This window comes from Castor canadensis, chromosome 1 (assembly GCF_047511655.1).
Source record: "Castor canadensis chromosome 1, mCasCan1.hap1v2, whole genome shotgun sequence".
Classification (NCBI taxonomy): domain Eukaryota; kingdom Metazoa; phylum Chordata; class Mammalia; order Rodentia; family Castoridae; genus Castor; species Castor canadensis.
This window is the reverse complement of record NC_133386.1, coordinates 124,854,220-124,998,398: the sequence shown is the minus strand read 5'-3', so window position 1 is coordinate 124,998,398 and position 144,179 is coordinate 124,854,220. Positions and strand designations below refer to the sequence as shown.

Here is a 144,179-nt window from a genome sequence, read left to right as displayed (position 1 = left end):
CTAATTCATTGAGCTATGTAAGGAGTCTGTGCTTTTCAACAAAACTAGTTTAAGTACCTCCTACAGAATATGTACACTCTTATAAGTCAGAGCTATTCTCCATTATAAATCAACTTAATGGATAAGAATCAGCATTGTTTTGTTTTGTTTTTTTAAGAAAAAGGAATAGAATCAAACAAAATAGAAAGCATCAGGGGACATCCCCCAAAATGAGGGCAATACTATTTCCTAAAACTGTATTTTTCACATTTACAGAAGTATATGTATGTATGTACATGAGTTGAGTTATAATAAAAAAGTATTCATTACCATGGATTGAGGTCAAAAGTCTGAAAACACAGTCTAAAGTTAAATGTTTATTTGAGCTGGGCTTTTGATTTCTAAAGGTAGTTTAAGACTTTTAGAAATCAATTCTTTTCTTTTAAAAATGCCTAACTCACATACAGACGCAGACTGCATGAGCTCCGTGAATCAGGGACCTTGCTGAGATTCTGGAGACACACTTGGCTGAGGTAAAGCACAAGGGAAAGCTGAAACTTCAGCACCTTGAATCCCTAGCCCGTGGAAGGCTTCTCCACACCACGATACACTGAAAGAACAGGCGGGCCACCACCCCCACACCACCGCCACCCGTCCACCAGGCCACCACCCACCCACTGGGCCACCAGCCCACCAGACCTCTGCCCAGCAGACCCACTGAGCCACCACCCATCGGCCAGCCCACCAGCCCACCAGCCGCCAGCTCCAAGCATGCTTGGGAGACCTTCAGCAGACCAAACAGAAAACTTTTCTGCTGGAACCATACTTGGCAAAAAAAAAGAAGAAGAAGAAATAAAACTCCAAAACCCTGAACCTCCAGCCCAGAAAAAGCTTCTCCATACCACATTACACTAAGAAAACATGAGGCTTCTAGCACTGCCAGATGCTGGCTCCAACCTGCCTAGGAGACTCAGACAAACAGGACTGGATACTAAAGGAGTAACACCAGAACTACTAAGACTGAAATTCAACTGTTACTGAACCGGGAATTTTTTTTTCTTTTTATTTTTCTTTAAGTGTTTGTTTATCTTCTTCACTGTCTGATTGTTCACCATCTCTCCCTGTTGATTTCTTTTGTTCTTTTTTCTTTCTTTTTGTTCTTTTTTTTCTTTTTCTTTTTTCTCTTTCTTTCTTGGTTTTGTTAGATTTACTGTTGTAAGTTAGCTAATACTAAACTACACATAGACCAAGGACAGAAACAGTACCAAGAGGAATTATGGGAAGATGAAAAAGGATGGAAACCATTCTCCCCCCCAAAATAAATTAGTACAGGATTCAGCAGGAAATGAAGAAAATGGATACCCAGATCCAGACTCCAAAAAAAAAAAAAAGACAAACTATACCCAGCAAAGTTCACAAGAACACTCTGAAAGAAGAAAACCTGCAAGTAATCAATGAGAACTTAATAGAAATGTTACTAGACATGGTCAACCAAAACATACAGGAGGCACTCAAGAAATTCCAAGGCAACAAAAATAAAGAATATGAGAAAACACAAAAACAAATAAATGAACTCATTGGAGCCCTAAATAAACACCAGTGAAACAGAGAACAACATAAATAGAGAGATAAATGAATTAAGGGCAAAAATTAACAATATTAAAGAGGAAGTGACCCATGATATGGAAAACCTCAGAAAAAAGAATGAAACAGAAATACAAAACAAAAGGGAAGGCCACTCCAGCAGGCTAGACCAAGCAGAAGACAGAATCTCAGAACGTAAAGATGAAATGGAAATTAAAGGAAAAACTGAAGAGAAAGTACTCAAACAACTCAAAACCTATGAAAGGAATATGCAAGAACTCACTGACTCTATCAAAAAGAACAAACCTGAGAATCATGGGCATTGAAGAAAGAGAAGAGGTGCAAGCAAAAGGAATTCTAAATATATTCAACAATATAATAACAGAAAAATTCTCAAATCTAGAGAAAACTATGCCTATTCAGGTACAGGAAGCCTCCAGGACACCAAACAGACTTGACCAAAATAGAACTACCCCATGACATATTATCATTAAACAACAAGCAAGAGTCTAGAGAGAGAATATTGAAGGCTGTAAGAGAGAAAAAACAAATAACAGACAAAGGTAAACCCATCAAAATCACAGCAGATTTCTCAATGGAAACCTTAAAAGCAAGAAGAGTGTGGAGTGAGGCACTGGATGAAAATAACTTCAACCCTAAGATACTCTACACAGCAAAACTATCATTCAAAATAGATAGAACAATAAAAGTCTTCCATGATAAGCAAAAACTAAAGCAATATATGACCACCAAGCTGCCACTACAATAGACTCTCCAAGGAATTCTGCACACAGAAAACCATGAAAGGGTAGGCAATACCAAACCATAGGAGAAGAAAAGGCAAGAAAGTAGAGAGTAACATTGATTCAGCTGCAAACAATCAAACCCTTAAACAACAAACACAACTAAATGACAGGAATCACCACACACCTATCAGTACTAACACTGAATATTAATGGACTTAATTCCCCCATCAAAAGACACCATTTTGCAAACTGAATTAAAAAAGAAGATCCAACAATCTTCTGCCTACAGGAGACCCACCTCATCGACAGAAATAAGCACTGGCTGAGGGTGAAAGGCTGGAAGAAGATTTACCAAGACAATGGTCACCGAGAACAGGCAGGGGTAGCAATACTTATCTTGGACAAAGTAGACTTCAAACTTACATTGATCAAATGAGATAAAGAAGGACACTCCATACAAATAAAAGGGGAAATACAACACAAGGAAAAAACAATTATCAACCTATATGCACACATCAATGCACATAACTTCATCAAACATACTCTGAAGGACCTAAAAACATATACAGACTCCAATACAGGGGAAATGGGAGACTTTAATACCCCCCATCACCAATAGATAGGTCATCCAAACAAAAAAAATCAGTAAAGAAATTCTAGAACTAAATCACATCATAGATCAAATGGACCTAGCTGATGTCTACAGAATATTTCATCCAACTTCTGCACAATGTACATTCTTCTCAGCAGCTCACAGAACCTTCTCCAAAACTGATCATATCTTAGGACACAAAGCAAGCCTCACCAAATATAAGAAAATAGAAATAATCCCATGCATTCTTTCTGATCACAATGCATTAAAACTAGAAATCAACAAAAAAAAAAACAGTAACAAATATGCAAACAATTGGAAGCTGAACAACACATTGCTTAATGATCAATGGGTCATTGATAAAATGAAAGAGGAAATTAAAAGTTTCCTGGAAGTTAATGAAAATGAAAACATGACCTACTGGAACCTATGGGACACAGCAAAGGCAGTCATAAGAGGAAAGTTTATAGCCGTGAGTGCATATAGTAAAAAGTCAGAAAGACCTCACATCAATGACCTAATGCTGCATCTCAAACTACTAGAAAAACAAGAACAAGCAAACCCCAAAACAAGGAGAGAAATAATAAAAATAAGGGCTGAAATCAATGAAATAGAAACAACAACAACAAAACCATACAAAGAATCAATGAAACAAAAAGCTGTTTCTTTGAAAAAATAAATAAGGTTGACAGACCCCTGGCAAACCTGACTAAAATGAGGAGAGAAAAAACCCAAATCAGTAAAATCAGAAATACAAAAGGAGAGATATCAACAAACACCACAGAAATCCAGGAAATCATCAGAGACTACTTTGAGAACCTATATTCTAATATATTTGAAAATCTTGAAGAAATGGACAGATTCCTAGATACTATGACCATCCAAAACTGAACCAAGAGGATATTAATCACCTGAATAGATCTATACAGCAAAATGAAATTGAAGCAGCAATAAAGAGAAGAAAAGTCCAGGACCTGATAGATTCTGTGCTGAATTCTATCAGACGTTTAAAGAAGAACTAATACCAACCCTCCTTAAACTGTTCCATGAAATAGAAAGGGAAGGAACACTACCTAACTCATTTTATGAAGTCAATATTACTCTTATCCCCAAACCAGACAAAGACACCTCCAAAAAGGAGAACTATAGGCCAATGTCCTTAATGAACATCAAAGAAAAATCCTCAATAAAATAATGGCAAACTGAATCCAACAACACATCAGAAAGATCATCCACCATGACTAAGTCGGCTTCATTCCAGGGATGCAGGGGTGGTTCAACATACACAAATCTATAAATGTAATACAGCACATTCATAGAAGCAAAGACAAAAACCACTTGATCATCTCAATAGATGCAGAAAAAGCCTTCAACAAAATCCAACACCACTTCATGATAAAAGTTCTAAGAAAACTAGGAAAAAAGGAATGTACCTCAACATTGTAAAAGCTAGATATGACAAACCTAGAGCCAACATCCTACTTAACAGTGAAAAACTGAAAGCATTTCCCCTAAAATCAGGAACGAGACAAGGGTGCCCACTATCCCCCCTCTTATTCAACATAGTACTGGAATTCCTAGCCAGAGCAATTAGGCAAGAAAAAGGAATAAAAGGAATACAAATAGGTAAAGAAACTGTCAAAATATCCCTATTTGCAGACGATATAATCCTATATCTTAAAGACTCAAAAAAATTCTACCCAAAAACTCCTACACACCATAAACAGCTACAGCAAGGTTGCAAGATACAAAATCAACTTACACAAATCATTAGCTTTTCTATACACCAACAATGAACAAACTAAAAAGGAATATACGGGAACATTTCCATTTACAATAGCCTCAAAAAAAAACAAATACTTAGGAGTAAACTTAACAAAGGATGTGAATGACCTCTACAAGGAGAACTACAAACCCCTGAAGAAAGAGATTGAGGAAGACTACAGAAGATGGAAAGATCTCCCGTGCTCATGGATTGGTAGAATCAGCATAGTAAAAATGGCTATACTACCAAAAGCAATCTACATGTTTAAGGCAATTCCCATCAAAATCCAAATGATTTTCATCACAGAGATTGAAAAAAATCCACCATGAAGTTCATTTGGAAACACAAGAGACTTCAAATAGCCAAAGCAACACTCAGCAAAAAGATCAATGCTGGAGGTATCACAATACCCCACTTCAAACTATATTACAAAGCAATAGCAATAAAAAACAGCATGGCACTGGCACAAAATCAGACATGAAGACCAGTGGAACAGAATAGAGGACCTGGATATGAATCCACACAACTATACTCACCTTATTTTTGACAAAGTTGCCAAAAATATACAATGGAGAAAGACAGTCTCTTCAACAAATGTTGCTGGGAAAAGTGGTTATCCATCTGCAAGAAACTGAAACTAGATCCATGTTTATCACCCTATACTAGGATCAACTCAAAATGGATCAAGGACCTTAATATCAGACCAAAAACTCTGAAGTTAGTACAGGAAGGAGCAGGAAACACTCTGGAAGTAATTGGTATAGGCAAGGATTTCCTCAATAGAACCCCAGAAGCTCAGCAACTAAGTGAAAGAATAGACAAATGGGATTTCATAAAATTAAAAGGCTTCTGCACAACAAAAGAAATGGTCTCTAAACTGAAGAGCCCACCCACAGAGTAGGAGAAAATATTTGCCAGCTATACATCAGACAAAGGACTGATAACCAGAATATACAGAGAACTTAAAAAACTAAACTCTCCCAAAATCAATGAACCAATAAAGAAATAGGCAACTGAACTAAACAGAACTTTTTCAAAGGAAGAAATTCAAATGGCCAAAAAACACTTGAAAAAATGTTCACCATCTCTAGCCATAAAGGAAATGCAAATTAAAACCACACTAAGATTCCACCTCACTCCTGTTAGAATAGCCATCATCAAAAACACCACCAACAACAGGTGTTGGTGAGGATGTGGGGAAAAAAGAACCCTCATATACTGCTTGTGGAAATGCAAGCTAGTGCAACACTGTGGAAAAAATATTGGAGGCTTCTTAAAAATCTAAACATAGTTCTGCCATATGGTCCAGAAATCCCACTCCTGAGGATATACCAAAAGGAATGTGACTCAGGTTACTCCAAAGGCACCTGCACACCCCTGTTTATTGCAGCACTATTCACAATAGCCAAGTTATGGAAACAGCCAAGATGCCCCACTACTGACAAATGGATCAAGAAAATGTGGTATTTATACACAATGGAATTTTACTCAGCCATGAAGAAGAATGAAATTTTATCATTCACAAGTAAATGGATGGAACTGGAGAACATCATTCTGAGCGAGGTTAGCCAGGCTCAGAGACCAAAAATCATATATTCTCCCTCATATGTGGGCTTTAGATCTAGGGCAAATGCAGCAGTGTGGTTGGACTTGGGTCACATGATAAGGGGAGAGCATATACGGGAGGTAGCGGGATAGGTACAAAACCCAAAACATGAAAGTGTTTGATGTTCCCACTTCAGAGGAACTAATACAGAAACCTTAAAATGACAGAGGTCAACACTAGAAGGGGATCAGGAATCAGTGTAAAGATCAGTTAGAGATGAATCAACTTGGGTTGTAACATACTTGTGCATGGAAACAATGCTAGGAATGTCTCTGTATAGCTATCCTTAACTAGCAAAAACACTTTGTCTTCCTTTTTATGCTTATGTCTTCTTTTCAACAAAATTAGAGATAAGGGTAGAACAGTTTCTGCCTGGAAGCAAGGAGGGGTGGTGGGGAGAGGATGGTATGGGGAGCAGCGGGGAGAAATGACACAAACAATGTATTCACATGTCAGTAAATGAATCATTTAAAAAATGTAAATGAGGAGGGAGACTGTGGCCTTGCTCTCATCTGTATAGTAAGGGCAGTAATATGTGTTCTTTCCTACATGAAGAATGCAGTTTATAATTGTAAAAAAAAAAAAAAAGCCTAACACTCAGCAGGGCACCAGTGGCTCACTCCTGTTATCCTAGCTACTTCAGAGGCTGAGATGAGGAGGATCATGGTTCAAGACCAGCCCTGAGCAAATAGTTCTTGAGACTCCATCTCCAAATAACCTGAATAAAATGGACTAGAAGTGTGACTCATGCAGTAGAGTGCCTGATTTGCAAGCACAAAGCCCTGAGTTCAAACCCCATTACCCGCCCCCACAAGAAAAAGAGAGAGAATAAAGTGCTAATGAGGATGAGACGAAAAGATAATTCTTCCACACTGTTGGTGGGAATGTAAATATGTAAATATGTTTTCAATTATGGAAAACAGTAAAGAAGTTTCTTTAAAAAAAAATAGAACTTCTGGTCTAGGGGTACAACTCAGTAGCAGAGCACTGTCTTAACAGTGCCTGGGCTTCCATCTCTGGCACCTCAAAATACATAAATAAACCAAAATAACAAAATAAAAACAGAGCTACCATACAACCCAGCAATCCTTCCACTTGGGTATATAGGCAACAGAAATTAAGTCAGTGTGTTGAAGAACCATTTTCCCTTCCATGTTTATTACAGCACTTTTCATAATATCCAAGACATGGAAATAACCTAAGTGACTATTGACTGATAAATAGATAAAGAAATTGTGGTGTATGCATGCAATACTTTCCAGTCATAAAAACAATGATATTCTGTCATTTGCAGCAACATGAAAGGAACTGGATGTTGCAATGTTAAGTGACATTAGCTAGGCCAAAAAGATAAGTACCACATGATCTCACTCACATGTAGAATAAAGAAAAGTTAGTATCTAGCCAGGCATCAGTGGTTCATGCCTATAATCCTAACTACTTGAGAGACTGAGATTGGGAGGGTCTTGGTTTGAGAACAGTCAGGACAAGTAGCTTGCAAGACCCCATCTCTAAAATAATCAGAGTAAAATTGACTGGCGGTGTGGTTCAAGCAGTAGAGCACCAGCTTTGCAAGCATAAGTTCAAATCTCAGTCCCACAAAAGAAAGAGAAAGAGAGAGACAGAGAAAGAGAGAGAAAAAGAGACATAGAAAGAAAAAGAGAGGGAAAAGTTGATACCATAGAAGAGCAGAATGATGGTTACTGAAGCTAGGGAGAGCAGAGGGGTGGGAGAGATGAGAAAAGGTTGATTGATGGGATATAAATTATAATCGGATCAGCGCAAGAAGTTCGGGTATGTGACAGCACAATTGGGTACTGTAGATAACAACAATATAGATATACTGTTTATTCTGTATCTTTCCAAAGAACAAGAAGGATTTTGAAAGTTTTCATATGAGAAATGATAAATATTTGAGAAGATAGATCTTTTAGCCTGATTTAAATATTACACAATGTATACATAGATTGAAACACTATTAAACACCATTAATGTGTACAATTTTTATGTTTTTATGAATTTCTCAATAAAATAATTTTTTTGAAAGGATCCTATGGCTGTAGACAAAATAAAGAAGGACCTGGACCAGTGCCAAGATAACAGAGCGAGTACTAATTAGCAGGCCTCATCATTGTATGCAATGACAATTTGTAGTACATATGAAGTCAGAGGGAAAGACGTAGCCAGAATTAAGGAACTACTCCTGTCCTGATGAGAGTTCACCTATAGGATCACTTAAAAAAAATCTATGCTATGACTTTTCTTTGTCCTGTAGATAAGGATCCTTAAAAAATGTACAGATAAAATACAACTTCTATTTGACAACAGAGAAAGAAAAATTAATTACATGCCAGGTAAAGCTTTGGGGGAGGTTGTTGTTTGTTTGTTTGGGTTTTTTTTTTTTTTTTGGTTTTGGGTTTTTTTGGTGGTAACTTGGATTTGAACTCAGGGCTGCATGCTTGCCAGGAGGGCACTCTACCACTTGAGCCACTCTGCCAGCCTATAATGTCAGATAAAGTTTTGATAACTATATTCTTTACATCCTCTTGCTCTAAATAAATAAAGTCCTTCTGTAGTGTGGGGGATGGGGGAGGCAGAGGATGTCCTGACATATAACAAATGGTCTGTTAGTAATGCAATAATTATCTCCAGCCAAATTAAGTTATTCAGTATTCTTAGAACCCAATTTAGGTGTGGGTCAACCAGATCACTACTGAAGGCCCCAGTTTTTAAGAGGAGGTAACGCAGGCCTGGACCATATATGTCATCACAAATAGCTTCAAACAAGTGACAGCAATCAAGTTTTACCAGAAAGGTCCATCAGTGGGTTAGAAAAAAGCCTCAAAGCACCATGTACTACCTGAGTGATAAGTGCCCCTGAGGTCAGTTCATCCTGAGGAAACCCCTCTAGAGTTCTTGTGCTCCTGTCAGGACTTTTGCCTCTCCCCACTCCTCCCAGCATCCACAGCCTGGCTGCCTTCGAACCATCAAGTTTTCTTTCATGTGCCCTTTATTAGTGCTTAAGACACTGACAGGCATTTGGACCCTCATCCTCACTGTCTCTCGATATTCATGTTCCGATGCCATCTACCTCAGGAGGTGTGTGAAGAACTGTCTTTCCCTGGGTCCCCGGCATAGCAAAGCCAGGCTTCACATACCCTCAATCTTCTACTTTCCCTGGGCCTCCGAGTTCTCTCAGAAACCTGACTCTCTCAGGAGGATGCACACCCCCAACAGCCCTCTCAAGTGCAAACTCCTTGTACCTTGGAGCCCAGCCGGGGAAATCGTCTTCTTTACCTATTGTGGTGCCTCTCCACCATCTTCACCCTTTCCTCCCTAGAATTCTCAGCTTTTAACCATGTCACAATCAACAACCCTCTCTTGGTTGTTGTCATCTACTGGTAACTACCTCAGGCTCCTTCATTTCTTGAAGATTGTTTCTCACTTTTATTCTCATTTATTTATAATTCAATAACTTAACTGAATAAAATTTCAATGATCATATTAATGTTTCCCCTATATCCTTGCTTCTATGTTCCTTGACTTCCTCTCTTTCAATGATTTTGCCCCATACCCCATCTTAGCCACTCATTCCCAAGTTCATATGCTACAACTTATTTTTGCCAATAAATGAAACTTTCACCTGATCTCAGCTTCAAGTATCCCTCTTTCTAGACAACCCACAGAATGGGAGAAAATCTTTGCCAGCTACATATCAGACAAGGAACTGATAACCAGAATAAACATCCAAAAAAATCAATACACAACAATGAAGAAATGGGCAAATGAACTGAACAGAGCCTTTTCAAAGGAAGAACTTTGAATGGCTAAAAAAAATATGGAAAAAAAACACTCACCATCCCTGTCCATAAAGGGAATGCAAATCAAAACCACATTTAGATTCCACCTCACTCCTGTTAGAATAGCTACCATTAAGAACACCACCAACAACAAATGTTGGTGAGGATGTGAGAAAAAAGGAGCCCTCATACTCTGCTGGTAGGAATGCAAACTAGTACAATCACTATGGAAAACAGTATGGAGGCTTCTCAAAAACTAGAAATAGATCTGCCATACAATCCAGCAATACCACTCTTAGGGATATACCCAAAGGAATGTGAGTCAGGTTGCACACCCATGTTTATTGCTGCACTATTCACAATAGCCAAGCTATGGAAACAGCCAAGATGCCCCACTACTGACAATGGATTAAGAAAATGTGGAATTTATACACAATGGATTTTTACTTGGCCACAAAGAAGAATGAAATTTTGTCATTCTCAGGTAAATGGATGGAACTGTAGAACATCATCTTAAGTGAAGTTAGCCAGGATCAGAAGGCCAAAAATCACATGTTTCCCCTCTTATGTGGACTACAGCCCTCCCTAATACAAATGCAGCAGTGTTATGAAACACTGGTCACACTACAGGGCAGTCACACACGGAAGGGGCTGGGTAAAAGAAGGAAACTAAGAACTTGAATATGGGTGATATACTCTCTATACAAGAATGAATATAAATCTTAAACCAGCTGAAACCACCATAAGAAAGGGACTAAGGCAGAATGTAGTTTATTAGAGGAGATAAACCACTGGGGTGTATAACACATATATGCATGGAAATATCACAAGGAAACTCCCTGTGTAGCTATCTTTATCTCAAACTAGCAAAAGTGTCATATTTTCTTTTTATGTTTTCTCTTTTTCTTCAGCAAAATCAGAGAACAGGAGGACGGAACAGGTCCTGCCCCTGGGGGAAGGTTGGCGCTGTGGGAGGGGGAGGTGGTAGGGAAAGGGGGTAGGAGAGTGAATACAGTGCAAAAAAATGTGTACAAATGCATGTAAATGCAAAAATGATACCTGTTGAAACTGTTCCATGAATGGGAGAAAGGGGGGATAAAGGGGAGCCATGGAAGGGGTGAATTCAAGTATGAAGTACTTGATACATTGTAAGAACCTTTGTAGTTGCCACAATGTACCCCCACCCCGCACAACAGTAAAGGGAAAACAAACAAACAAAAAGCACAATTTTAGCATCCAGATTCTAATAAGTCTTTGACCCCACAAAGAGCTCCACTCCTTTTCACCATCTCCCACTGTCAGTGCCTGCTGTGGCCTCCTTCCCCTCCTTTTTCAGCTTGTTGACTTGTCCACTGGATTCCTTCCTCTCTCCCTTAGTCAAGGCATGACTCCAGAAACTCTCTTCTCCCTCTTTTATAGTTCCAAAGCAGTTACAGCATTTTATAATCCCACCAGAAGTTCATGAAAGTTTCATTTTCCCCACCTTTGATAGCTCCATTATTCTCTTTTTGTCACCATTTTATTTTTGAGACAGTGTCTCACAATCTCGCCCAGGCTGGCCTTGAACTCATGTGATCCTCCTCCTTTAGGCTCCAAAGTGCAGGGATTGCAGGCATCAACTACCATACCCAGCTTGATGTTTTGTTATTGTGGCCATCCTATTGTTTGTGATGGGGTAGCTCCTTGTGATTTTCATTAGCATTTCCCTAATGACTAAAGATGTTGAACAACTTGCATGTGCTCTTGTCCATTTGTATATCTTCTTTTGGAGAAAAAAAAAATCTATTCAAGTCTTTCCCCTATTTTTTCTTTTTAGCTTTTATTCATTTCAAACACTTTGTAGCAACAAACATATAGAAGAAAGTCACCCCATGACTCTATAACCCCAATAGTGCAGTACATGGATTTTTTTGTTTCCAAGTTTCTTATCTACACTTATACTTTTTCAAAGTCCTATTTTTAAAATTGTGATAAACTATGTAAAACTTGCCTAGTTCATAGTGGCTGCAAGGTATAAATGTCTGTTGTATGAATGAGTGAATGAAGGAATAAAAATGAACTAAAAGCCACACACCTCAGGCTGACTACCCCCAGATGCACACCAGCTTCCTGTACTTTTCTAAGCAAAGCAGGGAGCTAACTTCTTTCAGTGGTGCTGAGCTGGCAGAGAGGAATTGCTTGCCAGTTTCCTGGCCTCAGTTGGCTGGGCTCCAAGCCCCATGGCTGGGCTGGCCTGGGTTGGAGGGGAAAGAGAAGAGCAGCTATAGATCACTGCTGTGTGAAGTGAGCAACACTTGCTTCTGCAAAGAAATGACTTCTTTTTCACCTTCACCTCAACCCAGATCTCCGGAGCAGCCAGCTTTGTGTCCAGACCATTTCCCCTTAGTCTTAGGCAGTCGGGAGCCAGAGCCTACTCCCTCTCTTCTGGTGTGTGGTCTGAGTCTCATTTCTGCCTGGCAGACAGTATGGAGGACCTGGGTCAGGGGGGTCATCAGAATGCTAAGAGGAAATCTGATTGATGAGCAAGTGTCAGCGGGAATGAAAGGAAACCTTAATTAATGACTTCTGCCCTGTTTCAAAGAAAAGTTCTCTTATACCCAGTTCTCTTTTTTTCTCTTAAAAAAAAAAAAAGAAGAAGAAGGAAAAAGAAAAAATTGGGGTGGGGTGAGGAACTGAGGAAGAAAAGGAGGAAAAAAAAACACCCCTATAATCCAAAGTTTTCTAAACAACATAAAGGAGACTTCAAAGACAGACATTCTGGTCAGTTTTTATGTACGGGACTGGTCCAGTGATTCTCTCCTCTCTTTGTTTCCATGGACAGCTAGGCTCCATTCCAAAGCTAAAAAATAAAAGGCCACATTGTCCTGAAGGGAGCTAGCTTTTACAAGAAATTTCCTCCTCACCACTGGGGCAAATTAACTGCCTCGGCCCTGGGTACTATGGAAGCATTGCTTCCAGAGCTGTGCTGCCTCCCACTCCCTGCTCTCTCCTGCCAGAAGAACCTATACAAGGAATCCACAGTCTGCTCAGGAGACTTGGGCACACTGGCCTGATAAAAGTCACTGTGAAGGGTGTGGCAACACAGGTTTGTATAGCACAGTAAAGTGGTACTGGCAAGAATACATAGCTTAGTCCTAGAACAAGTAATGTCTACACTGAGGTTCACGTTCAGCAATTTTAGCAGGTAGCTCAGCACTGAATGTCTACCATGTGTCTGGTACTGAACAGGGAGATACTGCAGAAGAACTGTAAAGAGGAAAGCTTCAGATCATAGCTTAGCCAGCCATTTAAACTCTGCTTTTTGAATCTTCACTGTGAATTGGTGATCATAACCCCCATTTCCAGGGCTTGTTGAGGAAATGAGCTAACATAGGTAAAATTCTTTGTGCGTCTTTATTTTTGGGGAGGAGATGGAAGGTACTGGGGTTTGTACTGAGGACTTCACACTTGCTAGACATATGCTTTACCACTTGAATCATGCTTCCAGCTCTTTTTGCCCTTTTTTTTTTTTTTGATAAGCATTTTTTTCAATTTTATCATTTTTACATTTACTGTAAGTGCATACATTGTTTGTGTCACCTCCCCCACCACCACCACCACCACTTCTGGGCAGAATGTACTGGTTATTTTTGAAATAAAGTCTCACTTTTTGCCCAGGCCAGCCTGGATCATGATCCTCCTATTTATGCTTCCCACCAGAGCTGGCATGCACCACTGTGCCCAGTTTCTTCTGCTCAGATGGAGTCTCATACACTTTTTTGCCTGGTCTGGCCTAAAACCATGATCTTCCTGGTCTCAGTCTCCCACATAGCTAGGATGGCACATAGCTAGGATGACAAGCATGCCACCATACCCAACTATTGTTTGAGATACAATATTTTATATTTTATCTGCACATAGAAGGCAGTTAATTGCTAATGAAAGTTTAGAAAGGAAGTAAGAGGTCAGTCCCTACCCTGAAGGCCCTTCCTGCCTAGTGAGAATCACTAACTTGAAAACACATGATTACATTGTAATGTTACAAAGGTTACAAGTGTGCACAAAGTATAGAAAAGTACAAAATGTAAGCTTAAGGTATAGAATACAAAGTATAATGAGTTGATCATCTCCAATCCACAAATCCAAAATGCTCCAAATCCAAAACTTTTCAAGCACCAACATAAAGTGGAAAGTTTCACAGGAAACTTTGCTTCAAGGCCAAAATTATCTACCATATTATATGATGTTACCTTCCAGCTATGTGTATAAATCATATATGAAACATAAATGCACTTCATGCTCAGATATGTTTCATTCCCAAGATGTCTCATGTACATGCCGATTCTCCAAAATCCAAAAATAAAATCTGAAATACAAACCACCCTAGTCCTAAGCATTTTGGATAAGAAATAATCGACCTATAACCTTCAAAGGGAAATTTCAATGAGGTTCTCATAGACAGGGAAAATTTCAGGATTGAGGAGCCAGGTGAAGTAAGATGCAAGGACGATATCAGAGAGGACCCAGTGAAGGCACATCAAGCTGCTGGTGTGTGAGCATAGAACTGATGGAGATTCAGTGGCAGATGAGAGATCTTGGGACAACAGAAGCAAATGAACTTGGCAATGGATTGGATGTGGGCTGAGATGAGAGGAAGAAGTCAAAAATGGCTCATGGTGGGTTTGGTTGTTGGAAGATTGTGATGCTCCAAATCAGTCTGACAGGCGACAAGACTGAGTTGTCCATTCAGAGCAAAGATGAAAGCACAGGTTGATTGAATCCAAAAGCCCAAACCAATGGTGTAGTTGAGACGTGCTTATCCTAGTAAGCACAAGCGTCTGAGTTCAAACACAAGCATCACAAAAAAAAAAAAAAAAAGTGCTTAGATGCACTTATACTTCCAGAAGTGATGAGCTGGAAGGAAACGTTTAGCTAACTTTGGCCTAGTGGCCTCAAATTATAACAGGCCCCATTTCTCCAATTCTATCAACATTATGCATTGCTATTGATGCCCCCTTCAGACATTCCTCTGACAATCCTGCAAAGCAGGTGAGCACACTTGCCATCAGTTTAAAGATGACAGGCTAGACGGCCTTTAACTCAAACAAAACAGATCTGTTCACTAACTTCATTGACTTAACTAATTGTGTTTGAGTTAGAATCTGGGGATTCTGTTTGCTGAATACTGCAAACAGAAATAGTAACCAGAAACCAGGAAACCAAGTCAAATTGTTTTCCAATGACAAATTAAGTCTATATATTAAATTGCATTTTACAAGTAGTTTTTCTTTTACAGTTGTATGTATTGTTTCACTAGAAAATACATATGTATGGTAAAACATTTTAAAGGTATAAAACATTACAATGGAAAATAAAAAATTACAATGGAAAGGAACTCTAACTGTCCCTTCATTCTCTCATTTATCCTCTCTAAAGGTAACTGCCAGTTTCTTGAGTATCTTTACACAAGAATGCATTTACTTATAAAATATACCTACATCAGTATACATAGAACTATATGGTTTTTTATCACTTTCTTTTTTTTTACTATTACAAAAAAATGTCTTATTAGCTATTATGGTAATACTTTACAGTTTGTTGAATAAAGCTCAAGAAGTAGAATTGCAGAGATAAAGGATATGAGCATTTTAATGTGGTTTTTATCAAAATATCAGCCAGTTATTTAAGTGTCCAATTTTCCTCACTCTCGCCAATGCAATGGGTTATTAAACATTTACATATTTTTCAACCTGATAGGTAAAAATACTATCTTATGAGTAAAGTTCATCATTTTTTTCATACACTTAATAGCAGCAGCTATTAAAATCTCTATAAATTGCACATACTGATTGTTGACATTTTTCTAGTAAATTGTAGATTTTTAAAATATACTTATACCCTAGCATTATTCTAGGTATGTAACATAAATTTATTATTTTATCCCCATAATAACATTATAGAACTTGTATTTGAACAAGACAGTGTGCTCCTAAACTCAAGAGTTTGCTAACCATTATGCAGTACAACTTCTTAGCATTGTACATCCTCTTCCTTATCTCATATTCTCCATATACTTTGAAGCCTTGGATAAAAGAAGGCACAATCAATATTTGCTACTGAGAACATGCTCTGTCAAACAGAAAAAACACAAATTGGTGATATTGGGGAGAACCAAGAGGGTAGATTGATGACAGGCACCACTTTCCCAAGTCTTCATGAATCTGAAACAAAACCTCAGATTCATGGCTGCAAGGGTAGGTAGGTGAGTTAATACACTAAAAAAAGAGGGTTCCAGTATAAGAACAGACTGTAGGTACAGCTACCAACTTCTAACTAACCCTGTAAATGCACAACTCCACCACAGGCATGTGGGTGAGAACATGGGCCTGTTGGGTTTGGGGTTTTTTCTTTTTTTTTTTTTTTTTTTTTTGTTTTATTTTGTTTTAATGTCCAGAACTGAGTTGCTTCCTGTTCACAAGGACCACCTTATATGCAGTTGGGCTAAGAGGTTTGCCTGAGTCATGGGACAGTAGCTAACCTGTGTTCCCTTAGATACCAGATAGATGAGCCTGGAAACCAATTAGGTGAATTAGCTGTGTTCAGTCCTGAAGTCTCACACTCAGGCCAGCCCAGCAGTCAGGAGCAAATCAAGCAGGCCTCCCTGAGAATTCTTGTGGCTAAGTGAGCTCAATGTGACAATCAAAGAAAACCTTTGACTAAGTGGACTGATTAAAACCTCCCAAACCATCCCAGCAGCAGCAGGTGGAAGCAACTCAGTCCAGTATCTCTGTCCAAAGGAGGGGTGGGAAGCCAGCAGGCTACCACACAGGCCAGCTCAGCTCAAGAAAGCTAATCCACCCATCCCCTGAGACATCTGGTGGCTAAGTGGGAAGAAAACCTTTGGGTAAGCAGACTAATTGAAGGCTCCCATACTAGCCCACCAGAGAAGGATGAAACCACTCAGCCAGCATCTCATCCAAAGCAGAGGTGAGGAACCAGCAGGCTAGCCCATTGCAACTCAGTATCCAAGTCTCTATCCCAAAACAAAGATGGCACCAAGTTGAGCTGACCAGCTGCTAGAGCCCTTGACCTATTGTCCAACCCAGCAACATAGGCATATATACAAGTAACAGTAGTTTTTTGCTCTTCATTCCCAAATGAAAAATTAAACTGGAGGCCTAGTTGGAAAGGGGGAAAAATAAAAACAAGCTCATCATGGACAAGCCTGAGCAGCAATTGAATACACTAAATGTGTAAAAGCACAGGCTCTCAAAGCATGCTTTGTAACCCACTACCTATGATCAGAGTACCCACAAGAGCTAATTTATATACCTGAAACTGCCCCACCTCACTCTAGCAGCTGCCCAAATCCAGAGATACCACTCCCTCAGGTTACACCTGGCTAATCCAGGGCCTGAGTAAACATGTGAGTAAATACAAAAGGAGAACTGCAGATAAAATCCTGAGAACCAGAAATTTGAGGGGAGCATCCAGTATACTGACAGACCACAGAAGACATCCATTCTTCTCCTTAACAAGGAAGAAATATGACTTCAAAAAAATGTTCTAAGTTTTAATTTGTCTATTTCTCTTATATTGCCATTTTTCTCATTAATTTCATTTATCCTCCTTTTTTTCTCTTTTTTTTCCTTGCTTTTCCTATCTCTTGTCTATAAACCATTCAATTAGTGATTTATTCCACCTCCTTCTTATATCACTCTCCATCTTTCTGTCCTTGTGCAACCCCTGACAATAGCATCCTTCTCAAGCAATTGAATTATACCTCTACACACTAGAGTCTTTGGAGCCCTCATACTTCACAACCCTTCTCCCCATCTTCTTTCTTACTTATCTCCTTCACCACATCCCTTATTTTTATTGCCTAAGTTTTAACTCTATGCAAATGAGATTCATTTTTCTAACCCCTTACCATACCATACATCAGTCCCCTTCATATATAAAGTGATTGGTTATATAGCTAATACTGCCAAATGTTTTCTACTTCATTTAAATACCTGGTTTGGCAAATGTTTTCTTCTGAATAATAAAGATATATCTATATCTGTATTTTGTGTGTGTATGGAAAGCATTATCTTTCATTCAAAATTCATAATTGTGATTCACACCCTTATAAATAGATTCATTGAATCTGATATCTTAAAACTTTGATATTTTATTTGTACCTAAATAAATAAATAAATATCTGCTTTAGTATTGAATTGATGAATTTGTTTTTGCTAAATTATACCCCAGGCCCAGGGTCATAAGTGATACAATCACCTAGACAATAACCAGTCCTACCAGAACATAGAAATTAATTCAAGGGAAAGACTTCAGATGACTAAAACTGCCGAACAGCTAATCGACTACAAATGAGCAAATCTCAAAATAAAGGTATAAAAATATGAAAAGGCAAGGGAATCTGGCTCCTCAATCGGTCAACAATCATACAATGAAAGATCCGATGGATAGTGAAGGGGATGAAATCTCAATTTCAGAGCTCAGAAGAAATGATAATGATTAATGAGATAAAAGAAGATGTGTAAACAGCTCAATGAAATGAAAGAGAATATGAATAAACAACTAAATGGATTAATGAGAATGAAAATAAACAACTAATTGAACTCAAAGAGCACACAAACAGCTAAATGAATTCAAGGAGTATACAAATAAACAGTTAAATGAAATAAGAAAGACAATACAAGACATGAAATGGAAATTTGATAAAGATATACAAAGCACCAAAAAAAAAAAAAACCCTGAAGATCTGGGAATAAAACGCTCCTGAACTCAAGTTAAAAATTCAATTAAAAACTTCTCCAGAAAGGAAAAAAAAAAAAAAAAACCAAACCTAAATTACATTCAATACAGTAGGCCTGTAAAGAACAAGACCACTACAATCTAGTATTAAAGTAAAGGGAAAAGTGGCTGTACTAAGACAGCACATAATTATCAATAATAATATTGCTCTTGTGCAGTTTTTAAAGAGTTATTGCAGATAACAAACTTACTCTGGTAAATTCTAAAGGCAAATGGGCCAAAGATGAAATAGTAGTACTTTACATTTAAACTACTGGTACATTTTATTCTAAAAAAGAAAAAGAAGGGCTGGAGTTGTGCCTCAAGCAGTAGAGCACCTGTTTTGCAACTGGGAAGCTCTTGAATTCAAACCCCAGTCCCCAAGGGGGGGACAAAAAACAAAAAGAAAGGTAAATTGTACTTTCCAAATAAAGAATACCAAGTACCTTTTAGTCCTAAAGAAATGCTGACAAATAGTCCAAATCCCAGTACCACTAGAACAATTAATTAATTAATTAATTAAAGAATTGCAGAAATACTGAGAAACATAATCAATCATTAAGCAACAGCAAATTGAATTATTCTCATACTTTCAAACAGACTCTTGTTGCAATTAGATGTTTTGTAAGAGGAAAACAAAGAGTAGGGGTTGTTTCCCTGTTTCAAAGATTAGAAAAATTAGGTTTCAATAAGTTAAGTACTATAGTCTTTAACTGAGGATAGAAACTTCATAGAAACTACTCGTTCTCAAACTTGGGTGTACATTAGCCCTTTCCTGGAAGGATAGTTTAAAAAAAAAAAAAGAGTGATTCTGGGCTGGAGACATGGCTCAAGTGGCAGAGCATCTGCTTAGGGAGAAGGAGGCCCTGAGATCAATCCCCAGTATTGCAAAAATAAATAAATAAATAAATAAAATTAAAATACAGATAATCAGGACATTATTATATGTGATTCTTTTACAGGGTTTCTGGCTTTGCAGTTAATAAAGAAAGTCAGTTTTCTTTAGGCTGAAGATAGGGCTCAAATGGTAGAGTGCCTGTCTAGCAAATCTAAGAGCCCTGAGTTCAAAACCCAGTATGAGAGAAGGAAGGAAGGAAGGAGAGAGGGAGAGAGATAGAAATAAAGGAATTTTTTTCTGATAGCCCAGAAATCTTGGGATATTTTGGATTCCTTGGGAAGGGGGAAAACTCACCAGGGCATTCCTGATGAAATCAGATCTTGGGTTGGCTTCTTCACTTTGACTTCAAGAGGCATTTAAAGATACAATCTCAGAGGAAGAGAGAGAGAAGGCCTATGGGCTGGGGTTGTGGCTAAGAGGGAGCTGCTTCCTGCCTGGCATGAAGAAGGGGCCCATATGATCTATTATTAGTATTATTATTATTATTATTATTCTCTTTCCATCATTTTTCCTGCTGGACTTAGGTAAATAAACGAACAGGCCAAGACTAACCTTTTAGTGTTCCAGTAACTCTGTGTAAATATAACTGTCTTGATCCTTCCTCCTGAGAGCTCAGGATTGCAGACATGCCTGTTCATTACTTCACAGATTTTATAATTTTTCTACAATTTGTTCTTTTCCCCCAATATCTATCTTGTTTCAACTCCCCAAATTTAGTAGTGCTTTTGATCATCTCCCACTTTTTGGAGGACTGCCTGGGCTACATAGCCAGATACTTCCTGTGTCAAAAAAATTGTAAAAACAGGCTAGAGGTATGGCCAAGTGGTCAAGTGCCTGCTTTGGAAGGACAAGGCCCTCAGCTCAAATTCCAACCCTTGAAAAATATATATATAAATTAATTAAATTTTAAAAGAAAATCTCTCCAGCAGATGGAATAAGAGGAAGACAGAATTTCAAGATTTGAAGACAAAGTAGGTATAATTTTTAGATGAATACATAGAAAAAAATGAAGAATTATGAATGGAATATGCAAGAGCTCAGCAACTTCACTAAAAGACCAAATTTATAAATGATGAGCATTAAAGAAGGAGAAGAGTTACAAGATAAAGGTATCAGAAGCACATCCAGCAAAAGCAGAAAACTTTCCAAATCTTGAGATACAGATGCCCATCCAAGTACAGGAGACTTCTAGGACTCCAAGCAAACATGACCAAAATAGAATCTCTGCATGGCATATTATAGTTAAAACATTAAGTACAGAGAAGAAGGAAAGAATTTAAAAGACGCAAGGGAGAAATGTCAAGTTACCTTTAAAAGTAAACCCATCAGAATAACAGCAGATTTCTCAATACAAACCTTAAAAGCAAGGAAAGCATAGAATGTGATATTTTAAGCACTGAAAGAAAATAATTGCAAGCCTAGATTACCCAGCAAATTTATCATTCATAATTGAAGGAAAAATATAAACCTTCTATGATAAACACAAGCTAATGCAATTTATGACCACTAAACCAGCACCTCAGAAGATACTCAAAGGAATCCTATACACAGAAGATGAAGACATAGTCATGCAAGTATGGGAATAAATAAATTTCACCAGATGAGTAGACAAGCAAATCAAGAGTATGAAAGAATCAAACACGAAAAGAAGCAACAAAATGGCAGAAATTATCATATATTTTTCATACTAACACTAAATGTTAATTGTTTCAATTCTCCAATCAAAACACATAGAATAGTGAGTTGAATCAAAAAGCAAAACTTAAACCTAGAAGAAATGCATCTCATTGACAAAATCAAACATTAAGTTAGGGTGAAAGGGTGGAAAAAGTCTTCCAACCAGCAAAAAGACCCTGAAAGCAGGCAGAAGTAGTTATATTCATACCTGATAAAGTTGTCTTCAAACCAAAATTAAGTGCCCAACTATCTATCCATATATAGATATATAGATATATAGATATATAGATATATATGGATATATATATATCATGGGATATTAATCAGCCATAAAGAAAAATGAAATGTCATTTGCAGGAAATGGATAGAAGTGGAGAGCTGAGCAAGAAAACCAAGCTCAAAGGGCCAAATATCACATGTTCTTGCTCATTTGTGGAACTCAGACCTAAAGTGATGATGATCATACTACTATTAATAATGTGACATGAATGTCTGAGGGGAATCAATGGGAAGAGGGTAAGAAAAAGGAAAGGATACCAAGGGATGAAGAAGATAGAACTTTGCTATGTATATGCATATGAAGACAGCATAATGAAACCCACCAAACACTATTTGCAAAAGCAGGGAGGGGGCAGAGGAGAAATGGGAATATAATGGAGATGGTGAATTTTTTCAAGGTATACTGTATGCATGTATTGAGGTATCACAATGAATGAAATCCCCCAATTTTATTAATCTATGATATTTCAAAAATAAAATTTTAAATTTAAATATATATGTATATATTTAAATTTGTGTGTATGTATATACATACACATACACACATGCACACATATATACATATAATATATATATTTAAATTTATATATACACACACATACACACATACATCTTGGGAGATGTAGCAATCAAATCAGTGTAAAGCTGTTGGTGGGAATGTAAACTAGTACAACCATTCTGGAAAAAAATTTGGAGGCTACTTAAAAAGCTAGACATTAATCTACCATTTGATCCAGCAATACCACTCTTGGGTGACACAGGTTACTCCAGAGGCACCTGCACACCCATGTTTATTGCAGCACTATTCACAATAGCCAAGTTATGGAAACAGCCAAGATGCCCCACCACTGACAAATGGATTAAGAAAATGTGGTATCTATACACAATGGAATTTTATGCAGCCATGAAGAAGAAGAACGAAATGTTATCATTTGCTGGTAAATGGATGGAATTGGAGAACATCATTCTGAGTGAGGTTAGCCTGTCCCAAAGACCAAAAATCGTATGTTCTCCCTCATATGTGGACATTAGATCAAGGGCAAACACACAATGGGATTGGACTTTGAGCACATAATAAAAGCGAGAGCACACAAGGGAGGGGTGAGGATAGGTAAGACACCTAAAAAACTAGCTAGCATTTGTTGCCCTTAACGCAGAGAAACTAAAGCAGATACCTTAAAAGCAACTGAGGGCAATAGGAAAAGGGGACCAGGTACTAGAGAAAAGGTTAGATCAAAAAGAATTAACCTAGAAGGTAACACCCACGCACAGGAAATCAATGTGAGTCAACTCCCTGTATAGCTATCCTTATCTCAACCAGCAAAAACCCTTGTTCCTTCCTATTATTGCTTCTACTCTCTCTACAACAAAATTAGAAATAAGGGCAAAATAGTTTCTGCTGGGTATTGAGGGGGTTGGGGGGAGAGGGAGGAGGCAGAGTGGGTGGTAAGGGAGGGGGTGGGGGCAGGGGGGAGAAATGACCCAAGCCTTGTATGCACATATGAATAATAAAATTAAAAAAAAAATCAGTGTAAAGACCTTGCTTGGATCCTGAATGAATTAATAATAAACTAATTTTAAAAAGTTATAAGACAATCAGGGAAATGTGAATAACATTTGCATATTTGATTATATTGGGGGATTATGGTTAATTGCTCAAGTATAATAATGCTATTCTGTTTGCATTTTTTAGAATGATCAAGGATGTATAAAGATTTTTTTAATGACTTCATTGTAAATATATACAATAAAAAAACAATGGTGTACTCATTCTTGAGACACCAAAAAGATTTTCTTTACACTGTCTCAAAATTTAAAGATCGGTTTCCCCAGAGGGTGTGCAATGCGTCATATAATGGCCTTTCTTTGAGGGTGGGAGAGGAAGGTTTGGGCAAAATGGCATATTAAATTGTTCCATGATAGACATGGTACTTATAGAATGCCTTCCCAGTCTATATAACTTCCATATATTTTGATATCTTAGAAAAATGAAGCAATCATTTGTGACAAGCCTCAAAAGCTTGACATATGTGATGGTGTGTTACTTTATTCTGTTTGCATTTTTTAAAACAATCCTTATCTCTTGGAAATATATTCTAAATAATCATAGATTAAAAAAATAATGATACCTAAAATTTTCTTACAAATAACCAGCGACATAGGTGAGGGCACACCTACATCCAGCAAACGACATCAAACACGATGCTTATTAGAGCAAGGTAGTGGGTCCTTGGGGCTCACCATACTCTTGACTTTTGCATGTGTTTGAAATTGTTTACAGTCAATTCTTTAATGTGAATTAACCCTGAGCCTCACCTCATACCATAGAAAATGGTAATTTAGTCTATATTGCAGAACTGTGAAAACTAAAACTATAAAGATCCTGAAGGAAAACATAAAAAAGTATCTTCATGACCTTGAAGTAGGCAAAAGATTTTTAGTTAGGATGCAAAACATTCTACCAATAAAGAAATTGATAAATAAGACTTCATTAAAATTAAAAACATCTGCTTTTCAATAAAAATGCCACTAAGAAAGTAAAAAGAGAAAGCACAGGCTCAGTGAAAAATATTTAGAATATTTACATCTGACAATGAACTCATATCCGGAATAAACAACTTCTATAAATCAATGACATAAAGACAAAAATACTAAAAGAAAAAAAAAAAGGCAAAAACTTCAATAGGCATTTGACAAAATATCTAATTTTCCAAAGTATATGAAAAATTACTAAATATCATTAGTCATCAGAAAAATGCTAGATAAAAACAAAGCCATTATATTCTCACCAGAATGGCCAAAGTTAAAAAGACTGACCATATAAAGTAAGCAAGGAGATGGAGCAATTCAAATTTTATACATTGCTAGTGAAACTCGGTAATGTTAAAACCATTTTGGAAATTGGTCTAGCAATTTACTACAAACATACCTACTAAGCAATTATGTTCCTCGCATTGCTTAAAAATACAAATAACCACGAAATGTTTTGTGTAATGATTTCACAGGGGTTTTATTCATAAGAGTCAAAACTTGAAATAGACCAAATGTCTATGTGATGTGACGTCTTGATTGTCAACTTGGTTAGATTGAGAAGCACCTACGAGATTAGTGATGCACATCTTTCTGGGACAGGGGTGAGGGCATTTCCAGAGAGGATTAACTGAGGGGAAAGATCCACCTTGAATACAGCCTGCACCATCCCTCAGACTGGGCCTGGATGGAATGAAAGGAAATCCACTACTGCAGTTGTTCTCTCTCTGTGCCTCCCGTCTGTCATGATGGGAGCTGCTCTATTCTGCTCTGTCACGCCCTCCCTGCCATGGACTTGAGCCAAATAAATCTTTTATTTACATCAAGTATTTTGTCACAGAAATGAAAAATGTAACACACACAGAAAATAATAACAGAGAAGTAGTACTGTGTCTGTGACTACCTGACTATGTGGTTCAGAAGCCTTTGGAACTAGTTTGTGAGAAACATCCGAGGAAATTTGAAGATGTAAGCTAGAGAAAACTTAGACAGTGATAAACAGGAGTTAATGGATGATTGCAATGGGAGCTCAGAAGACCAGAATGCTGACTACAATGTGAGCAGTAAAGACTCTGCTTATGAGGCTTCAGATGGAAAAGAGGTCACTATTAGAAATCAGACCAGAGGCCATTCATGTTGCATTCTGGCAAAGAACTTGTCTACATTTGTCTGTGTCTTAAGACTTTTTGTGAGAATGAGTTTAAAGGTGACAGACTAATTAATCTGGCAAAAGAAATTTCAAGGCAACCCAGCACTGAGGCTGTGTCATGGTTATTACTCTCTTTTAAGCAAGTTTATATGGAGAATTGGGAGCAAAAAACAGGGCAGAAAGATTTGAAAAGCTTGTGATTTGGCCAGAAAAGAAATACATGTAAAATTGGAGAAAAGGAAAGAATGACTTCTGGAAAAAAATTAGGGGTACTAAAAAAGAACCAAGTACTTTGCGCTAGGACAATAGGAAAGATGTCTTGAGGCCATTCAGGAATCAGCAAGACATCCTTTGCAAGCTGAAGGGGATGAAAGAGTAAACTCATTTGAAAGATTTTCCCTTCAGAAGGGAACATTGCTGGGGCACCCTTCTCTGAGGGCTGCTTAGGAAGTTGTTTCCCCATGATTCTTTTTTCGCAGTCAGCCTCTCAGGCACAAAGATGCTGCTGCAACTGTGGTCCTCGGGGGCCCAGCTACTACTTGAGCTGGTGGCAAATGATGTCACCCACATTATGCTTATTTTTCAGGCATGCAGAATGCAAAATTTGTGGGTTCCTGGAAGGTTCCACTCAGATTTCAAAGGAAAGCCTGAGAAGCCACGTAACGTGTAGCAAACAGTCAGAGTCCCTGTAGGAAGCCCATGAGGGGGTGGTATGTGAAGCTGTTAGAGCAAAGCCAAAGATGCAGTGGAGACTCCAGGAAGTTAGAGAACCCAGGAACATGGAATATCTGCCAAGTTTAGCCACAAGCAATGAATGGAGCCAGCCCAAGGGAGAAGTCATATGGGTGGCAAATACCAAGGCCATAGGGACAAGGCTGCCCAAGCCCAAATGCCAGACATGGAGCTACAGGACTTAAATGTTTCCCTTGCTTGGTTTTGGTCTTTCTTTGATCCCATTCCTCCTTTCTTTGCCCCCATTCCTCAATTGTGAAATGGGAATGTTTACTCTGGGCCATTGTGTCTTGGGAATATATTACTTTCTTGAGAGTATGTAACTTCCTTTTTGATTTTACAGAGGCTCACAGCCAAGAGTTTGCCTTGATTGTCAGAGGGGACTTTGAATGTGGACTTTTGAACAATATTGGAACTCTTAAGACTATGGGGACTAAATATATTTCACTTTGTGAGATGGACATGAGCCTTTGGGGGCTAAGAATAGAATATTGTGGTTTAAGGAGATGTATTTAGGTATCACATTGACAAGGGGTGGCCTTGTGATGGTTAATTTTGATTGTCAACTTGATTGGGCTGAAAAGTACCTAAGGGATTAGGAAAGCACATCTATGTATATATTTGTGAGGGCATTTCAGAGAATATTGATTAAGGGAAAAACACTTGACCTGAATGTGGGCAGCACCATTCCATAGGCGTGGGCCTAGATGGAATAAAGGGGGACAAGAAGGAGAACATCAGCTGCACAGACATTCTCTCTCTCTCTCTCTCTCTCTCTCTCTCCCTCCCTCTCTCTTTCTCTCTCCCTCCCTCCTGGTTGCCATTATGTGAAATTCCTGAAATTGAGAGTAAAAATAAGTCTTTTCTCACTTAAGTTGTTATGTCAGGTATTTCATCACAACAATGAGAAAATTACTAACATAGTCTATACAAGAATAGACAAAGAATAAATTGGTCTGTGTTTATACAGGAAAATAAATTTGTTCAATAATATAAAGATATTAACTACTAACATGCAACAACAAGGATGGATGTCAAAACTGTTCTATTGAGCAAAATAAACAAGAAACAAAGTGCATTCTGTATAATTCCACTTATGTAAAGATCAATAATCGGTAAAACAAATCTATGTTAATAGAAGTCAATATAGTGATTATCTTATGAAAGGGGGTTAGTCTCAACCAGAAAGAGACATGAGAAAACCTTCTGGGACCATGAAATAGTTTAATCTTTTTCCGGATGGTAGTCACATAGTTTTATACCTATATTTAAAATGTACTAATCTATTCAAGATTTATTCATTTTCCTGAATTTGATTTATACCTTATAAAGCAATATTTAAAAAAAAATAAAGGAGCTAAAATGAGACATCAATTACTGATAGCATGATAGAGTAGGTACTAAAAAGCATGTAGCTCTGGGTCAACTCTAGTAATTACACATTTAAATGCAGTCATGTCAGAAAGAATAGGATAAAAATGCAGAGAGAATGAATTACTGTGTGTAAGTGGAAGAAATATGGAGGCTGGAAGGTGAAAGCTGGGAGTTTAGATGAGTTTGAGGAGAAATTCAAAGGAAATATGGGAATAAGCTGAAAAAATATCTAGCAAGAAATTCGTGAAGCAAGGAATAAAAAAGTAGTGAGAAGGTAGAGCTGCTAGGATCCTGTTACACTGGATGATGAATGAAAATGAAAGAATTCAAGGATGATTCCAAACTTTGGCTTGACCAACTGAAAGGACATAATTGTTATTTGTTGATATGGGGAACAAGTGGAACAGGTTTGGAGAATATACCCAGGAGTCTAGTTTGGAGACCCTGCGGAGATGTCTACTAGATATCCTCATGGGAAGATCATGTAGATGATTTGATTGATATGTGTGTCTGTAATTTAGGGAAGAGGTTGAGAGACATAAATTAAGAATTCATCAATACATATATGATTTTAAAACCAGGAGAATGATGGAAAATATAGGGAGTGAGGACAGATGGAAAAGGATAAGGACTGAGTCCTGGCGCACACAGAATTAAGAGGCCAAGATTATCAGAAGATTCTTAGTGAAGAAGAGAGAGGCATTTACACACAAATCATTAGTCTCTCTCCTTATGACAATAATCCATTAGAAATAAAAATAGTGAAAGAGCTCCATTTACATCCATTAAATACTTATGAATAAATTTAAAAAGATATATATAAAAAAGACTATAAAATCTCATAGAAAAAATATAAAACAAAGCTAAATAAGTGAAGAAACTTACAACATTCCTACATAAAAAATTTTCATTCATAATGTAACAATTTTAGTCTTTCCCAATGAAATTTCCACTACAATACCAATAGGTTTTTGTCTACGGAAATAATTTTAAAGGGTATGTAAAAAAAGTTAAACTGCTCCCAAAATTTTTATAAAAATAGTAAAAAGATGTTACATATTAAAATGTACTATAGCCCTCTTCCTTTTCTCCTTTCCTTCCTATCCCTTCCCTAACAATTTAATAGAACTAAAGCAAAACCTGTAATGGAAGAAAAGAGCCATGGAGATACAAAGCAGATATTGGAGCCCAAACAAGGTGAGGGGGGTGTCTGCAATAGCAGGAGGGCCAGCATGGGCAATCCAAGACTATGGAGGAAAAGCATGCCAACCATGTGTGAGAGCAGCCTGGAATGAGGCATGGGAGTCAGAACAGAGTAAGGAAGACATCCCTACCAAGGAAAGGCCTCGCTGGGAGTGTCAGATGCATGGGAGAGCCCAGACAGAATAAGGAGACCTTCCATCAGAGGGATGAGCCCAGCACTGAGTGTCACAGCTCAGACAGGGTGAGAAGGGGTCTAGCTGCATAGGATGGCTGCTTGATACTAAGAAAAGTGGGGAAGGCACCCAGCAAGTTGTCATAGGTTGTTGGAGCCTTATCAGAGTGAGAAGGGTGACCTTGTGGGATGGGGTGGAGGTCTGTCCTGCATGAGGTGTCAGAGTTCCGGCATGGTGCAAAAGGGTCTCCTGGAAAGAGGATGCTATGGTCTGAATGTTTGTGCCATATGTTTCATATGTTGAAATCTTAATTCCCAATGTGATCACATTTAAGATGTAGAGTCACTGGGGGGTTATTAGGTCATAAGGGCAGAGCTCTCATGCCTGGGATTGGTGCCATAGCACATAAAACAAAGTGTCATTAAGTGTTTCTATATATTGGCAAGAAAAAAACAAGCAATCAAAAAAATGGGGAAGGATTAACAGAAAAGGAATACAAGTGGACAGTATAAATGAATATCTTTCTCAACTTCACTGGTGGTCAACAAAATATGAATTGACCAAAAAATATAAAGTGCAATACAATTCTGGGCATATGAGGAAGGAAGTGTAAACATGGGCCTCCTTTTGGATGTCATTTGGGGGTTAATTGCTACAGCCTTTTGAAAATAATCTTCTGATATCTAAAAAGTGCCAAGGTAGTATCTTCAGGAGACGCTTATGGTAAGGACCTTTTATTTTTAAAAAATAAAAAGAATTTGAAGAGCACGATGTTAAGAGTTCAGTTAAAACATGAGCCAAAGCAGCATGATATTTGGTGGCCTTTTTTCAAGTGTCCAGTGAGAAAAATTAAATCCTGCAGAAAATATTTTGAATAATTTTTTTAATTTTCCCAACAATGGTAAATAATTAACACCATTTCTAGATGTGATGTAAAGTTATTTGTTTTTGCAGTACTGAGGATGGAACCCAGGGCCTTACACATGTGAGCAAGTGCTCTACCACTGAGCTGCGTCCCCAGCCCAGTAGAAAGCCTGAGGAAGAAGAAAGCATGGGTTCCTGACTTGGGACCTAAGAAATACACATATATACCCCACAACTTCTTAGTGTAGAAAATTCTATCACATTTAGAGTACATTTTCTTGTCTTGCCCAATCTACTTGGATGTCTCACTAGCAAATTCATTCCTCTTGTCATAAAACCAAGTTCTAATTTGTCATTCCCTTACACTCTCTTCTCTATAACCAGTTGATTTGACTTGACCCTGGAGGTGACAGGAAGCCAGTGTTTTGCAATACCCTCTGCATTACTAGGATCTATATATATCTACAATTTCACACCCTCACACAGCACCTACCACAGGGCAGGTCCTTTGTACGTATCGAGCGCATAATTAGAAATACATTTATGAAGACTAAACCATTTGGGGTTCTTTTAAAGCAAGTGGCTTATGACTTGGATTTAAAAGGATTACTTTTACTCACAGCAGGAATATATTGAGAAACTCCTTTGAACATCAACTTAGATATTAATAACAAAAGATAGGACTGCAAAATAGGTACATTGTGGGGGGTGATCGTGGGAGGGGGAAGGGTGAACGAAGGAGATTAAGGTGAGAGAATATGGTTGATGGATTTCATATACAAAATAGAACAAAGAAACCTCTTGCAATAGTTTTAGGTGGGGCGGGAAGGGGGCCAAGGGGGAGAGATGGTGTGGGCAATCCAACCAATGTACAATAAAGCCTATTTGGAATTGTCACAATGAATTCCCCCTGTACAATGAATATATCCTTATAAAAAATTAATAGAAAAAAATAAAAGGATTACTTTGGCTACAGTGTGCAGAATCTACCAGAGCGGGATTTCTCTTTTAAATATAATTCTTTGGTGTGGGCATCGTGGGATGTTTAACAGTATCCCTGGCCTCTACCCCCTAAATTCAAGAAGCACCTCCCACCTCCCTTATTACAAGTGGAAATGTCTCCAAGCAGTGCCAAGTTCCCCCCAGGAAGCAAAATTGCACCTGATTGAAAACCACAATCCTAGAAAGAAGAGGAAAGATCTATCAGAGGAGGGCATTCACCAGAAACTGATATAGGAGGAGAGAGAATAACATGCACTCAAATTGATTGAACGTGTCTACTATGTGCTGGGCACTTTGTATATGTTATACCATTTTAAGGGGGGTATGAAATAAGAAAGCCCCACCTGCATCCTAATTGCCTGCTGACATCCCCTCAAGGTTACCCAAGGTCAAGCTCCCAAATAATTAAACCCTAGAACAGGATGCCATCACTTTTCCTGGCCCCATTTGTGGGCCGTGAAGTTCAATTCCCACTCCATGTCAAAAACAAGTGTTTGACATTGTTCCAAGGATATTCATTTAAGTTATTCTGGAGAAGCCTCAAAATCACTTTTCAGAGGAGAACACAGCAGAGGCTCTTTGACGCAAGCTGATAAAACTCTAGGACTTGGATGTCTGCTCCCTTTGCCCAAGCCATTGACCAGCCATCCTCAGGGACACTCTTCTGGGGGACCAGGCAAGAAGGAGGCTATGAGCCGAAAACTGGAGTTGGTCAGTTTTCCTGAGGTCCATCTCAGAGGACCCTGGCAGGTGATTTCACATTCACTCAATAGCCTAAGGACTTGGTTTATTCCACTCTGCTCCCACCAACACCTGCTGGTTGCTGCCAGTATTAATAACATGAGCAGCAGGAGGCATCACATAAGAATGGGGGCTGTCTGGATAATTATCCACTGGTCTAGGACCAGTCAGTAAATTACTCTGTGACCTGGGAATTCAGCAGGTTACCACCATCACTCAGGCCTGCTCACTTTATTGCTCTCCCCTCCTGCTGCACTGATATTTATTTTTCTAGTTTACATTCAGAGCACTGATTTCATGCCTTTTTGTTTTCCATCTAAGAGGTGAGAAGTAGCCCCTATGGGGAAGACTGATTCTCAGGTCAGTGGGATAGCTGAGGTGACATGGGGAGGGGAAATATTGAAGTTTCTTTTTGTTTCATGCCATCATTTAGTGTGCCTGGGCATGTCAGCACCTGCTCTCTGTGGTGCTCCCAAACTTATTTCAATCTTTTTGTTAGAGTTGTGACACTCTCTCCTAAACTTCCTACACATGTAACATTGCATAGCAGGGAAGGAAATGGCAGAGAAAAAACTCTCATGTCACTCCCAACTCTCCCATTACACTCCAGCTATTCCAAATGAAAGAAGAACATTCAAGTTAATTTACTCAATTGCAGAGGCCTCTTCTTTGGGGCATTTGTTCCCTTTACCTAGTGCACTCTTTGCCCTCCATTTTCCTATACTCGTTCTCATTTTCCAGATCTCCCCTTGGATGTCACAGTTCTCAGGAATCTTCTCCTAACCCATTCAGAACATTGCAAGGTTCTCACCCCTTCCAGGCTGTGATAGAAACCAGTCCATATTACATGATTAATCCCAGTTTGTTGTGATCACCTGTTTTCTTGCCTGTCCCATCTTTCAGACTGTGAACTTGGTAAAAACAAGAAGCAGCACACATCCTTACCAGGTCTCCATTTAAAGTAGCAATGAAAATTAGTACATAGATGTAGAATGATATCTCTGAAATCTGCCTTCTGGGCAACCCTGATTCCCAGCTTTAGCTTAGTCAAGGTCCCCCACTTACACATCAAGGATCCTTAACCAAAGAAAGCTGCCATGAGTGTTCCTGATGGGGGAAGCTATAACAAAAGACTTTGTTTGTATTCTTTGAAATTACCAACTGCATCTCTACCCCCTTTCAACTCATCAGTTTCTATAAATGCATCTGAAGATGATCCTAAAATTCTCATTTAATGTTCACCTCAACTCTATAATTCACCTAAAAAGCACAAATATTCCTGGTTTGGTAGGTTAAACTGCTTTATAATCTTGATTAAGACATTTGCATGCATTCAGCCTGATTTTTTCTTGCATAGAATTAGTTCATGATCTCTTAAAGGCTGTCCATCCTCGAAGGTTTCTGATTCTAAAATTTGGAGCATATTTTGTGATTCTGCACCATAAAGGTAGCAACAATTCCCAATTTGCTGCAAACCTCTTTTTTGACAACAGGATATGAACAAAGCAATTAGTTAGAATAAATAATTTACCTACTTTCCCCCACAGCTTTGCAATGGTGGAGGATCATAATCTGGATCCTGTTTACTCTCCACCCACCACGCTCCACTATGAACAACGAACTGCTTGTAGATCCTCCCCACACAAACACTTTCTTAGTCAATGTGCTTTCATCTATGCTATTACCTCTGCTAGCAATGCCCTTCGCCCTCCCCCTCTCCCAATCAGGCATAACTAGCACCCTTCCAAGTCTTTGTTGGAACCCACCTATTGTCCCCTCTCCTAAGAAGTCTTTCTTAACTTGGGATGCAGCACAGCACACTGGGTAAGAGCACAATGGGTAAGAACACACTGTGATACCAAACAGAACCAGGGCTCTTTCGGCCCACAACTTACTAGCTGTGACACTATGGGAGAGTGACTTACTTGATCTGACTGAGCCTCAGATTCCTTATCTGTGAAATGGGATGACAATAATTCCCACCTGCTGAGGCCAGAGACATGGCTCAGGTGGTAGAGCGCCTGCCTCGCAAGCACAAGGCCCTGAGTTCAAACCCCAATACCAAAAACAAAAATTTTCTACTGCCTGTCTGCCATGGTTTGGAGATTGAATAAAGGAACTCAAGTAAAGCATTTGGCTCAGCTCCTGGCAAATCATAAGCACTATTATAAGGTTTTGTTTTTATTAATAATGATCCCGACTCAAAAGTAATCAGCTATGATTATTATATATTGTTGCAATTGTTTATTATTAATTGTCATATACATTTTTCAAGATGCTTTTTACATTTCCCTACAGTAAGATGTGACCTCCTTAAAGTTCAGAAATTTAGTCATATCTGTATCACCAGAACTGTGCATAACGCTCAGCACACAAGTAGTCAATAGATGCTTTAATTATACATCTAGAAAAGTGTTTTTTAAAAAACAAGAATTTGAAATTTTGAGTAAAATAAAAATAAAAGAGAACAACACGTTACATGGTAATGTTGCAGATTAGCTCTCTTTCACGTTCATGTTCCCAGTTTGCTTTTTTCCTCACAATGAATTTATATAGCAGGTATTATTTCTAGTTCACAAATCAGAGAACAGATATTCAGAGAGTTTCATTCTGGCCCAAAATCACAGAGCAAGTTGCCAAACTCAAACTGTATCATGCTTATCCCCTCTTATGCTTCCCCTACCCTTTTACACCCCCCCAAAAAAAAACGAATAGCTAAGCCACTCTTCCAGCTCAGGTGTAAACATTCACAAATGCTCGGTCGCCCTGCACCAGGGACAGGGCTCTTCTCCAAGATGCAATTCCTGATGGTGGCCGCAGTCCTCACTCTCAGGAAGTCCTAGGGAAAGCATCGCCATGTGCTATATGCCTTGCTCTCAGCATTCAGAGAGAGACTGCTTTCTGTAAGTGCTTTGGACACCTCCAGGCTTTTCCTGTGCTTTTGACACCTCCAGGCTTTTCCTGTGCTTTTGTGCAGCTGAAAGGTGAAGCGTAAGGATATCAAAAGCTGCAAGCAGTCTCTACCTCTGGAGACAGGCATTTACTAGAAGAAAGAACGGACCAATGGCTTCCCAGAGCACTGTTCGGCCACATTAGAGAAAGGATTAAGCAGATACATTCAGCTATTCTAACAGATTTTCTTTAAGCCTTGAATACGCCTCTCACACTCACTCAGATAATCACATTAGTTTTGTCATTAAAAGATCCCTTTTATAGAAAGTACCTAAACCGCTTAAACCACCCAGAGAGGTTGCATACATTATCAAACATCAAGACAAACAAAAGGGATTTTCCGTCCCACATCTCAGTTTTCCTTTCTCCTCAAAAAAATTGGGAAATCAAGGTAGAAATGATTTTGTAAATGCCCAGGGTCTGGATACAATTCTCACTTCCTTCCCTCTGCAAACAGAACTGGGAAGACAGAAAACACCTTCAGCATTGAAGCCAGTGAAAAACGAATTAGGAGAGATGAAGACAGCAGGGCAAGGAGCCCACAGAAATAAGTGGGCTTGCCTCTAACCACAGGAAATTGCATTTGGAGCTAAGGAAGAATAGAAAAGCACAGGATGTGAAATCAAGCAACTGCTGCTTTCTAGATCTTGGGCCATGGCCGGGGCTAGAAGGGAGCCAGTTCATTTCTCTTTGCCTCAGGTCCTTCTTTGTAAAATGAAGATAATATCTCTCTTTCCTCCTGCAGGATGGTAGAGGGGTTCCAATGACAAAAGGCAGGCAGGAGAGTTCTGAGGTCTATAAAGTATAATCCAAGCATTAAATGAGAGAATTTTCTTTGGTTCTCTTTTAATAGCCCCATGAAGGTCAGGAGCTATGTCTGGTTTTGTTTTTCACAGTAATGTGATTGGTGCCTACCTACTTGCACATAATGGGTATTTAATCATTTTTCTGAATGGTGCTTTTACTGTCTTTCACCCCAGTTCCGAACCCACACCATACAAACTCCCATCACTCAAGTTCAAATTTGAATGCTACTTCTCTCTTAATTTTGTGTTCCACAGCTTCCTGAATATAATACCAACCCTGAGCCCAATGCTTTTAATTATCTGATATTTGTGACCATCTCTTTCCATTACCCTTGCACCCCTCAAGAACAATGGGATTTGGGCTTGCAATATGATACAAGTGATGGACAGCCTGCCTAGCAAACACAAAACCATGAGTTCAAATCCCAGTCCATCAAAAAAAAAAAAGAACACTGGGCTTTATAATTGATCTCTTACTTCTTATCACTCCACAGCAGTGATGTTTGAATTAATATTTTTATTAAATAAATGTTGGAATTAAGGAATCATAAATGAATAGACAATCCAAACTCTTGGGGTTACTTGGTCCAGGGAAGAGGAAGTAACTTAAGAATCAGTCTTTAATAGAAAGACTTTTGAATAGTAAAGCAAGTATCTGCATTAAACATTCATTGTGCTACTGTGCTGTTTAGAGGGTACAGCGTGAGGCTACTGAATGAATTAAATTAACTATTACTTTTTCATCTCTTCTGCAGGGTAAAACTTGAGGAAAGCTTCTTCAGTTATGATGGGGAAGATTTAGGTTAGACTGCATTAACATCAACCCTGTTGCCACCTGGGCTCAGATAATTCTTTTTTATGGGGCCGTCATATATATTATAGGAGGTTTAGCAGCATCTCCGGCTCATATCAGGGATGCCGATGGCACTCCCAAACCAGTTGTGACAACTAAAAACAATTTCAGCATTGCCAAATGCCCCCGGGGGCAAAACTACCACTAGCTGAGAACCACTGCAAGTAAGAGTTTTGTGCATCAACAAAGGACACCAAAAAAACAAAATAAAAACAACACAAAAAGGTAGAAATCTGACCATAAGTTCCTTAAGGACAAAGCAGATGGGTATTTTAGTGATTTATATAGTACTTTCCATTCTGAAGGCGGGTAGATTAACCAAATGAACCGACATCATGGTACTATATGACATGTCTTCTGGAAACTGTAAGGGAGATTTCTGAATTATCTGATAGCCTTTGATGATGAAAGAAGGAAGTCATCTGTCAAACCATCCGGCTTCTTCTACTTTAAGGATGCTTATTGTACATCCTCAGTGTCATCACATTTTATATATCACCATAGCACAGTTTCATTTAAAGTTTAGTAACACGGAGTTATTGATTGGTGGTTTTCTGTAAACTTTTCTTTGGTTATGTGTTTCTACATATCAAGAACCACAGAACAAAGAAAAACTGTTAATCTACTCCTCCAAAGCTACAGAGGAAATTTGGTAAGTGGTGTTGATATCTCTGTGGTTGAAGCACCAGGTTCCTTGACTCAGCTCTTCCTCCACATGGCTGGTGAGTTCCCATCAGCCCCCTAATTCACCCATGTGTCAAGTAGAGTGATGGTGTGTTCAGGTGTCTGACCTCATTTTACTAAAAACACTTCATTTGTGTTATTAAACATTAATCCTAACCTCTGTTCAACAATGTACTAAAGTATTTAAACTATCCAAGAAACATGTATCTAGTACAGACACTTATCCTTCAGAAACTGTAAAATCTATTTCTAGATTAAGAATGATCAGCAAAATCAGTGCATATCTATAGAATATTTCATTAGTTCATTATAGAGTAACTGTTGCACATTAGTGTTACAACTTCCATCTATACTGAGGGATTGTAGAAGAATGAATACAATGAAACTCAGTGATGTATATAAGGAAGTTTAACATCTCATTCATTACATCACACTTTCTTCCTTTCTGAGACTCTTCCATGGAGTTCTTGCCTGGGCTTCTCCATATTGATTAGTCTGCTTTTATCTTGTATACCGTGTGAGTGATTTCATTGACTGTTTCTCCTTTGTTTCCTACTAGAAAGCTTAAATTTTCTTGGCTCTCAACTTCAGAAAATACATACAATTTCCTGGCAGCATTTCTTAGTAAGTGTTTGGTAGAACACCAGTTCCTCCAATGTGGCATGAAAACAGAAATCCAGGTGAACTAACTTTGGGAAATGTTGCCTTCTTATTGACTTGCAATGCACATATTAAAATTTTTAGTTTCTATGGTAATAATGACCCATTTAAATTTATTTCAATCATTTCTCATCAAGGTTCCCCTTTATACAAGATTGCTACTAACACCTGGCCTTACTAGCATTCCATTGAACCCATTTGATAAATCTGCTTATGGTTTAGATTTCTAGAGCCATTTTATATACCTATCCCTTTGGAATCTCTTCTGTCCCACTCATGCAATGTTTAATGTATATCTTTTAGATCACTTAAAATCCTTTCAGAATCAGGTGTGACAAAAATAAATAATAAATATATTGAGCTATGTGATTTAACCAAGTAACATTCACACTTGAGGCCTAAATTTCCTGTTAAAGATATTAGTCATGTGAAACACATACATATCCCAAGCTTGCTTTCCAACTGATATTATAAGTTTCTATCTTCCCATCCCTAATATTAAAGTTGGCAAAATTTATTGGTACTGGTTCCCCTGGGCCACTGGAATGGCTCTATTTCTCATCAATATTCTTCTGTACCCACATAACATCAGACATGGTGGTACCTGCCTTTAATCTCAGCACTTGGAAGGCTAAGCCAGGAGGATAGCAAGACTGATGTCACCATGAGTTACACAGCAAAACCCTGTCTCAAAAAAAAAGTTTCCTTGATGAATACTACCAAGCTGACAGAGAAATCCAAATTTCAGAGGTCCTGAGAATGAGATTACCTTTCCAATACCCAGGGAAGCCTGAGGCTGGAGATAATCAGAGCTGTAAAAGTTGCTTGGCTTTAAGAAGCTGAAATGTATTCATTAAAAGTAAATTTTCAGATGGCCTACTGAGACCTGGCTGCCAGGCCCCAAGTTAGACTAGAAGGAGTAAGATATGGTCCCTACCTCTGAGAGTGTGGTTTTCTTAAAAAGAGGATAAGAAGACTGAGAAAACTATTATGATTTAGGTTGTGTATTCTAAATTAGAAGTGGTCAGGTACTGCTGAAGATTCTGGAGATAAAACAGACAATCCTCACATTACTAGTTTGCTTTCCAGCTGACCCACTAGGTATGAACGTGGCTCTTTCAGAGCACAGATAAGGTTGGCTTCCTAAAGGAAAGCTGGGAGAGACTTCACAGTCAGATGGATATGAGTTTTTGAAAGGTGCACAGAAGTTTGTCTATGAGAAAAAGTGGAAGATAGTGCTGAAAAAGGACTTTTGGGCAAAAGAGCAGTGTTTTAGAATGATGATAAATTTGGCTTAAGTATAGGGTGCCAGGAAAATGAAGAGGGGCAGTAAGAATGGAAAAGTAATTCAGAGAGGTAGACCTCAACTTAAGCAAAAGCTGTATCTGATCTCAGTGGTGGGCTGGATCAGTGGGGTCATAGGGGACTTAGGTGCTTAACATGGTACAGACAGTAGTGTCAGCAACTGAAGTATGTTTCTCAGACTCTAGTTCTTTGAGCCCATGCTTTAATTACTATCTACTCACCATGACTCTCCAGCCTAGGTTGAGTTGCAGACCTTTGTATCCCAGAGCACTACTTGATAGCTAGCTCCACCTGGTTATTTCAAAAGTGCGTAAAACTTAGCGTGACAAAACCAAACTGGACTCATAATCTTCCTGCCAAGCTGGTCACCTTCTGATGCTTCCCCTCCATTGTATGGCATACCATCTATCCACTTGTACAACCAGAGGTCATAATCCTGACACCTACCCAACTCATCCCTCACAAAGAATCTATCACCAAATCCCACTGACTTTCCTTATGAAGTCTCTCAAATTCATCACTTCTCACCCGTATCTCCACTACTCTAGTCAAAGCTACCTGGACAAATGTAACAGTAGTCTTCTAGATTACTTGCTTTCCCCCTACAATTCATATTCCACTCTACAGCTAGCATGATGCTTTTTAATGAAAAATCTGTGTGTCACTTGCCTATTAAAGCCCATCAGTGGGTTCCCACTCCTTATGATTCTTTTTCATGATCTAATTGAATAAGCATTCCCTCTGCTCACATCTCCAGATTCTTAGGTAACTTTCTCTGTGGTTGTCTGCCATCCCATTGCAGTGGCCTTCTTTCAGTTCCCTTAATATGCTACACTCAGAACATATTCCATTTTTCCCATACCTCTCCTGCCATGGCTCCCATTCATCATTTAGATCATAGCTAAAATGCCACATCTCAAAAAGCATTCTGCTATTCCTTCACTCTAGCTCAGTTCCTCGTTAAATGTCCTAACCTAACAGCCCCTACTCTTCATAGCACTTTTAACTGTACTAATACATTGTATTGATATAATTGTAATGAAATGTAAAATTTGAAAAGGCACAGTGCTTGCTTTATCACCTTTGTATTTTCCAGCTTAAGACAAATGTCTTATGCTTAGTAGATGCTCTGGTAGGTACAAATAGGAAATGTTAGAGACAGGGGTATACTTTTGTGGCAGAGTACTTTCATAGCATATGTGAAACCCTAGGTTTAATCCCAGCACCAAGAGAGAGAAAGAAAGAGAGAGAGAAAGAAGGAAGAGGAGGAAGAGAGGAGGAGAGAGAAAACAAAAACAAAAAACAAGACCAGTAACAGAGAGAATAGGAAAGATTGCATTTTTGATTACCATCTTGGACAGTCGCAACACATATTTTCAGATAACAAAAATAACTATTTAACTGTGTTTATTCCAACATTTTCCAAACATGCTCAACTATGGATCTTTCTACTCCATAAGTTGCTGGCACTTTTGGGGGCACCTGTGTTCCAAGAAATGCTGTGTAATTGACCACCCTGTGATTGGGTTGTCTGAATCATTCCTCCTCCATCCTTAGAGTGTGCTCCCCAAGATCCACCCCAAGACATATGAGAAACTCTGGGATGGGGCTCAGTAATCAGTGTTTTTACAAGTCCCTTGGGTAATTCTGACACATATTTTGGATCACTGGAAAAACTATAAACATCTTAGGAACAAACCTGATCCACAGCCTGATATGTGGTGGCTTCTGCTAAGAGCCAGAGACAAAACATAGCAGTTCCCTCATGATTCCTACTAACCCAAGTCCGGAGTAGATCTTGCCAGATTTCAATAATTGCCTTTTGCTGAAGGTGGTTTGGTGAGATTTTGTTGCCTGAATTCAAAGATTAAGCTACACCAGAAAAATGAAACAAACAAAATCAGGAGCCAAGCCCCAGTTCTACCAAAAATGAGCTACAAGGCTATGGATGAGCCCCTTCTTTTGGGACCACAATCCCATGACCTACTAAATGATGGGGTTGGACTGGATATCTGAGGTGCCTTTACCCTCTAATGTGCTGATCTGGACATGGGTTCCTTTGGATTACTTCTTGGCTCTACAGATCCCCTAAGGAAGTTCCCTAAATTCCTTTAGTTCTATATATTGTCTCCAGGAAGTTAAAGTAACAAAAATAGAAAACAGACAACACTCCAATTATATATGTTCTCTTTTCCTGTCTATTAAGGACTATTAATTATAAATATGCTTTAAATAAACTTTTTTCCCCCCGAGACAGTTTCACTAGGTTGCCCAACCTGGCCCTGGACTCCTGGGCTCAAGCGATACTCCTGCCTCAGCCTCCTGAGTACCTAGGACTACAGGTGCATACTTCTGTGCCCAGTAATCAGCTTTTAATAAGGCTTATTTAGTTCTCCAGTTCTTTCTTATTTAAAATTAAATTTTAGCCCATTATAATTAGCCTAATGTCAGTTAAGGCAATTGTCTAAAAAATGTATTCAGTAATAGGACAAAATTATGCTAACAAAAGTCTTTTTTTGTGCAATTTGTTTCATCAGAAAAAAATGTAACTTGTCTGAACAATCAATATTAAGTGAAATGGCAATATCAAAGTGTTTTAAAGATTATAAACAAGAGGCTTCAAAGGAAAACAGCCTAAAATCCTAAAATAAATAGTAAGAATATCTTCTATTAAACCCCAACATCCTACATTATATAATTTCTTAGTTGACAGAGAATAAAAATGAGTATTGTTTTGGCTTTTAAATTCCTATCCCAATACTGTTCTCTGATGCTGAAACGGAAATAGTGACCAAATTCTTTGATGGACAACATTACAGTGAGAAATGAAGGCTTCCCAATAATACAAAGATTTTCCTGTATCTCCCAGATGCCAGGGAAGTAAGAGAAATAACTCAGTCTCCCACTGAAAAGAAACTCTTTATCTACACTTAAAAAAAACTGCTTTTAGAAAGATTGAGCTCAAGGTATAATTTTTAAAATGCAGGAAAAGCTCCCAAGGCAGGGTAAAGAAAAAAAAATTACTGAGAGAGAATAAAAAGAAACTAGGCGAAATCTTTCAACAGAGTAGAAACTGTGTCTCTGAAAGGTTTTGATCCAACCCTATTTGTTATCCTAGAAAAGCCCTTCTGAAGAAAGGTCTCAGTGTAGAGCTGTCTGAAAGAAGCCAACCCCTTGGAAATAGGGACGCCTCAGCCATTTATTAATGTCAAATATACCGCCTGCATGAATTAGTCAGCTTGTCCTTTGGAAGCCACACAGAAAAGTCCTCGTGCACCTGCCTCTCAGTGTCCTGACACTTTTGGCTTTATTGATCGCAGTAGCAACGAGCAGGAAATAAAAGATTTTTTTAAAAAGACAAACATAACTATATCTACCTTCTCAATAGAGGATTAATCCATTTTAAAGGCTTTTTGTTGGCATATCATCAGTGACCACAGCATAGAGTTTGTTGAGATTTAAAGTGAAAGGCAAAACAGTCATTTTCTTAACCTGGCAGAATTTAACCAAATTACCACAAAAACTGACCTTAGAAACAAAGAGAAATGGAGCAGGAAAAGGCCAGATTTCTTACTGGCATTACCACAGTGGCAAATATCCCAGAACTAACAAAAGCTGTCAAGTGGCAAGAAAAACTAAAGAACTTTCTCAAAACAGCCAAGCCTGGGGCACACTGCATCCCCAACAGCTAGAGTGAACTTCAGAAGCAACACACAGGTAGAAGGTCCAGCCTCATTCTTTATTTACAGCATAGTTCAAAGTCATTAAATCAAGTACAAAAGAAATGGCCTCCATTTCCTGGATTGGCATCCAACATCCTTCCTACCAGCTGCACTTACGTCATTTATATCCACCTTCTGCTTTCCTTTTTGGAGGGTTGGAATGAGGACATACAAATGGGCTGGAGAGACTTTGACCTCAAAATTAAGGAGAAAGTAAATCCCTGCCTGCAGAGAGACAAAGGAAGTGATCCTCCCTCTTATGAAAGACATTCGGGAACTCTGCTCCAGTTCTGAGGCCGCTGATGGTGTGGGAGTTGCCATGATGACATTCTTCCCGGAGGTGGCACAAAGACAGTGAGGGTGGAGGCAATCACACTGGTGGGATGGTTGCTCTCATCTCTAGTACTCTCTTCTATCTCAACCTCAGCCCCACCAGATCTATTAACACAGGAGAGAAAGAAATTTCAAGTAATGAATGGGAATGTGAGTGGAGGAGTGAACATAAAAGAAGAAAGGAAAAACTATCAAGAGTTGCTCAGTGCCGCCTTCTGGAAGGTTTATAGAAATCTCTGATCCACTGCTTCATGTATTTAACTTCCAATGAGCGGGCTAATAGCAAGGCCTTTGGATCATAGGCATTGTTGGCTCGGAGATCTAAATGATGAGCCCCCTGGGGGATGATGACTGCAACCAGGGTATCTGAGATGTCTTTGGTTACTCCACCTCCTGACCAGGGGTCCAGGTCACCATTGCTGCAAGTGAGGAAAAGATGAAAAAAAAAAATAATAATAAGGTTATTAGTTTCTCATAACCACACTCAGATCAAACAGAAGAAACCTGTATGTATAACACCTAAAATCATAAGCTTATAATCTAGGAGATGTGATGTCAAGATCTAACTTGTAAAAAAAGGTGCTGGAGATTTATGATATTTCTGCAAAAAATAGAATCAAAGAAGACTTAAATTGTTGCCCCCATGGATCAAACTACACTAACTGAGACTTGGAAATTAGAAGCCCAAATTCCAATCCCCGCTTCATCATTCAAAAGCTATGTGATGCAAGTTATCTGACTCAAGTTTCCTCATCTGTAATAGAGATAGCAAGGCCTACTTCATAAGGTTATAAGGATTAAACTGAGACTACATAGGAGTCCTTCAACTACTAAAGTGATAAAGAAAAAAATTTCCACATTTAAAAATGCAAATTATCCCTTAGCTCAAAGAAAGAAAGGGAAAGAAAAAGAAGGGAAGGAAGGGAGGGAGGGAGGGAGGAAGGGAGGAAGGAAGAAATCAAGCTGTGTTTTTTTTTTTGTTCAATACAGTATAGTACTTTGGGAAACAGGGTGGCAGTACTGAAAAGTCCCCAGGAACTGATCAGAAACTTTAGGTATTACTCAAAGGTCTTCCCTTTACATTAAAGTTTTTAAAAAGATGATTATCTTTGTGGGTTCATACAATACATGTCTGACTGATATAAACAGGGTCAATCATTGAAACAGGTTGCTTAGCTGAATAGAAAAAAAAAGTACAGCCAGCATCCCTAATATTTTTTAAAAGCTTTGTTGAGATATAATTCATCGACCACAAAATTCACCCATATGCAATTCAATGGCTCTTAGTATATTCAGGGTAGTACAATCATCATAATTAATTTTAGAACATTTTCAGCACCCCAAAAAGAAATTCATATTCATTGGCAGTCAGTCACTTCCCATTCTTCCCACACTTTCTCACTCTCAACCCTAAGCAAGCAATAATCCACTTCCCATCTCTATAGATTTTCCTGCTGGATATTTCATATAAAAGGAGCAGAACAGCAGGTAGCAAGTAGTCTCTTGTGACTAACTTCTTTCACTTGGTGTAACATTTTCAAGTTCCATCACATTATAGCATAAGTCAGTATACCATTCCTTTTTACTGCTAAATAATATTACATGGTGCAAATAAAAACCTCATTAAGATTCCACCTCACTCCTGTTAGAACAGCTATCATCAAGAACACCAACAACAAATGTTGGCAAGGATTCGAGGAAAAAGGAACCCTCATACACTGTTGGTGGGAATGCAAATTAGTACAATCACTGTAGAAAACAGTATGGAGGCTCCTCAAAAACTAAAAATAGAATGACCGTATGATCTGTCAATTCCATACCTAGGGATATGCCCAAAGGAATGTGAGTCAGGTTGCAATAAAGACATCTGCACACCCATGTTTACTGCAGCATTATATTCACAATAATTAAGCTATGGAAACATCCCAGATGTTAAGAAAATGTGATATCACACACACACACACACACACACACACACATATACACAATGGAATTTTTTTTTCTCTTAGGTGGTTGTGGGCCTCAAACTCTGGACCTCCAGACCTCTAGGCCAGCACTCTAGGCCTTGAATCACCCCACCAGCCTATAATGGAACATTATTCAGCCATAAAGAAGAGTGAAATATTGTAATTTACAGGTAAATGGATGGAACTGCAGAACATCATATTAAGTAAGCCAGGTTCAAAAAGACAAAGGCTGCATATTTTCTCTCATATGTGGAAGATAGATCTAAATACAAATACAAGCATTATCACATATACATACATATATACACATATATATAAATATGTGTGTATATATATAACATGTTTCCAAAAGTGGGTCAATTAGCAGAGACTAAAGGGAGGAAGAAAACAAGAATGATAGAGAGTGAATAATATTGAAATATATCACATCTGTGTAGGAACAAGACACAACAAAACACACTGAAAACTGTAAACAATACAGGATAGGGGAAAAGGGTAAGGAAGAATAATAGAAGGGGTTAGACTTATTAGTGTACAATATATTCATAGGTAAAATACCAAGGCAAAACCCCACTGAACAATGAACAGACAGGGACACAATGAAGGACAGAAATGTAAAACAGGTCATGTTAAGAGGAGGGTCATGGAGGCAGGAGGAATGGGGAAAGTAAAGAACTTAAGATCAGCTTGTTAATTTCTATAATAAAGATAGCTGGGATTCTGATAAGGATTACATTGAGTGTGTAGGTTGGTCAATTTGAGGAATACTGCTATCAGTAGTGAATTATGACATGTAATTATGATTTTGTGCTGCCACAGGGCCCATTTTAAACGTAAGCTGGACTTTTTCATACCAGAAGCAGGGCTCTGGTACGACACAACTTCCATTTCTATTTCCTACTAATCCCTAGTTCCTCAGTGGGGTTAATCCACATACCTATCTAATACAACTGCTCCCTGGTGATCATTTCCTTATGGGACAGCTAGGTGCAGCCTGTTTAGCCCTCACACCCTGCACGGACTGTGACTAGCTCCCAATCTCTGTGTGACCTCCTGGAGCAAAAGCCTGCGTGCTTTAAACCCACCAATCAAAACTCCCCACAGGAACACCTATTTGGATAATGCTCTGGACCCAATAAATGCATTAGCCTACAAGTCCCTTTCTCTCTCTCCCTGACCTCTATGTGTGGCCTACAGATGAGCCATGTATCCCCAGGTTCTGTGAGAACTAAAAAAATGCTTAAACTTTCACATTGTGGTTCTGTTACTGAAACTGGGCCCATAATCCACCCTGATGAAGAGACCACTGCATCCCCAGTGGATGCTCTTCTGTCTGGTCTTTGGTGGCTGCTAGTGACAGTAGCTGCCAGTTCAGTTGGTGGAGAAACTCAAAGAGCTTCATTCAAAACACCATCTTAAGAGTACCACTTCTTCCAGTACAATAAACATGAGATGCCCCTCCATTTAAAGGAAGATATTTTTAATTTCTTCTGACAAAACCTTGTAGTTTTCAACATCCACATCTTGCATTTCTTTTTGTTCCTACTGCTATTGTAAACCAAATTGCTCTCTAGTATTACTAAAAGACATACCTATCACTTCACACATACACAGAATGGTTTAAAGTTTACTAAACCTTTCACAGTTTGATCACTCTAACAACCTTATGAGATAGGTTTGGTTACAACCCTCTTATAGATGAGAAAAGTAATGCCTACCAGGCCAGGCATGGTGATGCATGCCTGTGATTCCCGCTACTCAGGAGGCAGAGGTAGGAAGATCATGGTCTGGGGCCAGCCTGGGCTAAATTAAGGAACCCTATATGAGGAACAAATTAAAAGTAAAAGACTGGGGGTGGGGGGGGTGGCTCACATTGTAGAGCATGAGAGGCCCTGAGTTTGATCACCATTACTGCAAAAAAAAAAAAAAAAAAAAAGGCTTGCCCAAATCATTGAACTTGGCAAATCTGAGAGTCAAGCTCAGATCTTATAACCCTAGTTCAATGTTCAATTTTATACATGACATTTCACAGATGGACACATGAAAGTATACACCTACTTGACTTGTGGGGTCAGACACAGCTGGGTTCCAGTCTCTGTCTGCCTCTCATCTACCTAATTCCTAAAGATAATATTAGCATTAAAAATATCTGGCTCTAAGTACACAGCTAGTGACAAGTTTAGGTCACTTTCACCTCTGTGGCACCCCTTCACATATCTTTACACACCATTTAAAATCACCTAATGATCATTTTTATGTGTACTCTGGCATTTGTTTAATGCATACTCTACTTTTCTGGTATTATTTATAAAGCCTAAAATAAAAAAACCCTTTAAGGTAACATTATCAAATATATAAAATTATTCCCATATTGTATATCACCATAAAAAAAAAAAAACCCTCTCAGCTATAAGTATGATCTATACATAGATGACTACTGCTATTCTTTAGATCACAAATGTCCCCCTAAAGCCCACATATTAAGTGTTTAGTGCCTGGCTTGTTACTATTGGGAAGTAGAAGAAACTTTTAATAGGTAGGGCTTATTGGAAGATTTGAGGTCACTGTGAGCACGCCCTTGAAGGGGATTGTAGGACCGGGTGTTTTCCTCCTTCTCTCTTTTTCACTTCCTGGCCATCAGATAAAAGGCTTTGCTCCACTACACAGTTCTGCCATGATGGGCTGCTGCCTTGCTACAGGCCCCAAAACAAGGGGGTCAACAGACTATAGACTGACATCTCCAAAACTGTGAGCCGAAATAAATTTTTCTTCTTTTTTTTAAAGTTGATTATTTCAATATTTTGTTACAGTAACAGTAGCTGAGTAACACAACTAGCAAATACTATTGCCATCTCCCATACTTCCCCTAACACTTTAGAACTGAAATTCAACTGCCTACTTGACATTTTCACATGAAAGTCTAATTAGATATCTCAAAAACACCAGGACCAAAACTGAGCTCCTGATATTCCCAAAGTCCCAACCAGCCCCTCCTGCCATCTTCCTAATCTCTGTTAATGGAACCTTTTAGTTGCTGAGTCAAAAAGTTTGGTGTCACCCTTTAATCTAATCTTTAACACCAAATCCATCAATAAATCCTGTCAGTTGTACCTTCCAATATATCCACCATCTGACCACATCTCAAACATCTCTGCTACCAACATTATCTATAGCCTGAATTATAACAATAAACTTTTAACTATTCCTCCTGCTTCTACTCATGTCCCTCCACTATCTGATATTCATAAAGCAGTCAAGTTGATCCTGTAAATTTGAATCAGATTATGCCACGCCTCTGCTTAAAGCACTCCAAACTTTCCCATCATTCTAGTCATTACTAGAACCTACAAGTGTCTCAGTGATCCCAGCCTCTGAGCCTCTCAGATTTCATCTTCTAATTCCCCCTTCCCTCATTAACCTCACTCCAGCCACACTGCCTTCCTTGCTTGCCTGAAGGAGCGCATGCTGAGGACACATACGCTCAAGACCTGTGCTCTTGCTTAATCCTGTTTGTTGTTTTCTTACCCCTCGACCTCATGGCCAGACTTTACTCCCTCCACACCATGTTGTAAAAACCACCACTTGGTGAGGTCTTCCTGGTCACTCTTAAATAAAATTTCAACACTTCTCCCTCCTCCTGACGTTTTATCAACCCCTTCCCTGGCTTATTTTTTTTCTCCATAGTACTTCTAGAATGTTTAAAGATGCCATCTTGTTTACCTATCTGTCAAACCAGAACTCCACAAGGGCAGGGGCTGTTTTGCTTATTACTCCAGGCCTGGCTCACAGTAAATATTTGTTCAATAAACAAATATTTATTGAACAAATGGAAAACAATGCAAAGGTCTAACTGTCTATGGCCTTGCACTAGAGGTCCCAACACAGAAACCTATATACGTGTGTATAGTCATGAACATTGAAATCTCTTTCATACTTTTTAACATGGAAAAGCAGAATTGATAGCAAATGATTAATACAAATATATACATTGACCTTCACTTGTGCATAACAGTGCAAACAGCAATGACTTAAGTCAGGAGATCTTTCTACTTCCTTACTAAGTAACTGCATGATTTTGGTTAAGTGACATAACCTCTGTGAACCTCAGTTTCTATGTGTACTATAGAAAAGAAAAAATTCAAAAAGAAGACTAATGCCCCTCTCTCACAGAGACATTGTGAGGTGTAAGTTAAATAATATATGTGTAAATAAGGTACAAACTATGAAATATGCAATGTACTCTTAATTATTATCACATTCTATAAGCAAGCACGAGAAATGTTCATACCTTCAAGAAGTAAAGGAATCATGAAAATGGATGTGAAAGTGTTTCTCATAAAAATTTAGTAGAATAATTTCATCAGCTTTCTCTAGGCAAATGTGTGAATTAAATGAGAAAGTAAATTTTAGTTATACTTAGTATGTGTGTTTGAAATACAAATTTAAATTCCCTGTTCTATTATAACATGTTTTTCTTTTCAAAATATAATAATTGTACCTTAGTAAAATCATTCTTTAAAAAAATTTATTCCAAAAATGTACTTTATTGGTTTCATTAAAAACAAAAGAGAAAACTCCCATGCAAAACAGGAGTCATAGTTTTCAACCACCAGATAAATGATTCAAGTAAACTACACAGACACTGAGTTATCTTAATGAACAAATAGCCTTAATCATTATTCCAATTTGACAGGCCCAACTCAGATAGGAAACTCTCCATTATTTGCAAAACAAAAACGCTATCCCAACAGGCACATAACAAGCAAACTGCATTTGATTTAAAGGTCATCTGAAACAGCCCAGGGGCTTAGCAACAGTGTTTGGAGTTGCCCAGAGACCCAAGATGCACATGGACTTGAATTCCTGGTTCTTAGACATATGAAAGATAAACCAATCATTGAGAAATCCACAGGACAAAAATAAAATACTGGCTTTCAAGAGAGATGCCAGGGTAAAATTCCCAATGGCCAACCTCACTTAATCTCTGACAATGACTAATTTGCCTAAGAAATAATGTTAAAGTAAGCAGCAGGGGCTCCCTTCTGAGTTTATATTTAACTCAGAATTAACTGAGAATGATCATTGGGAAATCATCTGTGGGCTGCGGGAAAACAAACCCACTGAGCAATTTTTTTAAATTGCTGAAATGGGACTACTAACAGCTACTAACTATTAAGGCCTCACGAATCCAGTAAATGTTTGCTGAGTGCCTACTGTATGTCAGGCACTCACTGGAAAGGGAGACTCAGCAAAGAACAAAACCAGAAAAATCTCTGTCCTCATGGTGTTTACCGCAATGGCAATCTATTTATTCCTTAAACAGGTCTACTAGCTAGTCATTATTACTTCTAAATTATATAAATTGGCAATTTGCCCAGGACCACATAGCTAATTTGGGGAAGAAACAGAGCGACATCAAGGTCTACCTTCTTCCTTCAATCTTTAACTGGCAAATCTTTTTTTTATTTTTTGGAGACAGGGCCCTTGCTATGTAGCCCAGGCTGGCCCTGAATCCAGAGTCCTGCCTCCACCTCCAGAATGCTGGGATTACAGGTGTGTGCCCTCACACCCAGATTTAACTGGCACACCTCCAACCAAAGCAGCAGAACTTGAACACAAAGTATTTCCCCATGGTTCCCCAGACATTTCTCACTCACAACACCCACAACAGAAAAGTGGAATTGGGAAACTGTTAATAACTTTCTACACTGAATTTTTCATCAGTATTAGCCTGCAGTAAAAGATTTCTTTGTACAAGTGGACTTGCCAGTACAAAAAGGTAAACTCCACACAGGATCTCCACAGTCCAGACTTTAAACTTCCTTCCTTGTCCTAGACACACTTTTACTGGGCATCCATTTATGTGTTAATTGGGTGGCAGATGCTAAAGCCACAGAGATGATTAAGATCATCTGCCACTGAGAAGTTCGCAATCTCTTGGGGCAGACGGGAACACAAACACATCCTTTCCACACACAGTGCTAAGAGGTAGTCCCTGCCCTACAGGAACAGTGGGGGTGGTAAGACCCTATCCTTCCTTGAGCAGTCAGGGAAGATTTCTTGAAGGAGTCCCACGTCTTAAGAAAAAATGAAAATGAAGAAGAAAAAGAACAGTCAGGAACAAACCTCCAGTTCCCTGTGGCTAACACGTAAAGTGCAAAATGGTAAGTATCCACCCATTTATTTATCCAACAAGTATATTTGCCAAGTCTGAGACAAATACTTTGTTGGGTTAACTCTTAAACATCCCAATAACTGCTAACTGCAAGGTGAGTGGTATTATTAGTCTCATTTCAAGGATGATAAAACTGAGGACCAAAGAGCTTAAGTAATTAATAAAATTAATTTATTAATAATTACTATTAAATAATAAGACAGCTCATTCTAATTTCATGCAGCTCTTTTCAAAAGTTGTTTCTTATACTGAGCTATAATTTCTATATACTGATTTCTGTTCTGTTCCTGAAACTTTCTCACAAAATCTGCCCCTTCCTCCAGTGAAGATGATGATGATGGTGATGACAATTTTGATAGTCTGAAAAAATACTATCACAGTGAAAGCAGATAACTATAATACTTATCTGTAATGATTTAATCCAGTAGGAAAGGAGAATGTATTTGACCAAAACTGAGATATTGACCAAAACCTCATACAAAGATTAAAGACACCACTTCATGAACTTTGAACTTCAGCTACACTGTAGGGTCAAAGCAAGGAAGTATGAAGTTAAAAGTTCAAAATGTTAGAAAAAAATCCATATAAATACTCTATGGAGATAAGCTCCTGAAGAAAAACAACAAATTGGCAAAGTCCCCCTCCTCTGATGGACAAAGATAAACACATGACTACTATGGTCTGAATGTCCCCCAAAATTCACATGATGCTACTTAATCCCCACTGTGGTAGTAATAAGAGGGGAAGCTTCTGGGAAGTGATTAATTTATGAGGGCTTTCTCCTTATGAATAGATGAGTGCCTTATAAAAGGCCTGGAAGAATCTAACTTAGGCTCCATTTTGCCCTTCTGCCTTCCACCACAGGAGGGTACATTCTTCAAGGCGCCATCTTGAAAGCAAAGACTAAGTCCTCACTAGGCAGCAAACCTGCAGGCACCTCCATCCCTGGCATGTTTGAAGTCATCACCCCTGTGAGAAATAATTTATCCTGTTTATAAATTACTCAGGGTCAGGTATCTTGTGACAGCAGCGTTAAGTCAAACCCAAAAGGCTTATACAGAAGCTTTTTACAGTCTTCTTAGTCCTTTAAGGTTTTCCTGATTTCAAACACCCTAACTTTGGCACAGTATGCTTAAGCATCCTGAATAATTTATTTGCTCAACTGTCATTTTATAAGACTGAACCCAAGAGTATACTTTGAAGAATTCTATTGAGGACAAGGAGCACAATTTAAAGAAACTGAACAAAAAGAAGCTTTTGGTTTTCCATTTAAGTGTCTCACCTTTTATTTGGAAATAGATATCTGCTGGGTTAGAAAATAGCATGAGTACAATAAATCAAAGGGTTTTTTTGAAAAGTAAGCAATGACTCCTGCCTCAACTCAGCCAACTCCAGGAAAAACCGCACTCCTCATTCCTACAAGCTATTGGCTACATACAGAAGGCCAATTTTGTCCTTCTTCCCAGAAGGACAAATTTGACTTGTTTAAACATGACATGTAAAAGAATAAAATTTACAATCTAAACAATAGCTTTGGTTAAAAGGTATGTATTGGTATATCTCTACTATTTATGCATAGATTTGGGGAAATTTTTGATGAACTGGTTGCTGTCCTCATAGCTAACAATGTTCAAGCCAAACATGAAAATTTGAAGATACACAGAGTCAACTCAATTAACTCCAACAGGATCCAATAGCAAATATGTCACTTCTTAAGGAATAGTGTAAGGCAGAAGAATAAATAGGTGTCAACAGTCAGCCAAGGTGTCTATCAGGCCAAGGTAGAAAGAAATATGGGTTCACCGCCTGCCTGTTGGACTTTGTCAAGTGACTGAACAGAAAAACCTGTTTCCTCCTCAGTAAAAAGGAGACTGTAACAACTACATCCCAGCATGCTAGTCAGGACTCAACTAGGCAATTTATTTAAAGTGCTTCATATAATACTCAGAAGAGTGGGCACTTCAAAGTATCTGTTGAACAAAAACTGAAAATATTATCATTAGTGTAACAATAATAACACAAACTGAGAAAAACAGATGATGCTTCATTATGTGAAGAGGATTTTAAAAATATTTTAATCTTGTTGCTTTTGTTTTTTAAGCATGCTGATAATATAGCCTAAAACACTATCTCTTCATAGCATCCTCTGTCTTTGAAGGAGTAGAAAAATCTGATGAGTGCCCCTTATTGTATTCTATGTGGTTTTATTATCCGGCACTTTCCTAGTTCTATTTGTGCAGCTATTCTACAAGTGCCTCTATCAATCAAACTTCGTCTTTGGACCAGCAAAGCTCACCTGAAAACAATGTTTGTGTGTGAACTGATGTTTTTGCCTCCATACATGGTAGTGATCCAGGAGGGCCTTGGTCTCACATGCCACTGGCTGAAACAGTCATCAGAAAATTTCTTCAAGTTCCACTGCTGAGGTTCAAACATGTCATCAACACCATTACTACAAAAGGGCATGACCATTTCTGTGCAGGCCTATAAGGAAAACCAAGAAAGGATCCAAAAAGAAAATCAGGCATAAAGAAAATGTGAATTCCTGAGTTCAAACCCCGATCCAACCCCCCAAAAAAAATCCATTTGATGTATATTAACACATTTTATATATCACATTCATATATTACAAATAAATATAGATAATGAAAAAAAAGAAAATTAGGCATAAAGAGATAAATTTTCCAGGTCATTCAGTTGGTAAGTAGCAAAGCTAGAGCTTGGACTCAGGCAATGGAGTTTCAGAGTCCATGCTCTTTACTTCTATGCCATATAACCCCTTAATACTGACAGAAAGGTTTGTCTGAGAAGGCACAGAAGTAAAGACCATATATCCCTTTTGTGCAAATGGCCTTCTTTCACATTCAGTACAGTATTTAGCCCTCAAGACAACTCTGGAAGGAAAGCATTATTATTACTGTTAGTCTTATTGTGCAGATAAAGGATTAGAGACTCAGAGACAGTCAAGTTAGACTCCCCTTCCTTTATGTATCCATAAAATGCTTCCTGTATAGGATTTACCAAGATCTATTACAGTGCTATATTAGTTTATTATCTTTCTCACCAGGCTATATTATTTGATGGTGAGATCATACATGATTTATATTTGCATTTTTGAAGCACAGAAGAGAGCCTGACATGTGATAAACATTCATTATTTATTTGGTGATGATTATATACAAGAGTGAATGAATGAATGCATGAATAAAGAAACTTGTCCCTGGTCTCACAGCACAATGCAACAGAAGCCAGAGGATCCAGGTTAGGTGACAAAAATCTGGTCTGGTGTCTGTTACAGCACAACTATGTCAGTAAAAGCAAATTCTGCTTAGGGAAACCATACATGCTTACCTGATAACTCCAACCCTGTGATCCCAGACTGCTAGTTGCTATTTCAGACATATTCAGGCATTTTACCTGGCCTGAATAATTATAATACACATTCAGAGCTTGGAAAATATTCTCCAGCATCAGAGAATCAGATACATCAGGATTATTCAAAAACTGGCACACTACCTGTCATTTTGAGAGATAAACAAGGGAAAAGTCAGAATATGAATATAAAAGCACAATTTAATAGCATAACGAAGAAATATGATTTTTGATTTCATCATAAAATGGTCTCCTTTTTTTTTGTGGTATTAGAGTTTGAACTCAGGGCCTCATGCTTGCTAGGCAGCTGGTCTACCATTTGAGCCACAACACCAGCCCTGATTTCATCATAAAACATCCTTAAGTTATTCGCAAAGTATGCAAAGTGCTCTCCACCTGCCACTCTAGCTTCATCTTTGTAGCTTTTGCTCCAGCTTAGTAAAACCCTTCCCCACCACACCAAGCCCCTTCCTCTTTGCCCCTGTTCACCCTGAAACCCCTTTTCCCACTCTCCCATTCCACTAATGCCTGGCCAACTCATCTTTTATGATACTCAGCTCAAATATCCTCTCCACTCTAAGGTCATTCTGCCTGTTTCCCACTCTAGAAGAACTAAACCACTCCCTTCTTGATGCTTCCACTATACCCTGCACCTACTTCTATCAAAGCCTCTGTAATGCTTTCCTCTACTTATTTCATTCTAGAATATCTCCCCCACCACACAGCAAAGTCTCTGAGAACTAAATGTTTGCTGAATGAAAGACTAAATTTTTATAAAATGCAAAATTTATAAAATTTTATACCAAGTCCCAAAATCTGTGGTGCCATCAGAAGTATATCCTGCAACTCCCCAGACCCCAAATGTTCAGTAGTCAATGACAAGTGCCTGAAATTCTAGCTCTTAAAATCACAGGCAATACTCAGGGTTAGGAGGCAAGGTAGAGACTGCTATAAAAGCCCTGGGTACTTTCTGGGGTACAGAAATATTCTATATCTTCATAGGGGCCTAGGTTACACTACAAATGATACACTTAAGTTTGTGCATTTCACTGTATATAGATTTTAAACCCCCCTAAATAAGAATCATAAACAAATCTCGAACTGAAGTTAATGATATTAGAGTTTAATTATTTAGGAAGATGTCTACAACTTACTTTGAAATACAATAAAAAATAAGATGTTTAAATTGATGGATAGGTAAATATATATGTGATAAATCAAAGACAGCAAAATATTATTTACAAAATTTAGGTGGCAAGGGCTAAGGTTGTAACTCAGTAGTACAGCACTTGCTTTGCATGTACAAGGTTCTGGGTTTGATTCCGAACATCAAAAAAAAAAAAATTTAGGTAGTAAGTTTATGGTGTATTTAATTATTTTAACTTCTCTGAATATTTGAAATATTTTGCAATAAAGTGTTAGAGAAAATTCACAAGCAATGGAATTATGACTAAATCATGACAATAATAAGGACTGATTAAGCCCCAAGTTCACAAAAATTACATCATTTGATCGTCCAAAAATCCTATCAGATTATTGGCCACTAATTTACATGAAAGAAATTGATTCTTAGGCAAAATAAGATAAAGTAAAATAAAATAAAATAAAATACCCTTTATTCAAGGCTAGTAAATGGAGGGCCTACATTTGTCCCCAGGTATCTCGGTTATGAAATATACACTTTATTCATTATGTTACACCACCTAGAAAATGTCCCCTTATTTGATAAAATTTCAAACAGCATCAATGGTAAGGAAGACACTAAGCTCACATCCTCAACCAACACTTTGACACAAATTCAGTGAATTGCTCCTTTCCCATTTCAGACAGAAAAAAAAATATATATATATATATACAATAGGCAAGTTCTGACAAAAAAGAAATAAGTCCAGAGGAGCCAGGAAGGAAGAAGCCCAGTTATCCCATCTCAGAGGGAGATTCTGGGCAGCAGGAGTGATAAGACTTGGGCTAGCGATATGCTCCCAGTCAGAAACAGAAGGTAATGAGAAGGAGATAAGAAGCCACAGGTAAACCTGGCCCCTTATCACAGTTCTGCCTAAGACCAGCTTCCAGCAGTGATACTATCCTGGAAAAAAGGGAAATTTGGAGCCAGATGTGGTGGTGCATGCCTGTAATTCTAGCATTTGAGAGGTGGAGGCAGGAAGATCATGAGTTGGAAGCCATCCAGGGCTACATAGTGAGACTTGTTTCAAATGTATGAGGGAGGGAATCAGTGCTCAAAGTACATTATGTGCACAAAAGAAGTAGCATAATGAAACCCATTAAAACTATAGGGGAAAATAAGGGAAACTTTAAAAGACAAAGGAAATGAATCAGAGAGAAAATTTGATGCTTCTTCTCAAATATATTCTGTAAGACAATATTTCTATGGAATATTAATTGGTAGTTCGTGAAAAATGATGTCTTAGTCAGATAATTTAAAGAAATGTTGTAATGTTATATTAGCAAATGTGAACAGCTTTCTTGACTGCAGGATTTCTCAGGGCCTTTTTAACATGCTCAACTGCAAAACAACTTTCCATAATGTCACAATGACACTCCCTATATAACCATCATAAACAAAATGTCTTTTAAAAAAATGAAGGTCAGAAAGGTAAAATGAGCCCTGTCCAGGAAGGGTGGAGGGTATAAGGAAAGAGTCAACGAGGGTGAGTATGGTGGAAGTACTATGTATTCATGTATGAAAATGGAACAGTGGGAACTGTTGAAACTGTTCTAAGAAAGGGGAGAGGGGGATGAAGGAGAAAGATGGAGGGGGTGAATCTAAGATATACTGTAAATGTCATAATGTACCCCCAGTACAACTATAATATGCTAACAAACAAAAAAAATTAAAAGTGACTTCCCAGGATTAGAGATGTGGCTTAAGTAGTAGAGTGCCTGCTTTGCAAGCACAAAGTCCTGAGTTCAAACCCCAGTCCCACCAAAAAAAAAAAAAAATTACTCTCCAAAAGGAAGATGGCATATGGATTGATAGCAGTAAGTTTTTAGAAATGTAAAGTGTGAGAAAGAAATGCTAAGTGAGGTCAGAAGTATATGACACACCCACGTTTAGGAAGTCCATGAAGAAACAGAATTGAACTAAACTGAGATTTTAACAAACCTATTGTGCCTAAAGCAATAAATGCCAGTTGAAAAAAACATTAAAGGTCAAAACAGTGTTTTACTACTTTGAAAACTCTTGATTATTCATGGCAAGTCAAAAACTACCTAACATCTGCCCAGCACGCTCAGAAAATGTTCCTAAGAAACATGTCAATCAGAAATACTCAAAGTCAGTATGGTAGCTGAGAACCAATCACAGGATGTATCACACTATTGCCAACAGTCAATCAGTATTCTTTCCTGAAACTGGACACCAGCAGCAGTCTCAGCTCTTTCCAAATGCAGCACAGAAGTACAGGGCAGACACAAGGAATACAGAGAAGAGTATTACATTCAAGCGCAGCGTGGTGACAATGTTAGCTGGGAAGGGAGGAAAGAGGTACAATGTACAACAATAAGTGCCTAAAACTCTGGAAAAGAACAGAAGCAAGTGAGTGTGACTCACATGCTGGCATTAGATCCCCTCTTCAAGCTGGAACACTGGGCCTCTGTCAGGCAAAGAAAGGGAGTCCCCATGAATAGCCATCGCTGCAAAGAGCAGTTACTGTCACTCCTTAGAAGACACAAGCATGGCTGGAGACCAGCACCAGCTGACAACACTTAGGTTTCAGCAGCCCCAGAACATCATGGTCAGAAACTTGGACTCTGCTGATAGCAACTCCATGCCCTGATAAAGGGCAATCCTGGCTCCACTGTCCTTGGGAGGTCAGTTCCTCTTGGAGGACTGGGTTTAGTTCTGAGAAGGACACTGGTCAACATGAGAAATTCAGAGGAGAGCAGCCAAAAATGGGGAGCTGAGGAACAGGTGAAACAACCCTAAAACTTGTCAACTGGATCACTCCCAACCTTTCATTATTACAAATAAAGCTACAAAAAAAAAAATTCATAGGGCTAAATCTTTACATACATCCTTAATAGTTTTCTTGAGATAAATTCTAAGAGGAATAACTGGCTCAAAGGAAATAAACATTATGGCCTTTGTAGTTCCTGTCAAACTGCCCTTATAAAAAGGAAGTGCATGGTACTATTTAGAAGGCCTGAAAATATCACTTTTTTCTGTAAACTATTTGCAAATTTATCAGAGGAAATTTATTTTAGGTGGTTCTACAGTTCCTTTCTATCTATCTCAAAGGGTCTGTGAATCCAAGCATCATCCTCTACCATAAACAACACAATCTCTATGTAGCTCTATGCACTTCCTTAACAATTAATAAACGAAGTTTCAAAAAAATCCAAAGCCATATTGGCAAGGCCTCAGCACCATTCCCATGTTTATTCAAAGACTATAGTAATTCAGGACTGGTGGAATGGCTCAAGCAGCAAGAGTGCCTACCTAGCAAGTATTGAAGCCCTGAGTTCAAACCCCAGTGCCACCAAAGAACACAAAAAAGAAGAAGAAAAAGAAACAAAGATTATAGTAATTCAAAAGGAGATAGCTGAGCTGGGCACCAGTGGCTCACGCCTGTAATCCTAGCTATTCAGGAGGCAGAGATCAGGAGAATCACAGTTCGAAGCCAGCCTAGACAAATAGTTCATAAGACCCTATATCGAAAAACCCTTCACAAAAATAGGGCTGGTGGAGTGGCTCAAGGTGAAGGCCCTGAGATTAAGCTCCAGTACAGGGAAAAAAAAGGAGATAGTTGCATACTTTTTCAAAGCTCTGTAGTAAGCATAGCACACATAAACATTCAGTTGACCCATATGAAATTGCCACATTTGTAGGTCACACACAGTCAAATATTGGCAATTTTGGTAAAACATCATAATATTTCAGCTTCACCCTAATAATTTGCAAATATTACCCACTTGATGAGGGTAATATCAACTTGGCCTATCGATTGTTTTACTCAGGAACTGTGATCTAAGAAGATAACAAGGAAGGAATCATGACAACCACTTCTGCCCAAAATACTCAATACCCAGGTAGCACCTGCATTATGCCAATTATATTTGTTGTTAGTTTTTTTCTTTTTGAAATAGGGTCTTGCTATGTAGCCCAGGATGGCCTTGAACTCAAGATTCTCCTGCATCAGCCTCATGAATCCTGGGATTACAGGCATGCACTATCATGCCCAGCTATTTCATAGCTTCTTCTAAACAATGTCAACCTAAGGCCATAAATGCACTGAAATAGGAACAGCTGGGGCTGAGGTTGCTAGAACAACTCAGAAGAAATTCCCTGAGGCGAGTACTTTCCTACTCTGACTTCTGACTTCTGGAGCAACATATAATGACCATCCCCATTTCACAGAGAAAAACAAGCGCTGAAAGATCTGGCTACAGACACACAATTTAGAAACTGTGAAAATAGGTTTGGAACCCAGAGTATTATACCAAAGTACTGGTATAATAATCTTCCTTCCTGATATTATATAGTCACAAGCCATTGTTCTTACACTATAACTAGCATCAATTTACTGTATACCAGAGAGGTTAAGAAAATTGTCCAACACTACACAGAGAGGTTAAGCACAGAGAGGTTAAGAAAATTGTCCAACACTACACAGCAATGAAGTGGGAAAGCTGGGATTCAAATGCAAACTCACCCTGGAGCCTCCACTTGCAAACACTATACTACATGTACTCAGCTTGGAAGGTTACAGTATAAGAGAAAAAAAACACACCTAAGTACACCCACAGTCTGTCTCACGCTTGCCTTTTTAAATACTGTCTTACTCTTAGATGGTCTTTAAATTTTTCTAAATGTATTTGTTTGGGGTAAAAACTTAGAAGGGATTCTGTGGCATATGAAATTTAAAAAAAAATGAATATGTAGTAGTAAAAAGGAAAGTGTAAGTAAAAGAATAATGTGAGGCTCAAGACTCAACACTTGAAATGGACAGAACTAATTCACTTCCTGTGGCTTTGTATGAAACACTAAGAGCGTTAGAAGCCTGTTTTAATAATCCCAGTTTTGAAGAGTACAGAAATAGTGTAGAGAGTAGAACATTCCTACAGCCTTACAGCCAAACTGATCAGATCTGCACCCATATATTTAGGTTCTGCCCTTTGGCCCCACATATACCAGAGAAAGTAAAGATAATGGTTCGTTTAAAAGCTTTGAGTGTCCCTACCTAGGCAATAAACATTTGAATAAAAGGAAGGGGGCGGGGGGGGGGGCACTGGCAAAGAGAATTTTTTAAAAGAGGAAGGAAGGAAGATAGGTTTAAAAAAAAAAAAAAAAAGACCAATCTCCTCTCAGAGAGTATGGTCCATGGTCCATCCACATTAGAAAAAGGATTAAGCAGATACATTCAGCTTCTCTAACAGATTTTCCTTCTCTGAAGTTTCAATACCCCTCTCACTCACTCAGATAATCACATTAGTTTTGTCATTAAAAGCTCCCTTTTCACAGAATGCACTTAAACCGCTTAAACCACCCAGAGAGGTCGCATACATTACCAGACACGAAGACAAACGGAAGAGATTTTCCCTCTTATGTCTTACTATTTCACTATACCTATTTGCATGTTCAGAAGACAGCCAAAATATTTGATTGGTTATCAGCTAAAAAAGTGATTCTAAAATTAACCAACTACAGCTCTCTCAACTGAGAAGAGATCTGTAGTTCTTATGTGGGCTGAACAGTCAAATGACGGAGAGGTTTTCTATTTCCCTTTTCTCTTCTTTCTTGTGTTCTACTGGCCAAGTCCATCATTACTTCTGCATGAATGTTGCAGCTTCTGTTAACAGTAAACAAAAGCAAATGGAGTCTGAGTGTGCAAAGCCCAAAAACAAATTAAAAGGAATGATCTTGAATTGACACGGAAAATGGCATTTACCTACTGCCCACGGATCCTTCAGAACTGTGCAGGGTCCAGACAGAATTGGAAATCACCTGCTTTTTTTCATAACCGAACTGTTACATATTATCTCGCCAGCCTAAGCCTGAGTTACAGACTTAGAAAAGGACGGCTGTTTGTCAGCCCTTTAAAAAGGAGGAAGTGTATCAGAGGGAGGAGGAGTCCTGGCTAAATGGAACTATCCAAGTGAAAGAGTGGTCCCCAACTGGGTAGTGTTTCGGGGATTAGTGGGTTGGGAGAACAGAGAGGAGGTCAAGAAAGGAGAAATAGAATGGGCAGTGAAAGAAAGTGATCTGAAGCTAACAGTTTAGGAGGGAGACACAGCAGAAAAATTCTGAAAAATCAGATGGGGAGCTAAGTACAGGAGGAAACTGCAAACCAAGGCAATGTAGGGTTCTCAAACAAGAGGCCAGAGAAATTGCTTTTGGAGGGAAGCAGATCATAAACATTTTAGAAGCAATCACACATTCCCTATTATCAGGTTGGAGGTGTAGCTCAGTGGTAAAGTGCTTGCCTAGCATACAAGAGGTCCTGGGTTCTATCCTCACCCCACTGCCACCCAAAAGAATTCCTTAATATGTCAGGAAAAAGGATAACTTTGATAAGAAATAACTGAAGAAAATGACAAAAAGTAATCCTGGATAAAAGAATTGACTGTGTGTGACCTACAAACGTGGCAACATCATATGGGTCAACTGGATTCAAACTTCTATAGTGTGTGTGTGTGTGTGTGTGTGTGTGTGTGTGTGTGTGTGCGCGCGCATGTGTGTGCATACACACAAAAGATAAAAAGGATTATGTTACATCAAACATAGACAACAAAATATTCAAAGGGTACTCCATTGGTTTCAAGTGAGTATTTAGGAGAGTGCAAGAAAAGTATTTTTCTATATTTAAGACTCAACAGCCAAACACCTCAGAAGGAACATTAAAGAAGTAGAGAGGAAATCAAAATTAGACTGCTTACAGTTCTGAATCATGATAACCTAGCTAACACTGAAAAGCTATATTCCTCTACTCTATTTCTAGATCAGATGTCAGAAAACCACAGCTTCTAAGCCAAATGCAGCCCACTGCCTGTTTTTATAAATAAACTATAATTAGTCATCCTTCTTTGTTTATTGATTATCTGTGGCTGCTTTGGCTGAAAAGCAGACTCCTTATTTGGGCACACGATTAACTAAAATTGAGAAGCTTGGGGGTCACCTCTGCCTCCATTTTGTATCTGTCTTTGCTCTAAGCCATTCTCTTTGCAGTCACTTTGTAATCACCTTGGATTCCAGAAAGGACAGAACTGATAACATCATTATAACAAGGAACTTCCCCTGAGGAACAATGGAGCCTACAGGACAGACCATTCCTCCAAGTGAGGACAATTACCTATAATGATGAGGCTGTTCCCTGGAACAGGAGTAATCACCTCATGGGAACCAGATTGCTCCCCTCAAGTGATGACAGTAATGACATCTTCTCCAGAACCCCTCTCAGAACCCTTGGACTGAGATAATGGTGAACCATACCACACCTGTGACTGGGACTGTTTAACTATGCATACCTTTGTTCCCTACCTCCAGTTCCTTGTCTATTTAAACCTATAACTCATGTCTGTACCCCAAAGATGGTAGAAGATGGGCTAAGAGCTTACTCTGTCTCTTCCCACAGCATGTCCCAAGCCATGTAATAAATCTTCTTTCTCTGCTGTCACCATGCCTCTTTATTTGGTGTTTAGGGGCAGGCGGCCAGACCTGGCATATGGAATCTCAGGAGTTTGAGACTTGAGTCCCAAACTCTGGTTTCAGCTCTGCAGAATTGAGTAATTGTGGCCCACAAGGCCTAAAATCTAGCCCTTTATGAATAAAGTTTGCCAATTCCTATTTGGCAATTCCCACTGTTTTTGTCATCTGATAATTCATTTGTTCTTCAAGTGGGAATAAAGATGTACATGGAATTCTCACTTTGTGCACCAACAGAATACAGAGTTGAACATGATATTTGGATCCAGGTTCTCTTACAAAAGAGAGATCTGCTCTTTTTAATAGCTTTGTCTTATCAATATCCAATTAAATTCAATACAGATATACCTCCACCCTACTATGTGCAAGACACTTTGACATAAAGAAAAATAACTCTAATAGCAAATGTTTTTGTTTCATTATAATTATAAAGTTTTAAGCAAGGTGTTTAATAGATCAAAGGGACAGTTAAATTAAAAGTGCTTTTGAAACCTGGCTCTCCTATAACCAATTTTATATTCATTTCCTGTTTCCATTTTAGCTGTAGAGTCTATTATATCCTCAAAACATAACCATCAAGTTGGCCAGCTTTTGTTTTTAAAACTAAAAAGAAAGCTCTTAACAAAAGACTGATTAAAGAAGAACATACACAATCAATAATTGTGGCATGAAAAGAACCTTAAAAATTATAAAAGTACTTGAAATGGTGAATTGTATTTTTACATTTGCAAAAGAACCTAAAATTGATGTAATGTGTCTTTGCACTTCTCAGAATGTCTTCACATCCAATATTTTATTTGGCCCTTTATATAACTATTACTATCCTATTCTGCAGAGAAAGACATGGTGCTCAAGGCAGAGAGCCCCTCGTCCAAGATCACACAGCTAGTAAGCAGCAGTTCTGGGCCAAAACCTCACCTTCCGGATATAAGAGAGCACTCCTTCCACTCTGCCATACAGCATGGGGAGTATGCTTCATGACGTGTGTCACATTTATGAAGTATTAACCATGTATTACATGGATTTAGGAATTCTATCCCAAAGACCAAATATGTTACTTATACAAAATGCACAGCCTAGGATTTGGCACATAGAAATTATTCCATTAACAGCAACTCTCAGTCTTATTTCTTATTCATGTGATTCTATAACTGATGCAATTTATCTCCAGTTTTTAAAAGAGGAAATGAAGGTTCAGAAACATAGTTAAAAAGTCCAAGGTTGACTAAACAGAAAGTGGCTGAACCCAGGACTCCAGTCCAGCCTGACTAGCAGAGAAACCTGATATCATGGGGATTTCCTCTGATGCTGAAAGTCAGAGAATACACATGAAAGAGAAATGAGATACATACATTATTAAACATGAAGAGAGGGCATTTTTCTATTACCTTGATAGGCCAAGCAGGCAAAGGCTGTAAAAAGTTAGACTCATAAGGGTAGTCCACCATGGCCAGATTCACCCAGGTTTCAGTAATCCAGTCTTTCAAACGTTCGATGTCCTCAGAAGTTAAGGGGCTACATAGGCGAAGCATTTGAGAAAGCCCCCGCAGACCACTGCCTAGGGACAGAAACACATTGCTGGAATCTAAAAATGTGCTAGTCAGCAAAAGTCCTTGCAGATCATTTACTGTTCACTTAGCATCACAGAAAACACAACTTCCTATACCACTTCTCCAAGTTTTCAACATTCAATAACGTTTTTTTTAGAGCAGCTGGGTAATCCCATGATAGCCATCTATGATGTCTACCCTCATGGTATTTATCAAAATTAATATCCTTAAGATTCTATCGAAATAAATAAAATACATAGGAACACTGTAGAACAATGTGAATGCATAAAATACAACTAAATAAAACAAATGAATGCAACTAACAAATAGTGCATTGAGCAAAAACAGCAGTCAAAATAAATGTATACTGTTATTCTGATTACTAAAAACTTCAAAAACAAATAAAATTAACCTATAGTTCAAGGAGCAAAGACAGTGATTAACTGGGTAGGTGTGCAGGAAATGAGAACAGCATCAGAGATTTTAAGATGTTGATTGTGTTCTTTCTTGATCTGTACACTAATTATACAAGATACTAACTTTGTGAAAATCATCAAGCTATACATTTTGATTTGTGTAGTTAGTATATGCATACTATGCTTTAATAAAATGTGTTTTTAAAAAATGGCAGTATTGGCTGGGTGCAGTGGCTCTTGTCTATAATCCCAGTAAACAATAATCCCAGCTACTTTGAGGTAGAGATAGAAGGATCACAATTTGAGGCCAGTCCAGGCAAAAAAATTAATAAGATTCCCTTCTCAAAGAATAAACCATGTGTTACAGTTCACGCCTATAATTCCAGCCACACAGAAGGTGTAGGTAGAAGGATCACAGTCTAAGACTGACTCTGGAAAAAAGCTCAAGATGCTATCTGAAAAATAACTCTTGTAAAAGGCTGGGGGGTGTGGTTCAAGCAGTAGAGTGCCTGCCTAGCAAGCTTCAGGCCCTGACTTCAAACCCCAATTTCACACACACACAAAAAAAGTGGAAATATCAAATTTAACAAATAAAAGGTTTTTAAAAAAAGAAAAACTCAGAAAAGTAATTGAACTTACTTGTACTTGCAAGTCGGTCAATGGCAGCCCAGGACCTGCGGATGCTCTCTGAACAATTTGAGTTACTTTTCCTAAAGTCTTCAGTTACTATCTTCATAAACAAACCACAAGGAACCAAATCCTCAAACTGCCAGATAGGGGCAGAAGCTGCAAGAGCTCTAAATGGTAAGGGAAACAGGAGAAAAGAGAGAAGTATATAACTTACCTAGCTCAAGTTTTAAAATGGAAATTGAGGGCTCGGGGCACGGCTCAAGCAGCAGAGCACCTGCTTAGCAAACAAACTTGAGTTCAAATCCCAGTAACGCCAAAGAAAAAAGTTTTTAAAAAAAGAAGTGCTCATGTCCAGATACATAAACTTACCCAACTACCAAGTGAGGGTATTTCATCCTGAACCAGGCTGCAAGCATGCCACCATAAGAGCCACCTATCGCAATGACAGGCTGATTTTCAGCTCCTGGGATTGTTTTTTTCAAGTGTTTGATTAACTCTGCAAAATCAGCCAGAGCTTGTTCTGATGTCAGGAAATTCAAGTTTTGGGAATCCTAAGGAAAGAAAATAAAGAACAAGAGTGTAAATTCACACAGAAGAGCAGCGTAGGCATAGCATATATCCAGGAAAGAGCCTGAGTCATGTAAGCTGTTCTCCAAGTAGAATTCCTTTGTGCCCTGAGTATAATAACTAGGACACAATTGCCTTGCTTACAATAATGCTTAGTTTAAAAGGTAAGTTACTTAAAGAAAAATATTAAGTAAATAATAGTATAGGTGGAAAATTACTACATCCAGAATCACAAGAATAGAATATAAGTGACTCAGTTGAGGAAACGTGTCCTGGTTTGTACATATATAGAGTCTGAGGCTAGAGCCAGAATTCTTGTAAGAAAAGGGAAAGCTAACGGGAATCGCAGGGGTCAGAAGCTAATAGAGCTAATATGGTCTTATTTTATTGAAAAACACATTAGACAAATATTTACATAATCATATTTTTCCAGAGGCAGGTCCAATAACTTAAGTGTATAATTTATAAGCAAAATTACTTACTGACACTTGAAATTAATGAAAATTCCCCTACACTGTCTCTGCAGCCATAAAGCAATGCTGGCACACTGAGCTAAAAAGTGACTCACAAGCTTGATGGTGGAGCTCTTGCCTAGCATGTGTGAGACCCTGGGTTTGATATCTAGCACAAGAAGGGGGGTAGGTGAAGGGGAGGGACTAGGGCTGGCTAAGATTCAAAAGGTAATTTGGCTTTAAAAGCTTCATTGTTGAGCTGGTGGTATAGATTAACAGTAAAGAGTTTGCTTAGCATGGGCAAGGCCCAAGGTTTGATCCCCAGCACCAAAAACAAACAAACAAACAAACAAAAAAAAACACCTCAATCTGCCCAAATTATATATATAAAGGAAAGAGTAATGCTGGGAACCCAAAGCAACAGTCTAACAAGGTCACTGTGGCTTAGCAGCATTCCTGGCAAGGTCGGAATCTGCAGGTGCACCATGCCTCTGTCACAGTGGGAAGGAATTAAATGGTTTCCCTTGACTAAAAAGAAGTTTATACTTAGTCAAGAACACTGGCGTAAGAATGCAGGGTAGCCAAAAGACTAAAAATCGTATGTTCTCCCTCATATGCGGACATTAGATCAAGGGCAAACACAACAAGGGGATTGGACTTTGAGCACATGATAAAAACGAGAGCACACAAGGGAGATATGAGGATAGGTAAGACACCTAAAAAACTAGATAGCATTTGTTGCCCTCAACACAGAGAAACTAAAGCAGATACTTTAAAGCAACTGAGGCCAATAGGAGAAGGGGACCAGGAATAGAGAAAAGGTTAGTTCGAGAAGAATTAACTTAGAAGGTAACACCCATGCACAGGAAATCAATGCGAGTCAACTCCCTGTATAGCTATCCTTATCTCAACTAGCAAAAACCCTTGTTCCTTCCTATTATTGCTTATACTCTCTCTTCAACAAAATTAGAGGTAAGGGCAAAATAGTTTCTGCAGGGTATCGAGGGGGTGGGTGGTAAGGGAGAGGGTGGAGGGAGAGGGGAGAAATGACCCAAACATGTATGCACATATGAAAAAAAAAATTAAAAAAAAGAATGCAGGGTGGCAAAAACAGAAAGGTTGTAACTAGATAAGAGTATTTTTGATGTTTAAGTCTCTTCCTCTTTCATATAAAGCTGGCTGAGAAAAATAAAATTTTGCCAGTTGGTTACAGCCCTCATCTTTTTGGACAGGCCCTAACCAGAGGCTTATTAGATTGGCACTACCCAGTGGCCACCTTTTTTCAATGTGTTGATGACTTACTTCTGTGCAGAGCCACAGAGCCCCTCATCTGCTGGGCAACTGAGTACCTTTTAAACTTTCTGGCCTCCTGGGGATACAGAGTCTCTAAAAAAAGAAAAAAAAGCTCAACTATGCCTCCCGCAGGTCACCTACCTAGGTGTGGTCTTAAAGGGACAGGCTTACTCTCTGAGTCATGAGCAAATCCACCAATCCTCCATTTCCCACTCCCGCATACCATAAAGCAGCTTAAGAGCTTTCTTGAGAGTTACAGGATTTTACAAAATCTGGATCCCTTGCCAGACTGCTTTTCATGCTCCTGCTAATATTCCTATTTGGGCCTTGTATAATAAATGCTCTCCCCAGATTCATATCTCAACAGGTCCAATGGATCAAACTCCAGCTCTTGGTCAAGAAATACTCACCTCTGCCTACACATGAGCCCTCCAGACCATTGTGTCAGGGGTCCCTGGAGACTACACAGGTCAACCCCTGAGACAAGTACCCCCTCCCCTATCTTCCCATCACCCCATTGTCAGCACAAAGCAGCTAGATGAGTCATCACCCCTCTCCCCAGCAACAGTTGGGTGCTTATCTCAGAGGGGGGATTTGTTGGGTCTGATAACCTAAGGCAGATAAATTGGTATCCCATCCCCCTAGAGAGTCATATCATTCCTGCATCCTGAGGAGTTAGAGGCCTGCATTCCTGCACCCTGAGAGGGAGTTATAAATTGCATTTCCACATCCTAAAAATGCATTCTGAATTTGCTCTCTAGATTGTTTCCCCTCTCCCAATAAAGGTACAAACCACACCAGTTCACCTAAAAAAAGCCCAGACATCCACGGCCAATAAAAAAAAAACCCACCTAACTCAGAGCTTGGACATCCATAAAAACCCCGGCCTTCACCTGAGCAGGGAGCTACCGATTTCCGGGCACCCTTACTCTTTTCTAGCTGTAGCCTTTCCTTTCTCTCTTATAAATCCTACTTATATTAAAAAAAAAAAAAAAACGGGCATCAGTAAGGTGTCATGCATCCTTCCAATGGATATGCATTACTTCCAAACCTTACAATGATTCTCATTGGGATTAAAAACACATCAAGCATCATCTACAAGGAGTTTGGTCCCATACAGATTTAAGCATAGATTTGATGGCTTTGCATAAGAAAACTTGGATATCCAAAATAGCAAAGTGCCTATTATCCATCCAGAGAAAGTAGCAAATAAAATGCTGTATGCATTACAAGGATTTAACTCCTTTAACATATTAAGACACTCATTTTGGATTATGCTTAAATGGCTTTTCTAATTTTACTTATTCTGTGTTTATTTCCAGTCATCTGTCGAATTGGCATGTACCAGCTCTTCAAATTAAAAGTGGACCTTCACCACATTCAATTAAAAAATATAAAAGAGAGGAGAAGTTGGGAACCAAAAGCCACAGTCTGGCAAGGTTTCCCTTGACTGAAAAGAAGTTTATACTTAGTCAAGGACACTGGCAGTAAGAATGCAGGGTGGAAAACACAGAAAGGTTGTAACTAGGTCAGAGTATTTTTGATGTTTAAGTCTCTTCCTCTTTTGTATAAAGCTGGCTTAGAAAAATAAAATTTTGCCAGTTGATCATCAGCCTTGTATGTGTCTTGTCTTGTCTTGTTCACTCCTGCCCTGAGCACTTACTTTTGGGTTAAGGACCTCTGCAATTCCAGCAGACAAAGTGCAAATTATTGAAATTTCACACAGTTCAAATTAAAGCTATTTCACAATGGTGCATATAAGAAGAAAATGTTCTAAATTTAAAAAATTAAAAAGGAAGGAGGGAGGAAGGGAAGGAAAAGAAAAAAGCAAAGCAAAGCCAGGCATGATGGTGCATACCTATAATTCTACCACTGGGGAAGCAGAGGCAGGAGGACCATGAGTTCAAGGCCAGCCTGACTGACACAGCAAGACCCTATCTCACTAACCAAAACAACAGCAACAACAACAAAAGGACCTTTACCCTTAAAAGACAATATATCCTTACCTTGAATGAGTCCTCACCAAAGGGAAGAGATTCTCCATAGTATCGATGTTCAGCAAACACTAACATAGCTTTCAGCTCCTCAGCCACATCCCACATGAACCCCTAGAAGAGTTTACAAATTCACAAGTGAAATCAGGATGTGAAAAACACCACTAAACCTTATTTCAAACTCTGTGAAATAGATATTAAACCAGACCAGAAAGAGCTCTCTGAAAAGTGGTGCAATTTCTGTTTTTTTCTACATTTGTATGGCATAATTGCTGTCTCAGTGCTGAACATCAGTCTCACACTGTATTAGAGTGAAACAATTAAAAATAAGCCCAGATTGTTCATCCCCTAGTCATTCCAACTCTTCTTTTCCTGACCCTCTAGCCCTGCAATCAGCCTTATGTCTCAGTCTTCACTGTGTCAAATGTTCTAGAGAGAGCTGAAGATTACTAAATGAGCCACCTACACATGGGCATTTACAACATAAAAGAGAAACCACCACAAATAAACATACTGCATCCCTTGGGATTTTAGCTTAATCTTATTTACTAGAAAATAAGTTGTAATACCAGCAGCTGATATTAACTGAGTGCTGCTTACAATGTGTTAAGACACTGTTCTAACACTTCATATGTATTAATTCTCCTCATTATCAGAACAAACAAGAAACAGGCACTTTGATTTTACAGACAAGACTGCTGGGAAACAAGACTTGAAACAACCTCGACATTCATAGAGCTAGTAAGCGGCAGAGCCAAGATTCAAACACTAGCTGTCTGGCTCCAGAGCACAGTCATGAAGGGCTATTAGATTTCTTGCCCCAACACCTATGGCTGGCCAGTATTCACTTGCTGAGTTTTTTTACTTACCTCCATTTTGGCTTCAGAATCCTCAACAACACATTCCAGGCAGCCAACATCAATTGATTGGGTGATTTAGCAAAGATTACAACTAATTTTCATTCCTGATGCAAGTTGTTGCTTTCTAATGAGTTACTATTCCCAAGGTCTAAGAACCCCAAACTGTTTTTGTTTGTTCTGATAAATAAGTGAGCAATTAAGAGAGTTATATAAATGTAAGGATGGAGAATCTAATCTGATACCTGTAATCGTTTCAATAACCCCACCTTCTCTTTGAAGGACCTACTCATTGGCTGCCACATATCCACAGGTCCTTCCCCATGCCCTACTCTGCCTGTCCTACCCTGGCAGTACTGATCATCCCTCCCTCAACACCACTGTTCTAGGAAGAGATCTATGTTACCATGCTGCAATATTTGCTTTCCTGTAGTCTTACCTATGAGACTGTGTCTTAAGAATTAAGAATTAGCCATCAAAATACCCAGGCCTCTGTGGAATTGACTGTAGACTTTTTGAGAGGAAGCAATTTAATGGAAATGTTGCAGAATGTAATAAGCAATTATTTGTCTGTACCTATTTCAGGGGTATTTCTACTTTTCAAAAGAAGCCAATGTAATCTATTAACAAGTATTGACGTTCTGAGCCTGAAAGATCTTTAATCTTATTTAGTCTTTACAGCACTAGGAGCTAGATATTTTCACTGTACCCATTGAACAGATGAGAAAACTGGTGCATAGAATACAAATCTTGCCCAAAGTCAAAAGGCAAAGTAGCAAAATCAGAACTTAAATGTTGTCAGACTAGTTGAATTCTTTACTCTTGATCTGTACTATACTGCCTCTCAACAAAGGAATGTTCAGAAGTGGATGTGCAAGTAGAATATTTTACCATGCAAAGGACAATGTCTAGGACTAGGGAGAGCCAGGATCGGCCGCTAGTTAGTTCTCTGGAACTAGGCTAAGTGTCTCTTCCTTCCACCTCTTTTGAGGACAGGCATTCCCCACCACACCTTAAGATCTGTCACAGAGCCTTCAGAGCAGTGGGGTCTGGTGAAGGCCGGCACAGTTCCCTGCCTATAATAAAAGAGAACAAGAGCTGAGAAACTCAATAGACAGAAGTGGCCCTGTGGCCTTGGCATAAAAGGGAAGTCACAAACAAGGAGCAGAAAAGAGACAAGGCAGTGCTGTTGTCACACAGAATAACTGAGCAGGAATCTGATGCTCAGGAAGTCCTGTTTTCATCCGTCACTGACCAAAAAGAAACAGATAGCCTAGGATCTCATTTGGCGGAGATTGATTTTATTTTCCCTATGTTTAGATTCTAAACATTGCGAAGGGAATAATCATAAATGAGGACTGCAGTAACAGTGTAATTGGATTCATGTCCTCACTTTCAGTTCAATTCAGTTCAGCAAAACATTTACTGAGCCCTCCTGACTAACCACAGACCTCGAGGCGCTGCCCGTTGGAGACAATATGTTTATCATCCACTTTACAATAATTTACAGACTAGCTTTCTGGTAAAAAGTGACATCTTCTAGTCACAGCACTGTCATGTTGAAAGGGGACTTTCTTCTTGGCATGAGTCCTATATTAAATTTTACTAATGGATTTAAGTATTGTAAAAGTTGACAGAAAATACAGTCAAGGAAGCAAACTAATAGGTTATATTATTTTAACCCTCACAAATGTAAGAAAAATGGTAGAACAGGAAATCTAAATTAAAATGTACCTACAACTTTATCTCTGCCCACTCCTATTTGACAAACCTGTGATTTTTTTTTTATATGCATTAGCTTTGTTTCGATTTTATTCACTTAACAAGTAGCAAACACTTGTTAAATGAGCACCTGCTACATAGTCCCGGACTCTGAAAATAAAATAGTGATCAAACATACAAAATTTCCTACCCTGGTGTTTACCTTCTAGAAGCAGTAATCAACAAATTACCCTGGGCTGGCAGAGTGGTTCAAAAGATAGAGTGACTGCCTAGCAAACCCAGAGTTTGCATTATCCCTAGTATGCCAAAAAAGACAAAAAAAGCCCTACATGACAGTAACATTCCTATGCCTATTTCCCTCATGTCCTTGTTCACTCTAGAAGTAAACTGAGGGCTGGAGGCAGAGCTCAAGTAATAGAGAACTACCTAGCAAGTATAAAACCCTGAGTCCAAACCCCAGTGCTACCAAAAAAGAAAAAAAGAAGGAAATTGAGATTTAAAAGAAAAAAAATTTTTTAATTTAATTCTCTAAAACAGTATTCCTTTTTTTCATTTACAATCCTATAAAGTGAAATACACAGGCCTCTTGGACATCTGTACTCATTCTGCTGGGGACTGCCTGTTCAGGTACTTACACTATCTTTCTATAAGTGAGTTTACTTTCTATTATTGTTTTAAGGTTTGGTCATCTATACTGCAAACTGTATTTCCACTTTATCATAACAAAAGGCAAATTGATTAGAGGCATTTCACAAATCTGCACATACCGTATTATTGCAGAACCAAATAATGTCCCCTTCATTACCAGTGTAGAAAAGTATTGATCCACCATGTTCCTTCCAGTATTTATCAGATATTAGGTATCGTTGTTTAAAAGTTTTGACAGTATTAAATCCAAAATGATCAACCTATGATTAAAACAAAGCAAATAAGATGTGTTTTAAAGGAAAGAAATTAAATGAGATAAATATAAGAGTAATTCTTCCATTAAAATTAACCCATAGTATAAAAATAGTCAAAAGAAAATTTAAAAATTCATTTGGTTTTATTATTAATATGAATATTGTTATTTTGAGACTACTCTCTTTATATGGTAAGATAAAGCAATGTTTGGTACTGGTAGTCAAGATTGTCTATATAAAAGGATACAATTATAAAATCAAGGGCTCGCAGAGTGGCTCAAGTGGTAGAGCATCTGCCTAGCAAGCAAGAAGCCCCAAGTTCAAACCCCAGTACCGCAAATAAATAAATTTTAAAAATCATGTAGCTACTTAAAAACATAATGTTAAATTGAATTGAAAATAGAACTACGAACATTATTTACTCTCATTTGTTTTTACTTAATTTTTAATTGACAAAAAAACTGTATATACTATTTTAGTATACTATTATACTATTAATAGTGTGCACGATGCTTTGAAATATGTACACATTATGGAATGGCTAAATTGAGCTAACTAACACAAGTATTATCTCACATACTTACCATTTGAGGGGTAAAAACACTTAAAGCCTACTCTCTTAGCAATTTTCAAGTATACAATGCATCCCATTATTTTTTAAATGCATATATCACTGTCTGAATTTTCATTATCTAGATTTCCAATGTCAAAATGTAAGAACTAAATAGATCACTAAAAAGCCCTATAAACACTGTTACTCTAGTACCAATAGACAGAACTTTGCTGCCTAATATCATTCCCAGTGAGAGGAACCAATACAAAAAAAAAAAAAGGAACTAGAGCTTGTTAGTGAAGTGGTTGATTGGTATTTGGGACAAGGAAGTTAAAAGATAAGTTTACACATTATGCCATACAAACAAGAAAAAAAGTGCTCAAAAATTAGAACAGTTACTTTAATGGATATACGAGTCAGTTGGAAGGGACTACCATTGGCTAACATTTTAATAAACTAAAGAGAAGACAAGTTGAACATAAAAAGAAGAAAGATTGTAGTTGATTGAGACATTCAACTCATGAAAATTCATTAGTGCATAAGGATATTTTAAAAAGGAAAAAATTCATTTGCCACCATATAGGTGTCCATTAACTCAATTCTTTACCTTGAAATTGGCAATCAAAAACAAAGAACTCAACATTTAACCCACCTTTCCAACAGAATTCTATTTTCAGGTGCCAAGTAGTTCCAGTTAATGAAAAAAGAAGTGTTTACTCAAATGTCAGCTTATGAAGAATTGTAAAATTAGAAAAATGACAGTTCTGCAAAACTACTAACTCAGACAAGAATTGTCGATTGGAGGTAAAAGCATTAGAAGAATGGATGAGAGGAAAATGAACATTCAGACAGTGTCAAAGCGATACCATAACGAATACTCCTTTGTCACAAGGAGACAATGTAACTCCACAAGGCAGGATTGAACTATCATCATGGTGATCGACATTAGCATCACTATTGCAGGCAGGGGTTATGTATTTCCTTGTGTGCAGGATATGAAGCACACATTACCTACGACACATTCTTGCTAAAAATATTCATTTTGTTATATTATCCCAGACTTTAGATCTAATAACCAGACTCTAAAAAACACAGAGGGTAAAAGAGTAAGTTCAGACACTCAGGTGAGGCAATCAGACAAATCTGAAGGCATTTTACAAAGCAATGGCTAAACAATGTCATGGGAAAAAAGACAGTTATAGACTAAGTGAATTTTAAGCACCATAATAGCCAGGTGCAATGCATGATCCTAGACTGGATCCTAATTTGAAAAAACAAAATATAAATGATAATCTGGTTGTTAGAAAATACTAAAGACTTGCTATGAGTGATCATATTATTTTAGCTGCATAAGAAAATATTTTCATTTTTTACTTAGAGATAGAATGTAACACTGGTCTGTAATTTACTTGAAAATACTTTAGCATAAAAAAGGAAAGTGAATTTAAATGAATTAAAGTTTAATCTATACTGAAAGAAACACACACAATAATATTTTGCAAAATCTCATTGATAAAACATGTCAAAAACAAAAATGACAAAATTATTTTAAACTTAGGTTTAACACCACATATATTTTTTGAGCCTTACCCTTTGAGATTTTTAACTCAACATTTAAAATATAGTAATAAAATCCTGTATCATGGCAAGATTCAGGTGTGACGACTATCTGGAGTTATCCCCACTGAGCCTCTAGGATGATGGAGGTTGAATTCCTCAAGACTTGGAAGATCAGGAGTGAGAAGGCAGTGCCTCATCTGGAGCAGACACAGATTGTGTCTATTCTAGCACTGCTCCAGCCTTCAAGGAACCAGGTTGGTTCTGACCGGAACTAGACATGGCAAGATGTCCCTAGTCATTCTAACACAGATGGGACCCTCCTACACCCAGTTCCATCTACACACATCCACAAACACATTTCATGTACCACAGGTCCCAGAATGCAAGTCTCAAGTTTGCACCTAACTGTGTACTTTCTGATATCTATGATCATCACTATATGTAGTCCTAAAATAGAAGCTATTCTAGTCTAATGACTGCCTACTTCTCAGGAAAATAAGCAGTTTACATGGACTAGGTGTATAATAATGATGTCCATGTATGATATCCTCTTCCCATTACATATGTTAATTTACTCAACCTCTCACAGAACAAGCATGCACTGAACTCCTGTTCTGAGCCAAGTGCTGAGGCAAGCAATGAGATGAAGAACAGGTTGAGACAAAACCTCTGCATTTTACTTCAGGTAATTCAAGTGCATCCACTCAGCTTAAAAATAAAAGAGAACAAGAGAAGCAATGAAGATAGACAGACTAGGGATGCCACCCGATTGAATTCAGTTAGTGCCAGTGGTTCTGTGAGGTCCCCAGACCATCGGCATCACCTAGGAACTGGTTGGAAATGCACTCCCTACTGAATCAAAACTATGGGAGTGGATCCCAGTAATTGTGCTTTAGAAAGTTCTTCAGGTGACTCAGATATACAACTGACATTTTGAAAATGACTGAATAAAGTGCTGGAGACGTGGCTCAAGTTTGAGCCTAGCAAGTATGAGGCCCTAAATTCAAACTGAATTAGAATAAGCACCAAAATAAGGCGTGATTTTGCTATTTCTTCTCAACCTAGGTTTCAGAATACCTCTAATACTATAAACATCTTACTGTGCTGAATGGGCCCTAGTGTTTAAAGCTTTGAATTACCAAACTGGGTATAGTACTTCACACCTAAAATTCCAGTTACTTGGGAGGCAGAGGCAGGAGGATCCTTGGCTCAAAGTCAGCCAAGACAAAGTTAGAGAGACCCTCATCTCAAAGACAAAATACAAAAACAAAAGGGCGAGCGACATGGTAAGAATGCTCACATAGCATGCTCAAAGTTATGGGTTCAATGCCCAGGACAGGTGGGGGATGTTTTGAATTACCTTTCAACACAGTTCCCAAATACAACCAATTGCATCCTATGAAACTCAGCAATAACCATGATCTACTCCAGGCACGGAGGAAGACCAACTGTGTTAGACGTAAAGAAAGGAGGCACCTGCCTCTCTAACAAGATGCCTTCCCATGGGAGTCTCAAAGATAACTTTGCCATATTGACTTTCACCTTACCCACTGACTTTCAAACCTAGCTTTCTTGTAAAATGAGATATTACTGTAAACACCCCACAAAGAATCACATTTCAATAATCCAGTCTAAAGGTTTCAAGTTTGAAAACATGGGTATGTGTTTGTATATGTCATGTTAAATATAAGTGGTTTTAAAAAAAAGTTCTTGCCAGAAGAAAACCTCCATCTAGAATTGCAAAGGTCCCAGGAACTCCAGAACCAGAGAAATCCAAATTCCTTTCTGTGGCCACACCCAAGCACTCCTGCTGCTCACAATCAGCCTTCATTGTTAAGACTGGGGAAAAGAGGGAGAAATCCTCTTGTAGTGGAAAGAAAACACATGTTGGGGTTAACAGAACTGTGAGGACAGAAAAATCACTCAATTCCTCAGAGCCTTGTCATCTTCCTCTGTAAAATAAAGATAACAACATATCAAAGACTTGCTGTGAGGATAGAGAAAATGTACTTCAAGAACCAGGCATAGTTTCTGATATATAATAAATGCTCAGTAAATGTTAGTTCTTCTCTCCATACTATTTGCACATCAATCCTACACAAAGCACATAGATGGGCAAGAGATGAGAATTGCAGAAAATATTCTTAGAATGTCAAAATCTCCTGTTTTCTAAGTGCTTCATCTAAATATTGAAGAACTGGAAATATGCAGGAAAATGCCCTTTGCCACAACATGAATTTACAGAATTTTCTTGGCTTCTTCCCATCATCAGGGATATCATTTTCCAGCTACATAACTAGACTTTCAATACCTAACAGTCATACACACGAGGGACAGTGTGCCCTCTGCTGTCCAGAACTGAGACGGACCTGAAACTTTTCATTCTGGGATCCTGAGGAGAGATTATAAATCCCAGCATGAAAGAACCTTAGAAACCATTTCCATTTCTGAGGAAACTGGACTAAGGTGTTAAATGACTTGAACAAAGAAAGAGCAGGAAACTTATTTTTGTAATTTTGTTTATTGGAATAAATAAAATAAGTAATAGTGCTATAAAAGCAACACAAGCATGACCTCAAAAAGGAGACACACCTATAGCCATGTACGCAGTTCTAAAACATGGTCCATCCCTGTATAGCTATCTTAAAACAACAAAAATGTGTTTTTTCCAAAACGAAGGACAGGAAGGTAAAACAAGTCCTGTCTGGGGGTTGGTTCCAGAGTGTGGGGTGGAATAAGGAAAGGGTGAAGGAAAGTGAAAATGTGGAAATATTATGTACTTGTCTATAAAAATGGAAAAGTGAGATTTGTTGAAACTACTCTAAGAAGAGGGGCAGGGGGAATAAAGGAGAATGATGGAGGAGGTGAATTTAACGAAAATATATTGTAAGCACCATTGTAAATGCCACTATGTGCCCCAGTACAACAATAATATGATAACAAAAATATTTTTAAAAAATAAAATAAAATATGGTACATATTAGTTTCAAATTTCAAAAACTGCTTCCACCCTTTGCCATGTGGAGGAGAAATGGATCTGTGAGAATGCATAGGCAGGAAGAAACAAAGAGAACATCCTTTAAATAAAATCTATTGTAGCAAAAATAATTATTTGGATTTTTTTAACGGTGCAAGAATAACGTTCAGGGCTGGGGGAGGAGCTCAAGTAGCAGAGCACCTGCCTCACGAGTTCAAGGCCCTCAGTTCAAACCACAGTACTGCCAAAAAAAATAAAACTTATAAAGTTCACATCCAGAAAAACTGGTAGCAATATTACATCTATTAGACAAGATTGGGTGACAATTTGGGAGCAGTGAAGGTGGGAGAGAAAGCAGAGCATCTACTATGTGCTGGCATTGTGTGCTGCTGTATGCCAATCCCCAGTCACCAGAGGCATTTTCATAGCACCAGTCTTACAAAAGGATGCTGGCCCTCGGGGAGCTCAGATAATTTCCCCAAAGTAACATCAGTAATAAAGAAAGCGAATATAATCTTTTCACATGCTTTTAACACCTACCCAATTCTGCTTCTACCAAAACCCAGATCTGTTGTAGATAGGGCTGACAATGAACTTCAGCCTTTGGCAGACAACACCAAAGACCCTTTCTCCAAAATTTGCAATATGATGGACACAACCCAGTTATACTGACCTGACCTGATTGTTACTATACTACTATTTTTAACTCATTTAACCAGGTTGCTAATAAAAACAAAATCACATTGATTCTCAGTAGCCTATTACATTAGAAAACTCACTACGCAGTTTTATTTAGGCACCAAGGTATGTAATAATAACCAACTGAAATTTTACAAAAGATTCAAAAAGTATACTTAGAGACAGACAGGACAAAAAATGGACTCACACTCCAATGAATCAAAGCACCTTATCCAACTGTAATTCAGACATGATGAAAGGCAGTAAGACTCTCTTTCCCCCATTTGATGTGTGTGTGTGTCCTGACTAGTCTCCAGATTATGACACTATATCCTGTAAGAATTCTTAAATGGAAACTGACATTTCTGGGCAAGTTTGATCCAGAAGGGTGGGCACTTTCATGTAGAAGTTCTAAAAGAAGGAAGGAGGAGTTTCCACAGGCCCTAGGTCTATAGCCGGAGAAGGGTAGATGACTAATAATGGGGTCCTACTAAAACATTCATCACACAAGAGTAGCCCCAGAGCTAGATCAAAAGAGCAATGCCATATACTATAAGTCAAATCATCAGCTGTTTGGTGACTCCCTATTTATTTCCACTTTATTATATCAAAGCCTTAAATACATGCTTGGATGCTTGAATGTCTTCCCTTTAACGAGGATACAGGAAGGATTTAGATACTAAATTTAACTTAAATAATTACAGGGGAAACAGTGGCAGTGGCAAGGAAAATGGTAAGTCCCTCCAAGAGAAAGATGAGTCTAAGAAACAGGAATTGTCATTCCCTTCTCTTTATTGCCAACCCCAGAAGTCCAGTTACACTTTGTTTTGGTGTTTGGGATTGAACCCGGAGCCTCCTGTGTGCTAAGCACATGCTCTGCCACCGAGCTATACCCCCAGCCCTGGTTTCCACTTTAACAAGGAAGGTGGAAGCTTCCTCAGGGGCACCCTTCCAACAAAACCATCTAAGTAATATGACCCTATTCTAAATTTACATGCACTTTTGCCATTATTAACCAGGAGAGGGAATTGCATTTCCTTACTTTTATACTATTTCTTGTAACATGCTCAAATCTTTAAATGGAGACTCATAGAAATAAAGTATGTATTGAAAGAGGAATAAAGGGAGAATGGAAGAAAAGAAGTGATACGAAGGAGACCCTCGTGGAAAAAAAGATGGCAATACAGCCTCCTGTACTGTAAATGGGTAGTATGAAAGGCAAGATGACAACAGGCATCACAATGCCCTTGAACAAGACAGATATTTTATAAACTATTATTAAATGAATGTGGCTCTAAAAAAGTGTCTCCCCATGAGGTGCCTTTGCTAATGTAAAAACTCCATTCATAGGTGTGAGATGCTTTAGTAACATTCACAGATGTGATACACTTTAGTAACTGGTGCTTGAGAAAATATGAGAAGCTACTGTAACTTCAATAGTGGCATAAATAGCATGTAATTACATTTGGAGAAAAGAAAAAAGCAGTATCTGCATGGTAGCAGAATGGGTTCAAATACCCTCTCCAACAACTCTGCAGTGCTCAGGAGCCTCCTTTTTAACCACAGACCGTGGGCCTCAGAGGGACTCATATTCTAATTGCCAAAATGTTATGAAACCAAAATAGTCTCAGCTCTATGGCTAAATCAGAAATGGGGGCATCCTGCTCTTGAGACACCTAAAGCATTCTAGTAAAGAAGTAACATATTTTGTCACACAGTTAATAGTCTTGTCAGAAAAAGACTGCATCACCTATTGGTGAAACACCACACCACATGATCAATACCTCCCAGGCTTTGGGAACCTTTGTACAACTGCAATTACCGGGCCACAGCTTCAGCTGTGAAACTGAAGTGTCACTGGGATGATTAAATCCAACAATTTTAGAAACTGTTACACCATCGGAGGGCGCTGTTGTATAAGTAGTAAAGTGGGAAAGCCCATTAAGGACAGTATAGAAATTGGATCTCAAGGCCAAATTCTTGGGTAAGAATCCAGACAGATGCCAATTATCTTAAGCTTTTTTTCCCCCCTAAATAATGATGTACTCACATCACTGAAATATAGCAACCATTTTCCTCCCCTGCCCCACGGAGCTGGGGATGGAACCCTGAGCCTCATGCATGCTAGGCAAGGGCTCTACCACACTGTTCTACCCAGTTCTTGAGATTTTGTTGAGACATGGTTCTGTTTTGCAGCCCAGCTGACCTCCAACTGAAGAGCCTTCTGCCTCAGCCTTCTAAATACTGGGATTATAAGAGTGTACCATCACACCTAGCATTCCCCTTCTTTTTAAAGTCTAGGTTCAAAACATATGATTTAAAAGTCAGGATAGTGGTTATCACTGCAAGAAGGAAGTAGCTAAGAGAATGAGGAGATTTCAGAGATAGGATGATACATGTTTCTATAGTATAATAAAATAATTTACAAAGAGATTGATGAACATTCAAAATTTCATTTAAGATAAAATGTTATAATGTACATACATTTACATTTCTATTTTACTATACAATTTTATGTAAATTATATTGCAATAAACCACAATATTAAATTTTTCTTTTATTTAAAATATTTAGTACTAAGTAGCAGACATTAAGGAAAGAACCGAATAAGATACAATTCCATCTCTCAAGTTATGAACCTAACAAAAGTGATGAAGGTACCACAAACTACTGCGCAATGGTGTGGTTTAGCTCTATGTACAAAGTGCTGGGGGAGCTCAGAGGCACAGGTATCCTGGAAGGCTTTACCAGGAGGCAACAGGCAAGCTGACCTTGAAGTGTAACAAGAACCTTCTCAGGTATGGAAGAGAAACAAAGAGCATTTCAAACAAAGGGAACAAATACATGTGCAAAGCTATGGTGAACGGTGCAAACAAGCTTAACCTCAAAAACTGTTATTGCTTTGTGGTAGGAGGTATATGAGGGGAAGAAAAGGGAGATGATATTAAATTTAGATGAAAATCTTACTATAAAAAGAAAGAACTGAAGTCTGAGGTTGTTTCTGTAAACCAACAGTGAATGAAACAGAAACACTAGAAACAGACTTTTGTGTGTTGGTCCACTGCTAAGTCACCATGATTAGAGCGATGCTAGACATAGCAGACAATCGATGACCACACAGAGAATGAATGCATACATGCATTCTGTTTCTACAATTGATATGAAAACAGACGCAATACAACTTCAGAAACCAGCATGACATGAAATAATGAGAATGGAGTGCAAATTCCCCAAGAAGATCAAGTTTATACAGGCAGGTTTATTGTGTGGGTCTGTTACTGGCTTTGAAAGGGTTGTAGAACACTGGATATGCCTTTAGCCAGTGACAGATCATGTGCCTTAGGGAGAACCCAAGCCACCTCATAAAGTTCATCTTCCTAGGCAGCTGAGGAAACAGGAACTGCATGTCCTCTACTGCAGGGGGAAGAGAGAGATGAATAACTACAAATACTTGAGCCAGCACAGGGTTGAGGAGAGGACTAACCGGCACTATCAAAGTATATTTTCTAATATACCTGACCTTGTGACAAGGTTACAGTCAAAGCTTACAAGGCTGGAAAGACTTTAAAGGTGTGGCTTCTCAGTCAGGGCACAATAATTTTACCTGAAAAAAAGCATTACATCCTATAAAATATGTAATCATAAAGGTTCATCCAGTAGCATACTAGTATTTGATGAGCCCAAATGCACTACAAAGAGTTAATTTGATTGACAGAGAAAATACACTTTCCAATAACACAGTTTAATGAAGAAATGTGGGAGGAGTATACATGGGAGAGGTACAATGCCCAAGAATGAAAGGTAACTGGAGGGACCAAATGAGACTATAGGGGAGAGGAAGATACCCAAGGCAGGGACATGCTGAGGTGGCAGGAGGGAGGTGTCCACGCATAGATCGTGGGATTTGACTTGGGTAGGATGAGGAACCCCTTCTCCACTGGGAACCAGATGGGTTCAAAAGGAATTACCTTTCTAAGTAGAGTGAGAAGGAACTGAATAGGCACTACCTAAAATGGCCCTCATATAACATATCATTTTCTTTCTTAATCAGCGCAGTGAGGACAAGGTTGTGTATTAGAAAGAAGAGTAAAGGGAGCTAGTGAGGCAATAATTTGAAAACAAAAGGGCAGCATGGAAAGAGGAGCTGACATCTGGATCTCTAAAGTCCCTGAGGCTGCAAACTGAGTCTGCCGTCATATCTACCTGCCTACTTGTAAGCTTCCTTCAGGACACAGTGTCACCCCAGGGCAGAAGCAGAGAAGTTTAAGGGCTGGATAAAACTACATTGGGATCTTCATAAAGAGGCTGTGACAGAAGGAAGGACAAGAAATTTGAGGTCATTCTTGATCTCCATGCAGCCAGGAATACCCAGAGCTACAAAGTCTTCTCCACCACAACAAATGGTGCCATGATCTGCTTGCTAGAAACAGAAAGTTGAGGCAGGGACTTTGTCCTTGCCAATTCACTAGTGACTAGAACAACGGCTGGTATACAGTAGAAGAGAATGAAAGAATTCATGCATTCATTGCAAAGCACTCTGAACTATGTTAGACTATTCTGTGGAAGATGACCTTGAGGAGAATTTTTAAAAATGAAAAGAAGAAGAGTAAACAGAAGGCTAATGAAAGGTCCAGCTGGGAGATTATTATAAAAATAATAAGCCAGGTTTCAAGTTAAGGTCTCTCTTTAATTGCTACATATATAAAAATGTTTATTGTCCAAAAATCATAAAATACCTAAGAATGAGCCCAATGACAAAGGAGCCAGTATATGACATCAGCAGTATTCATTTAACAGCAATCAACAAAAGGACTTTTTTTTCTTTTTCTTTTATTAATCATATGTGCATACAAGGCTTGGTTCATTTCTCCCCCCTGCACCCACCCTCTCCCTTACCACCCACTCCGTCCCCTCCCTCTCCCTCCCACCCCCTCAATACCCAGCAGAAACTATTTTGCCCTTATTTCTAATTTTGTTGTAGAGAGAGTATAAGCAATAACAGGAAGGAACAAGGGTTTTTGCTGGTTGAGATAAGGATAGCTATACAGGGCATTGACTCACATTGATTTCCTGTGCGTGGGTGTTACCTTCTAGGTTAATTCTTTTTGATCTAACCTTTTCTCTAGTACCTGGTCCCCTTCTCCTATTGGCCTCAGTTGCTTTAAGGTATCTGCTTTAGTTTCTCTGCGTTAAGGGCAACAAATGCTAGCTAATTTTTTAGGTGTCTTACCTATCCTCACCCCTCCCTTGTGTGCTCTCGCTTTTATCATGTGCTCATAGTCTAATCCCATTGTTGTGTTTGCCCTTGATCTAATGTCCACATATGAGGGAGAACATACGATTTTTGGTCTTTGGGACAGGCTAACCTCACTCAGAATGATGTTCTCCAATTCCATCCATTTACCAGCGAATGATAACATTTCGTTCTTCTTCATGGCTGCATAAAATTCCATTGTGTATAGATACCACATTTTCTTAATCCATTCGTCAGTGGTGGGTCATCTTGGCTGTTTCTATAACTTGGCTATTGTGAATAGTGCTGCAATAAATATGGGTGTGCAGGTGCCTCTGGAGTAACCTGTGTCACAGCCTTTTGGGTATATCCCCAAGAGTGGTATTGCTGGATCAAATGGTAGATCGATGTCTAGCTTTTTAAGTAGCCTCCAAATTTTTTTCCAGAGTGGTTGTACTAGTCTACATTCCCACCAACAGTGTAAGAGGGTTCCCAAAAGGACTTCTTTTGAACAAAGGCAGCCACTACCATCACCCATTCATAAGTGATTCAGCAAGACTCTGACTGTGGACATCTAAACAGTATGGGTCCCATTAAATTGGTGAGCATTCCAAGGCTCCTCTTAGTATTTGACAGCCATTAACAAAGCATATTCTATTCCCATTCTTTTTCTCCAAAACTGTTTAAAGAAATTGAGAGAACATAATAACCTAATTGTTTACAAACTTTCAGGTCCCTGTTCTACGGTAGTTGGCCAAAGGACAAAGGACACCAGGGTTCACAATCTTCACATGGTTATTTCTGAATTAAGAAACAACATTTTTTTGTTTGTTTTATTTTTTATTTATTTTTGAGACATGTCCATGCTATGCAGCCCAACTGGCCTAGAACTTGTGGTCCTCCTGCCTCAGCCTCCTGAGTGCCCATGTGTGTGTGTCACCATGCCTGGCAAGAAACTACTTTAGTTAAAAAAAAAAAAAAAGGAGTACATGCTAGCATAATACTATGTCAAAATGCTAAAATACTCAGCTTCTCCAGGCAGGATCTTCTGCAAATCGCACTGAGAAACCTGTGAAATAATGTTCTCTTTTTAGAGACAGCTTTAAAATGAATTGTTTTTGTTACATTGAAAAGTACATGATTTTAAAGCACTCTAGAAAAAGTAAACTTTACAAAGTCACCACATGAATAGTATCCACAAAAGGAAGAAACTGATGAAAGTAATGTCTAAGTTTTTTCCTCCCGGGAAACTCCAACATCGAATTTTCAATTGATTTCACTATAAAATGGTCTCCAGGGATTTCTTATCAACATCTTAAAAATACACTCTACAAACCACTCATTGTTTTCAGCACCATAAAAAAGATGAAGGAAGGGAAAAGGATATCCTTAGCTTAAACCAAAAAGCTCAGAACAATACCAGCAAGTTCAAATGCAATCAAGTGACTTCCTTTGATGACTTTCAGGTGCTTTCGCCACCACATCAGCATCTTGGATGGCAACTGCCCAGAGCTAATAAGTGAACAAAGAAATGACAGTCGGTGGTTGCATTAATTCATTTGACAAGTATTTCTTAAGTGCCCACCATGGGACAATGAACAAGCTACCTATGTCCACTGTCCTCACAGTGCTTTCCTTCTAGTGACAGAACACAAGAAACAGATAACAAAAAAGCAAATACACAATAAATACTTAACATCTGTAATTGTACAGGTTTCAGTCAGATAGAATGGCAGAGGAGGCCTGATTTTTAACAGGGTGGTTAGAGAAGAGATCTTACATTAGGCAATAGTTACTTTTAATACCCACAGCCACCTCAAACGGTATGAAAAAATCCTTGGAGTTCTCTTCAATGTCACCCTCTACGTGAAGCATTCCTGCTTTATTTGTGCTCCCACAATAAGTTTAGCTCTATTGGAAAGCTTTTCAAATGTAGCCTTGCACTGTAGTTACTTATATGTACATGTTTTATACCCACAATACTATTATAAACACCAAGACAGCAAGAAGCCTATATTCCAAATTAAAATGTATGGATCACAGCATGTGTGTTACTCCCCCTGCCTCTATGAATAACGTTAGAGGAGGCCATGTGCACGTTATCTCCTTCATACTCCACAGGAGCCCTACGAAGTGAAGAGGCTATGCTTTTTCCCAGCATGCCATACTGCCTCCCTCTTTCTTATTCATCTCTGCATCCCCCACGACACAAAACACCATGCGCACAGGTCTTGCTCCATCAATGTTGGTTGAGATGAATAAGAAAGAAATGATAACCAAAGACCAAGTGACCCAGACTACACTTGGGCTACCCAAAGTAACTCTGCCCTGGGTCCTGGGCGAGACTCTATTATCTTTCCCTCATAGGTATGTCAGCCTGGGGATATACGAATTGAACCTGAAATTATCAAGCTAAAACCCAACTCAACCTTGACCCAACTCAACCTTTAAAGCATTGAAGAGCAGCAAATAGAGATGACTTGGATGAGAACTGTTCCTCCTTAGCAAGAACAAGGCCTTTCATTCTCTCACTACTTCCTGAGTGCCTACTTTGTGTGCCTGGCTACACTGGAAACAAGGATAAAAGACACACTCTGTTCTCAGGGAAGCTATGGTCTTGGGGAGGAGACAAGCAAGCAAAGAAAATATTTCTGTACAAAGAATGTTCATTATGAATGTGGATGTTTGTTATGACAGCAAAGAGGAGACATAACCCAACCAACTGGTGGCTTGGAAGACTACAATGAAGGCAAACTCCAAGGAACTACTAATACCTGTCCAGGTATACCACCCACCCTTCCCAATCTCATCTTTGCCAACTTTCCCCTCCCCTACTTCACATTTCAGAAATCCTCTGAAATAATGTTTTCTCAAGTCTCCGAGCTTCTGCATATGAATTTCCTCCAGCTTGGAATGCCTTTACTCATCAATCATAGCAAAACAAACCACTAGCTACCATGCTGGGTTGTCAGTGTTTTAAAGGTTGGCTCAATACAGTGGAAAAGCCAAACTTTTTAGCCTGAAGGTCCTGGGTTGACATGCTAATTGTGCCACTTTCCTGCTAGATGATGTCCAGCAAGTTTTTCTCCACATGAGAAAACTTACTTGCCTCATGGATAAAAGGAATTACTAAAACATTCCTTACAGAGTTGCAAAGACTCAAGGTAGCATATATACAAATCCTTGATGACAGCAAAAACTCAAGATTTGTCAAATTATAGCAAATAATCCCAAGGGTTGATAGCATCAATAATATTTTTTACTAATACACAGAAGAAACTAAGTCACCACATATGTATATTTTCACATTTGGCATGTGACCCTGGAGAACCTATAAAGCAGTTTGATAATATATTTTCCCAGGTACCATTCTGTCCTTATAAAGGCAATAAAGATGGTTAGGAAAACGCTGCATACCACACACAAAGGAGGCTCACGAGAGGTATCTCATGTCCAAAGTTTAATAAGCAGGCTGGCTGGCCGAGAGAAAATGGCACAGCAGCTTCTCTCGGCGGGTCTGGCCTTAAGTAGCATTAGGGAGAAAGCAAGGGCTAGGAGTGGACAAAGAGAGGTGGCAGGAGATAGGGACAGTGTGGCTTTGTTCTGCAAGGGATGAGACCAGCTGCGGCTCAGTCTGCAGAATGGTGGCATGGGGCAGTTCTTATCAAAGATAATATAAGGTAACCATTAAATAAAAGATCTCCTATAAGAGAAAAGCATTGTCACAAAGAATACAACCATGAAAAGTTTAACCACACAGGCTTGCATCCTTTAAAAAAATAAACCAATGGAAAACAAAAGCAGCACATTCTGAGGCGAACTGATTCAGGAACAATAATTATAGTCTGCTACCACTACAGGACATCCCCTCCATTTAAAGCTACAATTCTAGCAGCCCATAATGAGAAGATAATTACGACTACTTGCAAGTGGTGGCACTTTCATCTCGTTGCCTCGGACTCATAGAGGTCTCCATTTTTGAAATGGTCTTTTTTAATCATCTACAAAATGGATGAGGATTAAACAAGAGATAAGTCGCCCTTATCTCTTGTTAGTGTTTAGACACACAGTGTAAGTCAGAAAACCTCAACCAGCCCTGTAATTATGCAAGCATGAAAACACTGAGAGGAAAAACAAGATGGCAAAAGAAACAAACAGGTACTATGTCCACCTGCTGTTGTGAAAAACACCTCTCTACAAGGAGTGATTTAATTATCAAGGGAAATTCTGTAAACTGCTGAGATACCCAAGTCCCTTCTCTCCATACAAAATCATCTTCCTACAACAGGAAGTCATTTTCACCCTTAACTTTCCTTTCTTTAAACTGTCATGTTATGTACCTCCTTTGCGTTACTTTGTGCTTCCCAAGGGTCCTGCCTTGTATTTTGTAATTCCAGGCTAAATTTTTACAATAGCCTCTCAGTCTCTCTTTTCTTTGAGCCTCAATCCAGGTCAGCTGGTACCATGGATTTTTTTTCTCTCTTGTCTTCCAGTCCAGCCTTTTTGGGCCCTATGTACACCCACCTTCTTCAGGGAAAACGCCAGCTGACCCAGCCTGGTACAAGCTATCCTTTGCCCAGCATCTCTAGGTCTATCAGCTGTAATTTGACTCTTAATGATGCTGTTAATGGTGAGATTGCCTGAAGTGAAATTATATCTTGGAATTGATTTAACAGGAGTTGTTCTTCAAGTAGAATTCTTACACATAATATTATAATATTATTACACATAATGGTTCAGGCCACTTAAATTTTTTTATAGAAATAATTTCAAATTCTGTAACTTGGCTGCTCAATAGCATACAATTTTGTTTAAAAAATGCTGTTGATCCACTAAATCGAGTTTATAACTCACTAATGGGCCACAACCCCCTGTTTTATAAACACTGATCTAAATCACACTGGTCCAATGAAGATGACTGTTTCTCTCATGACAGAAAAAAAAAAAAAAAAAGGTTAGGCCTGGAAGCTGGGGGAAGAATGGCTTGTACCAAGTGGGGCAGCTGGAGTCTTCTCTAAGAAGTGGGGTTTATGTAGGGCCTGATAAGACTGAACTGGAAGAGAGGAGAGGGAAAAAAATCCATGTTATCAACTGGCCTGGAGTGAGGTTGATAGAATTGAGAGACTGAGAAGCTAAGTAAAAATTGAGACTACAATTACAAAGTACACGCAGAATCCTGGGGAAGATAAAGAATGGAAATAAACTATGAAGAGTCAAAACAAGGTCATAACCATGGAAAGGTCTTAGTGACTGGATTTTCACTTGGATGTGAAGATAAAGGAATCAGTTAATTCTGAGTTTTTAGACTGGATGACTAGGAGATCAGTGCCATTAACGGAAATGTGAAAAAAATCAGAGCAGTTTTAGAAGGGAGTGTTAACGTAAAAACATCAATATTTGCTATAAAGTTAACCTGTTTCAGACACCTATGCCTCTAGGTTGCACTGAGATACCATAGGAGGAACATTAAAACAGTATACACAGTGTCCTATTCTCAAGGTGCTCACTTACCTTGGAAAACCAAAACCAATCTTCAGCAAGTCCTTAAAATAGTGAAATATGTCCACACTAGTTGGAAATAACTACCTAAGCACACACAGACATACACACTTGCCCTACTATTCCAGTTCCTTTTTAATCCTCCAGACCTCTGAACCCACAGCACTGCAAAGGCCTTTGTATATGACCAGCTTCTTTCTGGGCAGTGTCAATGTCACTCTGATAGTACTAGGAAAAACATGGTAACATCAAGTGCTGATAGCATTCAGAAGAGGGAGTAATCACTTCAGTTTGAACCAGTTATTCAAACAGCTGTGGAAGGAGTAGAGGATACACTAATGGATGAGGTCCCACAGTCTAATGGGAACACCAACATACAAATAAATCATTGCAATTCAAAGCAGTAACACAAAAGTATCTATGAAGTGCATAGGAGGGCACAAAGGGGAGAGCAGCCAGTTCTCCAGCCTGTGGCAGAAGTAAAGAAGTTTCACAGAGAAGGTGATACAAGATTTGAGCAGTGAAGGATGAGCAAGAATTTGGCAGGCAGAGAAAGGATGAAGACAAACCATTCCAAAGGAGAGATACAGCATTAAATAATCCATGTCCCAACAGTGTGCACAAAACCATGAGGTGACCAATGTGTAATGCCAGGCACTAGTGTCAATAATAGTCAATATCAGAGGCATTTCCCTAGCAAACTTACTTCTATAATTATGCTTTTAAAGGTTGATCTAAAATTCAATTGCATTTTCTAAGCCTATAGTAGCTGAAAAAGGGATGGAGACTCAAGATAGTGTGGGAGGCCTGGGTCACTTGGTTTGGAACTTAAAAATGAAGCAGGTGGAATGTACAATGTCAACTAGACTCACCTGCTGTAGTGAGATGTGTGTGAGCAAACATGAGCCTGGGTGCTAGAGCAGGACTTCCAGATACTCACACAAGTGAGATCCAAGGTTGCTGCTCTCAAGGTCACTGAAAGGTGCACAGCAAATATGAATGCCCTTCCTTTTCAAAGGGTAGTCAGGTTTTTTTTTTAGAAATTAGATCACATAAGCCAGGCATGGTGGTGCATACTTATAATCCCAGCACTCTAGAGGCTAAGGCAGGAGGACTGCAAGCTGAGGCTAGCCTGGGCTACATAGTGAGACCCTGTCTCAAGGAAAAAGAAAAGAAAGAGCTATAGAAGTTAGGCTGCATAAAAAGGCAAATGAAAACCCTGTTTTAGTTTGCATTTCCTGCATCGCTCATTGTCATTTAAAGCTAATTGTTGGAGGGAAAGAAACAGTTGAGCACCAAGGAGAAGAGAATTGTCACCATTGCTTCTCCACACAGTTTGTGTGCACTGCTCCCTCAACGGAAGAGGCCATCAGTGCTCAGGAAGTGCAGAGACTTCCTAAGTTTTAAAGGGCAGTGTCTGCAGCGTGACCTATAGTTCAAACTGCATAAAAACTAAAATTGACTGACAAAGGATAACAAGTACTTCCTTACTTTCCTCTCTGATGAATCAGAGCCATTGTTTGTTCCTTGTTTAAATTGGATTATTATCTCACAATGATGCCGGTCAAGCATCCTTGTTATATGCCACCAGGAAAACTTAAGTGCCAGTTGTATCAAGGCTTAAACACAAACACACACACACACACACACACACACACACACAAATAAAATCTAATCAGTACCAATGGTACTTTTTAAAACTTAATACCTGTTAAACACTCTTTTTCCTCCTTCTCAAGACCACGAATGTTCTATGATGTAGTAAAAGAGAAAGGAATTAGAAAACAGACCTGAGTCTGAATGCCAGTTCTGCCATTTATTAACTATTTGAACTTGAACAAGTTACTTTTATGTCTTTAGGCTGTTTTCTCATCTGTAAAATGAAAAAACAACCTATCTGCTATGTTTAATCTTGCTATGTTTAAACTGAACCGAACATGTGTGCAAATGTACAGCAAATGCTCAAGCCTGAAGGACATGGATGCATTATAAATCCGTAATGTGAGGTATTATTAGCATGCACTTCCTAAGTCTGAAACTTCTGCCAAACACATGGACAAACACAATTTGCGTTTGTGTGTTACACAATTTATAAGTGTCTATAATTACCACTTAAAAGTAGGAAATTATGATATAAAAGTTTAGCAATTTGTTCTGAATGTTCGCTTTAAACACATGACTGCAGAGTCAAATTTTTAAAATTTCAGTCATCTTGGAATTGACTACCATCAATAAGGCAGTGTCTTGGTGGCAGTGAGAGTCACTTCTATACTAAATATGATGCAACCTAGTGTGCTTCATTTGGCTTTCTGCCCAGTTACTTGTGACCAATGCTGTGACATGTGTACATGTGTAATACACCTTTAGTATACATTCATTGTTGTGTAAATCATGGATTTTTGAAGAATGGCATAAAATAAAGAAATAAAATGAATGCTTTTTATTTTGTTTATAAGGAATTTTCCAAATAATCTGTGATATACTCTCATCACTTTATATGCTGTAGATTATAAATCCATATCTTAAGGGACTATTTCCTCTTACCTGACAGAATAACATAGTCACAACTATGGTCTAAACTGCCAGACTTCTTATAAAAGTGACTAAGGAAAATAGATTAAATTTTCAGCCTTATAATATCATTTTAAATTACAACACTTTATTAAAGAAAACAGTATAATTATCCTAAACAACATGTTTAAAGATGAGATCAGTACGGTGGCGCACGCCTATAATCTTAGGTACTTGGGAGGCGAAATTCAGGAGGATCAAGGTCAGCCTGTGCAAGTAGTTTTCGAGATCCTAAACTCCAAAAACAATCAGAGGTGTGCAGGACAGGAGGTGTTACTCAAAGCATGCCTGCTTTGCAAACGTGAAGACCTGAGTTCAAAGCCCAGTCCCATTGGAAAAACAAAAAAACACAAAATAACTAGGTATGTTTAACTAGACTTGACTACCTAAACTAGGGGCTGGTGACTTTCAAAAGTAGAAGTCAGGAAGTGGGTCTGTGGATGGAGGCATTGCTCAAGTGGCAGAGTGCTTGCCTAGCAAATAGCAAGTGCAAAGTTCAAACCCCAGTATCACCACAACATAAAAAGAAGGGGTCCTACAAAGACCTCTCTAAGCAGAATGTTACGTGAATCTATGGCAGTGGCTACTTCACGCAGCAAAAACTAAGATACTTACATGAACTCTTCCTTTTGTCAAGAGTTGATAAAATTAGCCAGGCACCAGTGACTCACTACCTGTAATCCTAGCTACTCAGGAGGCAGAGATCAGGAGAACCAAGGTTGGAGGCCAACCCGGGCAAAAAAAAAGCAAGACCCTAGAGACCCTATCTCAAAAATGTTCAACAGAAGAACGGGCTGGTGGAATGGCTCAAGTGGTAAAGCATTTGCCTAGCAAGTGTCAGGCCTTGAGTTCAAATCCCAGTACTGGCCAAATAAATAAATAAATAAAAGAGTTAATAAAATTAATGACTTTTATTGTTTCTATGTTCATCAAGAACACTCTTAAATGAAACTGGTAATTTATTTATTTAGGTGAACGTGTAAAGAATCCAGTGACTATTGAATTAGTTTGTCTAGTGCAGCTGCCTTAAATCACCAGTGATTTTAGGCACTATGTCTTATGTACCATCAGTACGACATGGCATCACAGTTACAGAGCAAGTGGCTGGGCATGTTGGCACATCCTGCAATTCTCAGAGGATGATGCAGGAGGATCATGAGTTCAAGGCAAAAAGTTAGACAAGACTATGTCTCAAAAACAAAAGGGCTGAGGGTGTGGCTCAAGTGCACATGCCTAACGTGTAAGGCCCTGGGTATAACCCCCAAAACTGTACAAAGTAAAACAGAATTACCATAAAAATAAATTTGATTCATGGACCCCCCTCCCCAAAAAGAGTGTCAGGAAGCCCAGAGATCTTCAAAACACACTTCATATACTCTTTGATTAATTTATTCTGAAGCACATTTCATACACTGTAATAAACTTATTCCAAGCCAAATTTCTTATACAGAATGTTAAAAAGCTTCACTAGTGGAATTAGAATAAATTACCTTCAGCACCAAGCTTAAGGAGACAAACTTCTATAGTAGTGCCTTTATTCCTACCTTACCACATTAGTCTCTTCCATTGTTCTCTTGGACAGTACATTTTTGTGATCATCCTTGGTCTCTTAACATCCTTTATTCAATTAAGTGTATAGAGCTACTCAAAATCTCTGTCAATGTTATCTTAGAAAGTTTCATAGACCCCTACTGCTGATAACATAACTTACATTAATTTAAAGCTTTTCTTTCTATAACAAAAAGTCAGAAGAAATCTCTGATAGTATTGAAACATCTATTATGATTTTTTTTCTCTCCAGAATTACTCAACCTGATGTTAGTAGAACTGACATTCCTCTTTCTTCAACTTTATTAGTCTAGTACAGATAACTGTCTTTAAATTAGCCTTGACACTATTCACAATAGCCAAGTTATAGAAACAGCCAAGATGCCCCACCACTGACGAATGGATTAAGAAAATGTGGTATCTATACACAATGGAATTTTATGCAGCCATGAAGAAGAACGAAATGTTATCATTTGCTGGTAAATGGATGGAATTGGAGAACATCATTCTGAGTGAGGTTAGCCTGTCCCAAAGACCAAAAATAGTATGTTCTCCCTCATATGTGGACATTAGATCAAGGGCAAACACAACAATGGGATTAGACTATGAGCACATGATAAAAGCAAGAGCACACAAGGGAGGGGTGAGGATAGGTAAGACACCTAAAAAATTAGCTAGCATTTGTTGCCCTTAACGCAGAGAAACTAAAGCAGATACCTTAAAGCAACTGAGGCCAATAGGAAAAGGGGACCAGGTACTACAGAAAAGGTTAGATCAAAAAGAATTAACCTAGAAGGTAACACCCACGCACAGGAAATCAATGTGAGTCAATGCCCTGTATAGCTATCCTTATCTCAACCAGCAAAAACCCTTGTTCCTTCCTGTTATTGCTTATACTCTCTCTACAACAAAATTAGAAATAAGGGCAAAATACTTTCTGCTGGGTATTGAGGGGGTTGGGGGGAGAGGGAGGGGGCGGAGTGGGTGGTAAGGGAGGGGGTGGGGGCAGGGGGGAGAAATGACCCAAGCCTTGTATGCACATATGAATAATAAAAGAAAATAAATAAATAAATTAGCCTTGAACTACTTGAATCACGGTATGGTCTGAATTACAAAACCTTCTGTCAATTCCAGAAATCCAGCCAGTACAGAGACAACTTGGTGCAAGGGCTCTGATGCCGACAGAGCTGAGTTTAAATCCTGGCTCTCTCATGTACCAGCTATGTGACTATGCATAAATTACTTTCCTCTGAGCCCTTTATACAGGAGACCATTGTATTCCCCTCTTGGAGCACTGCAGATCAGCTTGAACTAACTGACATACATGCAAGAGAAAGTAAAGATTTACAGTTACATAATTAGCTTCTGTTTACAAAGGAAAACCAATATCATAAGATGTTTACTTTAGCTGTCTAATAAATATGGGTGGAACACAATTACCATAGAAATATAGCCTTTATATTTGTAAATTACTTATTTTCTCAGTATGAAGGATTAAATCTAGCACCTCGCATGGCTAAGCATGTTCTAGCCCTGAACCACAGCCCATGCCGCAAGAAGCCTTTAAGAAGACTTTTTTCTTAATGTCTTTGTTCTTTACCCTTTCCCCAATCATCACCTATACACAAAATGAAGAAAAACATAGGGTAGGCGTCATTCCCTTCCATAACCCTTTCTGTGTAGATATGCTGGGAGAAGAGTCAGCACAAACTTCTAACCGCAGCCTCCAGACAACCAAAATGAGAGAATAAAAACAAATGGGTCTTTTTCATTTGACATTCTATCTTGCTCTCCAAAAGGAAGTGAGACAGTTAGAATATAAGTTTCAATACTATCCCCACCTCCTTTAAATATATCCCTTCCTTACCTCAACATATAGCAAAGTGGGCAAGAGACAGAGGAAAGACACAGATGCCTAAGATTTGTAAAGACAATATTCTAGGTAAAACAATGTATGGTGTGCTATACATTCTTTCTACTTTTTGGTCACTATTTTTATTTTTTATTGTCACACTTTCCAAGTTTTGATGCCTAAACTTGGCAAGCATCATGGAGGTATATACAAACATACATTTACATATATGTACACATTTTAAGCTGGGCATGGTAGAGCATTTCTATAATCCCAGCATGTGAGAGGGCAAGGGAGGAGGGTCAGGAATTTGAGGCCAGCCTGAGCTACATAGCAAGACCCTGTCTCAAAAAAGGTATGTGAGGAAATAACAGAAGAATACAAAACTTCGTAACAGCTGGTACCATGCACAAGGCCTTGAGTTCAAACTCCAGAACTGCTGTAAGAAGGAAAATAAGTACATAAATAAAAACCAAAACCTCTTAACACAAGGTTAGTAATGCATGCAGACCTGATGTCTAAGGGGGGAAGGGCACAATTCTCCCCTTCCCTGCCATTTTGCTTAGAGCTCTATGAGGGTCTGTTTTTCTCTTATAAATCTAAAGGTCAATATTTCTAGATTTTACCTGATCTCTAAATGTCTACTGTTTACTATTGCCCTCCCTTGCCTTTCCACACTATCCACCACTCCCTGCAGCCTACTTTATACAGAAGTATAAAGAAAGATATGACCAATCACACACTCTCCAGAGATAAGAAATGGCTTCAGGAGATGGCAGTGTCTGAAATGGGGCTTAAGACATGGATGGGACTGACAAAGGGGTCAAAGGCCAACAGAGAGACATTCCAGGCAAAGGGAACAATGTGGCTAAAGAACGAGACAGGAAAGGAGTGAGGGTGTGTGGAGGTTGTGTAGATAAGCAAACTAGAAAGACTGGCTGGGGTGGTAGAGAAAGGCTTTGAATGCTACAGGATTCTGTTCTTAATAAAACAAGCAATAAGGAGTCATTGCAGGCTCTGAGCAGGGAGTGACTGGAATAGCAGATGGGCGATTAATGTTTCAACCCATGGGAGTAGCAGTGAGGGCATCTGAAGAAGGCCAGGAGGACCAGCTGTTCTACTATTCTAGTAGTAAGCGGGGAGGGGACGGTAGTAATGGGGGACACAATGAGGGTCAGGCCACATGAGTGAAAACAACACATAGACTAAGGGGGGTAGGGGGCGGCAAGCCAGCCTGGTGGTTGCAAGGAGTATAGGAGAAAAAAGAGCCAAAACCTTTTCAGGACATCATTTTTCTGCTCCCTCTCAAGTCCAGTGTCCCTTCCTCTGAGAAACCTTCCCTACATACAGGCTTTTCCATCTGCTGTACCCCAAATCCACACACATAACACCCTGCTCATTTCTTTCAAGGCAAACATTATAATCTGCAACCTTATTTATATGCTTTTTTTTCTGGTACACTCAGAAAACGAGCTCCACAGGAGAATATACCTGTCGTCTCCAGAATCATGCCTGCTACATGTAGATCCTTAATGGGTATTTTTTAATGATAATGGGTTACCAGGAGAAAATCAGTGCCAGTCATCCAACCAGATGAGCTGGGTTCTGAGTCAGAGCTACAAAACCTCCACATAGAAACATCCGGATCACCAATCCTAAACTTAACCTTTTCAGGGTGCCAGCAGTGTACCTTGGGCTTCCAGGGACTCTCCCTTTAGTCCTTTCCTGGCAGACCCAATGTCTAAGGGGGGAAGGGCACAATTCTCCCCTTCCCTGCCATTTTGCTTAGAGCTCTATGAGGGTCTGTTTTTCTCTTATAAATCTAAAGGTCAATATTTCTAGATTTTACCTGACCTCTAAATGTCTACAGTTTACTATTGCCCTCCCTTGCCTTTCCACACTATCCACCACTCCCTGCAGCCTGAGGTTTGGTTTTCAGATTCATGGAGATGCAGGAAAGTGCTGGGTGTCTCTAAGCAGCCATCTTCCCTCTCTTTCCCCAATTCTTCTGCCACTCCTGACTCAAATATCATGTCTGGAGAAAAGTTCCTCACTTCCTCCTTCCCCAAACTTATTCCTTCTGCAACCTACCCCATCTTGGTAAATGGCAGTTCCATTCCTTACAGCTACTCAGGTCAAAAACCTTGGAATCATCCTCTATTCCTCTTTATCCCACACTCCGCATCTAATTCATCAACGATACCTCTCAGCTGTATCCTCAAAAAATCCAGAACTTGAGCACTTTTCATAATTCCACTGCTATGCTCATTCAAGCCAACATTGTCTTTAATCTGAGTTTTTGCAATAGCCCAGTCTTCCTGTCCCCTCTTTCCCACTATAGTCTATTCTTATCACAACAGCCAGAACATGTCTGTTAAAACATTAATCAGAATATATAACTCTCAGCCAGGCACCAGCGGCTCATGCCTGTAATCCTAGCTACTTGGGAAGCTGAGATTGGGAGGATAAAGGTTTATAGCCAGCCCCAGCAAAAAGTTCACAAGACCCTATCTAAACCATAGCTGGGCAATGTGGCACACACCTGACATTCCAAGTTATGAAGGAGGCTGAGATTAGGAAGATCACAGTTCCAGGCCAGCCCAGACCAAAAAAAAAAAAAAAAAAAGTTTGTGAGATCCCCATCTCAATGTCCACCTGCCATCCTGATGACAGCAGGAAGCATAAAACAGGAGTTTCACAGTCCAGGCTGGCCTGGGCAAAAAGCAAGACCTTATATCAAAAAAAAAAAAAAAAAGCAGTAAAGGGCTGAAGGCATGGCTTAAGGGGTAAAGAGCCTGCCTAGCAAGTATGAAGCCCAAAGTTCAAACTCTAGTATTGCTAAATATATATATATATATGTAATTTTCCTACTCCCAATGCTCCAAAGGTTTCTAGTCTCATTCTGAATAAGAGCCCAGATGTCCCCACAGTCTGCCCTCCTTCCCTACTACTCATCCCTTGTTCATGTCCCCCAGTCTTACAGTTGTTCTTACCAGCTTCACACTTACCCTGATCTTCCCTGTGCCTGGAATAATGCCTAGTACACAATAAGCACTTAATAAGTGAGTGAATTCAGAAACACATTTGCTCTGGCTTGGATGTGGTTTGTCCCTAAGGATTCATGTGCTGGAAGCTTGGGCTCCAGCATAGAGATGTTTGGATTAGGAGAAGGTGGTGATGGCATCATTGAGAAGTGGAGCCTAGTGGGAGGGAATTGGGTCATTTGGGGACATTGCCCTTGGAAAGGAAAGGATTACCCGTAGAGTCAGCTATTGTGAAAGTGGGTTGTTTGAAAAGAGCAAAACTGGTGCCTCCCTGCTCTCAGCTTCCTGTCTCACCATATAATCTCTTCCTCTCACACTTGCTCCTGCCGTGATGTGATGGCAGCCAGGGGGCGTTTACCAGAGCCTTTGCCATGATGCTTGAACATTTTTTTTGGCGGTACTGGGCTTTGAACTCAGGATCTGGGGCTTGCTAGGGAAGTGTTCTCTACCAATTGAGCCACATTCTCAGTGCTTTTTACTTTAGGTATTTTTATATAGTGTCACATGTTTTTGCCTGAGGCTGGCCTTGGACCACCGAATCTCCTACTCGTATCTCCCACATACTTGGAATTACAGATGTGCACCACCATGCACATCTCGCTAACTAATGGAGTCTCACTAACTTTTTTACCTAGGCTACCCTAGAATGGTGAGCATACCAATCTCTGCCTCCCAAGTAGCTGGGATTCAAATGAGATATTTTTATGTTTCCTCCTTTGATCTTCCTGAATTCCAATACTTCTGCTTCTAAAAATGAAGGTATGTACCTCACAAGATTGTTGTAAGACTGATTGTGGAATACAAACATACAGACACATCAGTTTTGTCTCTACTGCCCTTGAACACAGAGGCATCATGATGTCAATGAGAGACTACAGATCTTAAAAGCAATAGAATAAAATGTGACCACAATACTATCCCTTAATAGCTTGATCAACCAACCTCTGAACCCCACATTAAACCTATTTCAAAAAGGAATTGGAATAATTCAAAACAGATATATAGGGCTGGGGGGTATAGCTCAGTAGTAGAGCACTTGCCTAGTATGCACAAGGCCCTGGGTTCAATCCTTAGAAACACACACCACACACACACAAGAAAAAATATGTAAAAGAGTTTAGCATAATACTTCGCCCAGAGTACAAAAATCAAAAAATGCTCATTCATTTACTGCCATTAAATAATAACTATGATTTTCTTAAATTGTAAACCATAAAAAATTAATTCTTATAATTTTCCCTTGGCATACATATTTTCTAAATACATAATAAAAGTTATCAAATCAGAATTTTACTTTTTGATGAGCAATTATCCAACACTGAACAAAGCATACTTAGGATTTTTACAGAAATCTAATTTTGTTTCTTTTATCAAAAAAATAGGCAAAACAGTGGCTTTTAGTTATGGGATGGATAAATAAGTTGCTTTAACACATATATACATCAAGTCAGTGAGCTGTTATGATGATGACTAGTTGAGCAAGAAAATATTAAATAGACTCGCCTTACTGAACCTGTGAGCTAAGAAATTACAAAACGTTCAGTGCTTTTCCATGTTTGAGCATGTACAACTGGAATTGTCAGCCAGTACAATTTGAGGTCCTTCCAAATGTAATCATCTCTACCTCCACAGGACTTAGCCCATACCTGATGCATAAAGGACAAGTGTTGAGTAGGTGGATAGGTGGGTAAATGACACACTGAGTCATTTTAAGGCCAAATGTGTTTGTCTTTCTTCTCCCCTTCCCTAGATTTACTCGTTTTTCCTGCTGTCACCCCCTTCCTGCCACCCCCACAATGGAAGAATTCCTGAGTCCACACCTTTCCCTTCTTTGTAGGTCCTAAAGGGGGGTAGTCATGGTGATAAGAAGCCTAAAGGGGAACTTGATACAATTTTTTTCTTCATCATACTCTTTCTTGGGTTTATCCCTGCTCTTCTTTCCAAAAAACAGCTGTGGTCATCCAATTTTTCTCTACTGAAAAACAGGGACTTTCCAGGGAGACCAAGTAAGTGGTACTCAGCTGTTATGGGAACACCGGGCTTTTAGCTTGTTTTAAATGTGAAATTCTCAAAATTAAAAGTCCTTTTCCCTGAGGGAAAGGTTTCCTTCAACTAAAAGACTGTCCACACCACCAATTTGAATTAGGTTCGTTATGGCAACATATGAAAAGCTGAGCAGGAACCTTCTTCAAATGTATGTATCCTTTATGTCAGATATTAAAGGGCAATTAAGAGAAATTAATGTGAGGTTTTAATCCTAGTTTAAATATGTTTATAATCTGCTGAATTCTTCTAAGTCTCAACTATACTATAAAATTGCAAAGTGGCCCCGTATCTGCTGACCTCTGCTCTCTTGTCAAGTCAAAAACAACTTGGAACAAACTTTGTTGAAAACCTAGAATGATGCTTCATCTCTCCTGTTGGTTTATTAAAATTCTTTTTGAATCCTGAATTTCTTCAACATCAGGTAGTGATGCTCCTTCATGAATAAAACAAAAAGGGGTGGGTGCTTTCAAAGTCTTACTCTGTGTTTCCTGTGTAATGTCCTTCCAAGCACTGTTCTGACCAGTCTCGTGTATTCCAGAAGAGCATCAGCCTTACTGCATATCTAAGCCATAGAGGAAACAATTTTAAGCTGGTTTAGATTCTAAATGTATACAACGAAGTCACTTTAATCCTATAAACACTTCTTAATTTATTTTTTTTAAAATTGTGCTGTTAACCATTTTATGGGGCAACAAGCTATGTGAAAAACACAAAACTTTTGTCATATTTAATTGAGTGCTTTTGACAGAGTTCACTGGTCCATCCTCTGGATCAGTATATACTGCACAATGGGCAAGAACCAAGAATCCACGAACCAAGAATGGTGTCCCACCAGACGAAAGGCACGAGGGGGAAGAAAGTATAGAGAGAATATATATATTCTCTATATATAATATTGTATATATACTGAGTTCAGTGGGTAAGCCTGAATGTAGCACAGTTCTTCACAACTGATGGGGGATAATTCAACGTGGTGTCTAACAACGTGCTTCATCTCAACTGGTTACTACGAATCGAGGTGTAAATGTTTGGCCCCAATCAGGCTTCAGAATGATTCTTTTTTTCATGATGAGCATGTCTGTCCAGCTATCAATCATGTTTGTTTGTACCAAATCCCAGCCATTAAAATAGAACTAATTTTAAGTTAAACAGAAGTTGTCTGCTTCAAATTAGTCACCAACAACCCATGCTACTGCATTCCTCTTCAATATTCTGGTGGTCTACAAAAGGTACTGGTCCCCATATTCTAACAGTGCCATCATCAGAGGCACTGGCCATTGTCGATGAGATCTGTGGGTTCCAGCTCACACAATTTAATGTACGAGTGTGTCCTGTCAGCTCCGAAATTGGCAGTTCACTACATTTGTGCCAGATGTAAACCTTGTGATCCTCACTGCCACTAGCAATGAAGTCTTCATTATGGCCTCCAGAACATGAATGAATTGTATAAAACCCTTGTGTAACACCTTGATACTTTCTTACTAAGACTCTGTCCTGCCAAGTCCCATAAATGAACTCCCTGAGTTGCTACATTTAACAAAGTAATCTGCCATTTTTTTAAGTAGTAAAAGACATAATAGGATGATCTTCTTGTACTGTTTCCATCTGTAAGGTCCTCAAAATTATATTCTCAAATTTGCTGGTGTGTATCTGATGCCAGAACAGTCTCTCCCTCTTTCAAACACCAAAAGCACTGTACTCTCACTCCTTCCCAGGAGTCAAGGAGGTCTCCATCCATATAATACTGATAAAACTGCCCACCTGGCCTCCAGTCACAAAGCGCTTCCCATCTGGGTTTCACGCCACACTCATCAGACTTGTCTTCATGAGACTAGCTCATTTTTGTCCTTAGTTCTCCCATTTGTATATTCCAAAGCCAAAACTCCGAGAAGTTCAGGCCACAAGGAACAGAGAGTTGTCATTTGGACTCCACGCGATATAAGAAATGCCATAAGCATGTCCTTCTAATGTTTTAAGGAGTTTTAGCAAGTGTGTGTCTGTATCACCTTGCCATATTATAACTGTCGTATCTTTTGATCCTTTTGCTAGTTTAGTGCTATCATTAGAGAATTTACAGAACCACGCTTCATTACAATGCTCTGTAAGTATCTGCTGAGTATAACAGGGATACTTCTTCCTACTACAAACATGATCTGTAGGTAGAGACACAGACTCTAGATTATTATCAAGTTTGGTAATATAGGCACCCCTGCCACAGGAGAGTCTGTAAACGCTGCGAGGGAACCATCACTGATGGTGGTAAATAGGTACGAAAAAAAGTTTGTCTAAAAGCTTTGATCGAGAAGCACTCCCTTTGCCTTCCTATTTACTTTTGCTCAAAGATCCTCTGCCTGGCTACACATCAGAGCTAAGAACTTCTTAGCTCTGATGTGTACTAAGAACATGAATGCGCTCTGTATTGCATTTCAGCAGCGTCAAGTCACAGCGTAGAACTTGAAGTGCCCCCAGGACCTTGTCATCCTCCAGATATTCCAAGTACTTCTGCTGCAGCAGCAAGAACTTCATCCTCACAATTATTCCCAAGAACGTCTGAGAGACTTCCAGGGCGCCTCTTCCCACAATAGCATGAGGAGAATGCACTAAAGGCTTTAGTTCATTCAGGTCATTTTCTGCCTTATTCCGGTCTCCTTCCATGACATGATTTCGGAATTTGGTAGCAGAAGGGCATCTGACTCTTGCATGAGGAGGTCAACAGTCTGGTTGCGCCCGAGGCTGTTCAGGTGCTGTCCGGTCAGCCTGAGACATCCTCCCACCCTCCTCCGACTGCAAGAGCTGCTGCTTCTAAAGGCAGCTGCCCAGCTCGGTAGCGGCCCCGCCAGGGACCCGCTGTTGACACTCGGGTCGGTGCCATTGTTGCCGGCGGGGTGGGGACCGGGACCGGGGCGGGACCGGACGGCAGCGCACAGGCGTGCGCCAGGTCCACAGCGGCCGGGGGCGCCTCCCCGCTCCCCACCGGTGCCCCGGCCGCCACATCCCGCCCCAGTGACCTGCATGGCGTCCGCAGCGAGCCCCACAACCAGCACCACGGAAGAGGAGATGGCCAGCGAGGACACAGGCGTCCCGGGCTCTCCTATTCTCTCTGCTGCTGAGGCCCGGGGGAGGGGGGGGGGCCCCCCGGCTCGGGCAGCAGCCGCTTCTGAGCTCGGTGTGCGCTGCTCTGCTCCGCTCCCTTGGTGTGTTGAGTCTTCCCCCAGCTGCTGCCTGATGGAGTCGAGGTGACTAATTCTTTATTTAAATGTACTTTATAAGATAGGGGTCTGCATCTTATTCAAAGTCAAGACAGAAATGTTTCGGTACAACTCACCAAGGGTAGCAAATGTTACAGCAAATGCTAGAATTTTGTGCTCACACCCCACTGCTTCTAATGCAGTGCGCTATAGACGAAAGGCAGTCGGTGAACAGAATTATAGATGTGTGTCAGAGATCAGGGGATCCAATTCTCCCATCTTACAAGTCAGTAGAATAAAGTCCACAGAGTTAAGCAACTGATCAAGATCACTACACGAGTTGGTGGCAGGACTGATAGGACACAAACTGAAAATGTTTTGTCTAAATCGCTAAGGCACAAAGTCCCTGGAATATGCTGACAGAGGATATAAACAAAACAGTGAAAAACATAAAGTTAACTTTTACCGAAGTCACATTTTAGCCTTATCTGGGAAAATATTAAAAACTCTGCTACCTACTAGAAAGACAGTGTCATTTTTAGTACTGTTATCAAAAGAGAAGGTAGTTCCTTTTTTTTTTTTCCAGCTGTACTGGGGTTTAGAACTCAGGGCTTCATGCTTGTTAAGCAGGCGCATTTACCCTTTGAGCCACTCCACCAGTAGGAGAAGGTAGATCCAAAAACCTAAAAGAATACATTCATTATATTTTCCCTCCACATTTTACCAAAATTCAAAATAGCATATAAAAATAGTTTAAGATGCTTCTTTTTATGTCTGTGTGAAAGAAAATTATTTCAAGCAAGGAAAAAAGTTAATTCTTATGTCACAAGTCTATTAAATTATGTATCATTGATTTAAAAATCACATATGGAGCTGGAGGAATGGCCCAAGTGGTAGAGTGCTTGCCTAGCAAGCATGAGGCACTGAGTTCAAACCCCAGTACCACATACACAACAAAAAACAAAAAGTCACATATGTATTATTTATGGAACAGAAAGTCCATATTTTTCAGAATAAAATATTCATATTTTTCAGAATAAACTATAAGAAATGATTTTAAATATTTTATTCTAAATGGAGAAAGAAAAAGCATCAAGAAACTGCAAGATAAAAATAATACATAACATTTATTGATCACTAAGTGGTATGTACTTTGCTAGATAAGCACTTTACACATACCACCTTATTTTACAACAAACCTGTGAGACAAGTAGTGTAATTATCCCCACTTTGTGATCATGAAAATGGGCTATCTCAAAGTAGCTTGTCAAGTTACTCAGGTAGTGTCAAAAACAAAACACATCATCCTCAAAGCTGTTTGTCTCTAAAGTCTGTGCTCTTAATTACTATCATAGTCAAGCTCTATCAAATTCCCCACCCTCCATAATTTAGATCAAAGTCAATCCAACACATGGCTTCATGATCTCTAAGACTTCTTCCAAAAATGACTCTCATCAAACACAGGTATCAATTCAGAATTCACATAATATTTGTGATAGTAAACTCCAGACCAGGGGAAGATTGTCAGTTTGTCAGGGGACAAACATATAAAGAGGAGGAGGAGGAAAAAAGACCAATATTAATATGAGCTTCCAAGGGCCCAATACAGCCTCAATATATTAGACTTTGGGGCCACTGTGCCAAAAACGGGAAAGGGGAACTCAGAACAGGAACTGAAAGCAGAATGGTAAAGGATGTACATAAAGCGAAACAACCTAGCACAGTCACGTGGTCACCTTACCACTAAGAAAGTAGCTGGGGAAGGCCTTATAAGAGTTAGGCACCATGAGTACAATGCTGGGCCAAGACACAAACTGCTAGCAGAAACACTGATCCATAGTTCAGTGGGTGTCATTTGGTACAGATGACTGACCACTAATTTCCAGAAGAACCATTACCATGGCAGTCATGCACTTGGATCAATCTGAAATGTATAATCATTGTGGAGTGTGGTTTTAGGACAGAATAGAGAAGAAATAGCATTTATTCTATTAAGTTCCGCTAAATTCTTCCAAGTTGCAGTTCTTGGAAGCACTGTGCATGTGCTTTCAAGTGTTACCACATTTAACCCTGACAACTCTGGAGGATGTGATGGTTAATTTTATGTGTCAACTTGGCTAGGCCATCATGCCCACGTTAGATAAAACATTATTCTGGATGCTTCAGTGAAGGTGTTTTTTTGGATGTGATTAACATTTAAATCAGTGGACCCTGAGTCAAGCAGATTACTCTCCTCAGTTTAGATAGACCTCATCCAAATAGTCTAAGGCCTTAATGGCCTTATGGCCTTAGCAAGAAGGAATTCTGCAGGCAGACTGCTGCCCACTCATTCAAACCAGCAACTCTTCCTTGGGTTGCCATCTAACCAGTAGTTGCATGAATTAATTTCTTAGTATAAACCAGTCTCTCTCTCTCTCTCTCTCTCTCTCTCTCTCTCTCTCTCTCTCTCTCTCTTTCTCTGTTTCTTGGTCTCTGGTTCTCTAAAGAACCCTGACTAATACAGTAAATATTGCTCCCCACTTTATTACTCAGAATAATAACCTGACAGAACCCATTCTCCTTCTCCTCTACATTAAGTAGTCAAATAACCTCAGGACTCATTCTGGCCTGAAGTATTGGAATGGGTGGGGAGGGGAAGGTAATAAGCATAGAAACACTGTCATCACAAGCCAGGCATCCCAGGGAGCCCTTTATGATACTGACATCACAAGCACTCAGATCCTTGATATCCCCAAGTGATATGAACACATCCTTCCTCTAGTCTCCTGATTCAGTTATTTCAGATAAAAAATCAAATGTTCCTACCAAATCAATATTTGAAGACTTTGGAAAATGGGAAAAAATAACTGGAAAAGAGAAACAAAAAGAAAAAGAAAAAGAAATTGTGTCAAATGATGGTAGACTTTGCTTTACTGTTAAGCTCTTTAGTCCTTAATAATAATTACATCATTCTCTTAATTATTGTTATGCTAAGCACAACTATTTATTTTGTGCCTTATAGTTTTGAGGTTTTTTTTTTAAATAAAAATTTATTCCTTGTTTTTAGAGAGAGGGTCCTGCCAAGTAGCCCAGGCTAGCCTCAAACTTGTGATCCTCTTGCCTGTGTCCCCCAAGTTCTGGGGACTGCATGCAGGCTTGTGCCACCACACCCAGCAAAACTTTATTCTTAACATGTACAACAAGGCCCCAAGACAACATTTCCCTCTAGCTAAAGGTGGCAAAAATGTTATAGCAGGAAATCCAAATATTTACATAGGAATGGAATCAAGGGTCACCATCATTTCAGGCACAAGGAACAGCTTACTTTCTGCCAGATTTCTTAATTCCACCTGTGGCCATCGAGAACTACCTCCCCCACTTTTGCTTTTATCTCCTTGAGTTTCTTCTTTTTTCTTTTTTGTTTTTTGTTTTTTGTTTCTGCCTGAAAGCTTCATCTCTCATCCATCTCCTTGGCCTGCTTCTTCTTGCCACCTTTGTGGCTGAACATGGCATCTGCCACCCCTTCCCCAACCCTCCTCCTAAACCAGAAACAGTGAAAACCCTTGCACTTTTTATAAGCTCTTCTAGGTACTAGAGAGTGCTATCTAGCTAGAGGAACACATACAAAATAGCAAGCGTACAGAATGAAAAGAAACCAACTAAATTGCCCTAAAGAAGACAAGATTTCATAGAAGACATGACATTTCAACTGATAGGAGGATGAGCTTAACTAGTAGAAAAGACAGATGGTATCCCAGAAAGAATTTCTCAAGCAGTAAACTTTACTGGAGTATGTTGCTAAAAGAGTAGATGTATGGGAGAAGGAACGGGAGGTTAGAGGAAGGCATCAAGCTGTAAAGGCCAGCTAAGGTTATGTGGTGAGGAGCAATGGAGTCCATGCCAAGGAGTTTGGCCTTTATCCTGCAAGCAATCAAAGTTATGAAGGATTTCTAAGCAGAGGAGAGACAAACTTTTTTTTTCTTGCAGTACTGGGGTTTGAACTCGGGGCCTTTACCCTGAGCCACTCCATCAGCCCTCTTTTTGTGTGTGTGTGATGGGTTTTTTCAAGATAGGGTCTCAAGAACTATTTGCCTGGGCTGGCTTCAAACCGTGAATACTCCTGATCTCTGCCTCCTGGGTAGCTAGGATTATAGGAGTGAGCCCGCATCTAGCTGGGTTAAGCTTTTTTATAGATGCCATAAAATGCCCTTCATGTGCCTATAAAGGACAGTTGGGACTAGCTTGGTCACCTGAACAGATATAACAGATAAATAAACAATTATAAAGTTTGATAAAAATCAAATCTTAAATAGAAACTTAGCCTTAATTATAATAATGATTTTATTGTTAAATAGCATAAAAGAACTGTGCATGGTAGTACATGTCTATAATCCCAGCACTCAGGAAGCAGAGGCTGGAGGATTGCAAGTACAAGGTTGGCCCAGGCTACATAGAGCTCTCAAGGCCAGCAAGACCCTATCTCAAATAAAAACTAAGGGCTGGAGATGTAGCTCAGGCGTAGAGAGCATGCATAAGGCCCTGGTTCGATCCCCAGCACTGCAAATTCACATAGTCCCAAGTGAAAATCTATGGGCCGAAAATTGAGTAAGCAATAAACACTTATGTGTAACATTTCTTAAATGATATAAAACTCAATTGTAGGTACTATAAGGAAATTATTACTATTGTAATAAGAATATATGTGAAATCTGTGTCTATGTACTGAAGTATAAAATAAGCATGTATCAATGGGCAAAGGTTAGTTGAGTAAAGCCAAAAAGATTTTGCAAGTCACCAAAACTGGAAAAAGAACCAGTCTTAAATTACATTTCTAAAGAGTGAAGCAGCCAAGAAAGAAAACGCTAACGAAGAAGTACAAATCAGGACTAAATCATTCTTTCCTTTCTACCCTTTCATTCCTCCATTTTTTATTGGTAGTTTCTCTTCACCATTCCCAAAGGGATATTAGACACCTTCTATTCCAATAGTTCTCCTCCCAGTTTTCTTTTAGTAATAGGATGCAGCAAATAATTGTACACAAAATCTCAGTACATAAAGCAGACAAAAGCCCAACGCTCTAAGTGAAGGAAGCTGGTAAGAGGGGTCCTAGAGCCCCTCACATGGCCTCCACGTGAAGCTGGGTGAAGACCCAGATACCTGCCCTCTGAGCTAGCTTCCCAGAGAGCCCTTCATTTTCCTTGGTAAAACACATTGGTCCTACTCCCAACCTCTCAATTTACAAATGAGGAGACTGTGCCCTGAAGGGATAAAGGACTTGCCCTGAAAAAAGGGCTGTTTCCTAGTAGCTCTGCTAAAACTGAAATACTTTCTCTTCTTCATGAACTCAAATTCAAATTTCTGAAAGAAAAAAATATTTCTTATAAGTTATTCTGTTAACTCCATGTCATCCTTCTATCTCAAATTCCTATATGAAACTTGCATAGGTCAGTAACCACGCCTTGAAACGACTACTCAGGACAGCTACTCTGCGAGGGATATGTCATCTTCTCTCATTTAACTATCACCACAAACCCAGAAAATCAGAGGCTGTAACCTGTAGTGTCACCTACTCAAGGTTACAGAGCTAGCAGAGTGGAATCCTAGTCTGATTCCTAAAGCTGAGATCAGACCTTTGCACTCTTTCTAGTCTCTCCATGTTTTTGCCTACCTTTATACAGAAATTTAGAACTGTAAGGGTTCCTTGTCATTTCACAAAGAAAGTACTTTTTCATTCAGACTTATGGGGTAATGTCCCATCCTGCACCCAAGCACAAAGATATGTATAAAGCCTGTCTGAAAACTCTTAAATTACAGACCAGAGACGCTTCAAATCTTGGCATATGCCTACAACCTCCTTTATGAGCACAGGCTATATGTATTGAGTCTTAGAACAGGACCTGTCCAAACCTCTTAATGGAAAGCCCACAAAATTAACTTTGAGCTGATCCTGAGATGACAGGCTGGCATTTTGCATCAATATTCTATATTATCTAATAGGTACAGGTATTAGAATTCCTGTTTAGGGGCTGCCTTGGGGCAAAGCATGACTGTCTTCACAGACTAAGAGCCAGGGATGGCACTCAATAATTTGAATTTGCGGAAAGTCAAAAGAGTTTGGATTGGAGCACCCTCTGGGAGCTGGGACAGTTAAATGACTGTCGTGGCCAGTTACAGAAGAGCCTACATGAAAAGTATGGAGCCCTGGCCTTCAGAACTGTGAGAATAAATTTCCTGGGGCGGGGGGAGGGGGAGAGAGGGGGGGGGGCAAGACCGGACCGATATTAAATTATTAGTTAATGGGAAGAGAAATTTTAGACTTGGGTTGGGCCACCCTCTGGAAAGTCTGAGTCAAAGACCGGGGCAGGTCTTAGGCAACAGGGACTGTGAATTTCGGAGTGGGCTCCGGGGTTCGGGCTCTATGGATGCGGATCCCGGCGGTTGGGACCTGAGATCTCGGGAACCCTCCCCCGCTTACCTTCTGATGGAAGTAAAGAACGGAGTAGTTTTGGGCTGCCGCGGGGCGGGACGTGGGGCTGGTTGGCAAGTGTAGGCGGTTACCGAGGACTGTCGGTGCTGGGCGGACGGCGCTGGTGGCCTCGGGTGCCAGGAGAGGCAGAAGCAGGAGCAGGAGGGCCGGGCAGCCCATGGTTCGGACGGCGGCTGCAGTGCGGGTGCAGGGCGGGAGCCACACCGGCCCAGCAGGGCGCGCAGCCTAGATCCGGCCCAGCCCGAGCTCCGCCCGCCGCAGCCGGCTCCTCCCCCGGGGAAGCCTGGGGTCGCCGCCGCGGTCCACCCCGGTTCCTCTCGTGACACCCCCGTTCTACCGCCCACTTTCACTGCGATCACCCTCCACGTCCGGCCTCATCACGCCAGGGTCTCCTCCTTCACGCTGTATCCCTCCTCCAGGTCTCACTGTATCTCTTTACTGTCACCACCAAACTCCGCCCGGGCCACCCGCAGTTCCACTGCCATATACCCCCTGCCCTCTGCAAATCCCACCCACATAGGGTAGTAAAAAGAATAGCTACCAGGACAGTTTATTGACGACTCACCACGTGTCAGTTTATCACTAGCCTGATGGCACACGCGACACTCATCTAACTCAACCACCACAGCAACCCTGTGCCTCGTGTGAGATCGTCATTCCCACTCGTGGATAAGGAAACAGGCCCAGAGGGATGCAGGATTTGCACAGGTCACTCAGGTGGCAGGAAGTGAAGCACGGCTTCGCAGACGGCTCCGTTTGTGCTCCAAAGACACTCCAACGTAAGGTGCTCCCTGCTCACTTCCATTATGCCAGCCTAAACAGTCCTATGGCATCTGTTCTTGGGGAATCCCAAACCTCCGTGCTGCCCGCACGACCCACCCCTTAGGAAGTTGAGGGGTCCTGGTCTCATCTTGAAGGTTACGCCCCCTTTCTTCTCCCCGGCTTGGTAACCCATCCAGTCCCCGCCTTCCTCCCGCCGCCGCCGTCGCCGCCTTCCCTGCTCCGCCTTGATCCCGCTAAACCCTGCGAACAGCGCCCTCTCCTGTGTTTCTGGTGGCACCACCCCTTCACCCGGCTTGCACTCCCTCTTCTTCCCTCTTGCCACACCCTGGTCCTAGAGGCCCTCCCGCTGTCCTGGCATCTCCACACCCAGCGAGGGAAATCAGCTTTCCAGCCTGTACTACTGCTCCACCAGTCGGGGAAGAACAGCTCTCCAACCCCGTCTCTAACCCCACTTTGACGAAAATGGTAGTTCCCAAATACTCGCCGGATTTCGAGACTAATCGCCCCCGTCGCGGCCCCTTTTCTGATTGGCTCTGGGGAACCACGGCCAAGTCGTCACTTCCGGCGGAAGAGAACGCGGGAGATTCGATTGGAGAGAGGTCGGCAAGCTGTTGAGTCCAGCCAGTCTGCTTCACTTGATGGTGGTGCCAGCCGGTCCCCAGTCCTCTGCCTCAGGTGAGGAGCTGGGAAAGGAGGTTCTTGGTGAGCACTAGGATGGGAGACTCCTAAGGAGGCGGCTAACATCATTATAAGTGAGACTCCGAGTCCTGCATTTTGTTGGTTTTTTCCAGGGCCATGTCTGTAAAGAGCAGCCGTGAGGATAGAAGAGTAAAAGGATCCATCATTTTAGTATCTGCTGTTTTAATCGCTCAACGAATGTTTTTTAGCACTTACTGTGTTTGAGGGATGTTTTTCCCCGACTGGTGGAGCTAGGCTTGACACAAACTTCTAGAACTGGAAATACAGTGGAAAAAGCTCTCGCTTCCGAACGCTTCCGAGGTGCATTTTGCTGGCTGCTGTACTGAGTATGCGTTCTGCGAAAAGCGTCTTTTCCAAACTGCTTGCGTAGTCCGGAGAGATGTGCTCAAACCAGTTTCTAGACTCCTACCTCACCTCGATTATCCATATCTCAAATCCATTTTCTCTCCACTGTTCACTGGCATTACTTTTGTTCGGGTAGTCTCCCTGCTGTTTCTACTACTTTTGCTACCGTCCAATTTGGTCTCTACATTGCTAGGCTGATAAAAGTGCAAATTTAACCAAGGCACTCCGCATATAAAACCTTTCAGCTGTTTATTTTGCCCCCGGGGTTTTGTTTTGTTTTGTTTTGTTGGCGGCTCTGGGGTTGAACTCAGAACTAAGAACTCACTTGCCTTCTTAGACAAGCGCTCTTAACCACTTTAGCCACTTCATCAGCCCTTTTTTGTGATGGGTATTTTCGAGATAGGGTCTCACGAACTATTTGCCCTGGCTTCCAAACGCGATCCTCCTTAGTAGTGAGGATTACAAGCCTGAGCCACTGGTGTTCAGACGCCCCCAGATTTAAGTCAGAATGTTACCAGGATATCAGCGCGGCTACTTGTGTCCAGCGAGAGAAGAATTTAGGCAAGACCTGAAAATATAGTGAAAGTGATAGTAAGTGTATTAGGAAAGGAATGAACTTTCAACAGACTGAAGTGAGAAAAAGAATGATTATTTTTATCTGGCAGTTTTTATTGAGGTAAAAGGCGTTTGGAGCTTTAAGTCCCTCCCTATGATCAGCCCAGGAGGCTAAAGTCATAGTTAAGGGCACAGGGCTAGGGCAGGTCTACAGATTCACAACTGAACAAATAATTAGGTTCACCTGACACCTAGTGTGTGATTTACAGGCCTGAGTCTTTGTTTTGTTAAGAAAAGATCTGTTTGAGGAACTGATGTTGACCCATCTTAGGGTGGGTGACTAAAAAACATCTGACATACCATGACCTTGGAGGGCTATTTTGATCTGTTAAAAGTGTTTTTCCCTCAGAGACCTTGAAGAATCCTCCATTTCGGGGTTCCTTTGCATATCTCCATCACTCCTGGCTAACTGCTACATAACACAAACTCCTTAACATAGCTTACAGTCTCCTCTCTGGTTCCTGACTGACTTCTCCAACTTCAGTGGTTTTCCACACACTAGCACTAGTCTCTAGCCATACAGATTTTTTTTTTTTTTTTGCTGTGCTAGGAATAGAATCAAGGATCTCACCCATATGCCATCTATCACTGAGCCTCCCCCAGCACAAAATGTCTTTTGTGTTTCTCAAATGACTGTCCTCCCTTTTACCTCTTCTAGTCCAACTTGGTTTGCTCTTATTCCTTATTTCTCTGTCTGCAAAGCCTTGTAAACATCAGGAAGCCTTTCTTGACCCTAAAAGGCTGGATCACAGAGCATCCAGTAATTTTTCACACATTCTACAGATAGTGTTTAAGGGCCTCCCTTAATACCACGTACTGCCAGTTATTGGGTTACAATGGTTGAAAGGATTCCTGTCCTTACTGAACTTGTCTTTTGTGCAAGAAGTTAAAAAAGTAAATAACAGCCAGGCATGAAGTCCAGCACTGGGGAGTGGAGAGGGCTGAGGCTAGAGGATCAGGAGTTTGAGATCAGAGGCTAAATCATGCAATTAGGAGGCTAATGTAGCAACATAAGCAAGACATGTTGGTAGTTTACATTAAAGTGATACTGGCATATATGGGGGGTAGGGGGGACCTGAATGATAGTTTCTAATATAGCAGTAGACTGAAAGACTTACTGATGAGTGTGTGAGTGAAAGGTGAAGGAATAAGAATGAATCCCATGTATCTGGCCTTAGTGACTGGTTAGAAAGTAGTACTATTTACTGAGATGGAGAAATTGCACAAAAAAAAGAGGTTTGAGAGAAAACTTAAGAATTCAGAATTTGTTATCTATTAACACCTTGAGATGTCTGTAAGATATCCAAACACAGTTGGCTCTCAGATAAGTAGTTACTGTATGGAAACCTGGAGCTTACATGTATTGCTTTTTGCCTTTGTGTCAGTCACTTCATTGATTGTTATATGTTGTCTGTCTGAGCCAAGAGATTATAAATTCCTTGAACACAAGAGGCTGTTTGTTTTAAGGTACTAGGGTTTGAACCCAGGGCCTAGCAGCTAGGCAAACACTCTACCTGGAGCCATGCCATTCTAGCCTTTTTGTTTCTATTTTGTGTCTGAGATAGAATCTCAACTTTGCCAGAGTTGGCCTTGAATTCCAGATTCTCCTGCCTCTGCCTCCCAAGTAGTTGAGATTACAGGTGATATCACTACACCTGGCTTTTTTCTTTTTCAAGCATTTTTTTTTATTATTTGAGCTTGGTTTTTTCCTGTCTCCAACTCTATCCTCTCTCCATCCCGATCATAAATGCCCCATAAGTGAGTCAGTGGACAAACTGTATTATACCACCTAAAGTTTTCTTGGCTAACGTTTTAAAAATGTTTTTCACCAATATTTCATTCACTGGAGATTTTGTCTCTTTACTCTTTGCATGTTTAGTTTTGTGTGTGCTGCCTGCTTCTTTCTTTCCTTTCTAGAACTGTAAATGTCAGCAAATTATTTCTTAGGGAATTAGTATGACAGACCTTAGAAAAGTTGAAGTATGTGCCTTTAGAGGAGACCATTAATGTTAGGAAGATTATTCCACTTGGCCTGTAAAGTAGGAAATCTGAGAACAACAGGTAACAAGATTTTCTTGCAAGGCATGAATAGGGTTTGCTTTTTAATTGTTGTACTGTAGAGGTTTGGTTTGGTTTGGTTTGGTTTGCAATGGTTAGAGATCAAATTCATAGCCTCATGCTTATGAGGCAAGGGCTCTACCATGAGTCACACCCCCAACCAGCGTGAACAGTTTGGGAATTAATAAAGAAAGGGAAAAAAGTTACCCATGCCACTTTTTCCTTATGCCATTAGGATTGGGTACTAGGTTTCTAAAGGGGCAATTTCATCCTGTGGGCATTCTTGAAACAATTAGTTTCTGAAGTATGATACTTGAGCAAACAGAACAATAGACTAGAAAGACTGGCGAGCTACTCATCAGAAGGCATGAGTGCCAAACCTGATTCCACCTACATCTTGACCTTATTTAATTAGTCATTTACATTCTCTAGGTGAATCAGATACTGATGTAAAAGCACTTTGCACACTGTAAAGCAGTCAAAAGAAATTGTGAACACAACTGAATTATAAACTTCAAGACAGGACCCACATCTTGCCCTCTTTTCATTATTATCCCCATATGACCATTCATACTAGATACTGAATTGAATTCTTTTCCAGGTTCTAACATTTTATAAGAATTATTCCAGATTTTCTAATTTCGCCCAAAGGACGAAAAAAAAAGTATATGTGCATATTTGGATATGGTTTCACATAAACTATTAAAGTGCCTTCCAAGAACTTAGTAATGAGGGAGTTAAACCGGAAAGTCACCCAATAATAAATTAAAGCAAAGAATTACAAAGTAATCTGCAATTACTGAAATAATACCAAGTCTTGGGATATAACTATAACCATGTTAGTCACAAGTGTTCACTATTAGGCCAGTGATTTTCAGGAATGGACCACGTATATGACTATTACATGAGAACTTGTCAAAAATGGCAAATTCTTGGCCCTTGTCCCATACTTAATGAATCAAATTCAAGTTGAGGCCAAATAATATGTATTTTATCCACTGTGAGTGGAGTCTGAGAACTTGGCTAGAATGAAAATAGGATGCAGGGGTTGCAATCAATGAGCTTATATGTTTGGTCCCATTGGCAAAACCATCTCTAGAATGAAAAGGATGCATCAGGCATTAGCCTAATTCCATTAGTTGATTCACCTAATGGCTCTTCATCAAGCAACTTTTTGTTCACAATTTGGCTTAACAGATAGTTAAACCCACACCACCCCCTCAAAAACAATGTGAGCCTCTGACACATCACTTCTTTGTGACAGTAATTTTTCATGGTAAATTAGTGAAGCAACTTTGGATTATGGCTTAGCTCTCAATATTCCTTCACTTGAAAGAGAGAGCAGGTATTTCAGAGTATTCTGTGGTAAATTCGAAATGTACTATAGTGAGTCCACCTGGACCCCACTTATTTTATTTTACTTTATTTATTTTTGCGGTACCAGGGCTTGAACTCAGGGCCTTCATCTTGAGCCACTCCACCAGCCCAATTTTTTGTGATAGGGTTTTTCAAGATAGGGACTTGCGAACTATTTGCCCGGGCTGGCTTCAAATTGCAAGCTTCCTCATCCCTGCCTCCTGAGTAGCTAGAATTACAGGTGTGAGCTACTGGCACCTGGCCAGACTCCACATATTTTAATAAGTGTAAGCCTATCAGAACCTTCATTCTTAGACAATATCTGGAAAACAAAGACCAGCTGAGGCTTTAAGTAGTTCCCCTCAATCTGCCCTAACACTTTTTTCTCCCTCTTTTTACCCCAGCCTTCTTATTTCTACTTTTATGTGAGAGATTAAAACAAACTGATGATTTCTTTGTATATTATTGCAAAGTTCCCTAGGTGACAAGTACTATAAGGAAATATTATGAAAACACCAAAGAGAATAACTAGCAGTAGCTACTCAAAAGGATCTTACTGTATTGTGGCCCTCCACATGATGAACAAAAAGTCTTTTTGCTGCAGTTTGCCAGGTGAAACAAAAATAGTAAAAATAATCAATGGATCATTTTCATTTCAGTTTTTCAGTTTGCCACTTAGTTATTTAGACATACTTACTTGATCCACTAGAGGGCAATAAAGCCTTAAATAAGGACAGTTTAACCAACCTTCCTTTAAAAATACAGCAATTACTGCTTACATCATTAATTTAGAAATCAATCCCAAACTTTCGTGCTTACTTTTTTCATGTGTTGTTGAATTATCTGCCCAATTATACAGTAAATTTTAAGGACAGTGTTATTTTAAATTATTCCATAACACTTAGCACAGTGTCTTAGTCATGTTACAGATTTAATGCATTTCCTAAAGTTTGCTTTTGATAACAGTTTTGTAAAGGATTTTGTTTTATTGAATGTCCACATAGCTGTGGCACAATGTAGGATTCTGTTTTAAAGCCCTAAAGAAGATAGTCTATGCTCACAATATGCCCACAATTAAGAAAAAAATTAGAAGTGAAAATAAAATCCAGCTAATAGTTATAATAAATACTAAGTGTACTACATATGAGGCTACACTGTGTATTCCACATGCAAATATAAGATGATCTTATGATTTGGTAAACTTGTTTTGCAAAACTATGGCTACAGAATAGGAAAGCTGAAAATTATGAAGAAGATTGATGGCTAAAACTCAGACTGACAATTTTTGGGTCTGGCACTGGAGATAAAAAGAAATGATCTTTCTAAGATTGTACTCTGGTTCTGAAAAACTACATATAAAACAAAATATAATGTGATAAATGAAAGAAAGTAGGATCACTTAATCTAGAAAGGCTTCCTGGCCTGAAAATAATCATAAAGAATAGCATTAGTCAGGAGAATGAAAGATCATTTTACATGGTTTTTAAACTGGTGGTTTCCATTTTGTTAGAATTCATTGATGCCAACCTCTGAAATAGTTCACTCATTTTTACAAATTGAAAACTTTTGCCATGTGTTACAAACAAAAGTTTATCAAATAGCTTTATCTCAAATGTGTATAGAGCCCTTTATTTGAGCATTTTTATGCTGTAAGTAAGCTAATTGATAAAGATTGCTAAACCAACATTTGAATTAAAAATTAAAGTATAAAAATGGAAAACATTGCTGTTTTGTTTCTTTAACACATTTTTACAAGGATATTAACACTTTGAGCTCTTCTTTGTCCATGTTACATTTAGCCTTTTCTGTTTGCTAAAGCTGAAGCCCTTTTTTCCCTCTTCAAACTGTAAAAGTGTATACAATTAAATATAATAAAAGCAATTTTTCAGTAAAAAAAAAACATTTCCAGACAAATTTAGTTCTTTAAAAGATTGATGTAGAGGGCTAGAAGTCTGTCTAGCAAGCACTAAGTCCTGAGTTCAAACTCAGTACCACCAAAAAAAGCAAAAGGAGAAAAGATGCGTGTACAGCTGAGTATGGTAGTGTGTCCCAGGTACTTGGGAGGCTGAGGCAAAAAAAAAAAAGAGAAAAGAATTCATATATCTTTCCTACTAAAATGGCAAGTACATATTCTGTATCTTCTTGTAAAGGTGTAAAGAACTAACATCTTTCCTGAATTACTAGGATGAGGCATTTAGTGAGAAATAATATATGAGCTACTCTGTTTTCAATTTTATTTTCTATTAATACTTTTAATTAAGCAGAAAGATTTTAATTCTTCAATACATTGACACTTACTGCCTTCACTTTGAAAGTAACACGAAAGACAATTATTGGTTAAGTGGTTTTCCTAAGAATAGATAAACATATGATTAAAGATTCACCATTCATCCCCATGGTTATTTTGTTTTGTAGGCCACACTATAAACGCATGAATAGAAGACGAAAATTTCTTCTTGCCTCAGTACTTGCTCTCCAGAATTCAAGTTTTATATATCCATCATGTCAAAAGTGCTTCTCTCGAATAATCCTTGTCTCCAAAAGGTAAAAGTAAAGTCTGTTAAAATGAGAGGAAATCCAAGTGTACACTATAAACTTACTGTGGCTTAAGGGCAAGTAAGGGCTAAATTCACCATCCCAAACAATTCTTTCAGGGACCTCAGGAGGTCTATAAATCCCAGAATAGAGCTGGCTGGTAATCCAATTTCTAGAGAGAAGTTTAAGGTTACTGCCAAGACTTTGCTCAATACCTACCTCAGAGAAGAAAAACAACTTCTTGGATAGCAATTGCTAATCCTGGTACAGAATCTTAGCCCACTTACAGCACATCCCTGCAAATTAAGCACAAAGTTTTTGTTGTTTGCTTTTGCATGATCCCCCCCTCAAATTTTTTGGTATAACTAAACTCTTTGATACCAGACACTGTATCACACATGTTGAGTGTCCTTCATCTGTAATGTTTGAAACCAAAAGTGTTTCAGATTTCAGAATTTCTTGGATTTGGGGATATTTGCATAAACTTTCCTGGTTGAGTAATCCAAATATATGAAATCCAAAATGAATCAAAATCTAAAACTTTCTGAAAGTCTTGTGAGTGCTCAAATTGAGAGTATTTTGGATTTCAGATTTTCAGACTAGGGATGCTCAATCTGTAGTAATCTCTATCCTTCAGGAGCTAGAATGTTGTTTGGCACATAATTCTTTATTATGTATGGTCTTCATATGCAGGCCAAGTATAGCTGAGCGCCTAAGATCCACTTCTGATCTTTGTAAAGTAGAAATGAGAGATAAATGTAGAGTTCCTCAGAGCATTTCCTCTGTCTGAGGTACGATAAAGACGTGTATTAGGTGCCTAGTAGTATGTAAATAAGAGCAGTGCACCAGCAATATTACCAACTAGTCATTTTATCTAGTTGGGACTAGTTGGGGAGTGAAGAAGGGTCAGCAGTTCTATTTCACATCTAGATTCAAGTCATCCTTGACTTGAGTTTCAACTGTTCTTTTATTGATCCACTCACATTCTATTTATAAGCTCTGAGAAAAGTACCCTGTTTGTGTTATTCATCATTAAATCATTGGCAATCAGCCTAGAACTTGGTTCATTGAAAATATTTGCTAAATGAATGAATAAATAATAGTTTGATAATTCTAGGTTATGTTAGGTTTACGCATTTTCAGGTTCCTGCCTATCATTTGAAACAACTAAAAACCATAGGCTATTTGTCTTATCAGGGTCTATTCTTAGAAGCAGTGTAGCATAATGGAATGATTCAGTGAACACAACAGGGTTGCAGATAGGCTCTGACACTTACTAATTATATGACTTGGGGCAAGATATTTAACTTGTGTGAGCCTAATCATTCATTTGTAAAGTGGGTGAATTAAACCCACAAGGTAGGATAATTATGGAGATAATGCATAGAAATTGCCTAGTACAATACATAATATGTTAGAATTTATCTATTATAAACATACTTCACCCATTGCAGTATGTCATGAAGATTAAAAGCATTATTTTATGGAGCCCAACTGCCTGGATTCAAATGCCAACCCTGCCACTTATAGCTGTGTGGTCTTGAGCAAGTCATTTAAATTACCTGAATCTAAAAATAGAGAAAGTAACATTATCTTTCTCATAGGGTTCTTGTAAGGGATCAAGTGATTTAATATAAATAACATGCTTAGAATACTTGCGTGGTACATAGTAATATATATTTAATATCGTAGGTATAAAATATTTTTAAAACTTTGGGGTCTTCTCCAAGTTGTTAAAGACAGTCTTCAAAAAAAATAGGTTGAACAATAATGCCATTGTTAGCTCTTAAGACTGCTGATATCTATATATAACATTTGTGAATGTTTGCTAGGCACTTATGCTAGGAGTTTTATAGGTATTATGTCTTTTTAATACAACAGACCTATGGAGTGAATGCTGTTGTTAATACCAACTTCTAAAGAGACAGCTTAGGCTCAGAAAAGTTAAGTAACTTACCCCAAATCACTCTGTTAGCTAGTTAGGGGCAGAAACATTCAAGCCTCAAGCCTCCACAATCTGACTGCTGTCTACATTCATAATCACCATAGCACCTCCAAATTAGCAGTGGAATTTGTATTCAAATTCCCACTTAAAATGCCCTGGGAAAGAGCTCTGAGTAAACTATTTAAAGACATAAATCCTCCACAGTACTTGGTCATTGCCTGTGGAAAAGTAGTCCACAGAAAAATAACCTGTCCTCTATATACAATAATGTTGACAATACTACAAAAAAAAAAAAAAAGAAATATGTTGCCGTAGTATCTGGTACTTATCTTTTCTACTTTTATTTCCGCTTTCCTTTTTTCTTACTTAGAATCAGCCAGTATAGGAAACAAATTCCTCACTGCCCTAGCACAGCAAGTTTATAAGAGGAGTTCCACACTAACCCTTGCAGAAGCTCATAGTGACACTCAAGAGCAAAAGGGTCTCTAAAGATTTTAGTGGGAGGGGAAGGGCAGATAGAGAGGATGATTGAGGGGCATTTCATGTGAGGTACTTTATATGCATGTACAAAAATACAGCAATAAAATTCTTTAAAAATTGGCTTAAAGGGGGCAGTAAGAAAGCAATAAGGGGGTGAATTCAACCAAAGTACATTATATGCATGGATGGAAATACCACAACAAAACCCCTGTGTACAATTAGCATATGGTAATTTTTAAAAGATTTTATTTGAACCCCAAATCCTTAGCACTGGTAGCCATTGTGTGTGTTTTGTGAAGACAACTTTTCTTTTTCTTTTTTTTTTAACCTCCAAGTTTAAGCAGTAGAGGTTTTAAAACTATATTCTCCAGAATGTTAGGGCTCCATACAGGCGCTTCTTAAGGGAAGTAAGATTAGAGTAGTAATGAGATAAAGACATACAACCAAAAATAAAAGTGCAAAAACATAGTTTGGAGCTAGGGATACAGCTCAGTGGTAGCACTTACAAAGCATGCGTGAAGCCCTGAGCTCAATTCTCAAGCAGCACACACACAAATGTTACTGGTCCTTTATCTAATTGTGTGAGTGTGTGAAACACTGTATGTGTAATGTGTATGTGTACGCTCTCAAAAGTTATGAGCAAGGGAGATTTATCCATGTAAGCTATCACTCTGCCCAAACGTGCAAAATTGCCTTCTGGGTGACTTAACTCATTATAATGCCTTTAGTCTAGACACTGTCTCTGACCCGGTAACTTTCTTTCCTGTTTAAAATAAGAATCACAACTCAGGGCTAGAGGAGTGACTCAAGTGGCAGACCACCTGCCTGGCAAGCTTAAGGTCCTGAGTTCAAACCCCAGTACCACCAAAAACAAAATCTCAGCTCAGAGACAATGTTCATATCATCTCCCATATCTCCAATCACCCAGAAAGTTTATATCATTTACTTAAACAAGTCCAATTGACTTTTAGCACACCAGACAATAGTTTTCTTTTTGTGGAAAAAGTAGTATATGGAAAACTTAGACATACTGTTTTTGTTTTTGTTTGTTTAAAACAGGGTCTTAGTATGTAGCCCAAGCTGGCCTCAAACTCAAGATCCTCCTGCTTCAGCCTCCTGAGTGCTGAGGCTATAGGTATGTGCCACCATACCCTGACCCTTAGAGATACTTTATTTATTTTTTGCAGGGGGGGAGACGGAGTTACTGGGGTTACTGGGTTTGAACTTGAGGTTTCACACATAGGAAGTAGTTGCTCTACCGCTTGAGCCACACTTCCAGCCCTTTTGCTCTGGTAATTTTTGAAATAGGGTATCACTTTTTGCCCAGGCTGGCCTGGACTGTGATTCTCCTGTTTTATACTTCCTGCTGTCACTGGGATGACAGGTAGGCACCACCATGTAAGCTTTTGTCCTTTGAAATGGAGTCTCATGAACTTTTTTGCCCAGGCTGGCCTCAAACCGCGATCTTCGCGTTCTCAGCCTCCCAGGTAGCTTGGAATAACAAGTGTGTACCACCAATCAATTGAGATGGAGACTTGCTAACTTCCTACCACAGATGGCCTCAAACTACTATCCTCACTATCTCAGCCTCCCAAGTAGCTAGGATTACAGACATGAGCCACCTGCACCCAGCTAGAAATACTTTTCATTACTTTGTATACATTCAATTTTCTTAGTCTCTAAAGTTAGAAGAGACATTATATAATCCTTACACATATATATGTATCCTTTGGTCTCCAAAATATTTAAAATACTGTATAACAGGTGTGCATTTTTCTGGGGGAGAGATTAAGTTCATTGCTTTCATCAGATTTTCAAAGATTTCAAGATGAAACACTCAAGACCACTGATCTCATCAATTCTATTTCTAGGCTAAATATAAGTACATTAGAAATGTAAATGAAAAAGTAGCAAATTATAGATAGCTATTATTTCAGATAGATCCACTGAGAAGCTCTTTGAACTCAAACCTACTTTCATAATAATTCTAAGGCATCATTTGCCTTTTTCACTCTTGTTCTCATTCTTAAGCATACATAGTGGAGTTCCCAAAGGCTACATGATATAATACCACAATGTAGCAGAGAAACAAGCATGTGAATCCAGCTGTCTTCTTTTAAACCAGAAAGAGACTTGCAAAATGAAAAAAAAAATGCCTCTCTTCACATGTTTTTTTATGTGGGGATATATAATTATTTTTTATAAAAGTATGTTCTTTATGTTAAACATGGAATAGATCTATTATTTTTAATGAATTAATAAATTTTTTTTTAGATTTTTCAGTTTTAATTTCTAACTTTCATTTCTCACTTCAATTGCAGAATGTACAGAATGGATAATGGAGGCTATGTTAATTTGATTATGATAATCATTACACAATGTAGATGAATTTCAAATCAAGTTGTTTACCTCAATCTTTGTCATTTAAATATCTTAATTTTCTGAAAAGGAATATGGATATTATTCATACAAATAAAAGTTACTTAAGTATTCTCAATAATAAAAGATCCTGCGACCAAAATTATTAAAAGCTGTGATTCTATAGCAAAGGACATTTTAGAGGTAGTGTTGTCTCTAGAGTTTGTATCAGAGGACTGTGATTCAAATGTCTCGTCTGCACCCTTGCTTTTCGAAATTGTGGTCTATGGAATATTACATCAACTTACCTCCCATCGTAACTTCATAGAAATGCAGAATTCTGGCCTTGTCCCAGACTGGCTGATTCATAATTTTTCTTTTAAAAGGATCCCCAGGTGATTTGTATGCTATTAAAGTTTGAGAGGCTCCAATCTATATTACACCATACTAATATTTATTTACTTCAATCTTGCTTCATTCTCAAAAGGATTAAAAACTATGTAAATTACTATCTTCAATGTATATATGTTTTATTAAAGTACATATAATTTAGTGTACATACGCATTTACATAAATAGACCTAGTTTTTGTCAGGTTATCATTGACACTCTATTTGCAACATAGTTATTTATTAACCAAAATGTTCTCATAGTTATCTTAAGAACTCATACAGGAAAGCATTTCAGGCTAGGAGTTCAAAGCCTTGGATTTAGGTCATAGGATTTACTACCTTTGTCACCTTAAGTAAAAATTCATGCAGATTTTTCTGTTTGTAAATGAGGTAAATACAGAATGAATTAATGCATGTTGAAAACATCTGTAAACTGCAACACACTGATATTTGGTAATTGTTCTAAGACTTGCTAGGAATTTCACATTAGTTCTGGATGTATCAGTATTGCATAACCTGTAAAAAATTCTAATATATATTTAAAGCACTTATTTCACTAGAAATTAGTACTAATGAGAAATGGTTTTATCCCCTAGTAAGTCAGTTCTCTTTATTCTATGGCCAGCCTATAGTTGCAGAGATTTGCATAAAATTATATGATTGGCTTGGTACAGATCTATCCTCAGTGTGACAGAAAAACAATTAGCTCAGATCTCTGATGGTAAATCAGTAACATCTTATATGAAGTTTTATTGAAAAAGTCAATTTGAGAGCTACGAATATTAGGCTCCCCCTAGTGGCTCTCTGGCAGCAATCTTTATAAATTTATATGGCCAACTTTAATGTTTCTTTCTGTTTGTCTTTGCACTCTCTGTTTTAAGTCAGATTATTAGGAACATGAGAAACAAAGTTGTAGTATTAGCCATTACCATGAGATGTTTAGCCTAAAAACATGAAATGGAAATTAGAATTATATTATTACAAACTAGAAAATAGAAAAATACTGACTGGGGATGTAGCTCAGTGGTAAGAGTACTTGCCTAGCATGAACAAGGCCCTGGGTTTTATCTCCAGCACTAAAAAAAAAGGGGGGTTGGGGGGTGGGAAGGAAAGTATTAAGTAGAAGTGACAAACCAGGCATGGTGGTACACACCTATAATCCCAGGTACTTATAGTACTGTCAACATTAGGCAGACTATCTCAGAAATAAAATAACAAAAAATAAAAACAGGACTGGGGGTGTGACTCAAATGTGTTTGAGAACCATAATGCAAAAAAGAAAAAAAAAGTGATATTAATCACCACTATACTTAATATAATTATTAGGGAGAAGCAGACTAACAATTTGGCAAGATTTGCACTATATTCTTTATTTAATTTGCCTCATTTTATCCTTCCTCAGTCCTGCATTTTACTGACAAGATACTCAAAATTTCAGGAATTTCATCACTATCCCCAGACTAGGCAGCTAGTATATGACAGCAAACTTAAACTCGATGTATACTTTTTGACTAGAAAGTCTTTGGCCACAATTACATATTGCCTTGAAAATAAATTGCATGACTTTTCATGAATAATATTTTAAATCTGATACATTCACAGCATATTCCAGTGAATTAAAATAGTTTTATGATGGTGAGAAAAAATGAAATACCTGAGTACTTTGCATATAGATATTAAAAATTAATATTTTCATTATCTGTGTCAGTCATAAGTTACTAGGAGTATTTGTATACAAATTATTCATAAATTTTTACTTTTCTGGATTTGTTTTTAATCATAGAAAAAAAATAATGAACATCTCTATGCTTCCCCCCACACACATTTTCCTAGGTCTAATTGTCCAAAATGTGGCTGTACCGGTGAAGCTAAAAATGCCAGTTACAGATATAAACTTTCCTTAAAAGTTGCAGAATCAAACAAATTATTTGTCATTACTGTATTTGGAAGCTGCTTAGATACATTTTTTGGTCTGACTGCCACTGCTTTGCACAGGTAAGAATATATAAAGCATTCTTTTTCCTGCCTGCCCTTCTCATATACAAATAGAATTTGAAGAGATATGTTTTTCAGCTAATATGCATTTAGTAAAAAGATAATCTTTTGATCTCAGGTCATCAATTCCCTTCAAAAATAATCAAGTGAGAAAAAAAACGATCTCATGATACTTATCATGTTGCTATTATCTAGGCTTCTTTTATCCAGAGTAACTGAACGGTAATTAAAGTATTATAAAACTCTAATCCAACTAGGAAAGATTTAGATAAGAAAGTAAAACCATTTTGAACCAAATTACTATCCAAATGGGGTTAATATTCAAGTAATCAAGGTCCACCTAACACAAAGTGCTGAGAATGTGAGGGTCTACAGAAGTAATTCAAGCTTTTTCTCCTCAGCCTTCTGTCCTCTTCCCATAATCACTTGGCAGATGAAATCCATGTCCATGTCCTTGCAGTTGAGGGCAAACTGATTTGAAGGAAGAAACATGGGAGGGACCACAACCAGAATTGCCAGGGAAAAGGAAAAACCATTACCCTCACTGCTTTGTTTTATTTTTCCACAGTGTAATTGTTGGGCCTGAAGATTAGGCAAACATCTATTTTGTTCACACTAACTGGTTGGGTTTTGAGGAGGGGGTTGTTTTGTTTTTCTCTTTCTGTGCTATAGAAAACTACAGAGAACAAAATCCCTAGCTCATAAAGTCATTTTTTTCTCCATAAGTAACTCAGAAGGTTATGCTGTTTTTTCATACTAATTGTGTCTTCTGACTTTATTATAAGTTAAAATTCAAAATTTATCTCTCACATGTTTTATTTTCTTTACAAGATACATTGAAGATCCTAAGAAAATCCCAGAAACACTGGACAGTGATACAACTCAGAACCTATTAACTAAAGCAGTTGAAACTTGCTTTATTGGACAAAGCTTTGTGTTTGGAGTGACGGTAATTGATACTTCCTTTTGAGTATTCTGTTTACATTTCCATTGTACTGAAATGATTTGAACTTACTAAGTCATTTTAAGGAGTTATGTAAATTTGAAGACCTGTAGAAGCACTTTATTTTTTTAACATATGTATCTATTTTTTTTTAAATAAGCAAAAAAATTAGAGGAACAAAACAATTGACACTTTCTATATTCAGTAATGCTTCTTGAGGTCATACCCAAAAACTTTCAATCCCTTTCATAGCTAGCAAATGGTAAGTTTCAGTTAAACCAAGTATCATCAACCCTTCAAACGTGTCTAATTCTGAGCCAGAAGTTAAAGAACTTTCTAATTCTTCTGGGCTAAAGTACAGCAATTGCTCTGGTCTCCAGATGCAGCCACTGCCCATGTTGCAGCTCTGTGCCTATGTCAGTTCACTAACTGTGAAACACAGTAAGGTGTCAAAATAACTTTTGCCTCACTCACCTCCCAGGGATATTCTAAAATAAAGCATCTGCAGATTATCTTTATATTGATGAAACTATTAAAATTTGTCAATATAATTTTAAACAATGTTAAAAGTATTATCTTTCTGTATTTTTTTGTTCATTTATTCATATGTGCATACATTGTTTGGGCCATTTCTCCCCTCTGGCCCCCCCACCCCACCCCCACAGAAGCACTTTAAACTGTAGAAATAGCCCTAGAGGTGATCTGTTTAAACGTCATAAGTAACCTTTCAAAAGTCAGAAGAACCCAGGCCAAATGCTTTCAGATCTTTAAAACTATAAATTTATTATAAATTCAAAGAAGTGTTAGATATTTGATTTTGATATTTAGTATTTATTTTACTCTGAATTTTGTTCAAATTATGTGGTAAAACTTTCATCAATTCTGTAGCTATTCTGTCCTCTAGAAAAGGAGGAGGGAATTAATAAAGCAAGGTCTCTGAGCATTGATAAGAACATTACAGACAGGTTAAAACGAGTGGTCTTAAGTAATTATAAAGGTGACTATAGAAGAAGTTAAAAGAATGTACTAACTCTAAAGGAATAATAGTTTATTGTCTCATCTACATTAAAGGAAACAAACGGAAATGTTTTCCAAAGTGAAGATGAAACTGAGAACTATAGAGCTTTACTTTGTTAAAGTCTTAAGAGGTTTGGTTTTCATTTTTCCTTCTTGCACAGATATAATGGTGGCTACTATTTATTTAACAATTGCCGTTTGTTAAGCACTATATGGTTTAATTATTGCTACACAATAATCCTTGCTTCATAAATGAGAAAACTAAGGCTCAGAGGTTAAATAACTTGCCCAAAGCCCAACACTACTAGAGAATGCAGGATTTGAAGACAAATCTCTTTACTCCAAGCCTATATTCTTTTATATATACTTTTCTACCTCTAACACTAAAAGAATTGAAATTAAAGGAGTTATAGTTGTACCTCTTAAACTTTTTAAATGCTTGTTTATTATTTGAGTCAAAGAAAGAACATTTTATTCTCATTTAAATTTATTTACTTCTTTCGTAGAATTTTGAAAACCACTGTGGACATGGTTCATATTCCCATAACTTCTTACAGGAGTGCTGTGACCCCAAAAGAGAAGTCAGATCACTAGTAGCTTGCCAGATTGTTCTCCCAGACCCACGTGTTGCAGGCTTCACTGTCATTGACTACTTCCATCAGTTTTTGCAGACTTCCAGTTTCAGGAAATTTCACTGTGGCTCCCCAGAACCTAATAGCCACTTACTTGCTTTAAATCACTCAAATAGTGATCTCAGCAGCATACATGGCCCTGATAGCCCTTCTTATTTTTTGGAGCCTCACAACAGAGATAATTTTTCAAGATTCTGGCAACCATCACTTGAACTCACTTCCATTGTTTCACAGCTAACAGATAATGGTGACTTTTCAGCTTTAGAACAAAGCAGGGCTGTTGGTACACTTCAAAACAGACAGTGCCTCTCCTTTGCAGGGGTCGCTGATTCCATCAGCTGCCATGATCCCATTCAGGGTTCATGGAGCCTTGTTTCATATATGGATAAAAAAAGTACAGCAGAAAAGTCAGGTGAAGGAGTTCACTTACAAGATAATCATCTGAGTGCAGTTCACAGCAGTCATCATGAAATTGGAGTTACTAACTCTAATCGATTCCCTTTGAAAATACAAGAGCTCGTTGAGTCAAGTAATACAGAATCCATCCACGGTGCAATAGAAATTAAAACTAGATATTCTCAGCATGCACTGCCATGTCAACAGCCCCACGATGTACATATCACCACCAGCCTTCAAGAGCGATCCACATGCTCTCCACCTTTATCATTCAGACAAGAAGGGACAGATAATGGTTCCCAGGACTGTGACCCCATAATTTGGGATGATTTGCCATTCTCTGAAAGCCTGAACAAGTTTCTGGAAGTTATTGAAAGTGAAATTCCTATAACCCAGACAGATGCCAAGAGTAGAAAACATGATGTAGATGATGACATCAGTATATTTCATACAGACCATAGCAGATTATCTGTAACTCCCCAGAGAACTGCTGGAGCCCCACCACCTGTTGCTTTAAGATCATCAGAAGCCACAGTCAAAGAAAGCTCTAGCAAAGATAACTTCTTTTCTAACTGTGAAGCAAATCCTAGTCCTAGTACTCAAAAAGAGTTACAAGTGGATAACACAGAAGAGGCAGATTCAATAAGCAGTAATGTAAGAGATATTTCAGAATATTTTCTACCAAATGCTTATTTGTCAGCTCTGTTCCTGCCGTCAAAAGATTTAGAAACAACAGTTACTCATAAGAAGACTTTGAGTCTCATCTCACAGAGAGATGAGATTACCCTTAGACCCAGTACTTCAGAAACTGAACACTCTTGTGTCAAATATTGTAATGGGTGTGGAGAAAAATCACACTCAGAAATGAGTGAAAAGTTGACAATTTTGTGTCCTAGAAAATTCAATGATGTTTCTGATCTTTGCAAATTCGAAAATAAGCAGTATCATAGGTGGCCAAAGAACCAAGGTGACAGCTTTACAATTTGCAGAAAACTTATGTATCCTTTAGAATCTCTTTGCAGTAGTCCAAGTAGAAGTACAAATACATTGAAAGAAAAGCCTTATAGACCTGTCAGTAGGAACTTATCACAGGACTCTTCTGCTGGTCATGAAGGTAGTTACAATGCTTCTGTTGATCTCTTTGATGATACTGCTAAAGATAAGGACTCTGCAACAGAAATGACAAAAGGATCACAGGGTATTTTGTTACAGTGGGAAACACGGTTGACAAAAAATTATCCCGCACACTCTGATTTCCCACTAAGATCACTTTCTGAAAATGCCAAGCAGTCTGCACAAAGCATATCAGCCTCTAGGTATCCAAGAATGTGCTCTCCTCCACCACATTTTCAGTCAGATTCAGAATATGATCTTGAAGATAGCCAAGACTTTGTTCCATGTTCACAGTCAACTCCAGTTGCAGGATTCCACCAAACAAGAATTCGTGGAATGAATGGAGCTTTTAAAAAAATACCTACCTTTTATTCAGATCTTGATGCTGAGTACCAGAAAATAAAAGTTTCTTTTGAAAATGACAACCAGCAAGTCATCCCAAGCCACCCAAAAAATATAAAAACAACTAGCCAGAAATCCAGGAGTCATACCATCTCTAGTCTTACACAACCAGATGTTGCCAACTCTATTGCTGAGTGCCTTGAAACTGATGTCAGTGAATGGGTGCCTCCTACCACACAAAAAGTATTTCCTTCAGATAGACTCAGATTCCAAGTCATGGGTCTAAGAAAATGCCTTGCTGCCCATAATTCCCCTTACCAAAAAGAGTTACCAAGAAAGAAACTAAAACATGTCAAACAAAGAACAGATGTATGTTTAATTAAGAAGTTAAAGAATAAGATGACAGCAATAGTTGCGAAAAAGAAAACTCCTGAACATAACTCTAAACAGTCGGTCTGGAATTCCAAAGAGTCAGTTCTTGGACTTGATTCTTTTTCAGAAGTTAAATGTTACCTTACATTTTCAGAAAACTGCCCACCTTCGGTGTCCGAAACTAAAAGTGCTTGGTCGCCTGAATTGTTTTCATAAAAAGTCACTTAACTCAATCCCTGAACTTTTAAATAAAAATAAATCTGTCTGGAAAATTTTGCTCCCAGTGGCATGGAAAGTATCCTTTACATTTTGAACACTTGGAGAGAAGTTAATAAAGAAGGGAACTTTCCTGGAGGCTGTAAGACCTTATAAAATAAAAAGGCATATTTCCCCACAGTTTTATCCAGACTACTATGGTTTAGATAACTGGGCACTTTATACTGTTGACTGTACTTTAGTAATATGGTTAATTTTGCTTTTTTTAAAGTGTTTGTTAAAAATCACATGCATATCCAGAAATAAAGCCTTTACAAACAAGTTTTCCTGTTTTTTGTTTTGTTTTTTGAGGTGCTAAGATTTGAATTCAGGGCCTCGTGCTTGCTAGGCCTGTGGTCTACCACTTGAGCCACTCCACCAACCCTGCCTTTGCAAACAAAAACAGTCTTGCTTAATTGCTGAGCTTAGATCAGAAAACAACTGCTATGTAGTAAGTCAAATATGATGCTGAGTTTAGAGAAGACTAAATAAAAGATCACTGATCTTAGTTTACTGGGTAAAACAGACTTGTAAATAGTCAGTTTCAATATTATATTGCAGAAAATGCAGTAATAACAGCTTGAAATGGGTATCATAACACACATTTATGTTCCTATGAGAATGTGGAAGAAAAGCAGTTAAGCCAGCAGTAGGCTGTGGGTAAGAAGAACGATGAGTAACTATGATTTACCATTTGGGCACTTAGTAAGCCCCTTTCTCAATAAAGGGGAAAAAAACTTGCATTTTAGAGGTTACATGTGAAATTGCCACTACTTTATTTAAGTATTCATTGAATGCTTATGCTAGGTGTGCTTGTTGCAAGAAACTTAAAAATGAGGGTCAGGTCCCCTTTACTCAAACTCCTGGTCTGATAGAGGCAGAGTAATCAGACACTTGGAAGCTTGTATATTCTGTGACCAGAGTTTGGAGGGCTAATGAAAGCCAAAATCAGGAGCACTTTCCAGACCTTCAAGCAGCACCTCAGCTGCACCCTGTGCAATCTTTTACATACCCCTGGTCAGCTTCCTTTGCCATTCCCCTCAGAAGCTATTCCAAATCTTTGCTCTGTGCATGCTGCCATCCTATTGCTACTCTTCTTGCTCCACCTCATGAGGAATATTGAGGTCACCAGGTATTTCCTGAAGTACCCACACCTTCTCAGTTGTCTATATCTGTATTCCTCCACAGCTGCTTTCTTTGAGTGTCAGAAAATCATGCATACTATCTTAGTGGTAATCTGTTTGAGTTGTTGGTCTGTTACACCCATGATCTTTAGAGTTTTATATCAAGTATTCACTCCTATATTTTTACCTTCCTGCTCTACTGTGTCTCTTCCCCCTCCCCAACTTTTATTTTGGTAATTTGCAGATAGAAGACTTAAAAGAATAACACAGTGATACAATATCTAATCATCCCACCTGGATTAAATAATTTTCAGTATTTTGCCTTATATATATATATGCATATATGCATACTTGCTGTCTGTGTGTCTATGTAAATAAACAAGTATAGTATTGTTTTTGCTGAACCACTTAGAGGCAAGCTGCAGGTAGAACAATTCAACATTAATTTTCTAATATCTTTAATATCGTATATTCAAATTTTTCTACTTGTCCCTAAATTATCATTGATATTTAACCAGGATTTCATCAAGGTTCATCCATGGTGTTAGTTGTCTCTTTAGTCTCATATTCCAACATCTCACCTATTTTCCATAATACTGTCTCTATGGAAAAAAATCAAAACAACATTTTGTAGAGTGTCCCACGTTCTAGATTTGTATATTTGCTTCCTTGTGCTATCAGTATCTTATCTGTTTATCCCCCAGTATTTCCTGTAAATCAGGTCTAAAGGTTAGATTCAAGTTTAGTTTAGAGATATTTTATGGCTTATGTTTGTGTAGTTCATATTATATCTCATTAGGAGATATGACATCAAATTGCCCTATGAGTGATGGCCAAATTAGATTGCTTGGTTAAGATGTTGCCTACCAGATTTCTGTTGTAAAGATTTTTATTTTTCATTCCTAAAGAGTCAGCATTAATAATCACCTAGTGGTGGTGAATGAGTTTCCTTTTCCTTCTCTCTCTAACTGTAGACTCAAAAATAGTTTCAGTAGTTTGTAAGTAGTTGAGCCTACTGTGTTTGGGAGGTTGGTGTTTGTTTTTGATACAGGGTATTCCTATATAGCCCAAGTAAGCCTTAAGTTTGTGATCCTCCTGCCTCAGCCTCTCAAGTGCTAGAATTGCAGATATACACCACCACAACTGGCCTCATTTTTTTGTAGTAAAAGTAATAGTTAAGTTTATTAGGAAAGGAATTTACAGTGTAACAGGATAAAGTGGGGTGGGGGGAACATTAGAAACATTTTCTGCTTCCCATGCAGGAACTGGAGTAGAGTTTGGCCTTATTCTTTTGGATACTCTATGTAATACTCCTTGTTACCACCTTGCTAGCTACCACTCTCATTTGTAGCCATGCTCCTTTAAAAAGTAGTCATTATCAAGTTTCATACTGTTCACTATTAACTTGTTGCAATGTGTTCCCCCTCTAGTGGCTATAGTGTCAGTGGTTTTCTGCCCTCATCCAATGGGTTTGTTAGTCCTTATTTTTATCTGATCTCTTTGAACCTCTTCTGTTTCTAAGATACAATTCTCATGATTGCTGGTTTTTCCTAGTTTCTCCTTTTCTTTACCAGGCTCCCTGTTAGGCAAATATGTTATTGTAATGCCCTTGTCTAAATCTTAGTTTCAAATGTGTTGCAAAATTTACAAACCCATGTAAGGTAGAGTGGTTTATCAATAAAGATTTGAGTAATGGATAGAAGAAAATGTGCCTATTTATCCTCTAGTCTATGTAAAAGTTCTTTAAAAACAGGCATCATCTCTCCATGAGGACTAGGAATTATTCTTATGTTCTTGTGTTAATTTTTTTAGCACTGTGACAGAATATTTGAGAAAACAAGGGAGGAGGGATTTATCTTGGTTCACTGAGAGGTATCAGAAATATGGGAGGAGAAAGCTGTTCCCTTCATGGCATCCAGGAAGTACACAGAAAGCAAGGTCTGGAATGAAATACACCCTTCAAAGTTATGCCTTCCGTAACCTACTTCCTCCATTTAGGCCCTACCTCCTAGTTTCTACCACCTCCCAATAATGCCATCAAATTATGAATCCATGAATGTATAATTCATTGATTAGGACACAGCACTCATGATTCAGTCACTTCCCGATAACCCTACCTCTAAGCATCACATTGGAGACCAAGCCTTTAACACAGTCTTATGAGAACATTTCAGATACAAACCATAACAGTTCTCTTCGTCAAATGTGTCATTCTTTGCAAATTTCATATCTCCCGTTGCAATAAAAGGTTAGAAGTGCTGTTAAGTATTCACAGTGCCATCACTCTTCAGAACCTATTTGTATTGAACTATATTACAGATTTTGCCTCTGCCATTTCCTAATACCACAATTTAATGCTGGTTACATCATTTATAATGCCACATCCATTGCGCACTAGAGTCTTCCGATGACTCAAAGTATTAGCTGCTCTTCACTGATTACAAAAAATGTAAGTCCTACCCAGAGTATGCTGGAAAATGAATAATTCATTTTCTAGTCATATTTACTATTTGAACTTCTGTAGCATAAATACTGAATACATAGACCAATCATCTCAAAACTTTTTGTCCTGTGATTAATGCATCCTAGATTATCTCAATGTTGGCCACATTCAAGAAGAATAGGCAAGAGGTTCATGGTGCAGCAAGAAGAGAGGTTTCATTTGTGCAAGGAATGTCCATTCCTCTTTTAGCTTGGCTTAAGCCTGAACCTGGAAAGCACAATATCATTATCAACTGGAAGCAAGAGGGGGCATTGAAAGGACTTTTTAGTGTTGTACAACAAGTTTTGAAAGGCCAAAAAGAAAGCGATCATGGCCTGAGATAAGATGTAGAACCTGCAGAGGGGGGTCAGGTGACCTCTCTGGTGGCAGCTGCAGGAAGCAGACGGTAAAGAACTCTCACTACCCTATAGACCAGACAGAACCCATGCACCAGCCCACACACACAACTCAATCCCAAGGGTCAATGGTGACCTTTGGTAGCCTGATTTCCAGTGTGAAAGGACCTAAAATGTGTCAACACCATTCTAGGAATCCCATCTTTTACCACATTGTGAAAAAACATTTCAGCCAGAGGGAGTGATCTTTTCAGACCTAGGAAGATTCTATGGGTACACACCAAGAATGGTGTGGAAATTTGGAGATTGCCTCAGATGGGAGAATCTGCATCTGCACTGACCCAGGCACAGAAATGAGACTTAGAATTTCTATTTCCAAAGGAGGCACTTCTGGGAACAAGTCTGGTCTCGCTTGGCCCCAGGTCCTGGAGGAGGATTTTAAAAATCTTGAGGAAGGCACACCAAAGCTCAAGTCACCCTGTAGCACATAGGCCTTGACAGGGTTCCTCTCTACCCAGGTCTCAGAGGTACTTTCTAACCATCCCTCACTGGCCTGGACTGCCTCCTTATTGGCCTGTATTTTAAAAGATGTTGCCTCTTAGTCTTCTGTTATTGGTTCTTTTCTATATGTATTATCTGAACAAATTCATCCATTCATCTACACTTACTACTTGTAGGCTGTTTAATTCAGAGCCTGTTATCTGGACTTTCTCCAAAGAATAATCTTGTATGTCAGACTTTTTTGTCTTCAGTTAAAATAGTTTATAATTTCCATGTTGTTTATTTAATCCATGAGTTATTTAAACATATGTTTCTTAATTCCCAAACATGAAGGATATTTTTTTCTGGTTATCTCTTTGTGATTGACTGCTACCTATATTACATTGTGGTCAGAGTATTTTATTTTACGTGGCTGAATCAGGTATGTTAATCAAGTCATTAAATTATATCTGTACTGTTTTTTTTCCCTGCTCTATCAATTACTGAAAGAGGATATTTAAAAAAAAAAAATCTTGTGCTGGGCTCTGGTGGCTCATGCCTGTAATCCTAGTTACTTGGGAACTGAGATCAGAAAGATCGCAATTCAAGGCCAGACTGAGCAAAAGAGTTTTCGCAACCCCACCCCCCACTCCATGTCAGCCAATATCTGAGTACAATGATATGCACCTGTCATTCCAAGCTACTTGAGAGGCCATAATTGAGAGCATTGACGTTCCAGGCCAGCCTGGGAAAAATATTTTATGAATCCCTCTCTCAACAGAAAAAAAAAAGCTGGGTGTTGTGGCATACACCTGTCATCCCAGTATCACCAAAAGAAGAATCTCCTGTGTGATTGTTATATATTAAAATATTGAACCTCAAAAATTCTTACGTTTTAGAACTAAGAGAACCATGGAAATCATCTAAGTGAGTGGTTTCTCATCCATGGGCTAGTCACTTAAATCACACAGGGGTCTCTTAAAAACATAATGGGCCTGGGCGTGTAGCACAGTCATAGAGCATGCTTAGACTCTCAAGGCCTAGATTCCTTCCTCAGCAAAAAAGAGGAAAAGAAAAAGAAAAGTGGGCACTGGTGGCTCACTCAGGAGGGAGAGATCAGGAGGATCACAGTTGCCAAGGGCAAATAGTTCACAAGACTCTTGGGGAAAAAAAACACAAAAAAGGGCTGGTGGAGTGGCTCAACAGGGTTAGAATGTCTGCCTAGCAAGCATGAGGCCCTGCAATTGTGAAGCCCAGTGCCACAAAAAAAAAAAAAAAATGCAAAAGACAACGCATACTGATAGTTGAGTTCTATTGCAGACAAGATTTATCAAAATCTGTGGGATAGCTCCCACCTAGTAATAGTTCCTTAAAATGTTCCAGGTGATTCTAATTGCAGCAAGAGTTAAAAACTGACCTAAGCCTCATAGATAAGAAAGCAGACCATGGGTGTTAAAAGTCTTGTCAAAGCTGGCAGAATGGCTTAAGTGGTAGAGTGCCTAGCAAGCATGAGTCCTGGAGTTCAAATCCCAGTACCACAATCAAACTAAAACAAAATGAAGTCAAAGATTCATGTAATGTAAGATTGAGGTTAGTAAGTAAACCACCTTAACTTTTTCTTTTTTTTTTGAGACAAAGCATTGCTATAGAGCCCAGGCTGGCCTTGCACTCGATATCTGCTTGCTTCAGCCTCCCTAGTGCTGGAATTGCAAGCATGCAACACCACACCCAGCTGAGCCATCCTAATTTATTATTATTATTTATTTGGTGCTTGGAGATCAAAAACCAGGGCTAAGCATGCTAGGTAAGCTTCTCTACCATGAGCTACATCCTCAGCCTAACCTTAATTCTTCTCTTTTTTTTTTTTTTTTTTGCAATACTGGAGTGTTGAGCTGAGGGCATTATGCTTGCTAGGCAGGTTCTCTACCACTTGAGCCACTTGCCAGCCCCTTTTTTGTGTTGGGTATTTTTGAGATAGGGTCCCACAAACTATTTGCCTGCACTGGCCTCAAACTGCAGTTCTCCTGATCTCTGCCTCCTGAGTAGCTAGGATTGCAGGCGTGAGCCACAAGTGCCTGTCTCTAACCTTCACTCTTTTCTTTCTTTCTTTACTTTTTTTTTCCTTATGGCACTGGGGCTTGAACTAAGGGCCTTCACCTTGAGCCGCTCCACCAGCCCTAATTTTTTTGTGAAGGGTTTTTTGAGATAGGTTCTTAAGAACTATTTGCCCAGCTTGGCTTCCAGCCATGATCCTCCTGATCTCTGCCTCCTAGGATTACAGGTGTGAGCCACTGGCACCCAGCTAACCTTCACTCATAATCAAGGATTCTATTATCTCATCTGCCTCCTTTCCTGTAACATATTAAAAACAAGTTGACAACATTTCTTTGATTTCAAGAATTCATACAAAAAACATCAGATGTTTTCTGTGTACTTGGTACTGAAGATAGAATGATTGAGTAGTAACATCAACACTGAAGTTGGGGACTGGCAGAGTGGCTCAAGTGAGAGAGTGCCTCCCTGGCAAGTGTGACACCCTGAGTTCAAAACCCCAGTACCACCAAAAAAAAAAAAAAAGAAACAGAAGGATTAACTAATGAGAAAGTGAAAAAATATGTAAATGTATGGAAAATCACAATGAAACCCCTTTATACAACTAATACACATTAATAAAAGAAAACATATGCACTTTTAAAAAAAAGGTTATTCAGTTAGCATTTTTCTTTAAAATTGTTGAAGTCACTGCCTAGTCTGGATCTTCTACATGAGGTCCCATAAATTTTATTTAGAATTCCATATGGGGGGGAATAAAAAAATTGTCTCCCGTTGAAACTAATATGCTCATATCAGTTTGTGCTTAACTGATACATTCTAATAATGAGAACTCCATTATTGACTAATTTACCCTTTTCCTGACAAGCCAAATAAGATGTTTAGTTCTTTTTTACTGATAGGAAATTAGTTCCCTCCTTGGATATTATTTTCTTAAAGAATTTTATCAAATAGATTAAAGGAAGTTCTCTTATTAAATATGCCAAGTTACTAATGGGAGAAATAGGACGACACCATTTTACAACCACCAATAATGAATATACTTATTGAACTTCAATGGCTGCTAACATTCCTAAATGAAGCAAAGATACATGCTTCCAAATGAAAGAATGTATCACTTCCTATAATCTTGTCAAAGGGATTGAATCTGACTAGTTATTTAAACCATCCAGCTATCAGTTTGCAAAATATATAACTAATACAACAAGCAAGCCTGCACCTAAAAATGAAATCAGCAAAATCTAGACTGTAGAAAACTGTAGCTCAAACCATATATATTCTTCAACAGGTGATTATTAAGAAAAGAGAGAGGAGGAACCTATATGCTAAATTTATTTAAAAGGTGCATGAGCATTGTAAATGCCTTGAGATGAGCACTTGGCTGCATCACTTTCTTGATTACCATGAAAGTCAAAATAGCAGTTACTTTAAGGAGGAAAGACGTTCCAAGTGGCTGGCAGAGTTCTATTTCTTCACCCAAATACAAGAGTGTTTAACATTTTTTTTAATTTATTGATTTGTGTGTGTGTGTGTAATACTTGAACTCAGGATCTCACACTTGCTAAGCAGGTGCTCTACCACCTGAGCCACTCAGTCAGTCCCAAGAGTGTTTAATCTTATAATACTTCCTAAGTGAGTCAATTCATATTGAAGATATTTAATGAACTATATAAATGATCCCTGAAAGTGTAGTCTATACTAAAGATATTTAAAAATTAATTCTAGGAAGAGAATATGCACATTATAATGAGGGAAGAGAAACATCTCTCTCTGAAACATCTTATTGGTATGCTAAATATTTTGTCATTTATTCCCTAAAAATAACCTTTGAGGATCAAGGAAGATATCCTTGGAAACTACATTTACACAGGTCAAGTAGTTTAGTCAAATTCAAGGTTGCATCACTAATGAGTGGCAGGATCAGTGTACTTCATTGCCTGTCCTAAAACTAAGGAGCAGTGCTTCATGAACACTCTCAGTACCTCTCAATCTAGGTATTTCTCTGTGAAACATCTTCCTCCTTGTTAGGCTAGTGGCTGCAACTACCTGAATAATTTAAAGTAAGACATAGATTAAGTATTCTGCAATATTTTTGTCATATTAATCACATGCTTTTCAACCCGAAGTAATGTATGATGTGATGAGAGAAAATTATCTCTCAGGAAAAGAAATTAATTCACCTGTAAAAATCTCACTTTTCCTCTAACTGGACCCAGTCTGATTGCTGCAATTCCCTTTAGGTGCTAAGCTGAAGTGCATGACCATTTTGCCCACCTCCCTTCCTCACAGGCTGAAGCATTTTCTGCTGACTAACTAGAGATACCAGTTCTGCCAAGAGTCCGTGTTTGTCCATTCCTTGCCTGCCTTGAGTAGGAAACAATAACTCATGACATTGTAAAACTAGGGTCCTACCAGCAGCCTTTCATTTGAAGTAACTGCAAGGGCTCGGGGCCAGGTTGGCAGATGTAATAGTACTTGTAACCAGATCCAGGTGCTATAGATGCTTGCCATTGACTATGACCCCAATAAGTACAAATCAATCAAAGCATGGTGAAAGTGGATATTACCCAAGATGACTAAAATAGATCCCCAAAACCAGCAGTGGCTTTGAAGACCTGGACTTAAGCTATGTATGTATGATAAAATAGCTATATTTCAGCAAGACTTAAACAGATTACATTTCTCAGGGCTTTTGCTTTGGCTAGTAAAAAATAAAGGAGATTGATCAAAGGCATGTAAGCAAACATTAATTTGAAAATGTTGAAAGGACATGATTAAGTTAACTTCAGTCAATAAATGCCATTGACAATATGCTGTAACTCTTCCTCGATTTGGGGGCACTTCTTATATAACATAGGATAAGTAGCCATGGCAACTCTAATATTAAACCTATAAGGAAACCTGATTATACAATCAGACTGATTAACTAGATACTATCTCTCAGTGCTTGATGACTAGTTTATTTCATATATGTAGTATTATTTACTGTTCATTATGTGCCTTTTATATGCCAGACACTAGGACATTTTACCCATAATATTCCATGTAATCCTCAGAATAACACTATTGTAGAGACAGTATCAGCTCAGTTTTAAAGAGGGAAAATTGAAGCATAGGGTGAAATAATTTGTTCATGGTCACAATAGGTGTGTGGTAAAGCTAGAGTTCAAACTGACTTTTGTCTGTAAAACCATATTCTTCTTACAAATGTTAAGGCAAAGGTTGCTACCCTAATATCCATTCTTTCCCCCTGTATGTAACAAACAAACTCTTATTTTATTCATGGCAACAATATTCCCTGTCAAAAGACTGTATTTTCTAGACTATATTTTCTAAATGTGAACGAAGTGTGTTGTGACACTTAAAGCTTATTTTCCCCTATGTACTTGAGGACATAGCTTCAGATACTGACTTCCTCTCACTTGTATCATGAATCATTCCATGATCATTCTCATCAGCACCAATATCTCCTCTTTTAAAAACAAAACTTGGGCTGGGGGCATGGATCAGGTGGTAGAGTGATTGCCTAGCATGTTCAAGGCCCTGGATTCAATCTCCAGATCTGCCAAAAAAAAAAAAGGTTTTGGTTTCACACCAGTTTATTCTATAATCACTGTCTCCATTTCCTCTCTCCCAGTTCTCCTAAACGCACACAAGGCATTCTTTCAGATTCATTGCTCTTCTAAAATAGCTCTTTCAGGTTCACCAACAACCTTCACTTGCTAACTCCGTGATCATCCCTTGGTCCTTAGTCCTCATCTTTACTACATTAGCAGCATTTGGTATAGATCATGGCCTCCAAAGCACTTTTTTCACTAGGCTTTGAGAACATGACTGGTTCTCTTTCTCATTTTACTGGTCATTGCTTCTGTCCTACTTACTAAATCTAACTGGATGTTGGAATGCCTCAGTTCAGTTCTCAGACCTCTATTTACAATCACTTTTTTGATAATGTCAAACACTTCCATGACTTAAACACTATCTGTATACAATCAGCTCACAAATTTCTATCTCTGGCCTGATTTCTTGTGAAATTTCAAAAATACATCTAATTGCCAACTCAATGTCTTTTTTTGAACATTCAAGACATCTTAAGCTTCCTGAGTTCCATATCAAATTCCTGGATCACGCCATTCACTAAATCCCTTCCTATAGTATTTTCCAGTTGCTTGAGGCAAAAAAGAATGCACTTTTTTTTTTTTTTGAGGCAAGGTCTCACTATGTAGCCTAGGTTGGTCTCAAACTCAAGATCCTAGATCTGCAATTACAGGTGTATGCTACTACACCTGGCCACAGTCATCCTTGATTCCTCTTTTTCTCCATCTCAACCATGAATACAACCCATCAGATCTATCTTTAAAATACATTCAAAATCCATGCTTGAGAATACTAAATAATTATTTAAAATTTCGACATTGATAATGATATTGTGGTTGTTTTTAAAACTCTTTTAATGACATATACTGAAATATTTCTGGATGGAATCATATGATGTATTGGCCTTGCTTCAAAATAATACAGAAAATAGAATATTGGTGGGACTATAGATGAAATGAATGATCATTAACTGATAACTGTTGAAACCAGGTTATGTGTACATGGAGATTCATTATACTATTTTACTTTTATCTATGTTTGACATTTTCTATAATAAAAAGATAAATAAAATAAAGGCAGAATATGAGGATTTCTCACAATCTCCACAGATACTCCTTTAACAAAACTCACTTCTCTCACCTGGATTATAGTGGTAGTCTCCTTAGATTGTCTCTACTTTTCTACACTCACCAGAGCATCAGACTGATCCTATTAAAATAAGTCAGATCACTCCTCAACACAAGACACTCCAAGAGCTGCCATCTCACTGTAAGAAAAGTTGAAATCCTTGCAATATCAACCAAGGAACTACAATCTGTGCCATCATCACTCTCCCTCAAACCTCATCTGCCCTTTGCCTCACTCATTTTGTTTTAGCAAGACTGGGCCCTTGATACTCTTGGAAGACCAGTTCTTTTGCCCTGAGGTCCTTGCACACTCCATGCCCTCTTCCTAGAACACTTATCACCAAGATTTGCACATGGTTCCTTCACTTCCTTTAATTCTATTTTCAAATGGCATATTAGTTTATTTTTGAATTACCATTGATTAAAAATAAAAGAGGATAATTCCACACCTGTGTACTTTGAACAAGGTCATCCCCTCCATAATAGTCCCATCCTCCCCTTTCCCCTTTTTTTCAAAGTGTTTGGTGGGCTCCATGATGCTCTCTTCACATGTATATATGTAGCATACTTTAATCCTCTTAACCCCTTAGTATCCTTTCCTTTCCCTAGACAATCCCCCTTTTACTTTCATGTCTCATTATTATTATCAGCAACAGCATTTTCATCAGCAGCATTTTAAGTCTGGATTCCATAAATAAGAACATGTGATATTTGGATTTTGGGGTTTGGCTTATCTCACTCAGTGTTATTAATGGTCTCCAGTTCAAATGGTACATTATTAATGAGGATCACCCTACATAGAATAGCAACACTCCACCGTGGCACAATTGCTACCTCTTTTTCTTGGCTTGGTTTATTTTCTCCAAAATAATTGTCACCACTTAACATACTAAACATCTTTATTTTCAAACCCTTCCATGTTATGATGTAAATTCCATGAGAGTAACTTTTTAATTTGTACTCATGCTTTCATTGCAGTGACTAAAACATGACACATAGCAAGGTGGCAGTTCAAAAAGACAAGCATTGATATACTCCTTTTGTACATGAGAAAACTGAGGTTTGAATGGTTAACTTTCTCAAGTAATACAGATAGTTTGGCCTAAAGCTTTTACACTCTTCATTCCTTTAGCCCAAATGCTTTCTGTGTTCAAAGCAGGATGTTAGTCTTTATCTTCCCTTAGAATCTGTGCACTTCCTACTTCAACTGTTGAAAGTATTCACAGTGTTAAATTGAATATTAAATGAGCCACTAACTTCATAGAATATTAGGCCTCCTGCAGTCCCTAGTTTTTGTGAGTTTTAAGATTGAAGTCAGAAATACTCCTATTTCTTTAAGCTTATTTTGGTCTAGATATGAAAATACAACTATTCTCTGAAAACCTGTATAAATTCCAGGTATTAAAATTTAGGTAGGATGTCTTATATTATTTAACATGGCTTTTTAAATTAGCATATATTAATTGTATAAAGGGATTCCATTGTGATATTCCCATATATGCATACGATATACTTAGATCAAATTCACCCCCTCTGTTACTCTTTCTTCTTCCTGGCCTTCCTCCCTCCTCCCCTTCTTTTACAGTTTTTAGTGAGTTTCACTATGCTATTTTCAGATATGTATATAATGTACTTCTATCATATTTTCTCACCAACACCCATCTGTTTCTTTCTCTCTTCTCCCATTGGCCTCACCCAAACAGTCCCCCTTTTACAATCATGTCATATTACTTTTATTTTTAGCTTTATATTCTGGTCTTGAATTCATGA

The 144,179-nt window shown here is 38.7% G+C and overlaps 2 protein-coding genes and 1 pseudogene across 3 annotated transcripts; 1 reads left to right on the top strand and 2 right to left on the bottom strand.

The window, feature by feature from the left end:
* Positions 1 to 42,452: 42,452 nt before the first annotated feature.
* Prcp (prolylcarboxypeptidase) lies at positions 42,453 to 111,270 on the bottom strand. 2 transcript variants are annotated; one of them, XM_074081787.1, is made up of 9 exons: positions 111,127 to 111,270; positions 73,212 to 73,352; positions 69,878 to 69,979; positions 65,929 to 66,110; positions 65,569 to 65,726; positions 64,352 to 64,521; positions 54,281 to 54,445; positions 53,226 to 53,413; positions 42,453 to 43,206 (listed from the first exon to the last, which is right to left on the bottom strand). In XM_074081787.1, exons 3-9 carry the CDS (start codon positions 69,971 to 69,973, stop codon positions 42,990 to 42,992), a joined length of 1,176 nt encoding a protein of 391 aa, XP_073937888.1. In that variant the 5' UTR covers positions 69,974 to 69,979; positions 73,212 to 73,352; positions 111,127 to 111,270; the 3' UTR covers positions 42,453 to 42,989. The 2 variants fall into 2 exon arrangements, with proteins under 2 accessions (XP_073937888.1, XP_020035156.1); XM_020179567.2 differs by lacking the exon at positions 111,127 to 111,270 and adding an exon at positions 110,550 to 110,863.
* On the bottom strand, positions 101,392 to 103,847 carry LOC109696500 (WD repeat-containing protein 26-like; annotated as a pseudogene).
* A 275-nt stretch (positions 111,271 to 111,545) lies between the features above and the next one.
* Positions 111,546 to 131,455, top strand: Ddias (DNA damage induced apoptosis suppressor). Its single transcript, XM_020179569.2, has 5 exons — positions 111,546 to 112,019; positions 118,833 to 118,961; positions 125,960 to 126,121; positions 126,953 to 127,070; positions 128,588 to 131,455. The coding sequence occupies exons 2-5, from the start codon at positions 118,849 to 118,851 to the stop codon at positions 131,150 to 131,152; spliced, it is 2,958 nt and encodes a 985-aa protein (XP_020035158.1). The 5' UTR covers positions 111,546 to 112,019; positions 118,833 to 118,848; the 3' UTR covers positions 131,153 to 131,455.
* Positions 131,456 to 144,179: the final 12,724 nt, after the last annotated feature.

Coding starts and splice junctions, on each gene's coding strand:
- Ddias (XM_020179569.2), top strand. CDS start 118,849: ATGAATAGAAGACGAAAATTTCTTCTTGCCTCAGTACTTGCTCTCCAG. Junction 118,962..125,959: donor ATAATCCTTGTCTCCAAAAG/GTAAAAGTAAAG, acceptor ACATTTTCCTAG/GTCTAATTGTCCAAAATGTG. Junction 126,122..126,952: donor ACTGCCACTGCTTTGCACAG/GTAAGAATATAT, acceptor TTTCTTTACAAG/ATACATTGAAGATCCTAAGA.
- Prcp (XM_020179567.2), bottom strand. CDS start 110,720: ATGGGCTGCCCGGCCCTCCTGCTCCTGCTTCTGCCTCTCCTGGCACCC. Junction 66,111..69,877: donor TTGGTGAGGACTCATTCAAG/GTAAGGATATAT, acceptor TTCTTTCCTTAG/GATTCCCAAAACTTGAATTT. Junction 53,414..54,280: donor CACAGGGTTGGAGTTATCAG/GTAAGCATGTAT, acceptor TTTTCCTTATAG/GCCTGCACAGAAATGGTCAT.